This window comes from Malurus melanocephalus, unplaced genomic scaffold (genome assembly GCF_030028575.1).
Source record: "Malurus melanocephalus ecotype Western Australia unplaced genomic scaffold, MMel_1.1 scaffold_233, whole genome shotgun sequence".
Taxonomy (NCBI): domain Eukaryota; kingdom Metazoa; phylum Chordata; class Aves; order Passeriformes; family Maluridae; genus Malurus; species Malurus melanocephalus.
Genome location: NW_026623465.1, coordinates 443,024 through 549,744, shown reverse-complemented (window position 1 = coordinate 549,744; position 106,721 = coordinate 443,024). Strand labels below are relative to the sequence as shown.

General features: G+C 49.9%; 5 protein-coding genes across 6 annotated transcripts; 3 read left to right on the top strand and 2 right to left on the bottom strand.

The window, feature by feature from the left end:
• The first annotated feature begins 22,301 nt into the window (after positions 1-22,301).
• On the top strand, positions 22,302-29,533 carry ALAS1 (5'-aminolevulinate synthase 1). Its single transcript, XM_057374796.1, has 10 exons — positions 22,302-22,608; positions 23,373-23,579; positions 24,539-24,694; positions 24,776-24,998; positions 25,445-25,629; positions 26,191-26,370; positions 26,540-26,704; positions 27,794-28,062; positions 28,516-28,678; positions 29,248-29,533. The coding sequence occupies exons 1-10, from the start codon at positions 22,410-22,412 to the stop codon at positions 29,406-29,408; spliced, it is 1,908 nt and encodes a 635-aa protein (XP_057230779.1). The 5' UTR covers positions 22,302-22,409; the 3' UTR covers positions 29,409-29,533.
• Positions 29,534-34,715: 5,182 nt separating this feature from the next.
• TWF2 (twinfilin actin binding protein 2) lies at positions 34,716-56,835 on the bottom strand. Of its 2 annotated transcripts, XM_057374794.1 has the most exons (11): positions 56,726-56,835; positions 47,360-47,437; positions 43,511-43,689; positions 42,157-42,252; positions 41,315-41,419; positions 39,883-39,897; positions 37,260-37,442; positions 35,907-36,032; positions 35,663-35,813; positions 35,145-35,266; positions 34,716-34,995 (listed from the first exon to the last, which is right to left on the bottom strand). In XM_057374794.1, the coding sequence occupies exons 1-11, from the start codon at positions 56,748-56,750 to the stop codon at positions 34,828-34,830; spliced, it is 1,248 nt and encodes a 415-aa protein (XP_057230777.1). In that variant the 5' UTR covers positions 56,751-56,835; the 3' UTR covers positions 34,716-34,827. The 2 variants fall into 2 exon arrangements, with proteins under 2 accessions (XP_057230777.1, XP_057230776.1); XM_057374793.1 differs by lacking the exons at positions 37,260-37,442; positions 39,883-39,897.
• An 81-nt stretch (positions 56,836-56,916) lies between these two features.
• Positions 56,917-64,482, top strand: PPM1M (protein phosphatase, Mg2+/Mn2+ dependent 1M). Its single transcript, XM_057374802.1, has 10 exons — positions 56,917-57,139; positions 58,093-58,216; positions 58,826-59,080; positions 59,570-59,682; positions 60,633-60,717; positions 61,017-61,135; positions 61,538-61,601; positions 62,449-62,556; positions 62,743-62,891; positions 63,162-64,482. The coding sequence occupies exons 1-10, from the start codon at positions 56,919-56,921 to the stop codon at positions 63,304-63,306; spliced, it is 1,383 nt and encodes a 460-aa protein (XP_057230785.1). The 5' UTR covers positions 56,917-56,918; the 3' UTR covers positions 63,307-64,482.
• Positions 64,483-65,231: 749 nt separating this feature from the next.
• Positions 65,232-82,459, bottom strand: WDR82 (WD repeat domain 82). Its single transcript, XM_057374803.1, has 9 exons — positions 82,033-82,459; positions 77,044-77,141; positions 74,150-74,216; positions 73,866-73,965; positions 71,741-71,857; positions 70,847-71,002; positions 70,655-70,724; positions 68,826-68,968; positions 65,232-68,647 (listed from the first exon to the last, which is right to left on the bottom strand). The coding sequence occupies exons 1-9, from the start codon at positions 82,191-82,193 to the stop codon at positions 68,618-68,620; spliced, it is 942 nt and encodes a 313-aa protein (XP_057230786.1). The 5' UTR covers positions 82,194-82,459; the 3' UTR covers positions 65,232-68,617.
• Positions 82,460-82,497: 38 nt separating this feature from the next.
• On the top strand, positions 82,498-97,414 carry GLYCTK (glycerate kinase). Its single transcript, XM_057374805.1, has 5 exons — positions 82,498-82,614; positions 90,894-91,289; positions 91,625-91,776; positions 93,573-93,748; positions 94,341-97,414. The coding sequence occupies exons 2-5, from the start codon at positions 91,003-91,005 to the stop codon at positions 95,244-95,246; spliced, it is 1,521 nt and encodes a 506-aa protein (XP_057230788.1). The 5' UTR covers positions 82,498-82,614; positions 90,894-91,002; the 3' UTR covers positions 95,247-97,414.
• The last annotated feature ends 9,307 nt before the right edge of the window (positions 97,415-106,721 follow it).

Below are 106,721 nucleotides of genomic sequence, written 5' to 3'. Positions count from 1 at the left end.
GGCAGTGGTTTCCTGCCATGTGAAGCAGCCTGAGGAGAAACTGCTGAAGGGGACTTGTTGCTTCTCCGTCCCAGAGCCACCGGTGGTGGGACTCCAGAGCCCAGCAGTGTCCACAGAGCTGGCCTGGATGGCTGTGGGCAAGGAGAGGCCTGGGCCATGTCTGGCTGCAGCCAGGAGTGGGRCCCCAGGGAGGAGCAGGGACAGCTGCARCCTTGGGCCCTGTTTGGAAATCTTTCCAGCTGGGCTCCTCTGACACCTGCAGAAATGTCCTCGAGGATATCAGGGAGAGAGGCCAGCCCAGGGGACCAGCCCAAGGGACTGCAGTGGACTGCATAGGGAGAGCTGGGAAAGCCCAATCCCGATGCCAAAGGTGGAGACCAGCCAGGGCCTGGCTTTCKGGGTGGTGGTGACAGAGAAGAGGCATCCCAGACATTCTCCAGCATGGCTGGGAAATGGGGGAGCAGCTGCTCAAGATGTACAGGGTTTGCATATGCAGGGCAAGTGTTAGGGCTCAGCTGCATTACCTTGGCAAGCACAGACTTTCTGTGAGCAGACACCTGCATGCCCTGTGGAGGAATCAGTGTGAACACCTCCATCTCCATGCCAGCAGGAGTTCCCTGGACAGGCAAAGTGTCTTGTCAGCTTCCTGAGGGGCAGCTTTTCTCCACTCCTCATCCAGACCCAATGCAGCTGGGCCTCTTCTTTTGTGGCCCACTCTTGGCTGAGACCCTTCCAGCACCTGGGAATGCTCCATCCTAAAGTTCGGGCTCTAACAGAATCATAGAAGCTAGCAAGTGCAGAGGGGGAGAGTTAATTGCAGCCAGTTCAAGCCTGAAAAACAAAAATACATGAGAACTAAGACTTTAGTCTTAGCYAAAAGCCAGACCTGGGTATTGAAGAGGACTGTTAGAGGCATGTGAAACCTCAACCATGGGCTGGCTCAAATGTTACAATATGGTTCTGTTAAGTGATAACCAGCCCTGGGTTTTCACCTGAGAAAGTCTTGAGCTGTCCTGAACCACTGTGGACAAAGAGTGACCTGGACCATGTTCAGCTGTACCTGGGAGTGTTTCCCCAGAGAGCAGCAGAGATAGCTGCAGCCTTGGGCACCCTTTGGGAAGCTTTCCAGCTGGGCCCCRCTGACACCTGCAGAAACTCCCTGACAGCCCTTACACGTTTTGTGATTCTCTAGAAAAACACCTTACAAGCTCCCTGGTAACAAACTAGCCTTTCAATTGGCTATGAATCGTTCTGCCAAGCGAGGGGAAAGTGTTTTCCTTGTTGAAACACATTGCAGCAAGTCTGCCTCGAGTAAACACACTTCATGCCAGCAGGATCAATGCAAACAACGTGTCTTGGTACCCAGTTCTGAGCCACTGTTTGTCTCTCTCTCGCAGCCCAGTGTGAGGCAGTTTGGCTGCAGCATTCTGTGATCTCTGGAAGAGGGGAGGCTATTTCTGAGGTGACAGAAACCCAGTAGACGACTGACAGCCCAGAACAACCCCTGAGCTCACCTTGTTAGCACTGCCAGGTTGCTGTTCTCTAACAATCTGTTCYAAGCACTGGCTAAGTTTGGAAACAGTGCTAAAAGCAAGCTTTTCATGGTCATGCCAATGAATGAAGAGCTTGTCAACAGAGGGAGGGGGACAAGCAGCACAAGGGAGAAGTAAAAACATGACTATATTTCCTCTATAGARTTGTTTATGTCTAAGTGGGAGTCCTTCAAACTGCTCCAATAGAGCTTTAATACTGTATTAAGTGCTGGGAAATAGAAGCAGAAGATATTTCACTGTCTGGCTTCCATCTTTTGCAAATGTGAATCGTCTATTCCAAACACAGATTCAACAAGCCAGTTCCTAACATGTTCTGACCCTTAAAAATTGTCCAAATTCAGCTTTTGACTTCAGCTTTATATCCAGAAAATCCTCAGCARTTTAGGGTTACTCTAAGGGTGAAGCTCACCAAGCCTTAACAGAAGACAAGGAACAGCAACATGCAGTTGTTACCAGCAGGGCAAACCCTCTGGGGTGAAGAGCCAGGACACTGTGATCACAGCCACATCTCCCAGCTCAATTTTCAGGAAGGTTGCATTTTTTCCTGTGAAAAAAGAAAGGGGAAGAAAGGTGCTCGTTGTCCCAGGAAGATGGACAAGTCAAAAAACAGGGAGGTGCTACATTTGCAGTGAGTTTGAGGTGTGCTGCTTTGAGTTCTCCTGAGGTATAGGAGAAGCCTGTAGRTGTAGGAGTCTCCTGCAACACCTCAGGCCTTCTCAGAAAAACTTATTTCCCACTGCAAGTCCCCCACCCCTGCATTTCTTGGTCGGATTTACTCCCTCTTGGAGAGCAGACACATTCCTCTGCCTCTACCTTTCAGCTCAATGCCAGGCCTGCAGTGTGCCTGATAGATAAACCAAGCCCTGGCACAATCAAGCACATTCTTGTCTAGCACAGTRCCTTGACCCATTGATGAGTTCTTTTTTTATCATCTTCTGGAGATGTGGGAAGCAGCTGGAACCCAGGATCYGTGGAAGGAAGGGACAGCATTTCAAGCACTTGAATAATAGAAAGATCAGAAAGGTTAGGCTTGAACYGAGTGAGGCAGAGGAAGCCCATAATCCCTGCCAGGAGGATGAGCAATGCAAACTGTAGATGCCTGCATCTGGAGAGATTTTCCCCACTCACAGCAGAAGAATATGTTTTAAGTAGCTGCCTTTTGGCCTTCTGTTTAGTTTACTCTCCCAAAGACAAAACCAAAAGTGACGCCATACCCCACATTATTGAGTGCAGAAGGAAGCATCTGGGAAGGGCGGCAAAACATGACAAAGTCCAGACCAGGCCAACAGAGACATGCACAACCCCTCCTGCTCAGCTGCTGAGTATGTAGATATTTATCTGTTACAGCCTGCTATGATAGCTGAATGTAAAATACTTGCTGGGCTTCAGAATGCTCCAAGCAKCCAGGAGGAGAGCAGGGGGAATACCAAACGCAGCTGCTCATCAGGGATTGCTGGGTTCCTTCAATAATCACCACTGAATGAAAGGACCAGACCTTCAGCTGATGTGAGCAGACCCCACAGCCTCTGCCACAGCTGCATTCATGCTGACTCCCGTTCAAGGGCTGTATGGCTACAGCTGTCAGGCTCCTGGCAACCTGTAGCCTGTGCCAAGCAGAAGCTGAGGAGCAGAATGAGGAAGTGATCCACTGACATTTGGTCTGTGTGAGGGACYTCCTCAGAGAATCAGCAAGAGAAAGACACTGCCTGCCCAGGAAAGTGCTGCACTAAACCTRGAGAACAGCCAAGCATTGGTTCAAGCTGGCTGATTTGATCACAGAAGCCAGGACTTCTGCCAAATACAGGCACTGGGTGAACACTGTTATAATTAGAGCTGAGGTGCCAGAGCAGTTGTTTCTAACTCCTATTATTTTTATTATGTATCCTTCAGAATTTTCAGAGTAAGTATTAACCTGAAGAGAGATGGTGTCCTATTTCAGGGGATAGGAGAACTACATGCTACAAACATCCTGTTTTGTTTTCTTAGTTAAGCAGAACACCCCTCATTGCAAAGCTAGGTGTACCAAGAAGGTCCTAACTATAAGGCAAAGGGAAAGGACTTCACTTTCTAAATCAACTTATTGAACAATTAGGGTTGGCAGCATTTAGTTCTGTCAAATTACCGCAAAGATAATTATTCTAATCAGCAAACATTTATTAGAAATTGTAGAGGTACAGTAAAGGACCAGCAGAGGAAGGGATCAGCCATTTCATCTACAACAGTCCTGACCTTCAGGGAAAAATCTCTCTAGCACAACATGGTTGCCATAAATACTTACACCATGACAAAAGATGTCAGAAATGCAAGCTGTTGACATTACAGGATACTCAGCCAAAGCAAAACAGTATGGCTTTCAAACAGTGAGTTTAAAAACCAGCAAGTTTTATGACAGYGTGATATGCTATCCTAGAGGGCAGGAAAGTGCAGCTGACATTGAACACAAATATACTATTTTTTTTTTAAGGAAGTCATTTCCAAGTGACACAGAACTGTTTAAGTCATTGCCAAGTTCCAGATCTAAACTAAGCAAGTTCATAGAAGTTCATCAAGGTCGGACGGGTTCACCAGAAATTTTGTTCTTTTAATGCTTAACACTTCTTTTTTWATTATTTCTGGGCTATATCCTCTGGCTCAGGGGATTGTCAGGAGCACAGTGCACACCAGCATCTTCATTTAGAGTCTGCTGCTAGCTGGTTGGACAYTTGCTCTGACACACTTGTCACATACAGTCAGCCAAGACTGAAGTATTCAAGGTTCAGTGTTGTTTGTGCAAAACAAAGCCTCACTTGACAGTGTGGGATTTCACAGGCTCATTTCTCAAARTATCTTCTCAAAGATGCTCCTTCTGTCTCTTGTGAGCCTGAAAAGACAGGGCACCATCCCCATAGAGGGCAGACACAGGGCTGCACTGACTCTTGTTTGTAAAGTATTACACCATTGTGCAAGCAAATAGTCCAACCTCACATGAAAAGACATCTTAGATAAAACCCACACATGAGATTAATCACACTGATGTTGCAATTATTTGTGTCATGGATAAAAATGACCCAAAGAAGAGGAGGATGACAGTTTTCCATCATGGCATATTTACACTAATTATAAACAGAGATTCCCAGCTCTCCTAAGCTAGGCCAAACAGCTAGCACCTACCTGTTTCCTGTTATCTTTGCTGAAGACTATGCTAGAGCAGATTTTCTGCCACATGTCTGGAGTGGGCTGCCTTGATCTACTTCAACCAAAGAACAAAACCATCATTTTACTCTTACTGCTGAATATATGTTCCTTGCATAGTTACAGAAACAATTCCTTGCTCCTACAGAYATACCCTCATCTTACCTCCAGATGTCTAAGGTAAAGGTTCCTGGTGCCAACCCCATCATGAACTCTTATACCTTGTTCAGTGTGGCACAAATTGCTGCCCCTGAGCTGAGCCATGGGAAAATACCTTTACAAGAGGAAAATCAAACCCTCTACATAGTAAAAACAAGCAGAGAGTCAGGTCATTGGGCTCAAGCAAGTGGTGAGGAAGATAATGTGAGATATCTGTGTGGTTTTCTTAGGAATGGGTGATGACTTACACAGATTGTGCAACATTTYTGCTTCTGCTCTGCAAACACAGCCTGATATCCAAACAGCAGTGTCTGTAACAGCCTGACTCTGTATTGATACCATTTGCATTCACTTTGTAAATAAACAAACAGTGACTCACAAGTGCCAGGCTTGGAGAAACCCAGGGCAGGGGTTACAGCATAGCCTATCACCTTCTCATCTGTACACAGTACAGAATGGGACTGACTGCAACAGGGCAACTCCACAGAGGCAGCAACCCTGGCTGCCAAGGACAAACCCTTGCTCCGACAGCTCAGTGACATTTGGCCTAACTGGCAACAGCAGYCCTGGCCTGGCAGGATATCCCCCAAAGGTGGACATTCATGCTATATTTCACCCAAAAGCACCTCTTCCCCCAGCACTGTGTATGCCATCCACCCTCCACATTGCTACACTGAATTAGGACTGGGCAAGTGAAAAAGAAATATGGAAGAGATAGACAGAAATTAATGTTTAACCTTTTCCTGCCTTTCACTACTGGCAAATAGCTGCAGGCAATACAGATTTTTTTTTCCACTCATTTAGTTTCTACTTTGTGAGCCACTTTGTTTCCTCTGCCATACAAAGGGCTGCATGAACAGCAGACCTAAGGGAACTAGGTCCCTCATGGATTTAGTATTTGGATAATTAGTTTCTGTTTTGGTTTGTTTTCTCATAGCTGCTATGGTTCAAGTCTGTTAGAGCCTGTTTCTCGGTCAGTGGATTGCAAGGTCTCTGTCCACTGGCTTTGTGGTTTCAGAGATCCCTTAGGAACCTTTAAAAGCTTTATTGTTCTTTGAGCTTTTCACTGAACTGAAGCATGGCCACCACATTCAAAGCCACTGGCAGGCAGTCAACACAACCACAGCATAACTGTGTGACCTCGTGGAGTTCAACTTGAAATAAATGGAAAAGGAAGCCAATAGCAAATCATATCACAGCCCAGCAAAAATCCYTTAAAACACAAGAGAATTGCAAAACCAAATCTGAAAAGGCACCAAATCAGAAAATCCATGTTTGTAGGCTTGTCTCCTCAATTCTTAGAGATGTAGCTTGTCCTCTAAACCAAAGCTTGACTTGAATAAGTCATGATCTAGTRGCTGGATCTTCAACCCCGGATACCCAAATCATAGGGAAGCTCTTTAGTCCAAGTCTCCTTCTCCTATCATTAACAGCATGACATAAACTCGCCCGTCACAAGAGGAGAGTCAGTCCTTTATCCTTGCAGCCCATCACCGTGCAGGACTGCCTGGTACTGCTGGAGAAGCTGTGGCTGTACATTGATGGAAGGCTGATTCATGCTGGGACACTGGGCTATTTTCTTTGCCCCCCAGCACGATCTCACCCAGCACAAGAGAGCTGTGAAACCAGTTCTCTGCACGGTCCCACTCCGCTGGGCTGAGCAAGCAGAGATGTCAGCGGCTTCCTCGGAGGCTGTGATCCTTAAGGCTTCATCTGGTTGTAATTGTCACCTCCTAGGGAGGCTGTCCTGCCTGCTTTACCCAGCAGTGTCTGGTCAAGGCTGTGCAGGGACAGACAGAGGCTGCAAGGGCCTACTTTGCAGGCTGCAGACAGAGCAGAGACAAGCTAAGAACATCACTTCGAGATTCCAGTGACCTCATCCTGCCTTCTTACCTCCCTCAACCTGCATCCAGAGGTGCACACTCATCTCCACGCCCTTCCTCTCTTGCCCAGCAGGGCCCAGCTGTGCTCCTCACTCACTCCTGCCCTGTGCAGGGGCCACTGCACCACCCCAGRGGTGGAAGCTAAGCCCTGAGCATTGGCAGGTTGGGGATGTACAGGTGTACAGGAAAGTGCAGCCTTAGTTGCTGAGAGCTCACTGCAATACAAACAGCCAAGGGGGTTTATTTCTTCAAGCACCCTTTGTTTTGAGATTAATTCAAATTAAAAGTTGTTTCATGCATAGGGCAACTGAATTTTGCAAGACAAGTAACTGGYGGGACAACTACTTGCTAGAAGCCCAAATCATTACTCACAACTCAGGTTGGTGTTTACTTCAAAGGCCCTCCAYGTTCCAGCACAGCTGACCCACTGCCCACAAGTTTAACACATCTGAGGCTCCAGCAACCGTTAAACTGTTATTCGTGGTTTGGGCAAAACCTACATTGACCAATATCAAGACTTATCTTGATATTAGCAAAAAAAGTTGAGCAAATGGGAGATGKTCTCTTGCAACAGAAAGCCGTGCAGAGCCCCAGGCCAGGCAGAGTGCTGTCAAGGCTTCCATGTCAAGGGGTCAAGTCCAAGGGCCACCTAACCTCATCTCTTATCCACACCAATACCAGACACTTCCCAAGGAGGTGCAAGAACCCCAGACTGTATAGGTCCTGACCTGGCCTTCAGCACCTCAGGACTGCTTTATGTCTGGACAGTWACATCCAAGATTCCCTCAGGAAAGCATCACTGTTCATTCCAACACCAAGCTGCCTTGCTTCACATTTAAGAACCTGAGTTGGACACTCCATCTTGCTAAATTTATGACCTCAYCAACTTCTGAAGACAATGAGATACACACAAGTAAACTCAGTTAACCAGAGGCTAAAAGGATTTTCTCACAGCCCAATCACCCTTTAATTAAGTTCCACAATTTCATGGCAACAAGCCCCAGATAGGCTGGAGATATTGGGAACAATACATATTTTTCCTGGGTGGCTATTTKTTGCCACCAATCATACTGAGAACAGCACTGTTCCCTGTGGCACAGTGTATTCAATTTATAATAAAACCAAAAAGAGGAAAAATAGGGCAGCCTTGACAGAATCTGCTTGACTCACCCCTGCTGCTGTGSGTTTCATATTGTTGTAGAATTGCTCCATGCAGGGAGCAATTTAGAAAAAGCTTGATGAGGAAAAGCTTGTGATGAGGAAAGCTCATCTGCTTTCCTTTAGAGCAGCTGCGTGCCCAGGACAGATGCACTTGTCACGTATGTGGAGATAGCTCATGCATACTAAAGGAGCAACTCATTCAATAACCAGACATTTATGAGACAGTTTCTAATCAAACCCTTCCTCCAAGCACAGATAACAAGCCATCCCCAACACTCTCACCACAAGTACATGACAGCTCCAGCACTCTGCTGTCTCCAGCACACAGCAGCCTCATTGTGCAAGGACCCACCAAGCCAGTGTGACAATCCCAGCCTCAGGGCACCCATCCCCTGCTAACTCAGAAAATCTCGTGCCTAATCCTACATCTTGACTAAGACTTTCAAGCTGTGTGCAGCACACTGGCAGATCACATGGCAGTGCCTCCAGCTAAGACACATGCCTGCTGCCTGCTTCCTTAATGCTCTCCTCCATGTGAGTGCACAAAGTATGGGAGATGTCCTTTTACTGCAGGTGAAAAAATGTCATTCTGTTCAAAATTTCACTGCTGTACTGCTTCCTGCATTGACTTCTCCAGACTACTGAGCTGTGATGAGACAAGGACTGCCTACCCTTGGGTTAGACAGTGGGAGATCTGGAATCTGCAGAGTGGACTTCAAATATTAAATAAAAACSACCAAGATCAAGACACTGAAGTGGAAGGACAGTCCAGTCCTTCAGGCAGATATGCTTTATTAAGACAGCAAAGCAGATGCTGGTGTAAAGCAAGGAGCAAAGGCTGCAGAAGGCTGCATCTGTGCAGAGTGAGCAGCTCTGCAAGATCTGGGAAAAGGTCAGTGCACCTTCAAGAACAACAGTCCATGCCAGGAGCCTCCTGCAACTGGAGAGGCTTCAAACACTCAGCTTTAGACTGGGTGAATTGGGAGGGAACCCAGCAAACAGCAAGGCAAAGGCAGGTGCTCTCTGCTCACTGCACAACCCACYTCCCCATAAACCTTTTAATCCCCAAAAATACAGCATGCTGAAATCTCATTTTACAGTTATGAGATTGTATTGCCTCACCTTGATTATGAGTGAAGCCTTTGAGTGATTTTAGCTTCYCCTGTCAAGCCTGGCTGTCTCAAAAACATGGTGTTTCTACACATTTTGATGGGAAAGAGAAATTCCTTGCTGGCCAGTGAGCAGGCAGAGAGGGGAGCTAAATTCCTGCTCCTGCCAAGAAAGAACTGCAGCTCTCTACCTGCCTGCTGGCTGGCCAGCAAGAACACACATATACTTTCCAAAGTGAGAATTAGCCAGAGCACAGGGTGCCTCCCACCAAGCTGGTATATATGAAGTGATTTGGGAGAGAAGTGAGGATAGTGAGGGATATTAAGATTTACATCTTCAGAGGCAARTACGAGTGAAGTTGGACTTCACCAAACCTCTTGTGCACAGAGCAACTCGTCCCTTGCTTAGGTTCCAGTCAGGAGTTTATGCTAAGGGCTTTCTCTTTTCTCAGTGGATATCACAAGGTGTSAGCTCTGCTACAAGCATAGTGGAGCAGCCCCAGTGTAATGGCACTGGCACAACACTGAGATGAATTTTGGTTCGGGTCCCAGTTTTACTTTTGGCATGCAAAGGCATTTGCTTGTTCTGTGTCCCCTTTTCACCCTGGCAGGACAGCTGTCTCGCAGCAGGAGCTGCTCCTCCAGCAACATGGCACCAGTCTCTGCTGTGCAGACGTATGACCAAGGCAAAGACCAGCAGAAACCACCTCTTCTTTACAAAAACCAAGCCCAAGCAAGACAATAAAGGATAAACAACCCCAGATCACTCAAGTCAAGTTCCTATTGCCTACCTTAATGCACTGTTCCCCCCATCATAGGGCATTGTGCTTGCTTTCAGGGTATTACACATCCCTGCAGCTGCAGAGTTTCCCCTCTCCATCTGCTCTGCCCAGGGTGGGTGGAAGAACAGGCAATGCTGCCTACCATCTCCCCCAGGAAAACTTTCTTTGCTTTTCCGGAAAGAACTGCTCAGTGGAGGATCCCTGCTAGATTTCTCCTACTTTTGAAATTGTTTTTCTTTTCCAGTTGATGYTGACCCACATAATAAGCAGGTCACTGGAACACAAGAGATGTTTTTCAAGGCGGAGGAGAAAAGCCAGGCAGCTCCCCCTCTACACGGGCTTCTGAGGACAAAGTGCTGCTTCCCAGGGGTCCCACTCAACAGCCTCCTTCATGCTCCTCTCCACAATCAGCAGGAGCTGCTGGGATCCCACTGGGAATATGGTCAGACCCTAAACAGAGCATCAAGCTGGTCAAAGCTCCATGGGGGTCTGAGAGGGGCTTCAGGAACACAAACCTTCCTCACGTGAACTGTACACACGCCATGTGCAGTCCCTGAGCACGAGGCTGGGAGCTCATGCAACAGCCTGGCTGTGTGAGACTCAGTGCAGTGGGCAAGGCAAGGCAGCAATGGGAGGGAAGAAGAGAGCAAGAGGATCCCTGTGGTGCAAACCCCTCCCCAGCTGCAGGAAGGATTGGGCTGTAGCAGGTCTGCAGACCACAGGAATACAGGACTGAGACATTGCCAGCTGGAACAGTGCTCTACCTGAAAATGTGGCAGGTGAAAGCAGGGTTAGAAGAGCTTGAACTCAATTTACTTCTCAAATTCTAATCATCATTGCTGCTTCTTTATGGGGAGCATCCCTAAAGGCTTGCTACAAAAGAACACAAGTTAGAAAGTAGAAAGATTTGAGYAGCCAAGAGATGAGAGGCCCTGGGGTAACTTTTCAGTATCCATATGGTTTAAGGCATGGCAACATGGAACTGGCCTGTTGTCTCCAGCACCATCCTCCCTAATCTCGTAGCTGATCTCTCCCTGCACTGCTCCCAAATAGTAGACAACCTTGTGAAAGGTGTATGTCAGCATATCTAATCCCCCCATGGACTGCGGCGCTGCAAGCAGGAAGCAGTGAGTTACCTACCCATGGGTAAAGCAGGGATCTATTAGAGAAATTAATGTAATGTGATCCTGCCTGGGGCTCAGAGTCAGTCCCAGAAGGATACACAGAGCGAGTAACCAGAGCAGGCAATGGTAAGAAGCTCCCTCAAACAGCCTGATTGCTCAGAGAGCTTCAGTGACAATAGTGCAAGTCTGGTAACTAGGTCACAGTTATGATCCTTAATTAATCCTGTAGAGACCCCATCTGCCGTGGGGAACATGACAGATAAGGTGGCTCATTAAGCACAGAAGCAGGCCAGGGGTAATGCCAGACCCCAGCAAAGCAGCAGCTGCTTTGCCCAGTGTGCTCTCTGCCAAGCTTTCAGCCAGCAGACACACCAAGCTCTCCCCACCTCCCCTGAGGAAGCAACAGCAGCCCAGAGCCTGTTCACAAACCCCTGCCCAAACCACACTGACATAATCCATGACACAGGGGAGAGATGAGATTGAAAACAGACCAGGGCAGGCAGACATGGGGCTCCAGCAGAGGAGCTSTACCAAATCCTGATGGATTTGAACCCTGGCTTCCTGGGCTTCACCTGCAGCCCTGCTCCTCTTTCCCACATGTCCCTGTGCTGGGTGGGGTGTGCTGTCCCAAGTCACTTCTTCCCACAGCTCCTCTGGGAGAAGCTAAGAGATACCARCTTCTCAGCTTGCACAGAGGCAGGCACAGCCCTGGGGGCTGCAAAGGGCAGTGGAGAAAAAGGTCTGACACTACAGCTGACTCTAGGAGAGGTCACATGCTGGCAAAGCCAGATTGTTCACTTGGCAGAAAGAGCTGGCCCTGACCATGACAGTGGAGAGCCCATCTGCCAGCAGGGGGGCAGAGACTGACTGAGGGCAAGGGCATGGACGGCTGGCACTTSGGAGAGCAGTCCAGTAAATGTCACTGCCCTGGCCTCTACAGCTGGCTGTGTTTTGTTTCTACACATGATCCATATGAATGTCTTGATCTGCTTAAATCCACYGGTGACAGGGAGATAAGCCAAGATAATACTGATTGAGTTTTCAAGTCCTGCTTCTGCTACCTGAGCAATTAAAAAGCAGCCACTATCAGCAAAGACAGCAAAACCTAACAGGGCTTCTGAGGACTCAGCATGGAGAAGGAGCATTAAAAATAGTTGCTTCAAAGCAGAGATGGGTGACTAATAAACCCTAAACTGACAACTGTTGGGAGATGGGGGCAGCTTAGTACTGAAGCCATGTCTCCAGGGACCCTTATTAAGGTGTCACTTGTGCTCACTACCACCCCCAAAGCCATTGTATTCCCCAACATGCACAAGTGACAGCACACCTGGAAACAGATACAATTAAACCAGGACAAGTAGAAAGGAGAAAAGCTGCCAAGTAAACATAAAACAGTATTTTCACCCAAGGAAACTTTGAAAAGGAGAGCAATCAAATTCACAGTATATGCAACATCATAGATATGCACTGTTCTCCCTCATCCAAGTGCAGCTGGGTGAGGGACTGCTCTACTGTGAGATCACTCCATGAAAACTGGGTCACTGGCTATCAAACCCAAGAGACAGTGCCAGGACTTTGGAAAGGATGTACTGAAATCACTTCTTCCAATTAAAACATGAGCTTAGGAAGCATCTCTAGTTTATTTGCTCCTGTAATTAGAGCTTTAAATTTCAATTACTTGCTCAAAATCTCATTGTTCTTCACAGTAAATAATCCTGACAGGCTTTTCACTGTGGAGGAGATAGGCAGTTTTGGAATGAAAATGAACTAAACACAGAAAAGATCAGCACCTTTCCAAGACAGAAGTACAGAGAACACAGGCCTCACAGAGCAATCCATGGTCTCAAGGGCTCACAGGTGAACTCAGAACTTGCCCCCATCACTCACCTCAAAGAACAGCAGAGCTGTTTGCTGTGCCAACCACTAGCCTCCTCTCTCCCTCCTCCAAGTGAAGTGGAAGGCCAGGTGCTACACAAGCCCTGAAGATCCTTTTGCATTTCAGCACTAGAGAGCACAAGGATCCAGAGGGTTTGCACATCTTCGCTCATTAGAGTTGTTAGCTCCTGTTTGGTGGCTGAAAGAGTGGCTGTCCCCTTCCCAGGCACCCCACCCTCCACTACAATGGCTCATTGAGGATGAACATCTACTCCATATCAGAGCCATGCCTACTAAATATGCATTGCCCAGCATGGTATCTCTCCCCAGAATTACTTCTTCCAAGGCTTTTTCTTTTTTTGCCAATTCAACTTGGCAAAAAAACCCTATCTCACCCTCACCTGGACACAGAGAGTGCTCAGCACACTCCACCAGAAGCATTCTCTACCTTTAAGTAGAGAATGGACTGTGGAAAAACATTGCAAAGTAACCCACCCACCCTTCTCCTTGTTAAACACCACAATGATGTGTCATCTGTGCTGTATTTACAGACTTCAGAGTGCCAAAGAACAGAAATACAAAACTGCTATCAGAGCTTTTGGGGCAACAGTTCATCCCWGCCAGCAAGAGCCTTGTGCAGTGGAGCTAATGTGAAAGCTTGCTGGTGCTACTGATGGCTGGAGAACCAGTTATCCTTTGTCCCGAGTTCCCTCTCCACACAAAGCCACCACACCTCACTCTCACAGGGCTCAATATTTCCTCCCTACATGATTAATCATCCTTACCACTTCCTAGAGGGTGTGTCTCATGACAGGTCGCCTGGAGTAATATTGAATTATTTTTATTGTGTGTTAATTAATGCATTATCAAATTTCACAGTGAAAACATGATGCATCTTTTTGGGAACATGAATTCTGAATTGCTTTTCAAGGTAAACTTTGAAGCAGACTTTTCATGACTAGAGGTCTTAAAAATAAAGGAAGTACAAAACTAAATCATCACAACTATATCACAGTTTTCCTAAAAGAAAGCTGCAGGAATTTTTGGGCTGCATGTCTGAAGATACTATATTATGTAATGCATATAAAAGCTCCATAAGACTGGCAGAGCTCCTTATAAAACCACAGCACACAGGTCACTCACATCAGCCATCACTAGTGCCAAGCCAGCAATAACCCTCCACTCTCCCTTGGTTTGCTCTTACAGTCAGTGACATGAGAAACCAGCACAGAAGAGAATGACTTGACCTCAGGTTTGTATTTTTGACATTTCAATCCTAATGTCTCAGCTGATCCCTCTCAACCATTTTGTTATGTAATGTTTGCACTTCTATCACTTTCTAAGACATTCCCTAGAATCAGTTCTGATCTTCTTTGCCCAGAGCTGGGACAATACGCATTTCCAAGAAAGAGCACATGCAGCTACCCTGATGAAGCAGAGAGACCCCTGAAGAGAAGACCTTAAAAGCTCTGAGTTCTTTACCACATCTCCTGGAGACACAAGAGCAACACATTTTCCCACCATTACCACCACCCCAAGCCAACACAACACAAATTAGGTTTGTTCAGCACACAAAGCCAGAGACAGCTTGCTCCTTTGAGTCCCTAGTCCCACAGATCTCAGCTGGAATGATGTTCAAAGCAGCTGCAGAACCATCAGGTCAAATCAACCAGTGTAGACAAGGCTGCCAGCAGGGTCACAGTGCCCCAAGAAACCTCCCAGCCCAGCTGTCCTGGCATCCTCACTCACATTCCTCCTGGTAGCACCTGTGCTGCTTGGCAGGCAGAGCAGCCCAGGAGCCTTGGAAGTAGAGCCCAGAGCTTTGCATGACTGAGGCTGTTTGCATCACAGTGCACACAGAGCACTTGCCAGCTTTTGGGAGAGTTCACTACAAAAGCAAATGAGGAATGGAGGCTTTGTATACTCCAATAATCTCAACACATCACAGAGTTTCTCTGATTTGCAGCTTTCAAGTTCAGATTTGGAGATATGGTGTGCTAATTTCCTCCCCAAATATTTCAGCATAAGGCCTCTTCTTCCCTATAGCTGACACTCTTCTCATTTTAATACCTTATCACCACCCTCTATCTGTAATTTTCAGTGCACAAAGAGGAATAGTATGTCTTGCACCTGACAGGTTAAGCAACAAGAGCTGTTGCAAAACAGCACAGCAAACCCATGAGTAGAACACACACTGGGAGGTAGAAGCATTTGGAGTTGGACCCCAAGAAGGCTGTAAGCTCATCCTTCCAGCTTTCTGATGTGCACACAAGCCATAGTGTCACACAGACTCTTCTCCACAGGATGGGGTTCAGCTCTGTGAGGTTTTATACCCCCTTTTACCACATACTTTCCTGCTATTTTCATGTTTGGAACACCTCTACTTAAATGTGAGRCATACTTCTGCTCTACTGGTTGGCCACTTTACCTCAACCCTCTGGATTATTTCTTTAAAGGAGCTTATTCTGACTGTACACCTATAGCATCTTACATTAACTACAACAACTAATTCTAAAATTATAAAATTKCCCTGACCATTGATGGAAACAATGWAAAATCAAAACTGCTYTACACTTTCCTCTGTTATTGCTTGCTTTCTCYGAGACAATCCTTGAAATGGTTTTACAACCAGCAATATCTAATGCTGGATAAGGAGGTCTGTTGCCTCACTGGGTACTCATTCATGGGATGACACCTACATGGAGACGCCCAGCTTGGCTCTAGTCAGGAGCCAGATTTTCTCCCACCTTCTCACGTCAGCAGCAGGTATTTCATTCTGAAATGCTACTCCTTACTTCACTGAATTATTGATCTTTGCTAGAGAAATTACACTACAGATGCATAAAAGAACAAGCATTTGCTTAAACAAACCACAACAACAAGTCTTACTAGTAGGTGTAGTGTGACTRTTAGGACCTCACTGGATCTTTTTATCCCCATTCCCAGGCTGAAAATGCAATCTTACTTGTATTGCTACACTTGAAAACAGAAAGACAGCATGTACAGGCTGCAGGAATAGTACTGATTAAAAAGTGCCTAGTCAAGGAATCTTAATTTTGACAAACAAAACTACATCAGTTTATACAAAGGATTTCACTTATGGTGTCAAACTGAGTCTGTGATGACTGAGATGAGGTGAGAGCACTTTTAGTACTCTACTGCCTTCTCAGGTGTCCATGGCAGGCCCATTGGTCAGGTAGACAAATCAGACAGATGATTTTTGGTTGTGCTTTAACTCCAGTAGGTACCAAATCCCCACACAGCCCTTATTCAGTCCCCACTCCYTTTCAGATAGGGGAAATAATCWGAAGGGTGAAAGTGTAAAAACCTGTGGGTTGAGATAAAGTMAGTTTAATCACTAAAAGAAAGGAAAAAAGCAGCAGAGAGAAAACAAGTGATGCAAAAGAAAACTATCGCTTACCACCAAATGACTGATATCCTTCCAGTCCCTGAGCTACAACAGCCACAGCCAACCTTCACCCTCCCAGTTTAACTGCWGAGTTTGATGCCATATGGTGTGGAATATCCCTTTGCTTAGTTGGGGTTGTCCCGTAGCAACTTCTTGTGTGTTCCCAGCCYACTTGCCGGCAAGGCAGTGACAGAAAGAGAAAAGCCTTGACACTGCACAAGCACTGACTGAAACATCCCTCTGTTATCATCACTGTTTTCAWCAAAAATCCAAAGCACATTCTATACAAGCTGCTATGAAGAAAACTAACTCTATCCCAGCCAAAACCAGCACATTTTTAGAGGACAAGAGGGAGAGAACAAGGCATGCTTCTTGATTTCTAGCAATCTTCTGCTTGACAGGAAACTCGAACAAAGACATTGATTTAAGGGAGATAGCCCATAGGCTCCAGCACAGCATTTTTCACTGCTTTGGGTTGATTTCTTATTTTTCAAAGACTTGGACAATTTCCCCTCTACTTTGACTTCCACCTTCCTGCAAATGCCCAGAGTAGCAGAGGTATGAGCAGCACTAGGGGATCTCACTGGAGATACCTGGTGTAACCAAGATGCTTTACTACATAGACTTGAGTGYCTTTCTAGGTTTAAAGCATTTAAATTCAAAGAGGAGACACACACTTCTCTGTCAGCTGTTCTTCCTTTATAGAGAGGAAAAGACTATCTTCTTAAATCCTTTCTGGAAACTCCAGATTCGTTCCAGATTGCTATAGAGAGCTCTGACTAAAGATCCAAGTCCTTTCACACCTTTGTATAGAAAGCACTTGGATACACATTTTCTAAGGTATTTCTGCTCTCTGTTGTGTGGACTTCAAGCTCCTAAACTGGAATAGAAGGTCTCCACCTGAGTACCTAATGAGGAGAAATGAGGGCTGAGATATGCAAGAAAAAAGACAGGCTGAATGTCTCAATAACCTTAAGTAAAAACATACTGGTTGGGGTCTACAGGTTCTTTCTAAGAGAAGGAGGAAAACTGTGAGAAGAGGAAATGAGGGTGTAGAGGCAAGTCATGGCAAGTGCAGCAAAGCTCACAGTAGCTGGAAGGATTAGTGTATCATTTCCTGCCATGTGCTGCACAAAGCAAGACAAACTCAAGTATGTAAGATGAAAAAAAAACAAACTATTGTGTGATTTTCCACATCTGAAGCAACTGGAGAAATGTCAGGGAGATGCTCTGGGCTTAGGATATGCCACTGCTGGATGTGGGCTGGGCTGTAGACTGCAGCAGCAGTGTGGGGTGTGCCCTTCAGTGGGACAGCAGGGTACCTTGTATGAGGGTGGCAGCAGCTTCCACTGTCTGGATTGAGCCTGACTCATGCCCCTGTGACTCCTCTGCATCAGTGGGCAGATCCTGAGGTCTGGCACACAGCAAAAGTGGCCTGGCCCAACAGCCTTGAGAGGGCCCATCAGCAGTCTACGAATTTTAAAAGATACCCACTCCAGTGGGGAACAAAACTTGTTTGTATGATACAGGGTACAAATCTTGCCTGAAATGGTTGCTGCTCAGACACTCCACAAAAGCCTCAGCTTGGTCAAATTCTCTGCTGCTTAGAGGGTCCTAGAAAGAAATAAGATTTCCTGTTCTGTCATCTAACTGGCTCCAAATCAGGAAAGCGTGTTAAAGAAACTCAGCTTGGGAAGAACTGTCAGTATGCAGCTGTTATTGCAACCTTCCAATTTTGCCTTAAAAGGTAAATRAACTAAATTCTCTCTAAGAACTGCTGGTCTCAGGACCGGAGGTGGAAGTTCTCAGATCTAAGCCTGGAATCTGAGTCTGGATTAAATCCAGATGTCAGGATCACACCCACTCCCTTRGAAAATTCAAATCTCAATATAGATAGGGGTTTGTGTGTGGGGACGGTGAATTGTTTTTCTGTCTTGACCTCTCTGACACTGACTGGATGGGAAAAAATTAGGAATATGCACAACTCTGACTTCAGAAGTGGGTAAAAGGGATTAGATGTTGCTAATTATGGTGCAGTTATAGGCCTTCATTTGAATAGGCTGAATGCAGACAGAGGGACTCTGACCCTTGCTTTTCTGCCAAGTATCTAAATGCTCTCTTCAAAGCATAAAATTCATGACAATGCTATGAAAGGAGCTACCTGSAGACAAATGCAAGGGCAGATGAATGCTACAAACCTGTGAGCCAAGTTCTGTTTCACGGAATATTGGGCAAAACTTGCTCAAGAGGAGAGGAGGAAGTAYTCAAGGTAACTTACACCTGAACCTATATGGTAAACCAGTAATATGGAAAGAAACCATCTTCACCAGCAGCTATTGACAGACAAGTGCAGAGACCAACTTGATCTTGTGGCAGGGATCAATGTGATCCCATTTCAATTTCTTTATGGGAAGCACTTTCTGTGGCTTCTCAGCCACCTCCCAAACTACTGGAACTTAACCTTTTTTCCCCTCAACCTTTTTTAGCTAAGAAATTGACCAATCATCAGAACAGAATGGGCTTTAGAAAACTATAATCAGCAGAGATTCTCAGGATAGCTGAGTCTTCCTCGCCTTCTCTTCCCCTGCCACTGCAGCACGTGGGCCTTTCAGGCAGATTGAGCTTCCTCTGCTAAATCCGTTTGGTCTCAGGGATGAGCTCCAAAGGCTGCTCCAAAACACAGGCASAGCAAGAAGCTTCTGACCTGAACTTTGTCAGGGCCAGCTCACACCAGTGCTATCCCCTCTGCTTAAACCCTTTCCTTCCTYTGTTACACATTACCCTGCCCTTTCTGTATTCTCAAACAGCCATTCCTGCCCACCATACCTGCTGCCTCTCTCCAGACAGTCTAAGTCTACTCTTTCTCTCTCAGGATGGGCTCTCTGTTCCCTCCTGGGCTGCCACTAGCCCTGTTGCAGACTGTCCTCCTTCTGCAGTGTGGCAAAAAGCATTTGTGTGGCACCTCATATCAGCTTCTCCTGAGCCCTGTAGGATGGAAGTAATACATTGCCGCAATTAACATCCTTAAACACCGTTTAATTAATCCACCAAAGCCCTAAGAAATTTTAATTAACAGCAGCTTTATTAGTATTTACTTCACCTTCAAGACGTAAGCTCTGGCAGTATTTCCAAAGGGAGGACACAGGCAGAGCAGTTGACAAGACACCCTTTTCACAACTTTTTCCTGCTSTGCTGCCCCGAGAGCTCTCAGCCAGCTCTGTGCACTGACAAGGACACATTCCTACAGCAGCCCTCCAAGATGAGGGTCAAGTWAATGTCATTCCGTTGCTCTGCGCAATTCCTGTCATGTGCAAGGTTAAATAAATTCTCCAAAATCAGATTCTAAAAGACRTGTTATTGCCGTGTTTGATTAACAGCACAGATTGGAGGGGAGTCTGACAGGAAAGCCGAGAGTTCTGCTCCATTTGGAGATCTTCATATCGTAGCCAAGGTCGCTGTGTCTCAGCTGCCAGCCTTGAATGATGTTTGTGTAAAAAGCAGGTGCTCTTCAGGCTTCACATGCACTTCTGAATACAAACCCACAAGTCTCTGAATTCCAGCAGCCAAGCAKACTAATGTATTTCATCCCCCAGCCCTACAAAATGGCAAGATGCTGCTGTTAAGATTACCAGGATAAAGAAGGATTATCAGATTTCTGAGGGATCTAACCTGCTGTGGCAGGTGTCCAGGCAGACAAGCTCCACAGCCTCTTGCAGCAGATTTGAGCTCCTTTGCACAACACCTTTCTCTGGTGCCTGTTAAACAAAACACACATTCCCTCTGAGCTAGGTATCATGGGCAATTAATAAGGGAAAAATAGGAAAAGAAAGAAAAATACTCTCAACATATTAAAAATCAAGCATATGGGACTCATTTCTGTTGGTAAAACTGCAATTAACCCTAGGAGCACAGGAGTGATCCCTTAGGTCCAGACTCATTAACTGTGCTCTAAGGACACTTGTCAGGAAAATGCCATGATGKTCCCTCAATTTTTAGAGTAACTGATGTGATACAAAGTTTCAGGGTATGGAGTCAAATGCTGATGTTCCAGGGAACGGGGACAGCAGTTATCTGTAAAGATCAGGTGTCTTTAAACTTCAAGTACTAATGAACTATTATTTTGCAAAATACTTGAGGCATGCAAAATTAGCCAAAACCCAACGGGGAAAAAAAACCCCAACAAATTCTTCATGAGCAACTGAACTAATAACTGGAAACACTATTCTGGTATTACCAAATAACCAGGACTCCCGCTATCATAGCTGCTACAGAGGCTGAGGTCAAATACCGCTGCCCTATTTTAATCATTTATCTACAGAACAAATTAAAACCAGCATATATGTGGTTTAACCATGCCAATGATGCATTACACTGACAAATAATAAGATCTGAGCATGGCAACTTCTTAAACAATGCTGTCCTAAATTTCTAATAAGCAAGAAGCAAACTGCTTAAAACACACTTCCTAAAGCCCTCCTAAAACCCAGATCCCACGCCCTGCCTTGTAAAGTCCCAGCCAWCTTTTTTAGGGCTTTGTAAGTAGTACATGAGGGCAGAAATCTGTCCTTTTTCCTGCCTCAGAGCTTAGCAACATGCTGGAGCTGACAGTAAGTCTGACATTTGACTATGAGGTTTGCCTCCTGACCAACTTACTCAGTTCCCAAAGTTTACACATTGCAGCCAGCATCCTCAAAGCGAGTCAGTGATGAATAAAGGAGGGTCAGAGTTGTCCCCTGCCCTCTGACAAAGGAGTTGTCTAAAGATTAATTTGCAGTATCTAAATACTAACCAACACTTTAAGAAGTGTTTTCCATAGCCAAACTTGTGTTCAGCAGCCACAGTCCTATACAACCTTTGTATTTCTCCAACCACTCTACCTTCTAGTAACTACACAATGTGACATCATGCAAGGCAAGAGTGAAGTAAGTGACCTTTAAGAAAGYTCTCATCCAAGCTCCACACTTGTTACAAAAGCCACTCCTGTCCCAAAGTGCCCAAGACGGCTCTTGGTCTCTACCCAAATCCTGTCTTCCGTGAAATTGTTTCGCAAGATGAGGAAACAAAATGCATCGTCATTTTTCCTTCTCCATTCTTTCCACACTTCAGCAATCAGTGCTTACAGCAAGTGGCACTACTGTGGTTTGAATGGCCAGACACATAAGAACTCCTTTCACCATTACTATCCCCAAATACTYTTAAGCAAATAAACTCTAATGTCCACTGCAAACCAGAGGACGAAGGGTTCAATTTTTCTTGTTGCTGTTATTCTTTCTTCCAAAACCTGGCAAAAAATACAGTGGTGGAAGTCTGAGCATCACCGACAGAGAAGCTGTTACACTCACAGCAGCTGTAGGAAAACTGAAAGGGGTTCAGGATCCCACCACCACCTGAGCCCCCGGGGATGGGTTCTGCCGGGAGTCGGAGGTGCATTTATAAAGAAAATACCGAGACGCGTCTGAGCAGCGCTGGATTTCCCCCAGGCAGCTGACTCAGATCTCGCCTTTTCCCACGAACAAACGCGCTGGGGGACCCCCAGTTTGCTATCCTGGGGGAGAGGGAMTCCAGAAGTTCTGGGAAACAAGCACTGCACAGCCTGCGGCTCAGGGGAAACCCAGAGCAGCCCTTCCCGTCCGGGCCGTGCCCACACAGGCCCCGCTGAGGGCCGGCTGCCCCCATCCCTTCACAGAGCCTCCTCTGTGCCCCCATCCCTTCACAGAGCCTCCTCTGTGCCCCCATCCCTTCACAGAGCCCCCTCCGTGCCCCCATCCCTTCACAGAGCCTCCTCCGTGCCCCCATCCCTTCACAGAGCCCCCTCCGTGCCCTCACAGCGCTGCGGGAGCGGCTCAGCCTCCCCCACACCCTCACAGCGCCTCTGTTCCCCCACGGCGTGCAAACCCACTCCAGCCCCTCACGACCCCCGGCGATCTTTCCATGTCCTTGGGACGCTACACCAGCCCAAAAAAACCGGGATGTCTCCACCACCTCACCACCCCCCGGCCCCTCACACCACCCAGCGCCGCCGGGAGCCGCCCCCGGTCCCGCCCCGCGCCTGCGCAGCCCCACCGCGCCTGCGCCGCGCCCCCGGCTCTATAAAGGCGGCAGTGCGGGAGCACCTCCCGGTGTCGCCTCCCCGTCGCCGGTGTCACTTTGCCGTCACCTCCGGTGTCCCGTCCGGCTGAGAGGATGGAGGCGGTGGTTCGGCGCTGCCCGTTCCTGGCCCGTGTGTCCCAGGCGTTCCTGCAGAAGGCCGGGCCGTCGCTGCTGCTGTACGCCCAGCACTGCCCGCGCATGATGGAGGCGGCCCCGCCGGCCGCCCGCGCCCTCGCCACGTCCGCCGCCCGCGGGCAGCAGGCGGAGGAGGAGACCCCCGCGGGCCGCCGCGGTGAGTACGGCCGGGGAGCGAGCCCAGGGGCACACACGGACCGTCTGAAGGGGAAACACATAGCACGGCCATCGGATGTCACAGCGGGAAACTTCTGGAATAGGCAGCACTGAGGCAGGGGTTGCTTAATCCTTGAAATGTCCGCGGTAACGAAATTGGTGTCCGTGGCATGATTCAGGGACCGGCCAGTTGGGGCGTCCTGCCCGAGCCGCGGGTGGGGATCCGGGATCATGGGTGTCGGAGCCGGTGTTTCCCACGGTGCAGTGGCCCTTCACCCAGGAGCATTCCTTGGGGAATTCTTCCCCTGGCACTCAGGGGAAGGAGCTGAGGCTGGCAGCAGAGGAAGCTGCGTGGCCGAAAAATCTCYCAAGTCCTCGAAACAAAATCACAGAATCACAATTAGGTTAAAAAAGACCTCTGAGATCACGTCTAACCTATGACTGAACACCACTAGGTCAACTAGACATGGCGCTTAGTGCCACGTCCAGTCTTTCCTTAAGTCTTTTCCTTACATATTTCCACTGGGAGTGAAAGAGACATTTTTTCCCTTCCAAAGGTACATTACTAGGTCTAGCATCTTAAATCGGATGYCCCTTAGGTGTTACTGGGATTTTGTGCTTGTATAAATAAAATGTAACTGCTCAGTTAAATAGTTCTGAATGGATCCTGCCAAATTAACTGCAAAAGTTGTGGATTGAAGAGCTTAAGTTAGTGTATTAAAATTATGAAGCTGAAGTGTTTTCCCTTCTCTGCCCCCACCTTAGAGGCCAAAAACATCAAAGAAGTGGCCCAGCAGAATACAGATGGGACCCAACCTCCTGCTGGCCACCCACCTGCCAGTGGTAGCCAGAGTACAGCTACCAAATGCCCGTTCCTGGCAGCTCAGATGAATCACAAGAACAGCAATGTTTTCTGCAAAGCCAGCCTGGAACTGCAGGAGGATGTGCAGGAAATGCAGGCGGAYAGGAAAGGTACGTTCTCTGTGCACTGAAGTGTGATGGCTCCCGACAGCTTCTGGTGTCTGACTTGGCTCTGGAGCGTGCCAGGTCTGACAGGCACCACTGAAATGATGCAGCTGGGATTATGGGACACAGCAGGGGAGAGCTGCTGGAGAATGTAGGGGTTAATGACATACAGGGTTAGTGACGTTGTGCAGGGTTTCCCTGGGTGATTTTGATGTGGGAATACCATGAGCTGTATTTTGATGTGCTGGCTGGCTCTAGATGTGTGAGTCAAGCTGTTACACTCGCACCCAAAGCAGATGCTTAGGTCTGAAGAGAGCTTTGCCAGGGTGCTGGTTTAGACAAAGGCTTTATATCCAAAGATGGAGGAAAGTGTCGAGACACCAGGCAAGTACCAGCACAAATCCAGGCTGGAAAGCAAGTAAATGGTTTTGGGTTGGTTTTTGTGTTTTTGGAACTGAAGGGTRTTGGCTGGCTTGCAGTGGTAGTGCGGAAGGGCTGTCCTTCAAAGGAAGGAACTTTCAGCARTATCAGTAAAGCCTTGCTGACTGTCTCAGGAGGCTTATTTCACTGTTCTGTTTGCCTTCTGTGGCATAGTTTTTGCAAAAATAAACCTGTGCTAACAACAAAGAGGAAGCAGCTTCAGTTAGGTGTGTACCAATCCTTTCAGATAAATGCTGTAGCTGTATAGTGTGATTGTCTGACTCATGATGAACCAAATATGTTGWAAGGAAATTGGCTGTTGTATTGGGATTGATTAGCAAGGCTAATCCTTCTGTCTCATCCAATGCAAATTTGTAAGCAAATAAAATCATTGATCCTAGCAGGATCAACATGGGGTTTTGGGCATGTCCTTCCTAAAGAGTGAAGTGTTGGTTTTACTTTAAATGTTTGCTTTGCTGAATTCAACTTACTTCCCTGTGTTTTAAACCAAACAAACTCCCTGGAATTTATTACAATGTCTGTAGGTACAGAATTTGCCAAAATACCGCCTACTTCCGCAGTGAGAAAGATTGAGACTGAGGGAGAAGAGCAGAGTGGTTTGCTCAAGAAGTTTAAGGATATAATGCTGAAGCAAAGACCGGAAAGTGTCTCTCATCTGCTTCAGGATAACTTGCCAAAATGTAAGAATGTTTGTCAAAACTCCCACAGGCCTGGTCTGTTGTGAGTATTTCCTGTGTGCTCAAATCTCTTTCTCATTTCAGCTGTGTCCACCTTCCAGTACGATCAGTTCTTTGAGAAGAAGATAGATGAGAAGAAGAAGGACCACACCTACCGAGTGTTCAAGACGGTGAACCGGAAGGCGCAGATCTTCCCCATGGCTGATGACTACACTGATTCCCTGATCACCAAAAAGGAGGTGTCTGTCTGGTGCAGCAATGATTACCTGGGCATGAGCAGGCACCCTCGTGTCTGTGGGGCAGTTATGTGAGTAGTGCCATGTTCTTGAGCATTTGAGAGGCATTTTCAAGCTGTATTTGTGGGAAGGCTTCTGAAGAATCCATTTCTGTTCTGTGGTACATAAGATGCTTCTGAAGTGATTCTTGGTGTGCAGTTAGGATTACACTTGTCTCTTGAGCTGGGGTGGGTCACTTAGTGTTCAGATCCAGGGCTGCACTATGTGCACTGGTCACTGGTTCTGCTCCTYGGATCTTCCTTAGAAGCCCCCAGATGTTACCAGATTAACTGGGTGGTATATTGCAGCTGTACTTGGTCACTGATTTCTTACCTGACCGGATTCCTGAGCTGTGCAGGTTGCTCAAAGACCCAGGAGCTGCTTTTTGCTGCCAATCCTGATTATGTACTAGAATGCTTGCAGCAATGATCCTTTATTCTCCACAGCAATGCTAATGCCTCTCTTGGGCCCTCTTTAGGGAAACACTGAAACAACATGGTGCTGGAGCAGGAGGCACAAGAAACATATCAGGAACAAGTAAATTCCATGTCGATTTGGAAAAAGAGCTAGCTGATCTTCACGGAAAAGATGCAGCACTGTTGTTTTCATCTTGCTTTGTAGCCAATGACTCCACTCTCTTCACTCTAGCTAAAATGCTGCCAGGTGAGATCTCAAACTGTGCCTCTGTTACCACAAAAACACAGCCTTGCCCCAAGATGTTGGGCACGTGTTTTGCAAATAGCTGTCCAAAGTGAGGATTCATCCTAATCCATCAGCAAAGAATGGTTAGGTGCAGTTTTTAATACAAGTTATGTTCAACACAAATCACAGTATGAGCCTACTGAGATTGAGATCTATGAGCTAGGAACTGCTGGAAGAATTAGACAAGCAGAGAGTCTTCTGCTCTTGCACTTAAACTCTACCTGAAAATGAGATAGCAGGAATTTAGTGTCCTCCCGCTGGAGGGGTTGAACTTCTCTCACTTCAGAAGTTAGAAGAGTTAGATAGCTATTTTCTCAAGCTCTCATTTGTGTTAGTTTGAACACCTAAAATAAACGTGAAATATTTTTCTTGCTTCATGACCTGTAACTGGCTCTTTTGATCAAGAGCATTGCTTTCAAGAACATGCTACCCTTATTTCCTGAACTCTTCCCATACATAAAGCAATGCTAGGAATCAGTTAATGCTTCCTATACTTAAAATGTAACTGGGCTGTTTCCTCAGGTTGTGAGATCTACTCTGATTCTGGAAACCATGCCTCCATGATCCAGGGGATCCGTAACAGCAGGGTGCCAAAACATATATTTCGCCATAATGATGTCAACCATCTTCGAGAACTATTGAAAAAGTCTGATCCATCCACCCCTAAAATTGTTGCATTTGAAACTGTTCACTCAATGGATGGTAAGTTGACATCAAAGCTTCCTCTCTGCTTCTATTGCAGTTATTGCTCAAATCATCTGTGTCTTAGGTCTCCAAGTGTACAATGCTATGGGGGTTGTTATGGGGTACTTCTGGGGTTTATCCAGTCATACAGAAATTCCTAAACTGCCAGTYACTGCTTTGGTTCTAGGTGCTGTTTGTCCTCTGGAAGAGCTGTGTGATGTGGCCCACGAGCATGGGGCCATCACCTTTGTGGATGAAGTGCACGCTGTGGGGCTGTATGGAGCTCGAGGAGGTGGGATAGGAGACCGGGATGGGATCATGCACAAGATGGACATCATCTCTGGAACGCTTGGTATGCACAGCTTGGCACTTCTACAGGAGCTGAGGCAGCAAAGCTGCTGAGCAGCCAAATTAAGTAGGTTAGCTCAAAATCAGTCTAGTCAAACGAACTTGTTAAGGGCTGCTGGGGCCTAGGATTTTTCAAAAAGCCTGAGGGATTTAAGTGTGCCCCACAGTTTGAAAAGCTTCTGTTAAGCTCCTTATGCTGCCTTTACAAACAGTTAAGTTAGCTTTGTTTSGGGTTTTTGTTTAAACAAGCTAGCAGAAAGTCCTTCAGTGGCATGTTATACAACTTGAGAAGAAATTCAGGTGAGAATGCTTGTAGAGTAGTTCTCTATATTTAGGAGTACTTAGTCCCTTTATGCGAAATGGATGCTCCTAATCTAGAAACCTGAGATGGGGAGTTATGTAAAGAGATTTGGCAAGAACTGAAGCAACTGCTATTATCTGAGTAAAATGCAGGCTCAGGAGTAAGTTTACTGCTGCAAATTGGAAGGTTGTTTAAACAGCTTTCAAAACATAAATAAAATTTACTGGGAAGGTTCATGCCTTTGGAACTTAAAATCTTGGGCTGCAGCCTAATAGGAGCAGAAGCATTCACCAAACACCCTAGTTCTGTCTGTGGCTGTGTTCTGCACTCTGAACATTTGGAAAGGAGGGCTGGTATCAACTGCACAATCACAGTAACAGCCTTCTGTGCTCCTTAGGAGCACAGGCTATTTCTAGCATCTCTGGAGCAGCTTATTTTAAATCTGCTGAGAGACTTAGTGTTGATTGCTTGGGGTCACTATTGAAGTCCCTGCTTSATTATTGGGCTTGTAAGGTCTTCCCCAAAACCAAAACTTKAGTATTTGAGAGAGSCATGAACTATCCTTGCTGTGCAGTAACTAGATCCATGTTATCAAGATTGGCTTAAAAACAAAGCTGTACCATGTGCTGAGTAAATACAAGATTAGTGGGAGGGCTGGAACATGCCATGACTGCATGAAGTGTGCAGTCAAAATAACCCATTCCTCCAAGTAAAAAGCTCCAATACTTCAAGCCATTCCAATAGGTGGAAAGAATAMGTTCAGTTACCTTTTYCTKTTTTTTCTTTCYTCAGGCAAAGCATTTGGCTGTGTGGGAGGCTACATCTCCAGCACCAGCTCTCTGATAGACACGGTCCGTTCATATGCAGCTGGGTTCATTTTCACCACGTCGCTGCCCCCCATGCTGCTGGCAGGGGCCCTGGAGTCGGTGCGGACGCTCAAGAGCGCCGAGGGGCAGGTGCTGAGGCGCCAGCACCAGCGCAACGTCAAGCTCATGAGGCAAATGCTGATGGATGCGGGTCTGCCTGTGGTGCACTGCCCCAGCCACATCATTCCTATAAGGGTGAGGACTTACAGTGCTGTGTTAACAGCACCCTGATGCCCATTGTACTGCCCACGAGCACATTACACCATCAGGTGTTAGTTTCTACCTTCACAAAGTTCAAACTCATCCTTATATTCAGCTGTGAAATGCCRCAAGTCTGGCTTAAGCTTAAGCTGGTGTAAATATAAAATAGAGGGAGGAAGTCTACGAAACCCGCATTCTAACAGTATACGGAAAATAAGGGAACTGCTTAYAGGCTAGTAAGAAGATTTGGGGTGTAAAGAGCCACCTGCCTAGGCTGCAGTGGTGTTCTTATGGCCAGAGTGCTCTGCAACACAGACTTCAGCCTTTCTTTCTGACACACGTTATTTACCAATCCTGCCGCATTCTTATGGCTTGCTAAGCTGGGCTGACAGTTTTACCAACTCTCATCTTTTGGTTGGTCTTGTAACTTAAAATTTTAAACTTCAGGTTGCAGATGCTGCTAAAAACACAGAGATCTGTGACAAGTTGATGAGCCAGCACAGCATCTAYGTCCAAGCCATCAACTACCCAACGGTGCCCCGTGGAGAGGAGCTGCTCCGAATTGCCCCTACACCTCAYCACACCCCTCAGATGATGAGTTATTTTATTGGTGAGTGGATTCCTGCATCAGTGCAGTGAAGATGCTGCCTGTCTGTGCACTCTTTGTACTAAAGATGAGGCTGGGAGGTACTTTGGTTTTAGATATCAGGAGKTTCATGGTGTCTTTCCACTGCTGCAGCACATCCTGCACACTTCCCTGCTTTGAGTGTGCCGTGGGCATTGTGACTTGGAACAGAGGGTGCAAGGCCAGTGCAGACCTGTACCCAGCCTGTTCTGTCACAGCCAGCTCTGCCAGGGCTCTGCACATGCATTGTCCAAACCAATCTTCACATGTTATATAGAGCCCAAAGAGCTCTGCTGTCCTCAGCTGAGCTGCTAACTTGTCTTAAACATGGATCTGTCCAGGGAAAGTAGATCCTTCTTGATCCTGTCAGGAGAGGTGGTGTGAGGATAGCTGGGACTTAGTTGCAGCCTAGTTGTTTCAAGAGGTAGATTGTGTCAGAGTGAAATCCTATTATCCCTGCTCACTTGTTAGGAGAATAAATATGCTGACACTTCTGCTGCTTCTCTAAAGCAATCCAGTTTTAAGCTTTGATCTTGGTAAACTTTTCTTGACAGAAAAACTGTTGGCTACATGGAAGGACGTTGGTCTGGAGCTGAAGCCACACTCGTCAGCTGAATGCAACTTCTGTAGAAGACCCCTCCATTTTGAAGTGATGAGTGAACGAGAACGAGCCTACTTCAGTGGCATGAGCAAATTAGTATCTGTCAGTGCATAAAAGTAACAGTGTCAGTTGTATCCTTGTCTAGCTCTAGTATCAAGTCAGTAGCATTTTTTAATTGCTCAAGTATTTTAATTGTAGCTGAAGCACTAAGCTCTGAAAATAAATTTCTAGAGCCATGATGCCCAGTTGTGTTTGTGTGCCTGTGTCCCTTCCATAATTGGTACTGAAGTGTCAGGGTTGGGGAGTGCAGTTGATGGAATAAAACTGCTCTACAACTTAATGCCTTTCAGCTGAACTACTGCCTGTTCAGTGACTATGCCCAAAGAGCTTTAGTGCTTCCTGCACTGGGTTTATTTATTATGGAAAGAGAAAAATAGTCCTGTGAGGCATCTCCTTGAAAGCCTTTGAAAACCCTATACTCACACTRAAACACAAAAGTCAAGTTCAGAAATACTGTATAAGCAGCTTGCACACGTATTTTGGAGGCAGGCATTTAGACTGGGATGCTGTCTCCCTCTGCTACCCCTGATCTTCCTTTGTAGTTCAAGGGGAATGCACAAGCATTCCCCTTGTGGCGTTGACTACTCTGAGGAAAAAGGTGCTAATGTGATTTAATAAGTATTTTTTGATTATCTGACCCAAAACCAAGCTGGAGGTGTGAGGCTGGAAAAGGAAGGCACATTGAGGGTGGTCAGTGCAGGTTGGCTCTGGCTTCCTCTGTCCCTGCAGGTCTGCAGGAGCTGCTGTTCACTGCACTCAGAGCTTGAGTTGGTATGAAAACTCAGCAAAGCAATTTACAAGTTCAGGTTTCTGAGAGAAGTCATTGTAGGAGAATATCAGTACTGCCTTTGCACCCCTTCTGAAACCTTCGGCCTGTTATAGCAAATTGCCATCGTGTTTCACGCTTTGGTGAATAATAAATGGCTGTTTTGAACAGGGGGAAGTAATTCTGTGAGTGAGCACGTGTRCCTGGAGGTCAGTATTGGCATGAAGTCAGAGCAGAGCACTGAACTGCTCTTGCATGTGCAGGCACGTCCAGGAACTGCTCCAGGGGGTTCCACAAACCCTCCAACAGCTCCTCTGTCCAGGGACTTCTGTTTTCCGGCTGTAATGAGCCAACCTGGCACTTCCCACTGCTGTCACACTCACGTGTGTACTCTGAGGCTCCCTCCTACTAGGGATCAGTTCTAATAATATCACAAAGAGCCATGTGTTGGGGAGAGAAAATCCCAAATTAAAGCAAAATSATCAGCTGGAAGTCACCAGTTGTTTAAGAATGTACTGAAGCACTCCCCTATTCTCACAAGAGTTCTTATAAACCATTTGACTTCCAAAGCATTTAGACTGCTTAGAAAAAGCCCTTTGCCAGCCAGCCAAGGGGCTGCCTCTGCCACATGCAGATGCTCTGTAGGAGGGAGGATGTGACCCACCTGGCCTGGCCTTGCCATGAACCATTTGTGGCCCAAGACTCAATGAATGTGCATGTCTCACAGAGCTCTTCCCATTCATTATCCTTCAGGTTATATTCCTACATTAACTGGAGACATGAAGTCAAAAGCCACAGCTCCTCCATCAGCCTCTCCTAGGACTTTGTCCCCAGCACCATAACACACCAACAATGTCATTGCAAGCTCTGGCAACAATCAGTGAACAGCTGTAAGCAATCTGTGTGTGGGTGATAACACAACAGACTGACTTACCTATGGCCATATTCTGACAGTGCCAGCTCACTTGCTTTTCTAGTTTTTTTCACTGACAGCTTTCAGAATTGGCCTGGTGCATTTTATAAGCCARTTAATAAGCCCAGTTTTTCTTCCTMGTACTTATAACAGCAACTCAACACTTCATACCAGCAAGGAGAAGAAAAAAAGACATAGAAATGCATCAGCTTTCTATCAGAAATCTCAAAAGTTCCTCCAAATTAATCAGAGGAGGGAACCGAACTCCAGGATTCAAAGCTGGCAACCTTTGAAATGACAGGAACACGAATAAYCTCGGCACGTGGCAGTCAGTACCTCCACACCTCTTAACATCACTGTGACAAATTACCTGGAGCACTGGTGTTGGCAAACAAGAGTGTGAAAGCAGAACCAGGGCACAGCAAGAGGCCAGCAGATGTCCATCACTTAACTGCAAAAGAAAGATAAATCCAGTGGCACATGGAAAGGATAAATTTTCCCCAAAGAAAAAGGACAAAGAGAGAAAAAATAAACACATATTGTTTCCCAGCAAATAAAACTTGAATGGGGGGGTTGCATAAGTAGGGATAAGTTATGTAAATTTTAGTTTGGTTCTCAGAAAAAAATAATGGAGGAAGTAATCAGTAAAATATGTTTAAAGTCAGACAATGGCAGTGGCAGAGTGAGGAAGCAAGAATGCAGCCATAAAGCCATGGCTAATGTTTGTCTGGGGCAAAATAATTCATCTAGTTAAATGTTGCATAGCCCTAAACTCATGCCCCCCTCCATTTCCCAGCCTATTTACTCCACAGAGAAACCCCCGGTGCTACAGGAGCAGCAGAACCATTCCAAGTGCAAGCAGGAGCACGTGTTCCCCACTGCTGGGAGGAGGCTGCAGGGGGGTGCTCTTCCCACCACAGCCAGGCCTCCTGGCTATTTAGGACCTCTGGTTATTTAGGACTCCTGGACTCCTGATTATTTAGGATGTTGTATGTCCCAGCCACCCCCCAGCTGGACCCCAAATCCTCATCATCCCCRGGTTAGGTGAGGCACCCTCCTCTCCACTCAGACCCCCAATCTTGCCCAGTCCCAGGGCAGCTGATCCCTGACATCCTCATCCCCACAAGTAAATAACCTCTCAGTCCCTGCAGTTCCTACCTCCTTTCTGCCATTCCCCAAGAACTGTAGCCAGGGCATGGAGCTCCTGAGAGCACAAGGGCTCATCTCCCTTTCCCACAGCACCTGAGGTTTCATAGCCCGGGTGCCAACTGACTCTCAATTCACACATTATCTTACAGCCGGGTGCAGCTCCTTTGCAGCCCCTCTGCTTCAGATCTCAGGGAGTGGAAGCCAAAGGTGTTAGCTGCTCTGAGATTTTGACCATTTCCACCTGGGAATCCTATAGAGCAAATCATTATGGTTCTATCATTTACCCTTCAGCTCMTTTGCTGTGGAGCTCATGAACCTTTATGAGCCTTAAAAACCCCAGGCGCTCTGGCTGGTTGTGTGGGTGTTTAGCCTTCTATTTGAAGCTGGCTGTGCCCTGCTGTCCCCTGCCCAGCCAGGAAAATGCCATCATGGGGTGGACTTGTCCCCTGGCACACGTGCCCTGAGGTGGCACAAATCACTGCTGACCAAATGTGGGTTTCCCAAGCATTCCTCAAACCCCGGATCTGCTACACAGCAGCAGAGACTTTCAGCTCAAATGACAAAGAGAAGCTGGGACAGGAAAGGAAGGGATGAGATGGGGAACATGATACAGGATGTGAAGGGACAGGTGACAACAAAATAGGAAGGGATGGAAGATGGAGAAGGGTAGGATAGGATACAGAGTGGGATGGGATGGGACAGGAGACAGGATGAGAGAGGATGGGAAGGAAAGGGTGCTCAGACACGGATCAGCAGCCTTTGGGCTACTGCTGGCCATCCCTCTCATGACCGTGCACCATCCTTTGGCACAGGGGCTGCCACCTGGAATGGCTGCACTGCCAGGGGCATGGGGGCAGGGAGTGGGACAGGTGGGAAAAGGAGGACAGCCCTCACTCCCCCGCAATATTTGGGCAAGTTAAAAATTCCCGAGCACAGAAGGGGAGCAAGATCCGAAGGAGAAGGGTGACTCAGCTTGTCAAGTGACTCTGKTGGCGTCAGCCAGGATTATTTGCATTTATATACAGAGGGAGCTCTCCTGCACTGAGGCCGCTTCCTGCATAGCATCTTCCCTCCTCCTACTTCTCCTCCTCCTCCATGTCAAAGGGAACTGATTCAGGGTTGTGGGTTTTTTTGCATTAAATCTTTTTTTTAAAGGGTTGTCCCAGACCCCTGGGCTGAAGTGTGGATGTCCTGCACGATGCTGAGGGCTGCACTCAGAAGGGCAGGCTGTGAGAGCTCCRGGCTCGCCATGTCCAAGCAATTTGCTTTGCGGCTCCAGAGCTCATGGCTGCTAAATGCCCAAATATGGGGAACCCAGGGCATCTCCAAAGAGCATCAGACTGTTTTAAAAATACTTTATTCTTTAGAAAATACAGCGTTCAGTACAGTGTGCTCTGCTGCCCCCAGCTTCAACCCCCTGACTGCGCCGAGGCCAAGGCAACATCGGCACGTTCACCGCCACGGCTGGAAAGCAGAGGGCAGCTTTCACCGACCCCCTTTCCACCCTCGCAGGGAGGCAGGGGGCTCTCGAGCCCTCGCTGGCACCCAGCAGCAAGGAGCTCTCTCCCCAAGCCCCCAGTGCACCCCAATCACAGTGCCAAGCTCGGCCCTGGAGCCGCTGACGGCCCTTGGTGGCTGGGGACATCGCCAGGGACATCCCCAGGGGGCACACAGGGGCTGTCACGCTCCCCCACACAAGGATTTGGGGTACCCCAGGTGACTATTGACACGTGGGGCTGCCCCAGCCCACAGACCCGGCTGAGAACCTGGGGGTAAGGAAATGGTGTGGACTGGGGAACGGGGAGTGGGGGAGCAGGGCTCAGGAACCCCTCAGCTCCCATCCTGAACAGGAACAGGGCTGAGTCAGGGCTGTAACAGCTCCTTCTGAGCGGAAAAGCCTTTCTGGGGCAGCTCAAAGAGGGGATGCAAACATCATCCAAAGGCAGAGTGACCTTTCTCCAGGTCCAGGCTGAGCTCAGGACTCAGTGGGGAACTTCCACCTCCCGCTGCCTGGCTCTCTGCAGGGAGAAACTCCCATCCCACAGGAAGCAAAGCCCACCCCACAGGGGGTCCTGCCCGCACCCTGAGGAGGTGCGGGATCGCTCCAGGCCTGGGGCAGAGGGGCCGTGCACACCAAGAGTGGGACAGGGGAACAMAGTCTGGGGGCTGGGGGAGCAGGGAAAGAAGCATTTTCTCTTTTCAAACAGGAATCCCCACCACTACCCCCTTCCCTTTGCATAGAGCAGCTTTCAGGTGAGTGTGTCCTTCAGTCACCCAGGGGACACCGAGAGCGGTGACTGTGACCCTGAGGGGGASAGGAGCAAGGCTGGGGACATGGCTCTGCTGTTCCCATCTTCCCCCCACAGCCCCGGGGCTCGCACAAGGACACGGGGAAAAGAAACACCGACAACCCCGAACCCTCCCCATCGCTCTGCCCCCAGGTGCAACAAGCCATCCAGATGTTTAAAAAAGGAATGAAATAGGAAAAAAAAGGGAAAAAAAAAAAAAAAAAGGCTGAGATGGAGGGAAAGANAAAAAAAAAAAAAAAAAAAGGCTGAGATGGAGGGAAAGATCCCCAGGTCAGCGGAGAGGAAGGCGGGACGCGCCGCAGGGATGGTGTCCGTTGGCCGCCGGCCCCGCGGGATTTAACTGTCCTCGCCGTTCTCGCCCGGCCCCTTGATGAGCCGCTTCTGTCCCCGCTTGCCCACGGGCCCCTTGGGCTTGGCGAAGGCCTGCTTGAAGGCGTGCTGCTTGGGGTGCACCTCCTCGTACAGGAACTCAGCCGTCAGCTCCGCTCCATCGTCGATCTCGATCTGCAATGGAAACGGGGGCTCAGCACTCCCTGGGGGTTGGACCCCACCTTTGGGGCACCACGAGGGGCTGGACCGAGGCTGCAGCACCGTCCCTGGCAATGCCCAGCCCGGGTCCGTGCTCCACCACCTCTGGGGGGGCTCGCACTCACCTTCTTGGCTATCTCCAGGCAAAACTCCTGCTCCACAGTGTCCAGCAACCGGCTCTTGCAGCTGGAGTAGAGCATGCGCTCCTTGATGCTGCACTTGTACCCGGGCATGGAGTAGATGAACACTGAGGGAGGAGAGCAGGGATTGTGGTGCTGCCCAGGCCCACAGGGAGCACTGGCTGCATCCCACCCTGCCCACAGCCTTCCCAGCCCCGAGAATCCCAGAAAACACCCAGCAACAGAGGGTGAGCCATCCCATCCATCACCCCTCCCAAATCTCCCCTGGTGCCCCTGCAAAAAATCCTCCTCTGCACAAATCCTCTGTGGCAGCACCCACAGACCTGCACTGCACATGGCACTGAGGGGTTTGCAGCACCCACCACGGGAGGGAACTGACTCGGGGCTCCCTGAGGCACCATCCCTGTCCCCATCGCTGCTCGCTCTGCACATGACCAACGGCCCAGGGAAAACAGGGATGGGCACAGGCTCAAACCAGCCCTTCCCAGCGCCRAGGCTCTCACCAACAGACTCCAGGTAGTCTCCCTCGTGTGAGTGCTTGTACAGGAAGAAATGGTAGCGAGCAGAGTCCTGGGGGATCCTCTTGGGCAGGTCAGCGATCTCCGTGGGGCTCGTGTGCACCAGGTCGATGGTCTCCCGCTCCAGATCCAGCTTCTAATGGACAGAGGGGACAGGGAGCAGATGGGAGTGAGGGACAGCGGCAGGAGGTGGGGAATGGGGCACAGAGAAGCYGTGAGAGGGACCTACCAGCTGGATGTAGTTGATTTTCTTCTGCTTGAGAGCCTGGATGGCTTGCTGGGCATCCAGCTGCAGGGGGAAGGCCAGGCCCTGCAGCGTCTGGTGCTTGCTCTCCACGCTGATCTCCGTCTTCACCTGGGGATGGAGACCACCTCGAGCGTCAGGGCACAGCAGCAAAGGGTGGGGAGGGGAGAAACAGGAAAACCAGCTGGTTCTGCAGCTAAAGGCTTCTGATCCAAGCAGCTGTCTGACACCTGTCTCACAGGGACAGTGGCATCCAACCACCGAGAGTCAGCCAGGATCAGGATGGTGATGCTTGTCACCATGCCACCTCTCCAGGAGATCACCCAGCCCAGCCATGCACCCCCACACCCCCTGCTTCACTCTCAGCAAAGACCAGCTCAAAACCAACATTTCCCAGTGAGTCCCTGGCAGGGGTGCTGTGACCAACACTGGCACGTGTCCTCTGCGATCATCTCCGACTGCAACCTGTGGGTGACAGGGGAAGCCCTGAAATCACAGCGCTCAGCTGGGCAGCCCTGAAATCACAGCGCTCAGCTGGGCAGCCCGCCCTCCTCCGTGGGTTTAACTGCAGCAGGCTGGCATTCCCTCAATGCTGGACTTGGGGATTGGGGATACACAGCTTGGAAAGATCCCAGGCGCTGTTTTCCCCAAAACCCCTACAAGGCAGAGGCTGCTGGCTGTGTCCTGAGCACACCCCCTAGTCCAGGAGACCAAACCCCACGTGAAAGAGGGGAGAGAAAGAGACTGCAGAGACATCACACGGCTCCAGTGCCTCCATCCAGCCACAGCGGGGTCCCTGAGGGGCGCTGGCGGGACGGGGCAGCACGCGGCGGGCACACCATACCTCCTCGGGGTCGGGGTACTCTACCAGCGATGGGCAGCAGCAACAGCCCCCCACCATCTGCCACAGAATACAGGGAGATGGTGTCACCCCATAGCAGAGGAGCCCATCCCACCTCAAGACCCCCTCCCAGGGAAACAGCAASACTATCCCAGGTGCTCTGCAGTGAGCTTTGGTCCCTTTCCTTTAGGATCGGTTTGGATAGAGTCCAACCTTTATGGGTTTTTTTGTTTTTTTTTCTTCATTTCCCTCCCCCTGACAGAGAAAAAGAAGAGAAGTCAAGGCATGCCAAGAGAAACACAAGAGTTTGAGCTGACATSTCAAAACCACTCGGCAGCACCAAAGTGGGTCTCGTTACAGGGTGCCCTTTGTTACAGCAGCCCCACGCAGCACCCACACCCTGGGGGATGATGGAGCCAGATGCCCGGAGCAGAGCATGCAGGAAAACACTGCCAGGAGAAGGAAAAACCGGGCATCAAGCGGGCAGAGCAGCCTACCATCTCAGTGCTCGAGTCCTGGGAACAGGAATCCTGCGAGCGTGGGGAGAGGAGACACACTGTCAACGGCACCCGGCGCAGGGATGGGGGCTCGTGGGAAAGGACAAGGGGTGGGGGACACACGGATATGCCAGGAGGATGGAGCTGCACCTTCTCTCTGCTGGAGGCCAGGGAAGGTCGATCCTGGCCATGTGGGAAGGGAGAGCAGCAAAAAAAYGACACAGGAGATGCCAGTGCTGGGGAGGAGCAGCCCCGAGCCCGGGCACACAGGGTCTGCACTACCATCCCTGCCCCATCTCCTCCTGACTCCCCACCCAGGGTCTGGAGGACTTGCAGCAATAGATTTTGGGCTATCCTCCACCAAGGAGCATATATGGTAGGAYTGAGAAGAAAAAAACTGCCCAAGCCCCTCTCCATGCCAAACATCCTGGAGGACGAGCAGGGTGTTAATGTGCAGCTCCTGGGAAAAGGAAATAATGGCTCAGGTGGACACTAAGTGCAGCTGACCTCCAGCTCTGCTGTCCTACTCTCCCCCAGGTGCCAYGGCACCAGGAAGGGCCCAAGGACAAGGGCCCAGGGATTCAGGACACACACAAGCCCACCTGGTCCCATCCTGTGGAGAGGTGCAGCACAAGAACATTAGTATCTCCAGAACTCCAGCTTTCTCTCCCGTAAATGCAAGGAGACCAGGAGAGTTACAGTGGGACCAAAGAGACCTTAGCTCTGTCACAAAGCACACTGAGTCCAAAAACACCAAGAGATGGAAATTTGTCCCAGTAACATCAACTCCCCCATATACCTCTGTATACCTTTCTACTCCTTCACTTTTCAAAACCATTAAAAACTGTCTGAAACACACTGGGAGCAGTGCATAGGACAGCTGAGCATGTGCTGCATCCTGGCCTCCCAACCATGCCAGCAGCAGGCTTGCCTAGGAGGTTTTTTCTCCTTTCCTTTAGATTAAATTTTCTTCCCCTCTTTCCCCTCTCTTGGCATGGTGCTGACTCTWTTTAAGGATCATTATTTCTCCATCTTATGGCAAAATCCTCACAGGAGGGTTCTGGCAAAGCCTCTGCTCCACCCACCAACCCTGCAGGGCAGCTCTGAAGGACACCCCTTACACACTGTGATGGCACCCCCACCTTCAGCTCCTCTCAGTTCTCCTGCCTCCTTCCCCAGCTCCAAGGCTGCCTTCCTCTTCCCCACAGGCTTACCAATAGGATATGCCCAGCTCCCCCTCAACCCATGTTTCTGAACCTGCAATGCTTCTACAAAACTCGTGGGTGTTGAGCTCAATGCCAAATTCAGAGCTGTTTCTTAGCCCACAGTCTGCTGACAACTATCAGCTCAGTAAAGCTGGCATTTTCYACTTAGTTAAAAAAAATATATATATGAAGCATGTGGCAAATTTCCATGAGCTCCCACCCAGCTATCAAAAAGGGGGTTAACTCACAACATCACCTCTGTTCATCCAATCCTGAAACCACGGGGAAAGTTTGCCTCATGCAGCCTAAAACCTGCTTTCCTAAAGGCTGGGCAGCCCACTGGGGGATGTGCAAACCTCAGTTGCTCGGTGTCAAAGGCTGCTGTGCCAGCCCTGAAGCTGCTGTCCTGCAGCTCTCGCCTGTCCCTTCCTGTTTTCTGCTGCCCTTCTCTTCTCATCCCCTCTCCACACTCATCTGGTGGCTCAGGAGGATCCCAGGCAGCTTCTGCCTGCCCAGAAACTCAGCCATGTTCGGGGTGAAGGCTGCAAATCTGGCCATGTCTTGGAGGGTTGTGAACCAACAGTGTGAGAGGGGAGGGGAGCGGGGCCCCAGCAGCAGCTCCAGGAATGGGCACAGCAAAGCACAGCAAACACCACCAAGGCTGGTGGCATTGAAGAAACCATGTCCCTTGTGTGCCTCTGGAATCCCAACAGGCTGGCTGAAGGCAGGGGGATGCACAGAGCCCTTGCAGGGGACTGGGCAGRCACAGCAGTGCTGAGGTCAGGGCTCACCCCAGGGCCAATTCCCCCCAGGTCATTCTGGCCCTCATCAGACATTCCCACGCACTGGATCTGCTCCTCCCAGCCCAGCTGCCATGTGCAAGCACAGCCCAGCCCCCACAGCCTGGGCACAAGGTGACACGGGCAGGGACCCTGCCAGCTGCAGGCCATCAGCAGGGGGATACARGTTTGAGCTGCTCCCACACACCCTCCTTGATCACAGCCATCTGCTTTGTGGGGCTCCAGAAACTCCCTCAAATCTGCATTTGCTGACAGTCCTGAGACCCCCCCACCCCGGGGAGGCCAGAACAGCACCAGGMACCCAAATCAGCTCCCACCACCTCCTGCTCCATGTCCAAGGCTGAGCGGCTGCAACATCAACACAGATGTTGCGTACCCAGCACTCGGCTGCTTCCCACATTTAAATCCACAGGCAAAAATGTATCTATCTTCATCTCTTTCTTAATGTCAGTGATTCCTCCCTGTGGCCCAGACTGGCCCAGGGACCATGAACACTTAAAATAACCCCCAAAAAAMCAGACAGCAGCAGCACCTCCACCCAGGAGCTGCAACTCACAAAGGTGAGAGTGGGAGGGAAGGAGAACCAGGCAGATCAGTGAGCACCACTTCACCACTTACCTGGGCCACAGGACCCTGTAAGACACTGGCCAACACCCCCAAAACTGCTTAACCCTGCAGCACGGGCCAGACAAGGTGATGGCACAGATCATCATGGAATGAGCTGAGTCAAAAGGGACCCTCAGGGATCATCGAGTCCAGATGTCCCAAGGCACCAAACAAGCCACAGAACCACCATCAGCACCTCTCTCTTCTCCAAGCACAGGCATCTCCTTGGATCCCCCAGAACAAATTTTACCCAGGCTCTCCAGGCTGGAATAATTCCCACACGATGGAGACCACCCCTTGGTGGCATCTCCCAAATRTCCCTCAACTTCTCCATCTGCTGACCTGCTTTGGCAGTGGAAATCACCCCCAGAAACCTCCTCCTGCCTCGTCTGTGCCATTAATTAACTCCATGAGGCTGATTGGMTTCACATCTCCCACGCATGTCCTGATCCATCTGTGAGCCCCACGGCCTCAGCACAGGCAGAACAGAGGGGTGCTCCTCTGGAGGGGGAAGCTTTCCATGCAACTAAGGGAAATCACCCCATCCCCTAAAAATACTTCCAGTTTCCAGCGGTCTTCCCACACAGTGGAAGGACCCAYCCCTTCCCTGCCTCCTTGTATCACAGCACCACAGAGGCTGGCACCAGAGCTGTGAAATGCCAGCAGGGAACAATGGTGTCACAGCCTTGTCTGCCCCCAGTCCTACCCTGCACCACTTCCACATCCTTTCCAGCACCCCAAATTTAGGCTAAGATAGGTATTTCCTGGGACAGTATCCCTCATATTTACAGCCATGAAGGAAGAGTATGGGAGAGGATGCTGCTGCAGTCCAAAGATAAGCCTGAATTCTTCCTGCCTTCCTTATCTTCAAACCCAGCTCTGGCTTTTGCTCCAATACCCACAGGTTAGAGATCTGCTTTCAGCCCCAAACCATCTTCTGACTGTCAACAAAACAGTCCTGAGCTCGAGTYCAAACAACGGGAAAAAAAGAATGGTGCAAATTCTTCTTTATGCCACCAATTTGAYTGTGAGGGTGCTCATCTGCCTTGAGAATGGAAGGAATGGTTTAAAGGGCAGAGAGCAAAGTAAAAACAAGCCATCCCTTTTAGCTGAATGTTCATTCCCTGCATCCTGCATCCCTTTGTGCCCAGGGGGCCTCAGGCTCCTCTCCTGGGGCTGCTGGACACCCAGCTCAGCTGGACACCTACTGCTGCTGGACATTCACCTGTGCTGGACATCCACTGCTGTTGAACATTCACCTGTGCTGGACACCCAGCTATGCTGGACACCCACTGCTGTTGGACACCCAGCTCTGCTGGACACCCACTGCTGCTGGACACCCAGCTGTGCTGGACACCCCGTTTTTGGACACCCAGCTCTGCTGGACACCCCCTGTTTTTGGACACCCAGCTCTGCTGGACACCCACTGTTTTTGGACACCCACCTCGTTGATGCGGATCTGCTGGAGCTCCTGCTCGGCTGCGGTCAGCGGGGCTGGGGCGGAGCAGGAGGACACGTGCTTCTGGTAACCACTCAGGGACACGTCCTCCTGCAGACAGGGGCACAGGGAGAGTGTCACAGGCAGCTCCTGCTGCAGGGCTGCATGCACCCCCCGACCTGAGCTGAGTCTGAGCAACCCAGTGAGTCTCGGCTCCCTCCTGACCAGGAGGATGAACCTCAGGGCTCTTGGATGCCTCCATGCAAATCCCACACTCGATTTGTCTGCAGCCCTCCCCAGGCACCCGTGGCTGTGGCAGTGGGYTCCTCTGGCTGACTGATGAAGCTCATGAGATGGAAGTGAGAGATAAAGGCAGAGCCCATAGGCTGGGAGCAGCAGAGGGACCTTGGAGCACAGCAGGGATGCTCCCTGGTTTCCACCAGCACCAGAAGCCCCAGGGGAGCAATGCCCAGGACGCCCTGGCTGTGCAGATCCCTAAGCCCACGAAGAGAAGGAATAACCCCATCCGAGGCAGTGGATAACCCCGGCATAGAAGCCGCTCTTGCTGCTGGGGTGACACTGCCACCACCTGGCACTTGTCACATCCAGCACAAAGCTCCACATCTCGGAGCCTCCTCCCACCCCTTCCATGCTCCATCCCAGCCCACAGCCACGCAGCCAGGAGAAAGGCACAGTGGCCACCCAGGGAGCAGGGTGCAGGACCAACCCCGGCTGCTCCCCCAGCAAACACCAGCATCCCACATCCCAGCAGCCACACCCTGAGCTCAGGGCGGGCAGCTGGAGCTCAGGGTCASACCCAAAAGGCTGCCCTGGACCCTCCACCGTACCTTCACTGTGCCAAACATCTCRTCCTTTATGTGCCCCCCGCCAAACTCCTTCTTCACCGTGGCTCTGGTGGCAGCGTACAGCATCTTCAGCCGGACCTGCCAGGACAGGGTGGCAGTGCTGTCACACAGGGCCACCAGAGAGGTGCCCAGTGCTCACAGCCACCATCCCACCMCAGGCTCCACAGCCTCTCCTGGGAGCACCCACCCAGTTTCTAGCTCGGTCTGGTTTCTAATGGCAGCATCCCTCGACAGCACTRTTTCTGGGGCTGCAGCCTCGCCAAGTGCTGCCCACAATCCAACAGTTGATTCCATGCTTGGCTTTCCAATCCCTGAGCTCCAGAGTGCCATTTCCCACCAGCACCTCGGTTAGAGGCACAAATACCCCCACAGCCACTTAAAAGTGACTTTTGCCTTTGGCACTTCTGTTGCATCATTCTGCAAAATGCAGGGAAGAGTTTTGGAAAGCTCTCCTGGGTACATTGTGCTCCTGCAATAAGAGCCTCTGTGGTTTGTTGAAAGATACACATATTTAAAATATGTATTATATATGTGTATATTTACATGTACACATGCACAAATATGTACATGCATGTAAAATTACATATATATKATTTGTATGTATATTTTTATGTGACCAGTGTATGTATTAAATCTATCTAGCCTATAGATTATATTAAACATGTAACAAATATACACATAGGATTATATATATATATACACATACATATACACACACACGTGTGTATATATATATATATATATATGTATGCACACACAAATATATATATAAAGATGACAAGCACACATGTTCACACAACAGTAAATCTCAGGCCTGTAACAGAGATGTGCTCAACAGGGTGGCACTTTCCCAGCTTTAGCACTGACATACTCCAAACCTGCTTCCCATCCAACYAGCCCTTTTGTGCCCACTGTCCAGCAGCTGATTTTGGAGCAAGGTCTGGAGAAGGGCTGGCAGCCACTCTGCATCAGCCTCAAGCAGAGCAGGGACAGGCTGGAAGTGAATCAGTGTCAGTGCCAGCCCTTTCCAGCAATGGCCAGAGCCATGGTGGGATGTGTCCATCCTGATCCCATGGTCCACACCATTCTTCCCTCTCCATCCCAGCCCCTCCATCTCTCACACTGCACTGCAGAGAGGACACAGTCCCAGTGTATCTCAGCGTGCTCTAAAAAGCTCCCATCCCCACAGCAGTCTCCATTTCTCAACCCAGGCACAGAAAAGGAGGGTGTGAACTGTTCCTCCTCAGCCCCAGGGCAAAGTCCCCGTGGCCAGCATCTCCTCCCACTGTGTCCCTGTCCCCGGGGCGTGTCCCTGTCCCCAGGGCCCGGAGCTCACCGGGGAGCTGTCGGGGGACCAGGAGATGAAGAGCCACTCGTAGCCCTGGGCGTTCTGGCTGTCCAGGCGGTACAGGACATAGCAGGGCTGCTGCTCGTCCAGCAAGGGCAGCACGAAGGTGTCRTAGTCGGCGTCCCAGCGCCGCGACAGCTCTTTGTGGGCTCCCAGCACGAGCTGCTCTGCAAGGAGAAGACAGGAAAGGTGGTGTTAGGTGAAAGGAAGTGAGCCTTGCAGGAGCAGGTGGTGGCTCACCCAAGGGCTCACTGCAGCCCCAGCACCAACAGTGTTGTACTGCAGAAGAACAAATGATGACCTTGAGCCACATGCAGGAGTGTACACCCCCAGGGATGAGCCCCAGGAGAGGCTGTGGGGCTGTGGTTTTCTGACAGCCTCCTGTCAGCCATCTCCTCCCCTCCTGTGCTCCTCACCAGCAAGGTCTCCTCTCTGGTGATCACCTCCTTCCATTCTGCTCCCTCCAGCTCKGCAGTCTCCAAACATCCCTCCCTGCTCACAGGGGAACACAAGACCTCCCCCATCCCACCTGAACAAGYTCTGGTGGCACTGAAACACCTCACCAGGGCCATGGAGGACTGTCAACATTTTGGRTGCTGAGAAAAGTAAAAGTCTTAGCAAAATCCAGGACGATAAACCAAAGCTGCTCTCATTGGATTCCCTGTAACATCACACGGGTTAAAATCAGAGCTGATACCCAAAGCCCATGTCTGTGAGAACCAGGGTGTCTCAGTGSCCAGCCTGGATGGGGACCACACTGCCAGAGCAGCCCCAGCCTCTGGAAGCAGCCTGTGCATTTCACACACATTTAACAAGAGTTTTTTCAGCTGCTACACAAGTGGCAGTGGGACAGGGAGCCCTGTGAGCTGGGCACTGCTCAGAAGGGATTTAAACACCGGTGCAGGCATCCTACAAACATGAAATCCACACTGTGGTGAGGTTCAAGACAAGTTTTGGGATGGCTGGATGGAAAAGTGGTGGTGCTGGAGATACCAGCACAGGCTGCTGGAAAACAGCCTGTAATTTTTTAGGGGCAGAAAGGTCTGAGGGGAGATTATGGGACTCAGAACAAGATGTAGGAAAATATGGAGGTGCCAAAGCGAAATGTACTGGGGCCTTGGACAACTGGCACTTGAGGGCCTGCATGGCCTGGCACGTGCCCTGCCAGGACCTCTGCCCACAGCCCTGCTGCCCACTGGGAGCTGGGGCACAACCCTCTCCCTCCCAGCCCATTCTACTCAGCAGCTCCAAATCCCATGGCAGGAACACTTTTGAGGAATGAAGAGTTTGGGAGGAATTACTCTCACCCCTCCTTGCCATCCAGGCAGGACATTCCCCATGACAGCAGCGTAGCCCTCCCCTGCCCAGCACTGCCCTGGCATCTGCCACCACGCACTGAATCCAGTTATTTGTGCGTGGGTGGGACAAGTTCCTGGTTCAGTAGCAAGGACAGCAGAGAACAAGGTGCTGGAAATATTTTACCCTTGGCAAAACTACTTGTTTAGTCAAAGAGAAGTATAAAAACTTCAATGTACTCCCAAAATAACCACAAAGCTCTGTGACTGGATTTGTGCATTGCAAAGGCCCGAGATCCTGAGGAAACTGCAGGAATTTGCAGGGCCAAACCCACGGGCAGCTCGAGGGTATCTCTGTCTGCAAAACAAACCAACACCTCACTCACTCACTCACAATCAGTGCTGARTCACTGCAGGCTATTCCCGGGCTGTGACTCAGCCGGACCCCGGCAGTGCTGCTGGCAGCCTTCAACCTTCCCTCAGCTCTCTGCAGCTCTGCTCAACACATTCAGGGACAAGTTTTCTTCCTTGGGAAGAGTCAGGAAAGGGAAACTCAGAGCAGACAGCCTTCAGTAAAGTTATATAGTGCTGGCTGTATGGCTCTGTTTGTCCCAGGAGATGTTGATGTTTCTGGCCCTCGAGGTGCTCCCAGCTCTCCCTGCCCTGCTCTGAAATGCTCCTGTACAAGGCAGCCCTGCCTGCAGCTCTGGTGGGTGTGACTCTGCAAAACTCAGTGCACTTCATCACCTGTGAGTAAAGAAATGCATCCAACAGGGAATTCCACASAGCCAGCCTTGTCCAGAATGCTGCTGACAGCGAGGAGCAGAGCATCATCTCAAAACACGTGGCACCACAAGCTGTTCTCAGGAAACTGCTGAGTGCACATCCTGCTCCCCCACTTGGTACTCCATCCAATCTCAGCTTTTCCCAGTAGCTCTCCAAAGGCAAAATGAGCTCAAATTGCTCCCAAAGTGTTGCTCAGCCACCACGGTGGTCTTGGGGATGCCCAGACACGGAGCATCTGCCACAAGRCTCCTTGCACCACCTCCCTCTCCTACTCACTGCTGCCTGCTCCAAAACACCCCAAGACAAATTCTCTGTAGGATAAAAGGTGCTGAAAGCCATAGAGCAGAGATGGACACCCCCTGCTCAGGCAGGGCAGCTGACATGTCCCCAGCCAGCTCTGGACACCTCCCTTCCATGGTGAGCATCTGCCTGTCTGGTTGTGTCATTTGCCCAACTCTGCTGGCTACCAGCAGGCTGATGTCCCCCGTGTGACACAAGAGTGGTGGCCCTGCTGCTGACAACCACACATTGCACAGATAAATAAATCCCATTCAGGCTGAGTGGAGATGTTGGGAAATGTTTTCCATTGGTGATAAAAAGTCCCCCTTGCTGGCATCAGCAGCCAGAGCCCAAAACCAGTGGCACCAGCTCTACCATCCCAAGCCCAGCCTTAGGGACATGCATGATTTACCCTAACACAAACCTGACTCCCACTTTTTAAAAGCAAAAGAAGCTGAGGGCACAAAATTGTTGTCAGAGACACTCCAAAGGAACAAAGTGGATATGTCATCCCCCAATAATGGGGACCTTGTCAGGACAAAGCCAACGCTGCTGAGCCTTGCTGCAGCTCCACTGATGTGTCCTGTGCATTTCAGGTCACACTGCTCTTCTGAACAGGACCTGGTGGCCTCTCCAAAGGTCACCTGGGCTCCTCATGACCACAGGCTCCTTACAACCACATCCACCTCTGTGTCTGCACGGGTGGCCCACCCAAGGGAGGTGGTGACAGCACCTTGGCAGGGCACTAATGTCCCCGCTGCTGTGAGAAACAAGTCATTCATATGCAATTGTATGAGGCTGAGGTGATGGAAAACCTACACCAGGGCAGCTCCTGCCTGCTAGGACCTTCAATCAGTGCTCTGCTCTGCCCACTTCACTGACAGATGCAGAGACCACCCAGAGGCACCATTCCATGGGACAAACACGGGCACGTTGGTGCCCCATGGGATTGGGATGGGATGGGATAGGTCTCAAGAGTGCGGCATACCTTGTGGGATGCCACTGGGACCCTGTGCTGGGCCCTGAGCCACACAGCACCCCCTGCCCACCCTGCCCCGAGCATCCCCTTGCCAGGTGTGGGATGACACATCCAAGGAAGAAGATGCCTGTGCATCACCCCAAAAAAAGGTCCCAGGGTCCCTGCAGAAGCTTGTCACAGGGAACCCATAAGACAACATGACACAGAGCAGCAAAAACCTCACAGAGCCCAGCACAGATCCCAGGCTGGTATCGCTCTGCTGGCAAAGTCACTGCTCCCCACTGGAGCTGCCCTGGGGCTCCAAGAGCTGCTCACCAGCACACCCAAATTTTGGACTTGTATTTCAGGTTTGGGTTGCCACATGCCCAGAAGTCCCAGCAGCATTTTCCCTGAGGCTTCCAAAAACACAAGCTGGCACYGCAGTGGTGAAGAAGACAGGAGGAGAGGAAACAGAGAACAGACAGAGTGTAAATCAAAGCACTTAAAAATGGGACTTACCGTCCTCAATGATGACCTTGATGAGCCGAACTGAACCATTTCGGGCTTTGGCAAAAAAGTCCCTTAATTCTGTGGTGGCTGAAAGAACCAGAAACATTGTGATCAGATTTRKCAATCAAAGCAGGTGCTGGGCTGCTCGGTGACTGACCAGGGAGGGGACCAACTTGGCAGGATAGAAATGTAAAATTAATAAAAAAAAAAGTTAAAACCCTGGTACCAAAAAAAGGTAATAAAAATAATAACAATACAAAACCCAAAAAGTTGAGAGAGAAGTGCTGCGTCTCCCTGAGGCGTCAGAGTTAAATAGCAGCTGGGAGCACATGTGATCCAGAGAACCTGATACTTGGCCTGGGTGAACATAATCACCCAAATTTAGACGATGGCTCGGCCAGTGCAGGCAGGCAGAGCTCAAGTGACAAGTTGATTCGCTTTACAGAGTGGCAGGGCTGGCASAGTCGGGGTGGCTGGAGATGTGTGACAGGCTGCCATGTCCCAGCCTTGTGACACRCGGCGGGATGCTGCTCCCGAGCGGCTGCAGCCAGCACAACTCCAAACTGGAGATGCTGCTTGGAAGCTGAGCCTGTGGGGAAGGGAAATGCTACAGCCTCAGGGCTTTGCTCTGGAGCCAGCAGGGCCTGGATTGCAGAAGGCTTTTGGGAAGCGTTTAGGGGAGCTTTCCTCCTCACCCCTCTCCCTGAGCACCAGGCAATGGCAGCCAATCCTCAGCAYCCCACCAGGAGGCATCTGGAGGCACTGGACATGGAAGGAGCAGCCAGCCCTGGATGCTTCATCTGCCCACCCTGGAAGCACCACGGGCACAGAGCTCCCTGTCCCACCCAGGACAGGCTCCATGCCCGGGAGATGTGGCTCTGAGGGGCTGAGCCCCCAACAGGAGCATCCCCCAGCCCAGCTCCCCTAAAGCCCCTGTGGTTACACATCCACGCCCTTTCCTGGATGCAGCCGTGCAGCAAAGGGGCCCTGTGAGTTCACAGCTGCTGTGCTGCTTAGAAATACCAAAGGAACTGGTGCTGCAAAGATTAGAAACCCACACAGACATCCCTTAGCCCACAGCAGGATCCCAGCTGGGGATGGCCACCAGCAGCCCCCATCCCTGGAGCTTTGCTGTGCCACCTGCCCGTCACCGATGGCTGTGCCAAAGCAGCCAGCAGGAAGGAACCTGGAGCCCCACAGCATCCACAGCAGAGGCACTTGGCAAAGGAAGGCATCCTGCAAGGGTCCTGCCCATTCCCTGCAGCACTGGGTACCACCCTCAGCACAGTCCCTTGGTGTTAGCCAGCACTCACCCAAGGGACATGGGCAGCCACCAAATGTCACTCACGGGCAGCCACCAACTGCCACTCAGTGGTGCCCTCAGGCCCCTGGAGGCAGACCCTGGCCTGGGGYACTGCCTGCAGCTCCCCCAGACCCCAGGCAGCAGGAATCCCCGGGGAGCTCCCAGGGATGCCCTGCCTGTCCCCCACAAGTGACACCTCTGCGATGCCTCTGCTCCCCCAGCCCAAAGCCTGCCCTGATGCAAGGTCGGGGTGGCCTCCCCTCCCACGGAGAGAAGAGGCACAAACACACGAGGAAGAGCTCCCAGGCTGGCTCCCTGCAGGCAGCAGCTCCCACACAAAGCCAGAGGTGCCATCCTGACAGGACCCTGCAGGAATGGGCACAGATACCACAGCAAAGGCACATCACTCCTCGATGGCCTTTAGGGGACACACAGAGGATTTGCTGCTGTCATCCCATCACAAGCATCCTCCCTCCATCAGCATCAGGGCAGGCAGCTCTCCCAGCTCCCAGAGCAGACCTTCACCCTCTCCAGTGCCAGCTGGGAGCTCAGGATATCCAACCAAGGATACTCCGATATTTTTAGCCCCTTTGGCTGTTGAGAGCGGCTGTTTCCTTCTGGCAGCATCTGTGGTTATTGCAAACATGCAAGGCGGAAGAGGAAGAGAAAAAGAGACATTTGTGCACCCAGGAAACCTCGTGCACGAGACAAAAGCTCCTAATAAGCATGAAATTTTACCAATTCCTATTGCACTACAAAAGTAGGGGAGAATAACATCGGGTTTGGATGTTTCTATCGCATCAACTTCAGGGAAGAAAGAGGAAATTCCTGCAACATGAACTGGCTTGTAAATCTCTCCAGTCTGACCCCATCCTTCCCAGAACCCAAGGGMAGGCAGGGGGTCTGGAAAATCAGGAGTCTGGGCAAATGCAGCCCTGTRGCCCACTTGGAAATGCTAGGGGTGCCCTGAATTATTGGATCAACAGATGGGATGATTGGCAGTTGRGTGATTGACAAGTGACAGCCAAGCACTGGGATCTGTGCAGGTTCCAAGGGGTTGAAGAGGATGAGGAAAAGCCTGGATGCTGCCAGAGAAGCTGAGAGCACCATGGGAAATACCACAAGGTCTGCCAAGGAGGGAGACTGTTTCCAGAGGAGACACCAGCAAAGCTTTCAAAAAAAACCTCAGAGAGGGCTTGCGAGATTTAATTCTGCTGATTTCTTTTTGTTTTAAAAAAAGYAATTTTCATTTAAATAAAAACACCAGGGTGTCTTCAACGTCCCCTTCTGCCTCTCACAATGCAGAGCCAAGAACCAGTGAGGAGGGAGAAGAACAAACCAGGGAAGGTTTGAGCTCAGCAACTGCTTCGTTACGGCATGATTACAACTTAATTGGCACAGCAGACTTGACGAGATGGCTCGCGTGCCTGAAATATTAACAGAGGAGTCCACAGTCGGCTCTGGAATAAAGGCAGGGAGGAGACCTYGCCCTGGAGATGTGTCTGGAAGCCTCCAGGATGTGTCCACAACTCAAGGGCTGAAAAMTCCATGTGTGGGGAAACCATAAAAAGCAAGGGAAAGGGAGAAGCAACAGGGSAAAGGACTGGAAGGGATCCACACATCCAACTCACCCTCTGGACATGGGTTCCTGGAAAGTCCTGGAACAAATAATCCAGAAACAAATCCAAGCTGGGCTTACAGCCAGTGGGGATCTACTGAGGCCAAGATGCATGAGGTCYCTCATGCTTTCTCCAGGAGAGCCACAGACTTGTGGGCTTCAGGGGCCTCAGCTCAGCTTCTAAGTGTCTCCAAGTGTCCCAGCTTGGGCACACGGTGGTGCTGAACCTCCATGGCAGACACAAAACCCATGGGTAACTCACTCGGGGAGGGATCAGAGCTGGCATGGAGCAAGGTGTCCTGGGCACCTGTGGTGGGTCCAGGTTTATCCACATTTCCATGAACACTTCCTGCAGCTGTAAGTGGGGAGCTAGAGGAGATGCAAATGTGCGCTGGAGAAAAATTCACCGTTCTCTCAGGAGACTGGAGAAATGGGCTGGGAAAAAAAGAAATAGGATGAAACTCAATAGGAAGCAAAGTACCATAACTGGGGGAAGGACCATCTACACGGACACAGGGCAGGGTCCAGCAGCTCCAGAGAAGAGAGGTGGGTCACAAGCCAAGTCCAGGTTAGTCACTTCACGTTGCTGCAGGCAAAGTCATTTGTGAAGGCACAAACAAGAGCATGGCCACGTGTTCTGGTGCTGACAAGGCTGCAGGCACAGCATGAACTGCACAGCCAGGCTCAGCATCGTGCAAGGAGCAAGGCACAGCACAGACAGCACCTGTGCCAGAGAGCACAGAGGGCAGGAGCCACCAGAGGAACCACAGCGGGTCGGCCCAGGGAAGAGAAACATCAAGACCCACCTGGGCATTTGGGAAATCTCATGATGAAGGTGACCAAATCCTGGGGAAGGACACCATACCTCTATCCCTGCCCTGAAAATGGATGTTGCTGCTCAAGATGTTGCTGCTTTGAGGCAGCTTGAGCTCAGGAGCATCTGAGGAACCTTCTGGCCTTTCTACAGGGCAGTGCTGCTGTTGGCCCTCCTGGCAGATCTGGCAGGCACAGGCACCTACGCCACCTCAGCCACCCCAAAACCGCCCTCAGCCACTGAGTTGTGCAGCACCTCCCTCTCCCACTGGTTTGTAGGCTGCAGATGAGCTGTCCCCTGCTCAGGAGCCACCTGCCTTTAGCAGCCTGATAACAGCACGTCCCAGGGCCCCTTACACCACACAACCTCCCAGCCCAGGGGCACATGCCACCCATTTGGGATCAGGGCTGAGCAGGGCCAGCCGATGACACCGGGGGCAGCTCCCAGCGTGGCAGGGAGGTGATGGCTGGCCAGCAGTGGCCTTCAGGTGGCCCTGATCCTGCAGGCAAGCTGCCAGAGCAGAACTGGAGCCGGGGTGGGAGGGCAGGACGGTGCCTCCCCTCCAGCAGCACCGAGCAGGCGCAGAGCAAAGYCTGAACCAGATCCTGGCACCTGCAGACAGACACGCTGTTTGCAGCCAGAGCAGGCACTGCCCTGCCCTGGGATGTGCCCGTTCCGATCAGCCCTCGGGAGATTTCAGTGCAGGGCTCGAAGCATCGCGCTTGGGTTAAACCGCTGAGCGATGGAGCTTGAGGGTAGTGCCCGCCAAACGCTGCTCCCAAACTGAGCCTTTTCTGCTGTTTACAGCCCCAATTTGCTCCTCTGAGCAGAGCCGGGCTGCAGGGAGCTCGGAGGGGGAGACAGGCACCAGGCAGTGGTGACAGCCGTGTGTCACACAGCCCCACTGTGTCCCTGGGGATGCCAGGGTGCCAGCGGAGCCACCCCCGGGAACATCGCGGGGACAGGGATGGAGGCACAGCCACAGCACCGCCCCTCCTCCAGCCTCCTGCCCACTTGTTGGGGCACCAACAGGTWTTTTTCTTGTTTGACCCGTCCTGACGGCCCCCACGCAGCGCCCAGCTCCCAGATCAATAATACATGCTCCCTGAAACAGATGCCTCTCCCAACACAGCGAGTCACCTTGCCCTCCCGACGGAAACCCGAGCCTCGGGCCATCAATCTTTCATTCCCTGGACATAATCTTCAACTCGATGCGACTGTGAGCGCCTGCTTCCCTTTCACTGTCCMGGGCACAGCGTGCCTGGGATGCAACAGGGAAACTCGGCCAAAAATCCAGCCACAAACCCAGGCAAAAGCCATCCAAGTTCCAGGGATGCTCGGCCAGACGTATGTCAAGATGCTGATGAATAAAACATGGTTATAACCTGCATTACCCACACTTTCCTTGCCCAGGMAGCTCTGCCCAGCTCCTGTCTGGGCATCCAGGAAAGGACACAACTGCAACAGGCACAAAATAGCTTTTGCTGCTGCTAAAATTCCTTCTTTTCAGTCTATCCCAGTGTAACTCCTTTACACAGTGCCTGCTCAACTCACTGCAGAGAGCTTTTCTGCCAACAGACACGGATGGCCAGTTTAAGCAGTAAGAGGATTTTATTTCTCACCATGGAAAAAAATAAATATGTCCTTGAAGGGAATCTTTTCTGGGCAAAAAAAGCTACAGATGTCAGAAGAAAATAGAAAGAAGGGAACGGTGTTGGGGGGAAAGGAAGCAAGAGAGGAGACAAGCAAAGCTCATGCCAATTTTCTGTGGGGCTAGACTGTATTCCTGCAGGATTTCACACAGACAATCCCGCAGAGSAAATCTTGACCAGAGACTTTCAGCCACCTGCCCTACACCAGACATTTGCTTCTCAACACCTGCCTTTCCACACGTGTGCCCAGGACCTGTCTTTGTCTGCCCTTTGCCACCTTGGATTGGAGTTATTCGTCCCTTCCCTCGCTCCAGGGTAGGCAGCACTCACCCTGCAGCCAGATCAGTCGGTTTCTGGAGCAAAGTGGTGGTGCAGCACACACGGTGCTTTGCCTGCAGAGGCTGCTGGTTTCTGTTCCTTTTCTCTGCCAATAAAGCCACCAGCAGAGCACTGGTTTGTGCATTGGAGGGGACAGGCACGCAGGGACAGACCTTGGCCACGATCTCATTGCATTTTCAGTCTCTCACTGCACACTTTCCAAAGGATTTCCTCCACCCCACCACTTCAGGTGCTTGACTTCAAGGGCTTGGACAACCCAGGGTGTCTGGTCTTCCACCCACGCTGTCGCTCTGACGTGCTGGACACTTGGATATGCCCACACCACCCTCCAAGGTGGCCCCAGAAAAGAGCTCACAAGCAGGTTTGGCTCTTCAAAATCATCCTTGCAGCAGCCCAGTGCCCTCTGTCTTCCATGGATAACWGGGGCCATRGGCAAGTTATCMCTCCCCTTCCTTCTTCTCCGCTKATGGTGTGACACATCCCTGGTTAGGGGGTTTCCTCAGGCATTCCAGCCATGAAACTACCCCAGAATTTGGACACCCAGGTGCCTTGGGAGCCTGTGCTGCCTTCCCGCACAGCAGGAGGAGGGGGCTGAGGATGTGATGGACGGGCAGAGAAGGTCCTTCTTTCCCCTCACTGAAGAGCCAGGAAACCGCCTGCTTTCCAAGGAGACCCTTGCAGACCCAGCAGCTCCTGGGTCCCACCTCTGCTCTTTTTTTACCCATCTGACAGCATTCCTGCCCGTGTGCATCATGGCTATGCTTCTCCTGAAGCAAACATCCATTCCTACCAGGCRCTTTCCCAATGCAAGATCCAGACTGGATCAGTGTGGGTGTGAGCAAAGGTCCTCCYCCATTCCCAGATCTTGCCACCTCTCCCAGAAAGAGCAGGTACCAAACTCTATTTTTGGGTTGAAGAAACAACATGCATTTGATTTCTTTATTTTCCAGATGAAAAAATACCCTCTAAGGGACCTTTTCTCTTTACCCAGTGGTGTTCAAAGAGATCCCAAAAGCAACTGAAAGCAGCTGACCTCCCACCAGCATCAAAGCCCTGGTTCAGCATCGCCTTCCAAAGGTTCTCAACTCAAGCAGTGAATGCYGTTCCAGTCTAACTCAGAGCAAAACAGGGACTGCAAAAACACTCACTGAATCCTCCCAGCTGTAGCTAAAAAGCAGGTTTCCAGCCCCAGGAAGCCCACAGCACCCTTTGATAGCTTCCAACCGCCTCCCCAGCCTGGCAGTCTCCATGGTAGCCTGGTTTTCTTGCCAGCACCTTCCAGAGAGCTGCCTGGAATATCTAAAAAAATAATAATTAGCCTCTTGCCCCTGCATGAAAGGCTCAGCCCTGAGTGCACTCCCCAAACCCGCAGCTCTCACTGCCATCACTTCCTCTCCACCTGTTTCTCCCCAAAAGCCGGGATGACGTGGGAGCATTGCAGCAGGAGGCTGCTCTGGGGGTTCCCCACCACCACGTCACCCTGCCCTCACACACATCTAGCACACTGTCAAACAAAATCCCTCACCAGCTTGTCTGCAACCTCCCCCAAGCCAGCTGCAGAATCTGATCATAATTCCCCTGGGAGCAGATGTCTTCCTGAAAATATGGGAGAAACGGGAATGGAAAAAAAAAACCCGCTGGGTGCACAGAAAGATAACAAGGCCCCAGAAACCAGGAAGGCATGGAAAATSCCTCCTCTTCAGCAAAACAACAGACCTCAGCGCCTCAGCAGAGGGGATGAAAGTAGCATTGGGATTGCTGTTCCTCATTTGATAGGGAATCYGCTCTTTGCTGAGCAAACAGAATAATTCAATCACTGTGACAGGGTGGGGCAGACTGAAATATCCCAAACCCATCTCGGGGGGGTTCCCTTAAAGCCTGGAGCACCCCAGTTGTGCTTTGCAGGTATTGGTGGGGCAGATTTGCATTCAGAGAGGAAACAGCTTCCCGGAAGAGAGATGGCACAACAGGGCACAGAGAGAGAACCCAGAGATGTCCAAGACACTGTGACAGCAAGACCACCCAACACAAGCTATTTTCCATAGCCACAGGGAGGTTTTTACACCAGCCCCCAGGGATCTGCTGCCAGGGCAGAGTCATCAGGGCCATCCCCACCCTGCACCACTGCAGCTCCTTGGGGGAAGTCGAGTCCCTTCCCCTTTCCCGCTGACAGGGCACGTCACATCCTATGGGCAACGGTGCCCCACGGTGACTCTCAGCAGTGGTCACAGGGTTTGCCAAGCGTGGGCAACCAAGGTCAGCAAAGGTCAGCGCTCTCAGAGAGAGCCAAGCTGGCATACCTTCTTCCCCAACAGCCACAGGGTGCCAGGAAGGACAGCACCAGCAGCACAGGAGCAGCCAGGCACAGCCAGAGAGCAACAGGCAGCAKCCTCCTGGGGCACTCAGTGCAACAGGCCCTGCCTGCCCAAACCCCACAGACAACTCTGCGGAGCGGGGCCAGCACACCCAGAGCTCAGGTGGGTGCAGCGGTCCGTCCCGCTGATTTTTAACTTTTAAAATTACTGTTATAYTTTTACTAAATGAGGAAGATTTAATTAGAGCCTGAACTTCAGGATCTCAGCTTAAGCCGGAAGCAATGAACATGAACCCAAATGTGGTCAACMACCAGTTCTCCTGAGCAAAGCAGGAGAAACATCGAAGCACCATTGCTGGCCACTTTTCAGCTACAGCCCCTCCAGAACAACTGCAGGGGAAGGATGCTATCGACCATGCTGAAGGAAAAAGGATGCTCATGCCATGAAGGACCAGCAGGCACAAATTCCCACCGTGGCACAACGATGCTAACGGGAGGCAGCTGTRAGGCCAATGTCCCTGCTCCCCTCCCGGGACACGCTGAGGGCTGCATTCACACCCGACAGCGCAGAGCAGGGCTCCAGGGGCAGCTGCTCTCACATCTCTGCTCGCATATTGATTCGCTTACATAAATTATGCAGCACCTCTATCCCTGATTAATATTGCTAATTGAGCTGGCAAGGCGGGGGGCAGGAGGGAAATACCGTGAGGATACACAGTCAGTCATGCACCAAGCACACTCAGAAATGCAAAAAGCCGTCGTGTCGGGGTGCTGGCTGGGTCCTGTGGGGAGCGAGCGGAGAAATCGGGGATCAGGAATTCCCTCGGGCTCTCCGCAGCTTCCCTGGGCTGGGGGGCACCTGGGGTCGAGCACCCCCGCGGGCAAGGGAGCGGTGGCGGGGCTGCGGCCAGGCGGATGCGAGTGACACATCTGTCCCAGCACGTCGCGGTGGTGTCGAGCATCAGCCCAGACAAAGGACGCGGGAGAGCCCCGCACCGGCGGCACCCCGAGGCCAGACCCCCCTACCGCACCTCCTCCCGGCACCCAAACGCTCCGAGCCTGATTCGACGTCCCCCTCCCCCGCTACTCGCAGGAAACCTGCCGGTTCCTTCGGGAAGCTTCATCTCATCGCCCCCATCACCGCCGCTGTCGCGACAGCGCCCGCAGCCCGCCGCGGCGGGGCCGGGGATGCGCGGGGCGCGGCTCGGGGGTGCCGATGGCGAGGGTGCCGATGGCGGGGTAGCCCAGCCCGGGGCGGGGGCCGGGCCGGGAGCGGCGGCGGGGGCAGCCCCGCGGGATGGGGCGGGGGTCCAGCGCTCGGCGGGCGCCGCTCACCGTGGATGCCGGTCTGGTGAGTCATGGCTCCGCTCGGCTCCGCTCGGCTCGGCTCCGCTCCGCCGCGTCCCGGGCAGGAAACGGCTGGGCAGGCAGCACCGCCCGTTCCGGAGCGCGGGGCCGCTCCGCTCCGCTCCGCACCGCCCCGGGGCGGGACCGCGGCCGGGCCGGGAGGAGCCGCACCTGCCCCGCCATGTCGGGCGAGTGGCTGCGGCGCTGGCGGCGGGGCAGCTCCGCGGAGCGCCCCGGTGGATCCCCGGCACCGGCACCGGGCCCGGGCCCGCCGCCCCCCGCCCTGCGCTACCGCCGGCCCAAGTTCCTGCCCGGCGGCGGCGAGGAGGCCCCGCGGGGCGGGCGGGCTGTGCGGGGCGCCGCGCCCGAGCGGCCCCTGCCCTGGGGCGCGGGATACGCCGAGTGAGTGGGGCCGGCAGCGGGGCCGCTCCGGGACGGGCTCCGGGACAGCTCCGGGGTGGCCGGGCGGGGTTAGGGGCGCTCCCGGGGTGCTGGTGCGGGGGAGTGGTGAAGGTTTAGGGGATGTGGAGGGTGCGTGCGGGACCTGGGGCRCTCCTGGCGAGGTGCCGGGGGTGGTCACACCCCACCTGCCCGCGCTGCACCCCTCGGCTGCAGCCGCCCCTGCCCGGAGTGGCCGCCCGCAGGCACAGCTCGCCCTCCTGCCCCGTCTGCAGMGGAGGGAGCGGCTCTCTGCTCCAGAGGTTTGGCGTGGCGGTGAATCCTCCAGCCCCTTTCCCTCCCTGCGGGCGGCGGGGACACCCTTGCCCATCCCCTGCCAGCCACAGGGCCAGCACCAGTGCTGTGACAAGTGGCCGGGGTAGCCCCGAGAGAAACCCCGCTCTTAGCAAAGTGTCTTTAAAGCAAAGAAAGGGSAAGACCACATTTTTAGCAATCTCTTGGTTTGCTGTCTTAACTGACAGAGGGGATGGATCAGGCAGAACAATTCCAGCCAGGAGCTGTTGCCACGTCCAGGCCAGACCACATCGTGACCCCATGGTCTTGGGACAGCACAGCGTGAATTGTAAGGAGAGCACACTCCCATCCAGGGACAAACACTAGCAAGGCTGGAAGGAAAAGCAGTGGTGGTGGTTTTGCAATGTACTGTGTCAACAAGGAAATGGCACAGCGTGGGCTGCTGACAAGGGCTGCYTGAGGCCAGGGTGCAGGTCTCTGTGTCCCCAGCCGGGCTTTTCCTCAGTCACCAGCAAAGACATCCTTGAGTTTGAAAAGGGAGCAGGGGGCTGGCAAGAAGGGGCAAGGTGCAGCTTTTGCAGTGGCTGCAGAGCACCCAGCAGAGCTGGCTGGGAGCAGGCGAGGTGCAGTGTGTCCCCACACCTTACCTGGAGTGTTTGCAGGGTTATCAATGCCGAGAAGTCAGAGTTCAATGAGGACCAGGCAGCCTGCTGTCAGATCTCCATCCGGAGGAGAGAGCCAGGCCTGGAGGAGGATGAAGAATGGCTGATCCTGTGCTCCACGCAGGTATTGCCCCCAGGCAGGCTGTGCTCACCCTGCTGCCAGCCTTTTGCTGCCACCCAAGGGCTTGGSTTCAGGAAACACGGGATTGCTCCATCAGTCCTACACCTCCACGTGCTGAAACCCTTCCCTGGATGTGTTATGGGGACCCCTGTACCCTGTGGCCAGCAAATACTTACTGCCATTTCTACTGCCATGGCCATGATTTGCAGCATTTGACGTCATCCAAACACTTGGTGCCCTCACCTTTCCTGTCCTCTCTCTGCTTTCAAGGGCCAGTGTTCCTTGTCAGCACTTGAGGCAGCAGGATGAGCTGGGCACACAGGATGCTCTCACCAGGCTCTGCCTCTCTTCTTGTGCAATGGCCCCATCTCCTCTAATACCCAGGAACAGCACATGAGGGTGTTGGTGCAAATCCGGATGCTCAGACATCAGATGATGGGTCTGGCAGGGCAGCACGTGGACATCGGTTGAGCTGCACAGGAGATTTACCAGTGGCAGGGAAGGGTAGCTGGGGTSGAAAAGCCAGGCAAAACACATACAGTGACATTCTGGCTGTGASCCTGCCATCTGTACAACCTCTTCAGCCTGTCTTGTCCCTCTTCCTCACGGCAGTTTCTGACTGGTCACTACTGGGCGCTGTTTGATGGCCATGGTGGCCCAGACGCTGCCATCATTGCCTCCAACTATTTGCACTACTGCATCAAGCAGAAGCTGGAGGARGTTGTGGCAGGCATCACCGAGGTGCAGCCCCCCATGCACCTCAGCGGACGCTGCGTTTGTGACAGTGACCCCCAGTTCGTGGAGGAGAAGCACATCCATGCAGCAGACTTGGTGGTGGGAGCCCTGGAGAATGCCTTCCAGGAATGTGTGAGTACCCTGTGCAGGGCACAGTCCTGCTGGCCCAGGCAGTCGGTCTGTCCCTCCCTGTGCCCTGGGAGGGCAGGGTCTGCACTTCTGCAGCTCATGGAGCAGGCTGAAATGCTGCATGAGCCAAACGTTTAAATGTGCTGAGATCACGCTGGGTCAGACCCCAGGATGTGCCTTAGAGTTGGCAGTGCTGACCCAGAGCAAAGCTACAGCAGCTCTGTACAATTCTTTGGGGCAAGAAGGTGGCTGTTGTCAGACTCATAGAACACATAAAAGCATGASCTCTCCCCATCACCCTCCTAAAGCATCCATAGTCCAGGAGCAATGGCTGTGCAGGCTGTAGGGAAGCAGTGTTGTCTGTTGCTTTGCTGGTTTCCTGTGGCCCGTCCACAGTTAGTTTTGGTTCTGGATTTCTGCTGGGAGGGATGAAACTGTGTGTAGTGCAGCAGCCCAGATCATGCCAGTTTCCAAACTTGTTTAAATCAACAGGATGAAGTCATTGGCCAGGAGATGGAAGCTACAAAYCAGACAGGAGGTTGCACTGCTCTGGCTGCCCTTTATTTTCAGGGAAAGCTGTACGTGGCCAATGCTGGGGACAGCAGGTGAGTGATAATAAAAGGGGGAAGTGTCTGGAGGTGAGAGCTGAGAATTAAGCAAGGCTTCCAGCATCTTCCTGTCCTGGTTTAAGGTGAGACAGAGTTCTAGAGAACACTGTTAATAACCCACTGATGTGTAAGTAGTGCAAGCACKGCTCAGCAACAGAGTCAGGAACTTTTCAGCTTCTCACTCCACCAGTGAGGACATTTAGGGGCACAAGAAGCTGGGAGGGGATGCAGCTAGGACAACTGACCTCAACTGACCCAGGGGATGTTGCAGACCCCATGGCACCATGCTCAGTGTGTGAACTGAGGGGAAAGCTGGCCTGGGGCCACTGCTGGGGAAGTGGCTGGGCAGCAGTCAGCAGGTGGTGAGCAACTGTGCTATTGTTTTCTGTATTCTAATTCTTATTTTCCCTTCCCTTCCTGTCCTATTCAACTTCTCTCAACCCAMAGATTTTACTTTCTTTTTTCCCACTTACCACTCCCATCCCACTGGGTGTGGGGGGAGTGAGTGAGTGCCTGTGTGGTGTTCAGTTGCCTGCCAGGTTTAGCCAGACTCTGATTTAATCCTACAGACAGTAAATGTGCAGCTCAGCCACATCCCTGCCCCGCTGCCTGGCACAGGACCTGTTGGAAGAAAGGTGCTTTCATGCTTCCGGAACTGTTTGGGGATTTCAAAGGACTGAAGCTGCCCAGACACAGCACTGGGGTGGTAATGCAGCAGTACACTCAGCCTGGCAGCTGTTTAAAAGTGAAGGGTGATTTCCCTCACTTGGCTGTGCCCCCCCATCCCTCTAACAGTGAGCTCGACCACTGTCAAAACAGGCAGGCACAGTTCTCTGCTGCAACAGTGCAATTGCAATGGAGTTATTTAAAACAGTGGCATTTTTTAACAGTTTTGGGTGCACAGCTGTTCTCTGGCACAGCTGAGCTTTGCCTCTTCCCCCTTGTAGGGCAATTCTTGTCCTGAAGGACAACATTGTGCCCATGAGCACCGAGTTCACACCTGAGTCAGAGAGGCAGCGAATCCAGCACTTGGTGAGTGACTCCTTCCACATCAGACAATCCAACTGTGAGCATCCCTCTGGGTCAGAGAGGCCTTGTGGCAAGAGGACCACCAGATTTCCTTGAAAGCCACTGTGTGGCCATAATGTCAGCTGGTACTAGCCAGAGAGGGCTGGGGTAGAGATTTGGCCAGCAGTCTTTAGTATGGGAGATGTTCATATCCTGACTGGAATGTGCTTTCCCAATTTTGGTCTCCATTCTGCTGCTGGAAGTGCCCGTCCTGAGGCAGAAGCAGAACCTGTGCATGCTCACATCTCCATTCCCTCCTCCAGGCTTTTCTTTTCCCCAAGCTCCTGGATGGTGAGTTCACACGCTTTGAGTTTCCACGGAGGTTGAAGGGAGATGACGTGGGCCAGAAAGTCCTGTACCGGGATTACTTCATGGAGGGCTGGTGAGTCCCTTCTSCCTGCTGAGGGTAAGGCTGCAGCACAGGGCAGCTTTACCTGCTCACAGSGATGGGGAGCTGAAGGGAGAAGGGGCACATGCTGCWGGTGAGAGCAGCAGCACCAYGGTAGGGAAGGATGCTGTGAGCAGCTGCCTCTGACTRAAGGACCAGGGCCATGGCARGGTGGTTAGAAAACAGTCAAGGTGATCCTTCTGGAATCCATCGAGGTGGGGCTGGTGTAGGGAGTCACAGCCTTTACTGCATCTGCTTCAACAACCATGCCATTTCCACAGTGAGCTGTCTGTGCATGGGGACACCACAAGGGTTCGATCACAGTCAAAATGCTCTGGCTAGGTTATACTGTCAAGTCAGACAAATCCCAAATCAATGATGAATTCTCTGTTCCAGGGGGTACAAGACGGTGGAGAAAGCTGACCTCAAGTATCCTCTTGTCCATGGTCACGGGAAGCAGGTAGCTTAATGCTTTTACACACTGGGAAGGCACAGGCGAGTCTGCTGGGGGTCCTCAGTGTCCCTGTCACTCATGTCACTCTGAGGCACTATGGCAGACCCGGAGCTCTGGTCTCTCCAGCATGGTGCAGTCCCACAGCCCAGATGCAGCAGCTCCCTTTGCTGCCTGGCTGCTGTAACCTAGAACCCTCTGGAGCAGAGTCTGCACCTTCCTGCAGAGTACACCAGAGCAGACAGCAGCCCTGAGGCAGCCTGCCCTTTCTCATCTCCCCTTGCACACTCCATTCAGAACTCCATTCAGATGAGAACTTGCTTCATCAGCTCCCACTTGGGACTGTCTCCTTTAGCTCTAGTGCCTTTCCCACAAACTGTCTTCCTTGAGGAGAGGCTGAGAAATGAGTCTGGGGAGGGAAGGAGGAGGTAGGGAGAAGCAATGACTGCATCCACTCCTGCTGGAATCAAGCAGGAAGTCCCGTAACCTCCCCCACCACACAACCCACGTGCCACCCCCTTTACAGAGTCAGTGCAGAACCTCCTTTGCCAGAATGAAATGACACCCCCAAACCAACCCAGCTGTCTTTCTTGCCACCTCAAATCAAGACCAGATGCCACCATGAGTTTCCTGAGGCCTGTAGCATCACCCAGAGCACACAGATTAATTCTGGAGCACACCATGGGCCACCAGGAGCCGTTCACAGKCAGGCTGTTTTGATCACTTCTCCATCTCCAAAGTCTCCAGAGGCTGTTCTGGGTGATGCTTGGAGAAGGGTCCTAAAGGCAACACAGATCAGCCTTTAAAGACCCCACACTTCGATGTTTCAGTCCTGTTTTGCTTTGTTTGGAGCCAGGCTCGCCTGCTGGGGACTCTGGCTGTCTCTCGAGGCCTGGGGGATCATCAGCTCAAAGTCATCGACACCAACATTGAAGTCAAACCTTTCCTCTCCTGCATTCCTAAGGTCAGTCGCAGCACATGGGAATTGTAGGGTGGAATTAAACAAGCTGCTCCTCTGTAGCATGCACCTTTTACAGACTTGGCAGGTCTTAGCCATGTCCTTTCTCCGAGCACCCTCGGGGGAAGTCTCATCTCCCTGACCCCTCTGTTACATTGCAGGAATTCTTAGATTTACTTCTGTGCTCTCCAGGTCAATGTGTTTGACTTTGCTCTGCATGACATTAAGGAAGACGATGTCCTTATCATGGCAACTGACGGCCTTTGGGATGTTCTCTGCAATAACGAGGTGGCCCATGTGGTCAGGAGCTTCCTTGCAGAAAACAGGACAGATCCTCAAAGGTAAAACCAGCTTTGCATTTTTTTCCAAGGAACCTGGTCAGACCTGGAGCAGGCTGAGATCCCACTGCTTCCAGGTCAGCTCTGGCATGACCAGTCTTTCCCATGACTTTGGAAACTGCCTGCTAATCTGTCCCTATCCTAAAGTAATGATTATAAAGCTGGTGTCTGRAAAAAACTTGTTATATTGACAACATAAAGCCACATCTCAACATTGTTCTTAAGGGAAATAGTTGCCACATTAACCCAAACCTTGCATTTTTCTACCCACAGGTTTTYAGAACTGGCCAAGTGCTTGGTATGCAGAGCAAGGGGAAAGAAGAGAGGCCGCCAGTGGATGCTGGATGACAGCCATGAAGCMTCCTATGATGACATCTCTGTATTTGTCATCCCACTACACAACAGGGAAGAGAACTGACTGTCAGGATGGCACACAGCACCTCTGTGTTCCCTTACTGAGGTGCCATTCAGCATCAACGAGAGATTGAGGGATTTCTGCTGCACACATACACTCTCTTCCAGCGAAAGCACTTGCAGTGGAACCTGAAAATGCACAGCCAGCACTTGGCAGAGGATGAACAAGATCAGCTCCTCAACAAAATGCAAGAGAGGCACAATGRGCAACAAATCACTCCCCTTTCTCATTGTTGGATCAAGGAGAACCTGCAGAGGGGACCGTGCAAGCCAAAAGGCATTTTTTCTAAGATCTTTATGGTACAGTGACACTCAAATCTGTATTTCTACTGATCCCTCTCCCTTTTTAATATTGAACAATAAGGATCAATTGGGATCCAGCCAGTCTGAAGAGCTGGCTTTTAARCAGACTTGAACTAAGTTGAACTGGATGCATAAGCTAAAGCATCTCTCGTATCCATTTGCTGTAACGTGAGATGTGCTGAAAACCCGGGAGCCGCTGCCAAGACAGCGTTGGGCACAGCTGTACCTCTGGCATGGGAATGYTGGAGCAGGAGCACAGACCTCTTTAGACAGTTGCCATTTGTAGGCAGCACCACCTCAAATGCAGAGGATGTAGCCAGGTGAAGCTACACCCTCGTGTACAGGGTGTAAAATTCCTGTGCAAAATGTGCCTTATTCTTATTTAAGAACTTCAAGGTGTATCAATGACACAATGTACAGATTTCTAACAAATCTTAAGCAGCACTTGCTGACACTTTTTCTGTTCTGGTCATTTCTGACAGCAGAGCAGGTTTTGTAGCAGCAGCACTGATGAGAACCAAGGTGTTTCAGTGCATCAGCTGATTCAGTAGAAGAGCTCCAAGTAAAATAAAACCGGTTTGTTGCAATTTGTCTGCAGTGCTGAATCTCAAGCACTTAACACTCATTCCAGCAGAAACACAGTGCAGTAKACACGCAAGAGTTGTTTTAAACTCTGAGGATCTGCTTCCCAATCTGTTTATTAGCCAGGCAAATTCACGTCTGGACAAGCTTCCCATCTCCCTGAATCCCCACATTGGTTTTCATTATTCATTACACAGGTTCCAAGATTCCCTAGAGAAACAGCCAAATCCCAGAGTTGTTTAAGTTCCACAAGGATGAAAGTCCAAATAAAAGTGCTTTGTTTTTTTCCCACGCATCTTAATGTGGTGTTATTCCTGTTGGGGATTTTACACAGACCTGGGCTGGAGAAAAACAGCCTCAAATCACAGGGGAGTTCTTGCTTTTAATCTGTCTTTGCTTGTCACTAGAAGCATTCCCTCCCAGAACTGCCCCAAGGGCTTTGTGTCAAAAGATGATTTCTTGCAGTAGGAGAAAATTCAGCCAGGAATGGCGTAGCCTTCCCAGCTATCTGCTCATGTTTTAAGCAGGGAGTAGAAAAATAATATTTCTTTCCAGCCATCACTTTCCCCCCATTCTCAAGTTTTGAAAACAATGCACATGAGGGTTTACCCRTGTTAATGATGTTGGCTGCTGTCCTCCCTTCAGTAGCTGTAACACGACATTTATATGCATTAACTGTAATGATCCAAGATTCCTGTTACTCAAATCCAGCAAGTTATCTTCTCACCTCCTTGCTGAGAAAGAGCTCAGGTCTTCCATTCAGACCACAGGCTGCTGTGAACACCTCTTTACCAAGGGCACTGTTCCTCCCTAATTACAGCCACAAGGCTTCCCTATCCTGATACATCCATAGGCAAAAAAAAACCCTCTTAAAATGGGCAATKTACAAAGGGGTCATTTCAAAGAATCAGTTTCCACTACAGAGTTTTGACTCTCCAGAACAAAGGGAKTTTTTTAAAAATGGATGAATTTAACGTTCCCCTTCTAAGAAACCAGCAARTTGTATCACACTGGACAAACGCAGAACTTACAGCACTCAAGTRGTCTCTCTACAAAATATTTATTGGTCACAGCCACAACATTGAATTCTCCACATATGTAGTATTTTGTGACAAAGCATAATTTCACTTAATGTATTTACACTCACTGGCAGATACCACCGAGGARTCCAACTCCCTATAGCAGCTCACGACCACAGAGACCAGTTTCTGAAAGGCTTGCCAGGTTCCTGCCCCTGACCCAAAACCAAGGTGATGTCTCTTAAAGTGCTAATACAGCCAAGAGGCATTGGAAAAGATACACTGCTACTTCCAAATTTGTCGCTCCAAAGCAGGAGTAGGGACATGAATCCAGGACCTGGGAACTTCAATAAATAAAAACTGACTGACTTGGGAGAATTRCACCCAAAATCTCCTATAACCCAGGCAGATATGCTCAGCCACCACACTGCTAAATTAGAGGTGGGCTGTGGAGCCCAACTTCCCCCTTGTTTTGAAGAAAGGTCTCTACTTAATCCCAAAGAACATGGTGAGGATTAAAATGTCAGATTTGGAGGGGGAATGCTGTTTCCTGCTTGGCCATTCTGTCAGACCTGGGAGGGCTGTTTTTCATCATATGTTTCTCATTAGCTGGCAGCCCTAAAGAGTACAGGAATTGCAGCCCTGAGACTCCTGGAGAAGCACGTAGAACCTGGAAGCTAAAAGYTTTATTCACCTTTCCTGTCCAACTGTCTGAAATACAATCCTCAAGTTCCCTGACAACACTTGGCACATACCCCTCTTTTAAAGGCAGATGGAAAGCACTCCACACCACAYCAACAGAGATGTCTCTGCCGGTGTGGATGGCAGGGGCCCTGGGAAGGCCCTCAGCTGCCATTCTGAACTGAACACTAGTGCTACTGTGCATGAGCCTAGCATCCCTCTTCACTCCAGAAAGCCACTGATGGGCTTGTGTGTCTGTCCTCCTAAACCAGTCCTCTGATTTCCTTTTCCTTAAACATTCCATGCCACAACACAGCATGTTTTACAACACTGTAAGCAGAAGAGAGCTGAATAATGACCTCTAGACAAGCACTCAAACCACATTAACAAAGAGCTTTTGTAGAATAAAAGATTTCCAAATGCCTCCCTGTGAAAATTAACAAGGAATATGGCCRGAGGCTATCTGTTCACTTCCTCAGGCTAAAGACTTGAAAAACCTCTAAGATGATTTACTAGTAGATGCTGAAGTTTGACTGTTAAAACGTACTATAAACCCCAAATACCTGTATTTTACAAAGCACTGCAAATACTAACACAGGTAAAATAGCACCAAGCAGCCTGAAATGCAACACTGCTGAGTTCAAGTGACTGAGGCCCAAGAAAACCACCTCCCTTTGCACGGGGCACTTTTATTTATAGGCAACGGTGGGACAGCACAGAAAGAGGGGTTGCATGAACCTCTCATTTGCATCTCCAGCAGCAGGCCTGTGTGGCAGGGGAAAAGCATCAATAACTGTCCTGGAGGAAGGCAAACTCATACCACAGACCTGTGGTTAGAAATGCCCCGTGTGGCAGCACAGATGAGCCACAAGCACAGCACAGATTGAGCAYAACAGTGTGAGCCTGCCCCGTGTGGGCAGTGCTCCTGCACTGCCACAGGCAAATGCTGTGACCTGAACACAACCAGCAGGGCAGAAATGCTCAGTGCCTATCCCCAGCCCTTAGCATAGCACCTTTCCATGAACAGGGACTGGGAGGGGGGGAAAAAAAGGGCAAGAAAAAGCAAAACAGAAACAGCTGCTCTACAAGGCATTTACTTTCCCAGGCAGTCATGATCTGAATTGTATACAGCTGAGATGAACTTTGCTGTAACAGGGGACCATCAGGACAACTGACCTAAGGAAAATACTCCAGCATGGTTTGCCAGTATGGAGCAGCACTGGAGAGCAGAGAGAATATGCCCATTACTGTCTTGTCACCTTGCCAGCTTTTCACATTTATGAGCAGGGAAGCACATGTGACTGGGTGAGGGAAAGAACAGACTTCCCAAGCTGTGACCCAGCACAAACCCAAGTGTGTTTGGAAAGGCAAGAATACAACGAGATTTTCGCCAGGCCTGTCCCAGCTTGCTGGTGGATGCATTCCATTGAAGCAGCATTTCAGGAAAAAGAAACTGGAACTGGGCTTGAAGACCAGCCTGCCAGCTTTTCTGTGCTACAAGCTCCTGAGGCAGGAGAGCATGTCCCTGTCCATCTCTTTGCAGTGGCATTCCTTGGAGCAGGGCCACAGCAAAGCAGAGTCATTAGTCATGCCTAAGATTTTTAAAATTCATTTCTGAAGACACCATCTGACAAAGGATGCATTGCTCTTTTGGAGCAATCACTGGAAACCTGAAGACCGGTAACAAATTGTTTGATGGACTACCCACATGTCAGTTTTATCAACAAACCCATACAGGTCTAAGTGTGGTGTGGGATGAATTTCATGGAGCTTATTTACAGACCAGGGGGCAKAAAACTGCATCAGTGAAAGTAAACAGCCTAGACACCTCACAATACTGGCCCACATCATATTCTTTTATATCTAAAAGTAAAAAAATATGGCCCATTCCCACTGCCCACCCACCCCATGATATTTACAAGTAAGATCAGCCAAGATGGTACATAAGGAAGATACACAGGCAGACTGTGCTTTCAGTCTCAGTGTGGTTTCTCCGTCTTCCTGCTGACAGACTCCTTTATTGCTTGGGACACTGGCYGGACCTCAGCAGTGCTGTCTGTGTCTCCAGGATGCTGACACAGCAAACAGCAGGGAGGCTTTGGCAACCACTGACAGTGGATGAAACCTGTGCAGTTGCACACTACATTGCCAAAAAAAAGGATGACAAGATGTATGAGGTACATTCAGTTACCCACACTTCTGGTGCATTCCACTGCAAGAGAATCCAGCATCTGCCATTGAAAACTGTCAGTGTTCACATTTGGCACAGAATTATTTGCATCTGTGGACTGCAGTGAAACCAGAGATTCCAGACGTTAAAAACATGCACTTATGGGAAGGAACAGCACGTTCCATGTTGGAACATCAACAGCCTTGTGCACTTACAGCAGGAAAACACATAATTACAACTTTAAAAAATGCCACAAACGTTTTGTAGATAAAACAGACTTCACCGCTCTAAGAAATAATACTGTGTCAGTTCCATCTTGGGCTGAAGCCTGCTGGGCATGGACTGGAAGGTAAGAACTTGTAGCATGCTGCTTCTGAGCGTGCCAAGAGGCCAAGAAGAGCAGTCCTCACAACGGAATGCTGTAGATAAAGGTAAGACATGGAAAATACGCAGGAACAGAACACAGTCTAGGAGATGTAGGCAATTCCAAAACTATGCTTGCAATGACGTGCTGCTGTAAGCAGTATGGGAGCCACCCGACAGCAGCTGCAGCGTAGGAATTAGTCATCRATAGTTGGCAACCAGAAGGCCTACAGAGGAGGAAAGAAAACATCTTTTCATAGCAGAACACAAATCTCTCCTACAGCACCCTGTAGGAGCTGCCACTTTCTATAAGCACACATGGGACACACTGAGCATTCTCAGATTCATCTTTGGAAGGGCCAGCACCTCATAGAGCTTGGAGGAACTTAAACCCCATTTACTTACCATATTGGAACATGCGCTAGCAAAAGTCATGAATTTTGGATTGAACTGCAGACAGGTTATAGGACCTGTGTGTTTTCCATCYAGGACAGCCACCTTCATCCCACTTTCCCCATTCCAAACGTGGATTTTCCCATCCTCCGAACCTGAAGGTAGGAGTGGAAAACAAGATATGCAAGATGCACTGGAGAGATCAGCAGAGAAAATGAAGAACATATCATTCGGTCAGAACTTTAGGAACAGGCAGATCTCATCTTCATAACACAACCTTTAGAGTTCTCCAAATGTCACGAGGGCACGTATGAAACATCATAGAGTAAACACACCTGTATCCAACAGCAGGTTTGTAACTTTGCACTGCAGAGACTCAACTSTGCACAACAGGGCAACACTATACAGGCAAAGATGTTAACTACTGTCACCCAGTAGGAAAGGAGAGCTGACACCTCGAGCTATGGAGAGAGACCCTGRCCAACCTGCACCAATGTGCAGAGGCAAAATACTGGGTAAAGAGTCATTGTTCACACAAGTTCTCAGTTCAGACACAGGTGAAAGTGTCACTCAGTGGGCACAGAATCAAAACAAAGCCTTTAGCATGGAAGATACTATGCACTAAGCCAAATGCACTAAGCCAAATACCAGAAGCTTCTCTGGAGATACTGACTCTCCACTTTGCTACAATGGGACAAGTTTTTCACTTTAAAATGKTTTTTTTTTCAAACTCTGAGGCTGAGAACTTTACATTTTTGTAATTCAGTTCTGCTTTAGACTAATTTTAAATAGGATTTCTAAAAAAAATTCAAAGAATTTTYTTCTGCTTCTGTATTTACACCTGCAGCCTTTCAGCAAAGAAAAATTAAGAAGCACAAGCTGCAACTTAACTGTGTGTAAAAACTAACAGGAATAAAAGGTTTGGAACTTCTACTACTGTTTTAATTTGGAAGTGCCCAACAGGAAAGTAAATAAGTGCAATGAAGTACTCTCCAGAGACAGACTAAACAAAAAACCCCACCCATCTTCTCTGCAATCAGGAAGTTCACATCCAGAACAAAAGAAAAGAAGTTCTGCCAAGACCATCACTCATCCAGAAAAAATTAGAATGTGGATACCAAATTACCACAAACATATTTGATATTACAGCCACAGAAATGAGAACAAAAACCAAAGTTCTAAGAGGGGGCAGCACCACACAGACTCGTCTGACTCGTGTCCAAAGGTCCTGTTGGGCAGCAGGTGACTGAAGTGCTTATTTTGGGKTGCCCAACATGCAGCACCAGGCTGTACAGGAGTTTCCAACTTAAGAGCCTGTTCCACAGAAATGAGGGTTTACAAGAGCCACCTGAACAAACTGCAGCTGCCTCGGCATGTCACCAGTGCAGGAACACTCGTGGAGGTGTACAAATGCAGCAAGATATGAAACCAGTCACCCAAGCACAAACAGGTGCCTTGGTCATCAGGAAACAAGGAATGGCCACAACACAGCCACAAAATGCTTTGAGGCAGCACATGAGGGCATCTAGCCACAGAGGGARGACCACTGACAAGTTATGTGACCTGTCTTCCCACATTACAGCAGTTTGCTGGTTTCTTATCTATTTTGGGGATAACAGCATTTATGTATAAGGAAAGAAGAAGTCTTCTTGCAGGCTCTTTTACATTTCAGTCTAGAGAATACTGAGCAATCTAATAAAAAAGAACCCTGTCAGTGCAAAGAAAGCTTACAGCTGCATTGTATTATTTAAATACATTCTGCTTCCCAACAGACACAGCTTTAACCCTACATAACACACCTAATTTCAGAGCACTGAAATTCTTGCCAAGAATTATCTTACCTATCATGATGAACTGAGAGTCTGGTGTGAATGATGCCTCCAGTGTGACAGCCTTACTATTGTTATAACCCTATGGCACAAAACAGGAGAATATGTAGTAGAGTGTGTCCAGAGCAATCTCACAACCAAAGGACAGCTGCTCCCCAAACTAACATCAAGTTTTCCAGCAAGTACCACAGGCTGTAGGCTCACCCCAAATGTGTGCAGGACAGCTCCTTTGAAGGCATCGATCAGTCGAATGAAGCCGCCATTGGTTGAGATGAGGATGAGTTTCCCATCATTGCTGAACTTCAGGCCCGTCCACTCACACGTTCGGTCATAYTGCATCTTAAAGGTAGCAAATGGCCCCTGTAGAGAGAAAATGGGAAATATGAGGAAGACTATGCATTGCTGTTAACCTTAGCTCAGGAAAACATTTCAGATTTTTTAAAAGAAAATCCTTAGSCCTAAGATACCAAAAGACAGTGTCAAGGCAAACGCCTCACTGCATGTGTATGTTTCAATGTATGAATCCAGTTTCCAAAGCAAAAAAGAGCCACAGTAGGGTGTCCCGATCCATTAGTTTCATACTGTACCACAATCAATAGCAGAAATTAAATCAAGGTAGGAAAAAGTTTTTTGAACAAGGCTGCTCAATGAAGTTAGAACAAGTTTGAGCCAGTGTAACCATTATCTGAGTTTTGAAAACCACGGATCTAACTACGCTCAGTGCTTATTCAGTTCAGCTGTCCACGCGAATACAGTTTCCTTTGAAATTGCCATCCTTTCTGACAATCCTGGCTCARTCTCTGCCAGTGTTCTTCCAGAAGAGGCAGCAAGGAAAGAAAGTCCAAAATTACACAACAAAGAGCCTAAACAGGAGTTTGGAGCAGATTCAAGAGTCAGCACTTTAACACTGGTTAAGAGAGTACCTCAGGATTTGTATCCCTCACTGTCTGTGAGACGTGTGCTTACTGAGAACTCTCTGGATGCCAAGGAGGCACCCCAGGCAAAAAGCTCAAGTACAGAAATCCAGCCTCTRAGCACTGAGTTTTGACTATTCCTTGCAAGAGAAAAAGTGTAAGAAGGGAAGTCACGGTACCTCACCTTGTCAAAAGAACGAAGATCATAAAGCTTCACCATTTCAGAATTKACTCCAGCAGCAAAAATCAACCCTTCTGGGTCAAAAGAACACACAGGCTTCCCTTGGAGATGCATTAAACCCTAGAAGTAGAAATAGCCAAAATTATTTTCCAAGACTGATGCTCACATTTCTACCACCACTCTTTGGGACCACTGTGAGCAGGACAGCAGACTAGGGGTGGAATAAATTAATTTCAGCTGTACATACCAAGGTTTTACAAAAGCTGAGAACTCAGCTTTYTCAACTTCAGGTCATCATACAATTTGCTCCATGACAAAGTTTACATCAAAACAAATCAAAACCTCATTCCAGGTGTCATGCACAGCAAAAGTACCCAGAGAAGGGAGACTGATATGGCTGTGTTAATAACCATACCAGGCAGCACCACAGAACACTGCTGCTGGGATCAACAATAATGCTCTACCACTTATGGCTTCACAAGAGGGGGGGAAAAAGTATCATGAAAGCAAGTGAATATCACTGCTGAGCTTTACATGCCTGTTTGATGAAAACTCRTATCTGCTGGAAGCCAACAGACCTCACATACTAAAACTGACAGATTATTACCAGTGCTTATTTTTAATGTTACCTTGTCCTTAATCCACATAGTAGAAAACACTTGGGAAAATTTAATAAAAGCCAACAAAATATCTAAATTTCTGTATGCTGAGAGGCAGTCTGTGCATGTTAGTCAAATGTCTTTATGTAATTACATGCACATAAAAAAGAATACATATTTGATTAAATCCACAGCACATTGAACAAGTTTCCATTTTGCTGTCTTTCTGCATTCTTCTCTAGGTAAAGTCTAGACTTTACTACTTTTCTTTCCCATTTAGGTCAGTTTTCCCTGTGCTCTCTGAAGGTGAGGCAGTGAGTTAAGCCAATGCTCAGGGCCCTGGTGAATGAGCCAGTTCTGGTTTCCTGGGAGTATTACCAGGCAGCATGGCTGCCATCTCATGGACCAACTGAAAACTACAAGCAACACTTCCTAAACCTGTTTCCCAAACTTGGCTGGATGTGGCTTCCAGCTAGAAGGCCTAGTTTTACCATTCTTACAAGTTCAGACATTAGCATAAATCACAGAATTGCTACTGCACTTACTTACAACCCTATCTCATCTGCAGCAACTTTGGAGATGAAGATTCATCCCAAGGGAAACCTACATACTGGCTTAACTGGAGTTAAGAGCTCCAAATGAAGGCAGAATTAAGATCTGTCAGAAAAGGCTTTRTGTGAAGAAAGGCAAAAACATTTTGTAAGAAATGTAACTTTTTTCTTTCTCTTTCATTTACAGTTACATCATCTGGAACAAGCAAAGAGCCCTCGCTTGTAACAAACTGGTCCCAGGGAGGACCATTTCCCTGGGGGGAAATATGAGAGCACACCATTAWGTACCCAGATACCAGGACAAAACAACTCACCACCACTAAAGGTGGAGATTTAACTTTCAATCTCTCATTCCTGCCACTGCTGCCAGTTCTTGTATTTTTCTCAGTCCTTACAAGCCTCTTTCCACAAAAAAAAAAAGGTAAAGTATTCCAGCCAAGTAAGTAAACAAAACCAAATAGAGTTCTGTCTTGCTAGCAAGTCAAATCTGCTCACAAACAGTTCTGACGAACAACAGAGGTGATGCAAGGAGGTGGCAGACCATATGGCTGCTGTGTTATTTTAGATCATCAGTTTCTTCATCAAATTTAATTGCATCAAGGCACCAATTTTAGACACACAGCACAAACACACAGGATGAATTCTCAAAACAGGAGGGATGCCAGCTCCAAGAGAACACCCTATGCATAAGGTAGCAGCCTGATGAACAAGCTGATGACACCCAGGCCTTCTCTTGTTTCATCAGCTGTGGGTGTTACTTCCTGCTCTCCCCAGCAGAGCCACAGRTGAGAGCAAGTGGTGTTAAACAATGTGACACACACTGCACAGAGATTCCTGATCCAGGCTCCTTCAGAAAGGTGTCAACACGAAATCAGCAGCACACACTTTTGGCAGTATTTTTTTATAAACACACATCCATTTTTTATCCTTCCAACTGAAAATTCAACCCACTCTGCGCACACGTATTTTATAACCTACCTGGCAATTTGGAGAGCGGAGATCCCAAAGTCGAATAGTTTTATCCAGAGATCCAGAAATAAAAGTATCATCCACTGGAGACATTGAAAGAGCAACAACTCTGCAATACAGAAACCCACATGCATCAGAGACAAACAGAAGTGGGAGCCACACTCACCCCAACAGTTGTGTACAAGCCCATAGCTGAACAAAGCAAAAAGCAGCATGAACCAAGTATAATGGCACTCGAGTCCATTACCATTCTTATTTCAGTTTCCCTGTGCTGTCCCCAAGCCACATCTCACCTTTTTGTGTGCCCCGGGAAATACCGAATGTATTTGTTGTCATGCAGGGAGAGGTATCGGATTGTATCTGAAAACATAAACAAACCACAAGCTTTATTAYACCATGAGCCCATGGTTATCTGGAAGTGATCACATAGTAACTTCCTCCCCAGAGCAATAGTAATCCCACCACAGTGCTTAAGCCTGGTCATTTGATTTCAAGTCAGGCATAGAAAGACAATCAAGTTAGAAACAAACATAAAGCAGGCTGGTTCTTAAGCAGAACTGAAAATTAGGCAGCAGGAAAAGATACTTCCCACAGTCTGAAGTCACATTACAGTTTAAAGAGAACTGTCATGTGATTTATGCAAGGTAATTTCAAAGGTGCTACAATTTAAATAGCAGCAAGTTTTATTCCATCACTCTCACAAAATGGAGAGTATCAAATTTAGAGTTGATGCTACCACTTTGTATTGCTTTGCAGCATGAATCTTGCTCTCCTTCCTACATACATATTCAGCAAACAAATCCCCAACTAAGCAGTATACACAGGAAATGTACAAATTCTGGCACTGAGCTAAAGATAAAAGATAAAACCGTAACTTCAAAGCCAGGACAAGACCATTAAAAACTACTAAAGCTCTTTTCTTTTTGTTTTATCTGACGATCAACAGCTTCACACTTTCTCTGCACTTAGAGCAGTTAAACTCTAAGAAGCAGACAGAGGAGTAATCTAAAGCTTAGTACATTTSAAGCAACCTTAAACATAATTTGAATAGAGAGCAGCACCACAACATTTCTCAAGTGCCAATTTTATCCTGAGTTAGCTGAACACACCAAGAGTAGCCCACAATTCTGGAAGATGTTGCTGAGACTTTCTCCCACAATTAAAAGAAATCCTTCTAAGTGGAAACAATTATTAAAGGACAGAAGCCACTTTTTAATCTTTATGTGCAGACTCTGTACTGCTGGAACACCAAGTCCTGCTGAGGGTCCAAAGATAAATTGAAGGAAAAGGACATTTTTACTTTTGACTCAGAAGAAAAAGTGCCAAGAGGATGCAAYACATACTAGGCATTCTGACAGTTAGAAGGACTACTGTGCTCAGAATGTTTTCAAAGGCTCATTCAGCAAAACTTTCTATCTGTGCAAAAATTATCAAGTTTCCATTTTTGCCTGAGGTTGCTCATCAAGCTGAGATCAAAGGTCTAAACCACCCTCCAATATTTGACAAGAAAACTGAAGCTGATTGAACAGCTGGAAATGTGGTACTGGTGACACAGTTCTTAAAAGGCTCTAAGTGACCTGAGGTGATTATCCAAAATACAAACCCTTAACACCAATGTCATATCTCACACTGAATAGAACCAACATGCTTCAAACTTGCTGCTAAGACACATCTATAGTTTTTCCTGCAAGAACTGTCATTACCTGATCTCCAAAGCATCCATGCAGAATTCCATCTTCTTTTGCTAAAGAGAAAGTACTGGAGAATTGTGCTCCTTTGTGATCCTCACTGCTGGCAGTGCTCTGTCCCARGCAAGGCAGTGGCCTGTACAGTTATCTCCTGTACCGGGTGGTATCATAGACCCTCAAACTGTACAAACTACTACCTCAGCCTGGAATCAGGCAACAGGAACTAAGTCCAGAGGTCTTGAGGAAATCTTCACAAGTAGACTGGTCGCAACTCAACAGAAAAAACGCTTGGAAACAAGCACCAGCATTGCTACAGCATGTTCCCGAATTGATTTTCCCACCCAATATCTGCAAAACAGGTTAATACAAAGCACTTTGCCCATGACCACGTGCATTAGGGACTACGGAGTATCTGGACTCCTACAGAACACACTGTTGATCTTATTAAGCTTACAATTTGTAACAGCAACAAACATTCTTACATTGTATCTTTTTCTTTTCTTCTAATTAAGTGTTCACTCTAATGCTGCCCTGCAGCATGAAGACTTAGGGCTTAACGGYGCTTATAAACAAAAATTCAGTACTCAAAATGGCATTAAAAATGCTTAATTAAATTGTTGTTATTAGTTATTGTAAATTAAATAACTGCCAAATAAAAAACGTGACAAGTAATAACATAATTAAATAAATAAGTAGATTCTGAAACAGACTAAAAAGGTATGTGCTTCCTGTGACACTTTTAATCCTTTTACACCACTAAATCCAATTCTGATGGAGACTTCCTTGTTCCTCTAGTCTGAGGCYCAGCTTGTTCTAGTTTAACCTGACTTCCTAACTTCAGTCTTAGCAATTCCTTTAGTAACCTAACACAYATCACAAGGCACCAGCACCTCTACTGTTAAACTTCAGCTCTGCAAAAGAAAAACCAAAGCAAAACCTCTGCTCCAGAAATTATGAGTCTACAAGTACAATGTTAAAAGCCATTTGTAATGTGCTGTGCTGAGAGACTTGGCCATTGCAAAATTCTCAGACACTGACTACAACAAACAAAATCMAAACTGACCTCGGTGACCTCCTCCAGGCTTGGCTGGTGATCTGCTGAGTTACCTGAACCTCCTGCCCTCCCTTCCACCACAGCTGAGTTGTACCAGACAGAGCTATGGTGTTCAGCCCAGATGCTCCTTCCACCTCACTCACATGGAAGAAACAAAGGTGCTGAGGCCAACTGACAGCACTGAGACCAAYACCAAGTGAACAGTGCAATGGAGAACCCAAGTTTTATCTCCCTAACAATGTTTAACCCCTTAGTTATGGCAGCAGTGARCAAAACACATTTAAGSATACTTGAGGGACTACCAAATTGTGCACTAGTGTTGGACACTAACGCCTTCCTTTGCCTCTGACAGAGTTCTTCAAACTTTTTCCCAAATCTTTAGAGCTAATTATCCAGATACATGGTGTAAAGAGATTAATATGCTCCACTCCAGTGGACCACTTACCATCTATTTTGTTGGAGCTGTACACGACAGTGTTGGCAGCATGTGTGTACCTGATGAGGTCCACTCCATACTTCTTACTGTACAGGGTCCTCTTTGGTCTGTCAGGAGGAAGYAAAAATAATTGCACTCTCTGCAACAAAAATCTCAAAATGAAACATCAACAAGGCCTGTTCCCATTGAGGCATCACATGATTGTTTCAAGCAGTCAGATGTTTAAATACAAAGAAAGAAAAGCTTTTGTATTTGATTTTCAGACAAGCGTCTTGGTGTTTCTCCGAGACTATCCCTAGGCTTGAGGAATTCCCTCTAACACCTGCAAAATGCATTTGTCTTCTCCAAAAATTCCTTTTCCTATGACATTCTACTACAAAAAGCAAAGGAGAAGCTAACATCATAAGCACAGCAAGCAGCACTGCCTCACWGTGCCCTTGCCCATTCAAATCTCCCATTCATCTGCTGCTTATTTCAGATTGAGATAATTTGTCTTATTGTTCTGTTACTTCAAAACCTGGAACAGTATGTCTCATTTATGGGGTATTAACCCAAACATACCTATGTACTAGTCATCTGTAAAAGACATAGAAACATAGGGAGTTTTCCAAAACACTGCAGAATTATACCTGCATCCAATCTTAAGGCAAAAAAATTCAAATTTAACATTTTGCAACAGAATGAAAGACACTCTAAYGAGAGAGAACACAACCTACAGAATTTTTTGGGTTTTTGGATTTTTTGGGGTCTGGTAAGCAGATAATTCACTGCAGTACTAGAAATATAAACTGCAGAATAAGCTTAGAAGCAGCTGGCTAACATGGGTATCTCACAACACTGGTGCCTGTTTGAGCAGTGCAAAGTCTCCACCACCCTCCTTCCCTTTTCATCTGCAACTGAGGGAGCATGAAGGTTTCAGAGCTGGGCAGTCAACCAGCAAGAGTACTGATCAACACCAGAAATACCAYCTCTTCCGGGAGTTATTTTTAATCCAGAAATTCATAACTATGGTTATTACACAGGCCCACAAGATATTTTACCCACATAACCAAAAGAGAACAGCATGGGAATGGAAACAAACAGCAGGAGCAGTCAAAACCAATATTGCTTCCAAGAGAAAAGTTTATCAGACTACACCCTCMGACAAGGTATTTCTAATATGCTGGACTTTTTCCTTTTTTTTCATTAGCCTCAAACTGACACACCCAAACAAGCACAAGTGGGGGATTTTTCATATCAGAATAAAAAYAGACATTCATTCTTAAAGAATAATTCTCAAGCAGCAGAAGCCATAGGRCTTTGACTTCAAACGAACTTGCTGGGGACAAGTTCCCATGAAGTGAAAGCCAATACAGCAAGTGCAGTGAAAACCCACACAACACCTGTACCACAAACTAAATCTCAACTGATTCTTCCCCAGTTCCACCAGCAGTTTTTTAAATAGTTCTTCAGATGCAAATGTGCCACACACTAAAAACARCACATCCAAATTAAATTTTGACACACTCTAACATTATGCCTGATAATACTTTCCCACACTGCTTTCTCAAGTTACCTCAGCTATGCTGTTGACCAAACTAGAGGGAAAAAAGCCCAACAACAAACCAAGAAAAAAAAATCTCAAAACATATTATATTAGATACTCCCATGTCTACTTTGGATTTTCCCTTTCTATTACACATTTAAAGCTTTGAAGATCTATTTAGAATAAATTAATATATACAGAGACAATAAAGAACAGACAAAAGCACATTTACCAAAAAGGAAAAAGARTTCTGTGTTTTAGGAAAGGTGAAGTTTTCATGCAAACTGATACAAGCAGAAGTGTGTCACTGCATACAAGACCTGTTGCCAATCAATTATTTTAAACACAAACAAGAAAACCAAGTACTTTTTAACAACAAATCACAATCCCTAAACATAATTCCAATGTCAATCTATCCGGCCCACCTGCAAACCAAACAGTATTGACAAAGAAAAATACTTCACAAGATCTCAATAAATCTGCAACAAAGATGAAACAAAACGCAGGTGAGGTCTGAAGTATCATCTGTGCCTTGGTTTGAACCACTGCTGCTATGGGTAGAACATCAACCAAAACCAGGAACATGGATGTGCCCAGCAAACACCACAGCTAAGCAGGAGTCCAGTTCCATCACTTTACTCTATTCCATCAATACACAATTGATATTCACTAAAATACAAGCTAAAGCTTTGCTAGAGCACCATTCAATCATAGCAGGGTTACTAATGTGCAGCCAGGCTGTTCCCAGACTCACAGATTGCTTTACACCCCAACATAAAACTGTCCTACAAGCTTTCAGAATCCCTCTGAAAGTCCCAACAGACTCCAATGAGCCTCTTAGTTATGCTTCTGAGCCAGCCTACTGTGGAGGAATCTGGTGATGCAGGATGGGTTAAAAAAATTAGTAATTTAGTTGTTTCCACACTTTGAAATAGAAGTGGAATCTCTGAACCAAAATTACTGGATGCTCATGAATAAGCAGTTGCCGAAGCCCAGAACATACATGATAAGGAGATAATCTCGTCCTGTCAGCCCTTGGCTACACAACACTGTTTCAACAGTCCTGACACTGTCAGAAGCTGAAGTTCACAGACATGGGGTTGGTCACACTCTCATAGAGCTCTACAATTCATTTTGGTGTGGCACAACAAGCAAATTAGGTGAGGTTGCACCTAAAGTACAACTAAACAGCTGCATTTTAATTCTACCAGCRAAAGTGCTCATTAACAGAGGACACACACCAAAGTTTCCCAGTTTTACACAGGGAAAGGCATTAATTTTCACACCATTCAATGAAGTAGGGTATCCTACAGYGAAACCTAGCAAGCAGAATATTTTATTTCCTCCTGGCCATCATATCCATTAGCAATGAAAATTCCAAGCAGGTGAGAGATCTGGGCTCTTGAAACTGTGATTTATAAGGAAAAATAAACTACAGGCCTGAAACTGAAGCAACAATGATCACTCAGGGACCTGATGTTTCATCTCATGAATTCTCACATGAATTTCCAGTGACGAAGTAATTCAGAGCTAAAACTTTCCAGGTTWGAGAACAACCGTGTCCTGCATCCCTAGTTTTTACTAAAAATCACAGCTACACTTTTAAGCCAGTTGACAGTACATGAGAAACTTTCAAATTAATTTTAMAATTTTATAACCACTAGAGAACTCCACCCTCACACAGGAGTTACCTTGAAACTACTCTCGTTGCCCTGCAGCACTGCAGTAGAGGACCATTGATCTACATTTAACTTAATTAAAGCAAACCCTCTGACTATAAAGCACATCAGGATTAGATGGAGATTGGAATGAAAGGGCCAAATGCCTCCCAACCCATCAAACTATTCTTTACAAGTTTGAAAGGGGAAGAGCAATCAATACCATATGCATTAACATCACTCAGCCCTGCTACTACTGTACATAATTAGGATCTGGGATACGATCTATGGCACACTCCATATGTATAGAGTTACCTGTTCTTACATAAATCAAAATTAAGTATTTTCATGTCAGAGTTCATTCTATCAGACGGGGAACCAATAACTTTAATGTGTAAAGCAAGCCAACTAAATAGAAGTCTAAAATAATACATAATAGGTGTCCCACAAAATTAAAAGAATWTGCAGGAGACAATCTTTCCTCCCAKCAMRTATAATGTCTTGGTCKGCTTAGAAGAGCAGGACGATTATAAATACCTGGTTTACCAGAAAATATATACAACACTGACATATTTCTGTCGTGGTAGTCCCAAGCCATATCTTTTTCATTCCTGCATTACCCTGTTCTTTAATGAACATACTTGTTTTCCTTTAATTTTCTGCACAGATGTGATGCTTCCCTGTCTTGACTTTACAAAAAAACCCTCAGAACTACATCTCTACACCAGTAAGCACATGTAAAACTTAAAATCTAAAGGAATTTAAAGCAGACAAATGTACACTTGCACTAAGTGAGAAAGATTTTAATGGAATAATGACACCATTTGGCTCAATTTGTTCCAACTCTCACAAACTACAAACACTTTTCGTCTAGATATCCATCCTCTGAACAGGAGCACCAGATCTGAAGTGTTCTGCAAAATTTCGGGGAGGGGGAGATTTCCGAAAAATATGACAAGAACATGCGATCAATGGAAGAAGAAAGATAAAACCGGACAGTTAAATGAGAAACAGAAACACACYCTTAACTCATTTCCCTTAGGTAACAGAAATCAATAAACACCTTAACTGATTACATCTGAACTAAAACAATACTTGAAGACACATGCAAATCACACATGCATTTTAACTGCGTTTTACAGATAAGGACACAACTAGAGAAAAGGATTTAAAGCACAGAGGATCACGTTTGCCTCCAGTGTTCCAAGTCACCACCTAGGAACTGAGTTTTATGGAAAAGACCAGCAGGTTTTTAGAAGTTACAGTAATACACACCACATTATCTGCACCTTTTGGCTTAAAGCATTTATCCAAGAAGTTACACTCAAATGAGGCGTTTGAAAGGGTACATCTGTACATTGCTCACAACAATCACTTCTATTTTAGTTAGGGAGAYTTAAGCCCAGAGAAGACCAAGAAGTCAGTTCCATGCAGTCACACCTGCAGCAGTCCCGAGACCTGGAAATGTAACCAGATTGAAACCTTCACGCTTAACAACTGCTAAGCGAAGTGAACTTTCGCTTACATTTAAGAAAATACCACGCCTGTCTCCAGCCTACCAAGATAACAAGTACACCCGTAGAGCAGACAAACGCACGCTGCTCCCATCCCTGCCGTTGGGATTCTACTCTCAAGCCTACACCAAAAATCAGCAGGAGAGAAGCTCAAGGTAAAGCTCACCGGCCAGACCCGCGACGCCAGGAACAGCTTGTCCCCAAAAGCCACCGTAGGCAGCCCCCSCGGCCCCTCACACCGCCCCGTGCTCCAGGCACTGCCCCAGATCCCGAAGGCTGCACCCCCGGCCCCGCCACTCACTTGCCCTCCTGGCAGTCGTAGAGAACGATGGAGTCATCGTCGCTGCTGGAAATGACGGTCTCGCCGTTGGGGCTGAAGTCGAAGCAGTTGATCTTGTCCGAGTTCTCGCGGAAGACCTTGGCCACGCGGAAGCTCCGCAGCACGTTGTCCGTCAGCTTCATCCCGCCCGCCGGGCCGCGCCGAGCGAGGGCGGCGGCGGCGCTGCTGAGGGCGGTCGGGCGGGGCCCCGGGCGGTGGCGGGAGCGGGTGGACCGGTCCGGGCGGGGCGGTGAAGGGCGGCAAGGGGCAGCGGCGGACCGTGGTGGAGGGCGGAGGGCGGTGGGCTCGACGGGCTCGGCGCGGTCAGGCCGCGGACAGGCGGCTCCCCCTCATTGTGTCCACCATCTTGCGGCTCCGCGGGGCCGCGCGGGGCACCCTGGGAACGGGGGGCGTGCGCACGGGCTGCTGGGACGGGGGAGGGCGGGGTGGCCTACGCCCGGCGGCCATATTGAGTGTGGCAGGAGTGGCAGAAAGGGCTGCCCGCTCCCTGTCCGCCGCGGTTAYCCGCGTGTGTCACCATCCCCGCCGCTCCTGGGGCCCCAGGTGAGAAGGGGCGGCGCGGGGCAGGGTCGGTCAGCTGTGACGGGGCCGGGATTCATTACCCACCCGCCTGTCCGTGCATATTGCGGGGTGGGGGAGGCCGCGTTGGGAGCATGACGTCATCCAGTAGAGCGGGCAATGGCCTCGCGCCGGTAGGGGTACGTCACTTCCGGTGCGGGGCAGGCGGGGCGTCCTGGCGTTGCTGAGGGGGCGCGGGAACCGCGGGACAGCCTCACCCTGCGAGAAATGTTACCGGATTGTGCTGGTTAAAGGCGTCTGGCTGAGTTTCCAGTGGAAACTAGAGAGAAATGCTCTGGTCGGCAGCCGGCTGAGCATGGGTCAGTGTGTGCCCAGGTGGCCATGAGGGCCAGTGGCACAGGGGCTGTATTGGTAGCAGTATGGCCAGCAGGAGCAGAGCAGTGATTGTGCCCCTTTACTGATCACACCTCGGGTGTTGTGTCCAGTTCTGGGCCCCTCAGTTCAGGAAGGGTACTGAAATACAGGAGCAGATCCAAACAAGTGCACCAGAGCTGGTGAAGGGCCTGGAGGACAAATCCTGTGAGGAGCAGCAGAGAGAGCTGGGGGTATTTAYCCTGGAGAAAAGGAGCTACTGGGGAGACTTTATTGCTCTCTACAGCTYCCCAAAAGGAGATTGCAGCCTTGTGTGGATTTGCCTCCTGGGCAACCACTGGCAGGATGGGAGGACACAGCTTCAAGCTGTGCCAGGGGAGGTTTAGGCTGGACATCAGGAAGAATTTCGTCACGGAAGGGATACTGAGACATTGGAATGGGCTGCTCAGGGAGATGGTGGAGTCACTGTCTCTGGAGGTGTTGAAGGAAAGGCTGCATGTGGCACTCAGTGCCGTGGTCTGGTTGACACTGGTTTTGGGTCATAGGCTGGACTTGATATCTCAGATTCTTTTCCAATATAGTTGATTCTGTGAATCATTTATGGGGCACACAGGCTGTGCTGGCCTCTCAGCAGAATCCGGCAGGAACAGCCTCTGGACAGCCTAGTGTGGCCAGGGAGCATCAGTCAGCTCCCCCTCCTTTGAAATTCTCCATGATCACTTTCTCACCTTTCCCCTCCTACTTTCAGTCCAGCTATTGCACTTTTTTATTTCCCAGTATTTTTTTATTCCTTTAAAGTCCTGCAGGCAGTCCTGCAGTCCATGGTCCTACATCACATAAGCTCTCAGGTAAAGGTGGGCAGCACACACTTAAGCCTTTGAGAAACACACAGTGGCCTTTGAGGCTGTTGCTCCAATACACACACCTTGAAACTGCTTTTTTCTATCATTAATCCTGATGACAGGCTCAGTGTGCCTATTTTTGTGTATTTCTTACCTTAAAAAGCTGTTCTTGGAGTGTAACRGCAGCTGTGAGAATCTCACCCCACAAAGATTTCTGCTATTTTAAATTTAGAACACCCGCAGATCTTCTTGTCACTTCGGTCCCCCAGAAAGTCAGAATCAAAAGAAAAAAATAAACCGTAGATGCCTTCCTGAATGTTAATTGCATTTTCCTTTCATAGTGTCCAGARTAGTTTGATTTTGTATTTGGCTCCTGTTGCCCTCCTGTGGTCAAACCTCAGCAAGTCCAGGGACTCCTAAAGCTCTGCACGTTCTTCAAATAGGCTGAATTATTTTGTGTGCATGTCTGATTTAGTTAAATATTTCTTTTCTCAAGTTCCTTGCCCTTGCTATTTGCTTGCTGAAGGTCCCTGTTACATGTTTAGAGAGCTCATCCTTTCACACTGCAGTGGCATTGGCTCCTCAGAACAATTTACCTTTTTTACTTTTAAACAACGACAAGGTTTTCACACCAGAGTCCGGGGAGACTCAAAAAACACCCTCATTACTCCTGAGGGTCTCRGGGTCAGCTGTCCCTTTGTTAGGCCAGTTCAAAACCCACAAGTGATTTTCGTGTGATGAGAGGTTTTAGAAAAGCTCGGAATGTCGTGCCTCCTGCACACTCTAAATTACAGGATCAAAGCCTGGATTATCTCCTGCGGGCCCTGGAGGTGAGTCACCAATAACATCATAAGACAATTTACTTCAAAACACCTACAATACTTAGCTAAGTTTTAGAGTTGTATAACACCGTGGGTTGTTGATTTGATATTTTGTCACTTCCTTTTTATTCTTCTGCCTTTCTTCCTAATCGTTGGAACTTAGTTTGTCAGTTTATACCAAGCTGGAATTCAGCTGGCAGGATAATTGGATCTCCTAGAAAAATGTCATATTAAGTAGGAATTATGGATAATGCCCTTGCAAAATTAGTTAATGGAAAAAATGTTTAATTGCTGCTTGAGTAATATCGATCAAATGCAGTTATTCTACCTATGCATTTCTGTATTAGATACCACTGGAATCTGCAGAGTACAGGGACTTGTGCTTGCTCAGCAGCAAAAATTCACACTTCTCCCTACTGAGGGTCCTGAGTTTGCTGTGGGTCCTGACCTTGAGTTTATCACCTTCCTCTGGAAGGTGCCTCCATCAGCAATTCCCCCAAATTAAGCGCTCTGTGCAACCCTCTGGGTCACTAATGAAGCCTTGGGGTGACACGAACCCCAGCAGAGTCCCTGTTGATTACCAGATGTCAGCTGGACCCTGAGCACTGATTCCTGCCCTCTGAGCCCAGTGGTCAGGCTGGTTTCCAGCAGGGCTGGCCRTGATTGCCCAGCCCACCCTCCAGCGTGCTCACGGAATGATGTCAAAAACCTCAGCAAAGTCCAGGCAGTTCACATCTGCTGCCTTCCACATCCCCCACAGCCTCTTGTCTCAGCCCAGAGGGCAGCTGTAATTGTCATCCTGTGACTGATTAAGATTCCTGGCTCTTTTTCCTCTTATGTTATTTCCAACTGAGGAGCTCATAATTTTCTGCTATTAATCCCAAAGACCATGACCTTGTACTTCGCAGCAATGAATTTCAACCCCTTTCTACTATTCCAGTCCTCAAGGCTTGCAGCTTTTCATCTTCTCCAGATACTGTGATCCTTCCCTGTATTTTAAATGACTCTCATCTTTGATGGCAAGTTGACTCAGAATGGGGAGTTTGAGAAATTACAGCATGAAAGRAAGTAGACTTGGCATGGGCTTGGCTTCAGGGTAGTAGTGTTCTGTGTTGAGCTACAGAAGAATTTTTAGTGAAAAATTTTTCTTCCTTGCAATCCCCAGTGTACAGGAAAATCATTTCCAAAAGGTATATAGGGAGTGAAGGGAGTGTGACCTAGAAAAACTAGTAAGATGCATATGTCAAATCCAGTTAATTTTTTTTTTGCTAATGATACTGATCTATATATATAAAATGCTGAATAGAACACTTATCTTCCCTGTGTTTGGCCTTAAGCCACATTCCCCATCAAAGGGAAAGAGACCCTGTTGACACTTTCCTGGTGAGTAAATCCGTCATGAGAGCAGCATATTTCTTTTCCAAGCAACATATAGAAAGCCATGTATTGGAAACTAGGACTCCTGGGTTTCCCAGAGCTCAGCATATTCTTAAAACAAAGGTGTCCATACTCCACTCTACTTTGTCCCTTTTCTGCCTGGCAAACCCTCTGGTCTCATCATGCTGCTGCTGTCCACTCTCATCCTCTTTCCCACTTACAGATGCAGGAGTACTGCAATGGGTGGGGGCAAAGGGCCTTTCACCCTGTCCCTTCACACCCACTCATGTACCAGACCTTTCACAGCTGCCCATCCTTGCTGCAGATATTTTCTCTTTTACCAAATGTGAATGAGGCAGTGCGGTAATTTTATGCAAATCCATGTGCAGATTAAAAAATTAATCAAATTCTGAAATTTTCATTTAAAGAGATTAGTCTTGAAAAATCCCCCATCTAATCCTCCCAGAATAGTCACTTGGAACAAGCCTTCACTGCTTTGTTTCCCTCCTGGGTTCAGTGCATCTCCTTGAAAATTTTCTTGTAATGCTTTTGGGACCATGTGGAGCAGCAGGCTTGGGTTTGAGCAGGCTCACCAGGCGAATTAAAGTTGATATATCAAATGATAGAGAAGATGTGTCAGTAAGTGGGAACGGGGGAATTTAAGGCAGTAAAATCTCTGCTCTGTTGTACTTTGTAGGTAAATTCCCCTGGTGATGCAGGAGAAATGGAAGCGGGGAGCCTTGGTGAGTCTGTCAGTAATTTACATGCCGAGAGGCCAGAAAAAAGTCGTGCAGCMAGAAAAACGAGGAGCAAGAGACACTGCTAAAACTTGCTGTGTCTGGGAGTTTACTACTGTGATCTGTCTTTTAGAGTTTGAGCTYAAAATTATCCTCAAACAATTGGGGTTTGATCCAGCGCCATCTCACATATTTTCCAAGCCCCTCAGGGATTTTGAAGCTGACCCTGTACAAGGTGGGGCAGCCACCAATCCTGGAGGAAGTCCAGAGGCATCCTGACTGCATTAAAGTAACCTAGGTCCCTGAAGTTCTCAGTTAAATTAGACATTCTGGCACAGCACCCTCTGATCTCACAGCACCTGAAACGCTCAGGATGTGTGTGTGGTTGGGTTGGCCTGCAACAAGTTCAATTGCCCCGACTTCAAAAAAACCACATGCCCAAGATGCAAATCCTTRAACAAACCTCCAACCACAGCACCTGGAATAGCTCAGCTCTGCCCAGTGATGGCAGACTGGCCCCTAGAAAGGARTATTTTTCTGACTTTTAAGTACCTGCCATGGAGTGAGGTGCTGGCTCATTTTTCTCACTGCATGGGCATGGCCAGCTCATTTGCTCACTGTTTTCCTCCCCAGTGTGACTCCAAGTTTATGGCTCAGTCTCTGCCCTGCTATGTCCATGCTTTTGGTCCCTTGCCACCATCCAATTTACTTGGCAGCTTTACCACATTTCTGCCCCTACTGCTGGATTGTTTCTGTCTCCCTCTGACTTTGGCTCCTTGCCTGCAGAATTGCTTTAATTAAAAAGTTAATGAAAGGTAATGCAAACGAGCGTTTTGCCTGTATTTTATCACAGTCCAGCTCCTTTCCCTCCCTCTTTCCCAGAGAAGGCGAAAATGAGAAGCTGGGGTTTTGCTGCTTTTTGGTATGAGAGCTAACAGTGGAAATTTCTACAGGCTTAGGAGGAGCCTTCTGAAGAAAGGGCTTATAATGGTGAGTGTAGATTATTATAAGTGTGTAGATTATTCATCAATGAAAGCTGAGGAAGTTTTCATTTAAAGGGGATTAATCTAAACCCCTTACAATCCTCCAGCTCTCTTTGAAACAGGCAATTCTTAGCATCATTTTCATGCTAAGCTTAGTGCGAACTTACAAAAAACTTTTCAAAAGACTATCTATATCCCAGCTCCAAATTATCCTAACCAGGGACAAAGGGAAGGTGTGAAACCTGAACCCCATTCGTGCCTATAGCATGTCACCTTATATCCATGTAGAAGAGGGCTCATTCATCCCTAAGTGATTTCCCTGAAAAACTGGGAAACTAAGATTAGTGCAYGAAGCAATATGAGTCACATCAGCAGCCCCTTCTCCCAGCCCAGGTTCCTCCCAGCCAGCAGTGGGAAGAGGAAAACGTGGGGATGTGAGGGTGTAATTTCCCCTCGTGCAGCTAACAGGCAATTACACTGCTTCTAAACCCACCATCTGGGGAGGRAGCCTGAGAGCTGCCATTTGGGTTATTTTTCTTTCCACAACTCCCTGTGTTTTGGGGTGATATTCAGTTCTCTTGATCTTGTTTTTAAAGCCTTAGTAAAATGAGTAGGAGTTTTATTTTTTGTTAATATCTACAGTGGATTTCATAGCAGTGATTTATAGCTGTTCCCTGATGACATTTAGTACCCAGTGCCTGAGACTGTATAAATAAATTACATAAAAATGGATTCGTGGTATCATTAGCAGCACCCCCATTCCAAGGGGAGCCTCCAGTGAGTCTGTGTGTCTAATCAGAGCTGACAAGGAGGAGAGTCACTCACTGAGACATCCAAAGCAAATGGATCTGTGCCAAATTCAGCTCTCTGTTGCACTGGTACAAAGTTGGATAACCTCTGACTGCAAGGGGGTTTTACACTGTATTTATTCTGCCTTTGCACCTGTATTCTGAGATCAGGCAGTGGGCCCTGAAATCCTGAGAAGCAATGGAAAGGTGCTTGCTGACTCTGGATCAGGCCTCAATGGTTAAAATATAATCTGAGTTCAGAGTGCAGAAAACAGATTACATGCCTGCTATTGTACCGAAATGCTTTCCAGAGTAAGCATTAGCAGTATGTACACAAGTGCCAGATGAATTAAGCTGGCATTTAGTTTTTCCAGCTCCACTAGGAGAGGATTGCTTTTAAAGAACTCACGTCTGCTGTGTCGTGTCTGGAGCTGCTGAACGGGGCTGCCAGGAGGGCACGTGTGACAGGAGCCACRGTTGCAGGTCTGGTTGTGCTCAATTCCCCGGGGCTTCAGGGTCAGCCGTGCACAGAAACATCAAGGCAGAGACAAAGCCTGTTAAAAACTTTAGGGCTTTATTTTCTTAAACTCCCCTAGTTCCATTTAAGCTTTCTTCTCCAGCCATTCCTGCAAACCCTGTATCACAGCTCAGACGAGGTGACCTGGGGTATGATGCACCTCTGCTTTGTAGCACCTTCTTCTGATTGCTCTGTGCTGCTGGGTGAATCAGAGACCTGCAGGGAGCACAGATCCTTATCTCTGTTCCTGAGAGGTACACAGCTGACTTCACTGCAGCCAGCACAGTTACCCTGGCCCTCACTGAGGTGGGGTCAGTGGTATAAACTGCTGGCAGCCTCAGAGTCCAGTAACAAAGTGGTCAGGGCACCCTGTCTTTTATTCTCCTCTCTCCTCGTGCTTGAAAAGCCAGTTCTTCTGACCAGTACCTAAAGGGAGTACAGACAGGCAGTTAATCTTTTGCTTTTAAAATCTGTTCTCCTAAGCATTAAATTGTTTACTGTTAGTCTTGTTCTTAAGGGTCCTTTCCCATTTCAGTGATTCTTAGGATTCTTTCTCTGACTAACCTTTGATTCTCCATAGAGCCTTACCTCCAAGTCCCTTTTACAAATATTTCAATGTGCCCATGTTTCAATGCCTGAGAAGGTGCTTGTGTAGAGGTTTTTTGTGTGAATCATTTGGGTCCCTGCAGCAAAATAAGCCATATTTAGACCTAGAGGAGCTACTGAAAAACTTGTCCAGCTTAATGATTAACACCTTGCAATGCTGGGAGTGTCAGAACAAAGAGACCTCTGGACTCCTGAGACTCCTAAAAGAAGCCCTTGCACAAAATACATCCACTTACAAGAGAGAGGATTAACTCTCTCAGGTAATTTCAATGGGTCTGTGAATCAAGTGTGTTGCCCCAGCTGCTTCAGCCTTCTGGCACCCTGCCTTAAACGCCGTGAGCTGGAGAGATGCAGATCACAAGGATCTTTGATCCTCAGAAACCAGCAGTGAACTTGCTGCCAGTTAACAGAAGGAAGGAGAAATGCTGGGAGGGAATAGATGTGTGTGTGCTGGCAGGGGCCTCCTTTCCTCTGTCAAGACAAGTATCTGCCCTTGAGCAGCTGAGATCTTTCGGTCCATGAACAGATCTGTTGCATATAATGCTAATGCTCAGTGGAGAACAGCTCAAATGGGCTTTCACAGACACGGCTGGTAACTTTGCCTGGATATGAAGTCTTATTTGGGCTCTAAATGTGATTTTAATGGATAATGAGGACTTAAAGAGAAACGCAAATGAAGCCTTGTGTTAATTTGCTGTTTGGTGAGGAAACCTCATTACTGGTCTCTCTGTGGCCACCAGCAGCAAGGGATGAGGCAGCCAGCAAGGCTGTTGTTTCTCCTTAGTCCATGCCTGATGCTGCAGGGACACATGGGGCAATGCACAGCCAGAGGATGAGATCAGCATTTGGCTAGCATGAGGAAGGGAGTTAATGTAGTGAAAAGCTGTTCCACCCAGAYGCCTTGCTCTCTCCAGGACAGAGAGCAGCTTCCATGGTTTGGAAAGGTGTCAAACGCTAAGCAAATAGAAATGATGGATTGCCAGTGGCAAMGCTACAATGATGGAGAAGCTGGCTGGCAGAGCTCACCTTCCCTGCAGGAGGTGATGAGATTGCAGGGGAATTACAAGCTGACAGGTAGTTTGAATGTGACACTGTCCTTCCCTTCTTCCTGCCTGGGGAAAAGTTAGAAAGTGCTGCTCATATGGCACCTTAATCTAGGGGATACAGGAACTAGAGTTCCTCAATTCATGTTCTGACCTCTGTTCTTTCTATGACAGCTCTGTCTCTTCTACTAGCAAAAATGTTCACTTTCCCTTGCAGGTTGGAGGCTGCTGGCTGTCCCAGCCCTTGAGGCCTTGCCAGTGCTGGCAGAGTGTGCCCAAGCCCACCCCAGAACACAGAGTGGCTCAGCCCTGCCAGCCTGTGCACCATGTCCCTCCGYGAGCACGCGCTGTCCCTGTTCCGCAGCGCCGTGGGCACCGTCCGCCCAGCTCCCATGCTGAAGAGGGCTCTGAARCTCCAGGGAGATGATTGCCCTCAGCTGCTGGTGAAGGGCCAGGCCTTTCCAGTGAAGAGGGACCTGTACCTGGTGGGCTTTGGAAAAGCTGTGCTGGGGATGGCCGCAGCAGCAGAAGAGATCCTGGGAGATCACCTCACTCGGGGGATCATCAATGTGCCGCTAGGGATCCAGGAGAGCCTGCGGCGAGCRGGAATGCAGTAAGGACTGTTTCTGGACAATTGTGGGGAGCAGGAAGGAGGGCTGTAGGCTGCCAGATTTGTCCTCTGRGATGTTGCTGTGAACATCTTAAGTCCTGTCCAGCTGCCCGCCCCATCCACCCCACTGCTCTTATCTTCAACCACCATCACGTCCCAGTGACACAGCCCACTTCTTGTTTTCCCCCCAGCTGCGGGAAAGAGATACTCAGCAAAGGCCATCTCCCTCTTCTGGTCACTCGCTCTGTGCCACTGGTACACCAGGCACCTGCAGGTGACAGCCTGGCTGCCTGTGGGTGCACAGATCCGCAGTGTGACTGCCTCTCTTACCTCACCAGGGAGATGMTGCTGAAGCCACACAGCAAAATCCAGGTCATCGAAGGTGCCAAGAACAACCTYCCAGATGCAGAGGCTCTGAAGGGAGCAGTTGCCATCCAGAAGCTGGCTGAGGGTCTGACTGCAGATGACCTGCTCCTTGTACTCATCTCAGGTAGTGTGGGGATCGCAGGGAATGGGATCCTCTGAGGGCCCCCAGCTGCCTGCCCACCCATGCCCATACAGCAAAGGAATGCTGTGCCAGCCCCTTCAGCATGGATGCTTGCATCTCTGTGGTTTTTTCCTCTCCCTTCTGTCATCCTTTCTCCAGGGATGCAGCAAGAGAAAGCACAGAGCTTCCTCCTCTGCAGTGGACACTCTGCCTTCCAGCCCTGGGAAGAGGCTGAGCTGCACAGGCTGGGTGCTGTGGTTGTGCCGTGGCTGTGAGGTGGCACCTTTGGCCACAGCTTGGCAGCTGCTCCCACTTCTTGGCAAGGAGACACTTTCTTCCTGCCCCCTCCTTACATTTGGGGATGCAAACTTGGAAAAGCAAGCACTTGGTGGACTTGCACGCTCTTRATTTGTGCAGGGGTGTGAGTTGGAAAGCTGAGATTTGGCACTGACCTTTCCGAGGGCTTGGCTCCTTCCCAGCCAGTGGAAATGAAGCCTCCAGGTACCAACACAGTGAGCTGTATGCTTTGCAGGAGCAGCTCTGCACAACCCCAGGGCCTGGCTGCCGGCCCCCAGGCTGTCCCCAGATCCAGGGATGTGTCAGGAGGGATGCAGTGACATCACCTCATCCTGAGCTCAGCAGGGTAGTGGGTGTCACAGGCAAAGGCATGCAGGGGCTTGGAGTAGCTCTGCAGAAATGCCTGGGTCTCCTCTGCTCAGTGTTTATTCCTGTGAGGATGCTGGAGCCTGAGCTGGTGCAGAGAGAGCAGTGCCATCAGGCAAACACCCAAGTGACTGGAAGCTAGCTGTGCTTTCTGGGGATTCCCCTGGGCTTCCTCCTGTCTTCTGGCTACAGGGATCTCCAAGAGACTCCTCAGCCCTTCAGGGAGCCTGTACAGGATCTCCCCGTGGCTGTGACTCCCTATGCATGTGCACTCCCACACAGCAGCCGGTCCCCAACTGCTCCTGCCTCTCAGCTAGATCCCTGGCTATTGACTGAAACACAGGCATTTGCATTTGTTTTTCTTGCTCATCATGTTTTATTGATGCTGATTTGTCTCAAACCTCTGAGCAGGCTTTGCATTTTGACAGTAGCTTTCAGCTGTACTTCTGTGCATGCTCCCTCTCTGCACAGACCTTGCTCTTTTTTTCCTTTGTATTTCCCATCCAATCCACTTCTCCATTAGAACCTTGCCTTCTTTTCCATACTTCCAATGCCTGCTTGAATGAGATGGAATTCCATCAGTGAGGCTATCACCCTAGACTCTGGGTGTGCTTTGTCCTTTGCATCACTGTCACCCCTTTTCTCTCCTCCCAGACCTAGATGAGTGCAGTTCAGCAGTTTCCAATCTTGCTCCATCCACAGCCAGTGTGTTTACACACTATCCTGAATAAATGGAGCCACCAAAGCAGGCAGTGTCCCCATGTGCACAGCACTGGCTGCTGTTTGAGCTGTGGAGGCTGTGCTCCTGCTCACCCATCCAGGCAGCCCTTGAATATCAGCGTGAGGCCCTCCTTGTAGCTCAGTGTAGAGGTGATGGGAGYTGCTGTCCYTTTTCTGTCATCCCCACAGCACTGYAGGCATGTGGCACCCCCATCCAGCCAGACTCACACCGCCTGGGTGAAGTGATTAAAACCCATTGGTGACGATGACTGAATGCCCCAGAGATGTTAGCTTGAGTCCCCAATCTGCTCTGCCTTCTCTCCAGATACTGGTGAGGGAAAAGGCTCAAGCCTTGCTCTTCTTTGTCCTCGTTCTCTTGCTGTCCTGATGTCCTTGCCATCTCTTCTGCATCCTAGGGGGTGGATCAGCCCTACTGCCTGCTCCCATCCCTCCCATCCTCCTCGAAGAGAAGGAGAAACTCACAAAGATGCTGGCTTCCCGAGGAGCTGCCATCCAGGAGCTGAACATTGTCCGGAAGACTTTGTCCGTGCTGAAGGGTGGAGGGCTGGCCCAGCTGGCACATCCCGCACGGGTAATACAGGGAAAGCCCCTGCATGCCCTGAGATCACCCATCCACTCTCAAAGTAGAGGTTTAATCAACTTGCAGGGTTTTTCTCCAYCGTGAGTGAACACTTTGCACACTCTGGCTGAGATTTCACTGARGACCAAAACTCTCAGGGTGACAGTGGGAATTCAGACTTGGGAAACATCAGCCATCCTATCACACCACTCTTTGCAGACCCCGGCCCTCACCCAGTAGGCACTTCCAAGTGTTGGTGCTTCAGCACAGTGCTTTCAAGGCTGGCTCTGACCCCTGGCTCCCCTGGGGCTGTTCTCAGTGTGTGCCATTGCTGACCCCATACTAGGCTGGGCCTGGCAAGTGCAGTGTCACAGGTTACATCTTCCAACATGATGGTCCAGCATCAAAGGTGATYGTAAATCTGTGGGTTTGAGAAGGGCAGGGTAACATTCACAGGACCATAAAACAAAAATGGGCCAAGACCTGCCCCATTTCTGTCTGCTTTGATGTGGAGGTGGCTCTCAGAGCAGTGCTTATGCCAGGGCTCTTGTGTGATCACCTGTCTTTGCCTCCTGCAATAATCTGTGGGCATTTCTTTCCATAGGTGGTGAGTCTCATCCTTTCTGATGTGATAGGTGACCCCCTGGACATCATAGCGAGTGGGCCCACTGCTGCCAGCTCCCACAGTGTCCAAGACTGCCTTCAGATACTCACCAAATACAACCTGCTGCACAGCCTGCCCAAGTCCGTGGAAACCGTCCTTTCCAGCTCTCCCACCAAGCCCTCTGCTCCAGAAAACTACTCCCATGTTTCCAACCTCATCCTCGGGTCAAACACGCTGGCTTTGGAGGAGGCCAAACGCCAGGCCGAGGGTCTGGGCTATGCAGCTCTGGTCCTGAGTGCAGCAGTCCATGGGGAAGTTGGCCATGTTGCCATGCTGTACTGCCACCTGATCCAGCTGCTCTGCCTGGGCTTTGCCGGCCTCGGAGAAGGGCCCCTGAGTGACGAGCTGAGGGGGAATCTCCTGCAGCTGTCAGCACAGCTACAGATCCCAGGCTTGGACCTTGAGGAGTTTCTCCAGGCCCTGCGAGGATTAGGGCCCGACAGACCGGTCTGCATTCTGGCTGGTGGAGAAACCACAGTCCAGCTGCAAGGCAGCGGCAAGGGAGGGAGGAACCAGGAGCTGGCCCTGCGTGTGGGGCTGGGGCTGCACAGGGCTCAGGCCACAGGGGCCAGCAGCCCCCAAGGGAGGTGTGAGATCCTCTTCTTGAGCGGGGGAACTGACGGGCAGGATGGGCCCACCGAGGCAGCAGGRGCCCTCTGCAGCCCAGCGCTGGTGGCTGAGGCACTTCAGGAGGGCCTGGATGTGGAGGCTTTTCTCAGCAACAACGACTCCTACACCTTCTTCAGCCAGTTCCAAGGTGGGCGTCACCTCCTGGTGACAGGCTTGACAGGCACCAATGTCATGGACATCCAGGCCATTTTAATTAGAGCCATGGAGAGATCATGAAAACTCCCTCTGCAGATATCCAGATGCACTTAATTAGRAGCAGGAGTAAATGAAAGCACCAACGCTGCAGACAAATGCAAACTACTTAAATTAGGGCTCACTGTCGAGGCTGCTAGTGTCTTTGACAGAAAGAATCCACTAATTAGACACATGAGTGGATGTCCACAGCAAAAACAGCCACTTGTAATTGCGGGGATCAGAGGAAGGTAAGAGGTCACATTACAGACAAGGAAAGTGGATTTGAGACTCTTGTGACTGTTTCAACTATAGCTGAGAGATGGGGAAGTTGAGGCTATGGCAGGGCTGCCCTTGCTGCACTTCCAGTGCCCGCAGCTCCAGAGCAGCTCAGCAGTGGGGTTCTGGGGGTTCACTGGAGCACATTACAGCGACTGAAGGATGCAAATGCAGTAACAGCAAGGTCTGCCCACCTGAGCATGGAGGTGGTGGGGGAATGTGGTGGGAAGGGGACACCCAGCAACCGCTCCATGTGCCAGCACAGTGCCCTGCAGCTCTTCCCACACCAGGGTACTGAGGTGACAGGGACCCCAAGCTCAGAAGGATGCACACCCAGGAGTGTGGYTAAGAAGAACATTGGCAGAGAGAAGTTGATGATACTATCTTGGTGACACAAGCAGTGCACAGTGACAAAGARCATGGCATACCTTCACTGTGCAGCRTAAGGAAAAGGACGAATGAAGTGCYGTGACAAGCCAGCCAAGCAGAGCCCTCCTCCAGCCTCCTTCACTCCACAGGAACATCTTCCCTGCTGGTCCCTGTTGGGAGAGCCTYCGTGCCAGCAGCATGTATGCTATGAGCTTTCATGGTGTTGTTTTCCAACTGTCTAGAAAACAGTCGTGCATCCAGCCTGAGCCACTGACCTTTCCTCTGCGCTGAGGCAGAAGTCGCTGTCATTCTGATTAACTCTGCTAATTCCACAGAACAAAAGGCAAGGAAACCTTCATGCTCAGCTCTCCTGACCCATGCTGCTGAGCTGATCAAAGGGCAAAGCTGCCAGAGCTGTGGTCTGACAGGGAGCTGCTCCCCCCACATGCATGAGGACACGGTGGTTATCACGTTTTTGTCACCTACTGCAGTGTGATATGTGGGAGAGCAGAGATGAGCTTGGTTTCCCAGGACGTGGAGCCTACAGTGGGGCTGGATTTCGGGAGGGCTCTGCCTGTAGCAACAGGCACACTGACGGTTTGGCTGGATATTCAAAGGACTTCAGCTCAGCAGCCAGTATGACCCAGCACGTCCGACTCCTTTTGAATATCTGTCTGTTTGTTACAGAGCCTAAGTGGGAGCTGAGCTCCTTTGAAAATCCTGCTCTAATGTAATAGGACACGCTTGACTCAGACTCTTTCCAGACAGACCGACCTACTCCGTGCAGCTGATCTCATCTCGTGACATAAATACACAGTTGTGCCAACACCCTGAGTCGTGGTGTCTCGCTGAACAGTCGTTCTGCACCCCACTTCAAGGTGGATCAGAGGGTGGGGTTTTGAGGAGGATGCAAAACCGCCTATTTTGGTTTTGAAGCCAATATTTAACAAGTAGGGATATCAGCAGGACCATCATGGGGCCCAGTGTCAGTGCCAGGCTGGCAGCTGGACAGTCTGGGCGACAGCCCAGGCTCAGAGKCAGGCACAACCCTGGGAATTTTCAAAACACCAGTCTTGCCCAGTGGTTTAAACTCATCCACGCATCTCATTTGTCCTCAGAGTCTGAWGGTCTTCTGTAACATGCCTGAACTTGCTCACAGCAGCAAACAGCTCCAAGATCTGCTGGGGAAAATCTGCCAAGCGTTACAGAGCTCGCTGTGGCCCTGTAATGTCAGGGGGTGGTTGTGCAGGAGAAGCTGCTTTGTGCCGTGTGTTTTTCTCCRGAGGTCGCTGGCAGGTCGCCTGCTCCATGCCCAGCAGGGCAGCTCCACAGGGCCACTAGCATGGGCAGCGATACAGCCAGAGTATGGGCTGCAGCCAGCATGACTGCCTAAAGCTGGCTCCACAACCTGGAGAGTGTGGCAAACGCTCCCTGGACTATTCTGCTCCAGCAGAACACAAGTGACTCGGATTGCAGGCTGAGGTGCCTGGCAGAGGGGTCACTTGAGCAGAGTGCCAGCCTGGGCACGCTGCCACAGGCCCACCATAACCCCCTGCCCAGTGCTCTGCCACACTGCTGAGCACCACCCTGGGAGCTGCTGCTTGTGCTGCCTCCCAGTCACGCTCAGAGAGCTTGGACTAATGCTGGCTGGCTTCCCCCGGGAAATGCCTACCCCAGGCATCCTGAGCAGTGTCCTTGCTTCCTGAATGGTGGCTTTTCATATCGATTAAAGAATGTGTGTTGGGGAGGAGAGAAGTCTAATAAAAGGTTTGTTGAAAGGATGGCGCTATTTGAAGCACATTTCACATCTACCTTTGCTTGGCCGCTATGTATGGATTTTGTTCTTGTCCTTTCTTTCCTAATGATGAGCTAACAGGCCAGGGGGAGGTTCAGCAAGGACACCCAGGCTACAGAAATACCTCTGTAATACTTCTACCTGGATAACTTGAAGCTGCATTTCCAAGAGGTTGTTTGGGTGGATCTTGTGCAGCTTCCGCCTAGGGACAAAAGAAGCACTGGAGTGTGCACAGCCCTCACAGACAAAGCATCATCTTATTCCTCTGGACAGTGCTCAGCAGGGAATTGTCTGTTATTGCTCCAGCCCAAAGCCAGCTCCCTCTGACCTGCAGTCCCTTCACAAAAGGGCAAAAGGCCCCATGCATGAGCCAATGTACATTTAGTCCACACTGGTTGGGTTTAGCAGGATTTGTGAGATAACACAAATCTTAAGACATGAGAGCATCGCTTACCTGCCTGGTAACAATTTGCCTCTGGGCTGTGAGGAGCAATGACTTTCCCACTGGGAACTCGAGTGAGTCACCACAGCTGAGCAGGATTTTGCAGCTTGTCCATCCTGGACAGGATATTGGCCCCATGGGAATAAAGCTGTGCAAATGAAGAAACAGGAATGTGGCTGTGCTCACACCAAACAACCCCGGCGTGTGGGCTGTGCTGGACCAGCTCCGGGCCACCCTGGCTCTGGGRTGCTTGTGCCTAAGGAGAAAAGTCACAGGGTGAGTGAAGACAACAAGAGCCACTCAGGTTTGACACTCCCAGTCCCTTTTTATCAGAAAAGCAAAACTTTCTACACCAGCCAGCCTTCAGGAAAGAGGCAGTTGGGTGAAGATGGCCAGCAGCTACCTGGCCATATCCCTACACATGGGCAGGGGACACTAGGTGGGAAAAACATGCCCAGATGCTGGGTGGGGAGCAGGTGAACAAAATCTGGATTTGTTCAGGGTTGATTTGCTCTCCTAAGCAGGCAGCTCGTAGCCAAACAGTGCTAAGGGCTGGGAGAAGTAACGGCGTTATTAACAGCACGAGCTTTTGGCAGTAAATTAAAAATCTTGGCTGCCGCCCTTGGCTCTGCTCTTGCCTCTTAGAAGACATTAATATCACAGCTCCCCAGCATTCCCATTATCACTTCATTAAGGATCCAATAATGATAAATGTGGATGGTTTTATTTTGCATGGAGCCTGATTAATGGCCAATAATTCACTAGGTGTTAATGGGGCCCTTCCTTTATGGAGGCATKGCAAGGGGCTGCCTTTCATCTCCTCCACAAGCCACAATTTTCACTATTTTCGCTAATGTGACAGATACAACACAAACCTTGAAAGAGCGGCTGAGACCTCTTGAGAAACCTTGAAGAGCATCGTGCCCGGGGCAGCTCTTGCTGTCGTGGCCATTCCTCAGCATCTGTTCCTCTTCTTCCTCCCCTGTGCTGCTGGCAGTGCCTGCACCCAGATGCTGCCAGTGGCTGTCACYGAGCTCCCAGGACAGTGGTGGACAAAACCAAAGCAGCAGATTCCCCAGGGATGAGCCCAGCAGTGCAGTCACCAGCGCTCTCCACAGCAGATGGGGTGCAGAACCAGGCCCATCCTTGCAAGGGGGCTTGTGCTGGCCTCGCCCCAAAGCAGCTGGGCACCCCTCACCTGCATCCCAAGAGGGCTGAGGAGCCTGGGATGCAGGACGGAGTCCAGGCTGAGGCCAGCAATCCTCCAACATCCCAGGGGACAGCTCTGGTGGCTCCTCCGAGGCCGGCTCCCGTGGGCAGGGGCTGCTCTCCGCCGCAGGAGCCCGGCGTACTGCACGGCTTCAATCCCTATATGAAGTGGGATGTATAATCACATAGGAATAAAAAGCCATACAAGACGGCAGGCTGTGAGACGCTCCAAGCTGGCGGGTGATGYGACAGTCCCTCTGCAGTGGCTGCCACGGCCCCCGCTGGGATGGAGCCGGACCCCAGGGAGCCCCCAAGAYTCCCCCCAGCCCCTGTACAGGGTCTGTGGGGAGACAGAGGAGCCCTGCATCAAACAGAGCAGAGAGGCGATGTGTCAGYCAGGAGAAAGCTTGGGGAGCCCCAGAGCCGCTGGAGAGGGAGCCCCAGGAGGTGTCAGCGCTTCCTCCCAGCTCTCCCAGCTGACAAGGGCCTCCCATCCCAACTCCATGCTGGGAGCTGTGACAAGACTTGTTCTGTGCTACACCCAGACCTCCTCTCCTCCCCTCTCACAATCCCCATCCTGGAGCATCGCCCTGCAAGGGCTCCTCCAGCTCGGGAACCCCCTGCTTGTGCCACCACTGTCCCCCAAGGCTTTACCAGCCCCTCCAAGGCAATGGGTGCCACAACCCTCCATCACAAACACCTGTGAGAGGAGAAAAAGGAGCCAGCCTCCTCCCTGGGGAGGCCAGAGCATCCTTCWCCATCTGACCAGGGAGAGAAGAACCTGGCAGCTGGAGCGAGCAGTTGCAGGGAGCTGTCAGCACCCAGCTGTCAGAGCCCAAATCCCCTGGCAGCCCATTAGGAGCAGCTCCTGGCTGCCTGCAGGAGCTCCTGACAGGGCCCAGGCACTGGTGTGAACAAGCACGGATCCTCCACTAAGGAGCTGGATGTGGGGGGAAGGAAACCAGGGAACTGTTCCTTCAGTGAATGCTCACCGAGCTGCGCTGGCACAACCCCATGTTCTGGGGCAGGGGCAACCAGGGCTGGCTCCCTCGGGAGCCCACCCAAGCAGTGCTGGGGAGGATGCCAAGTAGTGGCCATCAAAAAGGGCTGTTTGTGCCACCTCCTCTCGTCCTGCCTTTCTGCTCACATCCCAGCAGCGATTCTGGCATCTGTGGGATGGGAGATGGAGTAGAGCCCATGGCAGGAGGGGACGGGTGGTGGGTGCAGCCTCAGGCAGTGCAGCCCAGACTGAGTAGGGAAGAGCTTCTTCTAGCTAAAAATAAAAAAACAAAAACCCCAAACCAAAACAACACCACAAATCTCCCAACAAAGTATCAATACACTCTCTGGTTGCCACACAGCACCAAAAAACTCTTTTTGCTGGCCCAGGACAGCACAGGTGACCAGCAGCCTCCAGCTGAGCACCATGTTGTTGTCTAAGGCAGCTCCAGAGGGGCTGAGCCACCCCAGAGCCATCACCCTGGGCTCCCCTTAAGCCAGCAGGAGGAATTGCAAGCATCAGGATGCCTTTTGATGCCACGGGGAAGCACTGGGAACATCAATACTCTTTGAAATACTCCCAGAACATCAACACTCCCAGAACATCAACACTCCCAGGAGCCTTCCTCCACCCCCAGTGTCCAGGTTTCTCCAGGGGCTGGAGCTGTGCAGAAAGGTGAACTCAGCACATCATCCCTCGTGGGATGTCCCTGCCCACCCTGATGGTGCATGGGCAGGAGTCCTGAGGGGAGGGTCCCCACATGTCCCCTCTATAGGGCAGTGCAGGCAGGGGGCTGCTAGACACCCAGGGAAGGGGGAATCCATCCACAGAAGCTTTTTTTTCAGTGCAAAACCTGAAGGGTTTGGCTTTCCACACCAGTATTTCCTACGCTCTGAGAGCTGTGAGGAGGTGAGGGTCAAACCACACCACTGCCACATTTTGGGAGGATGGAGGGGCACAGCCCTGGCTTTCCCTCAGCCGGGCYGTGCCATGGAATCCTCAAGATTAGGCACCGTCACTCTGGAAAGCACAAATCCCATAACTTGAGGGGCTCGACCCAACTAAAATCGGCAGCAAAACTCACAGAGGAGGAGAGTGGTGTCTCAGGGTGGCAGGGAGGAGACACGCACAAGTGATCACAACACCGGAGGGAACCGGACACCGCGATGGCAGCGCCGGCCCCTCCATCGCTCCTTAAGTGCCTCCAAACCAAGTCAGCAATTACGGGATCATCAGCTGATGAATTGTAGGAAAAGATGTGTTTGTGAATCACTGCACCCCGGCTGCGTAAGAACACTGCCGGCGCTGGATTTGGGAGCAATTACTCTCCCCGAGCATGTGAATCATTAGGTATAATTACCCTAATAAATAAAAGGAAGATAACTCCAGTCGCCAGCCTAATCGAGAACAAGCTTTTTTCCAGGAGAGCTGTATGAAATAAAACCAGGAGCACGAGACAGAGGGAAAGCAGGAAGAGGAGAGCTTCAAAACCTGGATGTGCTGTTAATCCTTCCCACAGCGACCAAAACCAGMCGGCAGCAATGGAACCTCTGCCACGGGTCCCCACAAAAGTTTGGTGGCAGGGAATTTGCCAAGTAGGGTTCAGGCTTGGATGCAACAGGGCTGTCCCTTCCTAAGGCATCATCCCACCTGAGCACAACTTCTCTTGGCAAAAGTTTCCTTGCTACAAAAATTCAAACAAGTTAAAAAAATATATATATATATTTTGGGGATGATGGGGGGGGGCACAGTTACTCAAGTAACAAAACCATTTTGCTTTTCCCCTGGGAAACGCTGGAATGGAAAAAAAAAATACTCTAAGCCCACCCCACTCAAAGTTGACATTTTGAAACGAAGCAGCAATTTTCTTCTCCACTTAAAATGTCATCACAGACTTTTGCTGTAAAAAAAAGCAGCTTTCCCTGAGTGACATTTTGAGGGGAAATGTTGACTTAAAACCAGAAGGAAACCCCCAGTCCATGCAATGAAATGCTTCGAGCAGCAGTGAGACTCCTTGCAGGAAAATTGGTATTTTTTTTCAGGGGAAAAAAAAACCAAAAACCCACAAGAAAAACCCCAACTACACATATTTAGCAGTTTGAATTCCCACGGGACAAACCCATCCTCAAGGAGGCAAGACTTTGGGAAAGGATGGAGCAGCATCACTGCTGTGCCCTGGAAGAAACAGCAAAGAGAATTGCTAATTCTGGGCAAGTTTTCTCAAAAGCCTTGCAGAGCAAGGAGTCAGCARCAGAGTCTGTGTTTGTCCTGGCAGGTGGTGCTGGCTCTGTCCTGTCCCTGCAAGAGGCAGGAGCTGCTCCAGCCCAGCCCAGCAGTAGGGAAGATGCCAAGGCCAGGGGGTGCTGGCACCAGAATGGGGAGCCCTGGTGAGSAACAGCAGGGTTTATCTCACAGCCTTTGAGGGGAAAAATTGGATTTAATGTGTGACTCATGGGAATCCTTCTTGTTCCCCGGGGAGAAAGAGGATTGTGGCTCACTCCTCTGCTTTCGAGAGGGGCTGAGCTCTGCCGAGAGATGCTCGGTGAGATCAGGCTGGGTCGTGCTGCCTCTGCTCGGGCTCTCCTGCTAAGTGGGGTTTGACCAGGAACAATCTGTGCTTGGGCTCTCCCTGGGACCACAGTTATTGCTGCCTAGGTTTTGTTTTTTTTAATAAACCTGTAATATGAGAAGCCTGCCCAGGAGAGCAGAGGGATTATTGGCAAATAYCGTGTCCTGTTTGCCAGGCTTCGGGGGGCTTTAGCCACACAGATTAACTGGGAACAGAGAGAGGGACACAAACCACTGGGATGGGACAGAGCAGAACTGAGTCCTCTGAACACAGGGCTGCAGCAAAATCCTGCAGACAAGTATCCTGCAGCCTCCAAAGGAGAGGGCTGGGTGGGAAGGGCTGTGGAATCCTAATTAGCTTTTTGATACTAATGAATTGGCACTGAAGCAAACAAGCCAGCAACAGTGCCCAGCACAGCTCCTGCCACATCCCAGTCTCGGTACCGAGCACTCCACACAAGGGGGCTCAGTGGCACAGTCCCCAGGGCAGGTGACAGCCAGGGACATGGGGACCCAAAGAAACAGGGTGAAAAATGGGGGACGTGCCACTGTGGGATGGGAACAACACTGTGGGATGGGATTGCTTTGGGACAACAGGATAGGGAGGATACAACATGTGCGGGTTGAGGGCACACAGTGGGACACRCCATGGTTCAGTCACCATCACCACAGCTCACACCACCAGCTGCCACCACCCTGCCAGGGGCTTTCTGCAAAGCCACAGCTGAGTCACTTCACTGCCAGGTGAAGCCAGCAGCCCAGGGATGGGCACCCCATCACCAGCTATGCCAACAGCTCAAGCCACCAGCTGGAGACACAAGGTGTACAAATAAGTTCTCACACTGGACATTTGCATCCCAGCCCCTTTTTAAGGGCTCCAAAAGCCTCTGGGRCACCCAGCAGGCAAGCCAAGAGGAGCCACAGGGTGGAGAGCAAGGGGACCATGCCATGGGTGCTGGGGACATTCTGTAATATTAATGAGTACTATTAATTATTGAATGCTGCTAGGCATAGTTCCCTCTTGCTCAGGAACAACCAGTGACCAACTTCTTGTCTGCAATGCTGACAGCTGCTCAGGGAGGTGAAAGGGTTGCTCACACATCACCTCCAGCACTCTGGGCGCACCCCTGAAAGCCACCCACCAGCAGTAGCTGGATACACAACCCAGCCACAGTCCCACCACAAGCCAAGCTGGAGCTGTATGATACCAAAAACGAGCAACACAAGCAACTCTGTGCAGAAGCATCACTTCACACACAACCKTTGAGCCCRGCTCACCTCCCCCCTGYCCTCATCAGCATCTCCAGAACAAGRCCAGCCTGGGAGGACACAAATTCTACCYCAATGCCTAACAAATTAAACTCTGCTTACCAGCACAACCCCACAAAGGACACACCACCCTCCCCTCTACTGCTTTAACCTCTTATAAACCCTCCTGGAAAGGCAGGAATCACTGTGTGCTGTGCTGAGCCACCAGAAGTTGATTAAGCCCTAATTAATTGCATTAAGGTCAGCCAATGTACTCTGTTAAGGAAGAAAGCCAATAATTAAACTCCACGTGTGGTGTGCCTCTGCCATTAGCTCCCCAGGCTGCAGCGGCGGCGTCAGGCTCGGCGGGGTCACAGCCAGCGCCGCTCGCCAGCACATGGCGGTGGCAATCGGGGAAATAATTAAGTGCTGGGCATAAAACCATCAGCACTGGAGCGGCCGGTGACACAACGCACCCGGCAGGGCTGTCGGCGGCGGAGGGGACCGCGGGGGGACATGGGCGGCACGGGGAGCATCCTCTGCAGGGCACCGTGAGCAGGATGGGGCCGTGTCCGGGCAGGCTGAGCCATTTCCCCGGCGGGGCTGGGGGCTGGCGCGGGTCCCTGCCCGGGGAGKAAAACCCTCCGGTGCCGACAATAGGGTTTTGTGTGGCCCAGACAAGAGCACCTGCCCCGGCGCTGGGAGCCGGCCAGGGCCACCATATGGAGGGGACCTGCCCCTCGGCATGGGGCCAGTGTGGATGGGAGGCAGCCCCTGGCACGGAGAGGAGCAGTGCGGGATCGGGGCCATGCAATGTAACCACCAGGCACAGCGATGATGGACACAAGGTGGGTGTGAGCCTCAGTTCTCTCCTGGCCACGCCAGCCCCGGGTGCTACACAGGGACCCAGAGGGGAGCCCCAGTGGAGCCCAGTCTTGAGGTAAAACCTTGCCTCGCCTTGGGGCTTTGCAGCGAGCAGGGAATGACAGGACGGTACCAGGGATGAGCAATAGGGTCCCGCGGCATCTGGGGAGGGGAAGGAGCACAGGGCATTTGGGGCTCTGCCCCCTCAATCCCTCCCTAGCAGCAAGCTCATTTAAGGCTTTTCTTTGCTCCCAGCTGAAAAAAATAAAGGCCAAGGTAATCTGCCTGCCTGTCCCTCTTTGTCTCGGGGATAATAGCAGCCAGCGCAGTGTGGAGCCCCCCAGGGCTTTGCAGATTAGAGCTTTCAGGGATGTCTAMAGTGAGTGCCCGGACAAAAATGAGAGGTGGTGGAGCAGAGCAGGACCAAGGGGACCCCACAAGGTCAGCCACTCCCTGCCTACCTAACTGCAGCTCCCTCTCCTTCCCCTGCCACTGGCCACGGGGGCAGTGGGATGGTAGTGAGGAGATGGGAGAGTGGCAGAGGGCTCCTCTGGGCCTCCCWGCTCAAAGGCTGACCTCACTGAGAGCAGAGTTACAACTATGTCATGGCAGCTTTTTGTTTTATAATTTACACTTCGACGATTTGGAWAATTACACATCTGAACTGGGGAGGGGAGGAGATAAAGCCACGTAACCTGCCACACAAACCTCAACAGCGTGAGCTGCTKCTCCTGTACTCACAATGACTTTTCTGCAAGCCACCTACAGACCCAAAATGACTGGCTGGAGACATGGGAATTGCTGTACAGGGCTAAGCTGCAGCTGGCTTTTCAATAACTCAAAGGGTCAAGCCACGGGAGAAAAATTCCCAAACCAATTCCCCTATTTCTCATGAGTTTTGTCTGGCAGGAGGCGTCCCAGGCCCAGCAACGAATATCCGCTCAGGAATGTCTCATGTCTAAAAGCAACACAAAAAAACCGGGGAGGTGGGAGGGAAACCCTACACCCGGCCTTCTTTCCCTGTGGCCGAGTTCACAGGCTTGGAGCGGGCAGGCAGGGGCTCGCAGCAGTCGTGCCGGGGCTCAGCAGAGCAGAGGCAGGCAGAGGGCAGAGCGGGGGAAGGCGCCATCCCTCGTTCGTCCCCCTCCCCAACTCTCTGTCCCCGCAGTGGATGTCCACGCCAGCCCCAGGATGCGGCCAGGCTCCGGCTCCTGATCGTCCCCTCCTCACCCTCCTTCCTTCCCGTCACCGCACACGTCATTGTTCCAAACACAGCCATGGAGCTGGCGCTGTGAGCCCATGGAGCCTCCCCGGTGAGCCGGAGGGGCCCGGCCAGCGCTCCCCACGGCGCTCGGTGCCTTCACCTCCCGCTCCCCCTCCGCCCCGGCTTGTTTAGCTGATCACAAGCACCAGGTGCCCGAAGCCACAACAGCACCCTCCAAAACAACTTCCTGGAGACAAGGAAGTGGGCGTTTTGTAGACCCTCGCGTGTGCATACCTCCCGAAACACCCCGCGTGGCCTCCGTGTGCTGCCCACCCCGAGCATCACCTCTTTTCTGCCTGTTAGAGCCAGCCTAGAGATGGAACCACACAGAGCAGAGGGGAGACAGACACGCCAGACAATAAATCCGTGCCTAAACCCGTGGTCCTCAACAGCCCAACTCTGGGCTCAGCAGCCCCCATCGCTGCTCTGCCACCTCGGGGTGCCCACACCTTCCCCTGGGCACCGCATCCCCTGGGGGAAGC